The sequence below is a fragment of the Carcharhinus amblyrhynchos genome, chromosome 9 (genome assembly GCF_965287045.1).
Source record: "Carcharhinus amblyrhynchos chromosome 9, sCarAmb.v2.hapA, whole genome shotgun sequence".
In the NCBI taxonomy this organism is placed as follows: Eukaryota; Metazoa; Chordata; class Chondrichthyes; order Carcharhiniformes; family Carcharhinidae; genus Carcharhinus; species Carcharhinus amblyrhynchos.
The window spans coordinates 41,639,564-41,783,742 of record NC_137332.1 but is presented as its reverse complement, the minus strand read 5'-3'; the positions used below and the strand labels follow the sequence as shown (position 1 = coordinate 41,783,742).

Here is a 144,179-nt window from a genome sequence, read left to right as displayed (position 1 = left end):
AATGCCCAGTTAAATTATGGAGGAATTGCTGTCCCTAATATACATAATATATATATCCTTCCTTCATCTCTGCTGATAATTTTAGATACGTGAACAGTAAAATGGGACAGGCTCTTCCCACACCCATGCTTGGATTATATCAGGCCCACGCTCACAATGATTATAAAACAGCTCTGTCTCAGGAATGTCTCTAACTGAGCATGATAATTATCAACTAATTTGTTCATTTGGAAGGTGGGACTCAGGTCTGTCAGAACCTCATTTGTTGAAAGATGGGACTCAAACCAATTAGACATTACATCGTTACGTTGTTAGCTCCACTCAAACCTGAGGCTGAAAAACAAAATGAACTCTTGGTTTCTGAGAGTTCCAGTTACTTGAGTTTTTAATTAATATTTGTCTCTAAAAAAAAATCACAAATTATAAACAAGCTGCTAAATTGCAACATGTCCACCTGTTGTTTTAGGTGAAGTATTCTTCAATGTTTGTTACAGCTGCTTTGTTGAGATAAGCTGGATTTTTCCGTGTGCGAATGCAAATGGCCTTATTTGACAATTAATGTCAATGCTTTTGTGAAACTGCCAAGATTTAGAAATAAAGTAAAATTAAGATTGGGGTTGAAGTGATGTATTACACTTTGGTTGGCATGTATGAATTCTGTATCCCCGTCACCAGTCCTGTAGTTGGCAATCCTTAAAACAAAGAACTCCACAGAAAATGGATGAACGAAGATAAAATGTGGTATGGTGACACAGTGGTTAGCACCATTACCTCACAGCTCCAGGGGCCTATGTTCCATTCCGGCCTTGGGCATGGAGCTTGCACATTCTCCCTGTATCTACGTGGGTTTCCACTGGTTGCTCTGGTTTCCTCGCACAGTGTAAAGATGTGCAGGTTAGGTGGATTGGCTATGCTAAATTTCCCTATAGTGTCCCAAGGCTGGTTTTCAGTGGTGGAGGTTGGTTTTCAGTGATGGAGGCTGGTTTTCAGTGGTGGAGGTTGGTTTTCAGTGGTGGAGGCTGGTTTTCAGTGATGGAGGCTGGTTTTCAGTGGTGGAGGTTGGTTTTCAGTGATGGAGGTTGGTTTTCAGTGGTGGAGGCTGGTTTTCAGTGGTGGAGGTTGGTTTTCAGTGGTGGAGGCTGGTTTTCAGTGGTGGAGGCTGGTTTTCAGTGGTGGTGGCTGGTTTTCAGTGGTGGAGCCTGGTTTTCAGTGGTGGAGGCTGGTTTTCAGTGGCGGAGGCTGGTTTTCAGTGGCGGAGGCTGGTTTTCAGTGGCGGAGGCTGGTTTTCAGTGGCGGAGGTTGGTTTTCAGTGGCGGAGTTTGGTTTTCAGTGGTGGTGGCTGGTTTTCAGTGGTGGAGGTTGGTTTTCAGTGGTGGAGGCTGGTTTTCAGTGGTGGAGGCTGGTTTTCAGTGGTGGAGGTTGGTTTTCAGTGGCGGAGGCTGGTTTTCAGTGGCGGAGGTTGGTTTTCAGTGGCGGAGTTTGGTTTTCAGTGGTGGTGGCTGGTTTTCAGTGCTGGAGGTTGGTTTTCAGTGGTGGAGGCTGGTTTTCAGTGGTGGAGGCTGGTTTTCAGTGGTGGAGGTTGGTTTTCAGTGGTGGAGGTTGGTTTTCAGTGGTGGAGGTTGGCTTTCAGTGGTGGAGGTTGGTTTTCAGTGGTGGAGGCTGGTTTTCAGTGATGGAGGCTGGTTTTCAGTGGTGGAGGTTGGTTTTCAGTGGTGGAGGTTGGTTTTCAGTGGTGGAGGTTGGCTTTCAGTGGTGGAGGTTGGTTTTCAGTGGTGGAGGTTGGTTTACAGTGGTCGAGGTTGGTTTACAGTGATGGGGGTTAGTTTTCAGTGATGGAGACAGGTTTTCAGTAATGTAAACAGATTTTCAGTGGACATAACTGACAACGGAGCTTTTGGAAAATACTAAAACCCCTCTGGTTCAGTGAAATTTTCACACTAAGCTGCTCTGCTACATTTTATTAATTTAAGACCAAGTTCACAATGAAAACTGGCTTTGAAGTTGGGAAGGATCCATTCCACAGGAGTCTCAATTCCTGTCCTTTCTCTACTAATTTTTTTTGTTGAATCTGGGGGGTGTGTATAGAAATGGACTGGGGACATGTACCATTGGCTCCTTGCAATATCTCTTGGCTCCAGAATTTTCTGACCAGAAGTAGAAGATTTGTAAAATGCATCCAACAAAATGGGTGACAATGATTAAAATTTTCTCATCATTTGCAGCACATGGATTGTGGATGCAAGCTGTGCTTGTTTCTCCTTGATGTCTACTGTTGCTTTGATGTCAGGGGGGTATATAAATTTTACATTGAATTTATATCACAGGTACAGACCATTCAGACCAGTCTTTGCCAGTATTTATTCTTTCCACTCAAATTACTTCATCTCACCTTTCCTTACACATACCGCCAATATTTTTCTCTTCCAAGTATATATCCAATTTTCACTTAACTGCATCAATGTTATTCACCTCAGCTACTCCATGTGGTAGTGAGTTCCACATTCTCACCACTTTGTTAATTTCTCCTGACATCTTTATTATATTTATTAGTGACCATCTTTTATTTATGGCCCCTGGTTTTGGAGTCGCACAAAAGTGGAAACACCTTTTCTATGTTTACCCTACTGAACTCTTTCATGATTTAAAATAAGTCTATTTTACCATCCGGCCTGCTACTGGAATCAGAGCGGATGCAGGGCGGCATGTGGAAAGCTCATAGAGTCATTGAGGTTTACAGCATGGAAACAGGCCTTTCAGTCGAACTTGTTTATGTTGTCCCTTTTTTTAACCCCTAAGCTAGTCCCAATTGCCCGTGTTTGGTCCATATCTCTCTATACACATCTTACCCATGTAACTGTCTAAATGCTTTTTAAACGACATAATTGTATCTGCCTCTACTACTACCCTTGGCAGCTTGTTCCAGACACTCATCGCCCTCTGTGTGAAAAAAATTGCCCCTTTGACCTTCTTGTGTCTCTCCTCTCTCACCTTAAACTTATGCCCTCTAGTTTTAGACTTACCTATCTTTGGGAAAAGATACTGATTATCTAGCTCATCGATGTCCCTCATTACTCTCTAGACCTCTAAGCTTCCTACGCTCCAGAGAAAAAAGTCCCAGTCTATCCAGCATCTCCTTATAATTCAAACCATCAAATCCTGGTAGCATCCTAGTAAATCTTTTCTGCACTCTTTTTACTTTAATAATATCCCTTCTATATAGGTGATCAGATCTGTACACAGTATTCCAAGTGTGGCCTTGTACAATTTCAACAAGACGTTCCAACTCCTGCATTCAATGCTCTGACCAATGAAACCATGAATGCTGAATGACTTCTTCACCACCCTGTCCACCTGTGACTCCACTTTCAAGGAGCTTTGAACCTATACCCCTAGATCTCTTTACAAGTGTGAGGTAATGCATTTTGAAGGTCTAATAGAGAGAGGAAATATACAGTAAATGGCAAAACCCTGAAGAGTATTGATAGGCAAAAGGATCTGGCTGTACAGGTACACAAGTCACTGAAAGTGGCAATGCAGTTGGAGAAGGTAGTCAAGAAGACATTTGGTGTGCTTGCCTTCATCGGCCGGGGCATTGAGTTTAAAAATTGGCAAGTCATGTTGTAGCTCTATAGAATCTTAGTTAGGCTACACTTGGAATATAGTGTTCAATTCTGGTCGCCACACTACCAGAAGGATGTGGAAGCATTGGGGAGGGTACAGAAATGATTTACCAGGATGTTGCTTGCATGGAAGGCATCAGCTATGAGGAGAGGTTGGAGAAACCTGGCTTGTTCTTACTGGAACGACAGAGGTTGAGGGGTGACCTGATAGAAGTCTACAAGATTATGAGAGGCATGGACAGAGTGGATAGTCAGAAGCTTTTTCCCAGGGTGGAAGAGTCAATTACTAGGGGGCATATGTTTAAGGTGCGAGGGGCAAGGTTTAAAGGAGGTGTGTGAAGCAGATTCTTTGAACAGAGGGTGTTGGGTGCTTGGAACTCGTTCCTGGGGGGAGATAGTGGAAGCAGATACAGTAATGACTTTTAAGGGGCATCTTGAAATATGCACGAATAGGATGGGAATAGAGGGATATGGTCCCCAGAAGAGTAGGGGATTTTAATTAAGTTGGGCAGCATGGTTGGTGCAAGCTTGGAGGGCCGAAGGCCTGTTCCTGAGCCATAATTTTCTTTGTTCTTTATTCTTTGTTCTTTGTTCTTTAACTCTCCCCAATGCCCTAGTTGGGGAGAATACCTTGGTTCGATGGACCAAAATGCATCACCTTACATTTATCTAAATTAAACTCCATCTGCCATTCATCAGCCCACTGGTCCAATTGATCTAGGTCCATTGACGTCAGGTGGGATTTTTTGGTTTCGTGGTGAGCGAGGCTGTAAAAGCCTCCCTATACCTCAGCTGTGTTTTCTCTTTACAAGACAATAGAACCCCAGTCTGTTCAGTCCTTCCTGATAACTGCACCCTCTATTTAAAGGCCACAAAACCTATGCAAATAATCTATCCACCCACTTTGTGTACTATTTTTATGTATGTGTGAATTTGTGTGTGTGTGTGTGTGTGTGTGTGTGCATGAAAGTCAGAGCATCTTTATTATTTTACTTAGACAGTGTTAAGTAAAGGGGTGGCACGGTAGCACAGTGGGTAGCACTGCTGCTTCACAGCTCCAGGGACCTGGGTTTGATTCCTGGCTCAGGTCACTGTCTGTGTGGAATTTGCACATTCTCCTCGTATCTGCGTGGGTTTCCTCCGGGTGCTCCGGTTTCCTCCCACAGTCCAAAGGTGTGCGGGTTAGGTTAATTGGCCATGCTAAAATTGCCCCTTAGTGTCCTGAGATGCTTAGGTTAGAGGGATTAGTGGGTAAAATATGTAGGGATATAGGGGTAAGGCCTGGGTGGGATTGTGGTTGGTGCAGACTTTATGGGCTGAAGGGCCTCTTCCTGCACTGTAGGGTTCTATAATTCTATGAAGTACAATAAAAACTATTCACTTTTCTTTTCAGAGAACTCAGGAAAACTTGTCTGTTTGTGTTGTTTATGGTCAGAGCACTTAATTCCCTGAGTTAACAGCATATCTTTGAAAAACAAACTGTTACAGCCAAACCAGGAGTGTATAAAAGGGAGTCATCCCACCTCACCTTGACTGATCATAATGGCCAATATAGACGAATAGAAAAAGCAGGCCCTAAAATTCGTCCCAGGCTGAACTCAGCAGGCCTCTGCGCATGCACAATGGCCCCAAACTGTCAGTCTCTTGTTTGATGGCCAGCTCGATCACTGGCCAGCCCGGGACAGCCCCCTCACACCCCAATGTCCCATCACGGCCCCATGACCATTCCTGGACCCAGTCCACATGCACCCCTTACATCCCGGACCACCCTGATTTCTCGCCCCCCCCTCCCCCCCAGCAGTGACGATCCCCTCCACACCTCAGCATGCAGGGTCCCCAACAGACCCCACCCACCCACAGACACCCCCAGCTGATCCCCCACCCCCCTCCACCCCCACCCCTAGTCTGCCTGAATTACTGGCCTCCCTGCAACACAACCGAATACCAATGCAGAGTGTCAGCAGGACCCCTCACCCCCACCAATCGCTACCTAGGCCTCACCCCCAGCAGGCCCTGTCCCTAGGCCTCACTCCCTTGGAATTGCCCAATGCTGAATGGGCAGTGCTAAGGTGTCCCTAGGCATTGTCACTTTGCCTTTTAGGCAGAACCAGGGGGTACACGCTGCTACTGCCAGGGGGCACCACCTGCCCCACTGCCCGACCCCTTGCGGGGCCTCGATTGCCCTTTCATTCCAGTGGGGGTCGTCCCACTAGTTGCCCGAAAGTAGGGAAAGCTGGAATGAAATACTGGCGGGGGGGGAGATGCTAGCGGGCCTAGAATTCAGACTCAGGCCCGCTAATAGCATTTAAATAATATGTAAAACACTACTTAAGTGGTAGCCCTGCTTCCCAGCTGATTTCTGGGGCCACACAGAAGCTGCTGGAAATGTGAGCCTGGGAGACACAACCATGGCATGAATGCTCGTGGGAATCACACAAATTGACTGACACGTGATTCTCCCGGCCCGCTGTGCTAAAAAGTTAGCAGAGCAGATGGGAGAATCACCCCCTTCTCCCCCACCCTCTCCCCAAAGACAATGTCCACTAAGGGGGCCCTTAGCTATTACTAATAAAAGCAGAAAATACTGGAAAAAAACTCAGCAGGTCTGACAGCATCTGTTAGGAGAGAAACAGAGTTATCGTTTTGAGTTCATAGACTCTTCATCAGAACTGAAAAGGTGGAGAATGTAGAAACTTTTAAAAAAAGTCACACCTTTAAGAACAAAGGACTGATGGCTTGCATCGAGACAATACGTGTATTGAATGTCAAAAAAAATGAAATGGGGGTTTAAAATAAAGGAGAAAGATCAAAATCTAAAATTGCCAAACCCAACGTTGAGTTCCAAAGGCTGCAACGTACCCAACCGGAAGATGAGATGCTGCTCTTCAGCTTGTGCTGGAGCACTGCAACAGGTGAAGGATGGACATTTGGGTGTTGAGTTAAAATAGCAACAGCAGGAGCGTTGGGTTCATGATTGCGGACTGAGTGAAGGTGTTCTGCAAAGTGGTGACCAAAGTCCCAGCTTGGGTCACTGTCTGTGCGGAGTTTGCGCGTTCTCCTCATGTCTGCGTGGGTTTCCTCCGGGTGCTCCGGTTTCCTCCCACAGTCCAAAGATGTTAGGTTGATTGGCAATGCTAAAATTGTCACTTAGTGTCCTGAGGTGCTTAGCTTAGAGGGATTAGTGGGCAAAATATATAGAGCTTTGGGGGTAGAGCCTGGGTGGGATTGTCGATACAGACTTGATGGGCCAAAGGGCCTCTTTCTGCACTGCAGGGTTCTATGGTTCTATGGTCTGGCATTTAGTCTCCCCAGTGTAGAGGAGACCATCTTGGGAGCAGCAAATACAGTAGACCAAGTTGAAGAAAGTGCAAGTGAAATGCTGCTTAATCAGAAAGGGCTGTTTGGGGCTTTGAGAAGGGAGGAAGGAGGAGGTAAAGGGATGGGTGTTACATCTTCTACAATTGCACAGGAAGATGCCATGGGAAGGAATGGGAGTTCAGCATGATAGAGGAATGAATCAGGGTGTCATGGAGGGAGCAATCCCTGCAGAATGCTAATGGGATGGGAGGGTGGGATGAGGTGTTTCATAGCAGCATCGTGTTGGAGCTGATGGAAATGGCAGCATATGATCCTTTGTATAGAGGGGCTAATGGCGTGGAAAGGGGGGCCCTATTCTTTTGAGAGGGTGGGGAAAGGGTGAAGGTAGATGTACAGCAGATGAGTCGAACCTGATTGAGTGCCCTGTTAACCTTGGACAGTAGTGGGGGGATCCTTAGTGAAAGAAAAAAGCAGATATGTCAGAAGCATCATTTTCGAAGGTGATATCTTCAGGACAATTGTTTGTCGTTAACTCAGCACCTTACTGTCATGACCATATGCTTGTCTTTGGTCTGCTGTTCTGCTCCAGTGAAGTCTGGCTCAAGCAGGAGGAGCAGCAGCTCATCTGCTAGTCGGGCAAGTTATAGCTCTTGGGACTCAACGTGCAGTTTGGCAGCTTTAGGTTTTGACCTTTCTCCTCCATCTTAAATCCTCTTTTATTGTTTTTTGATATTTTGTATATATATTGCCTCAAAGCAAAACATCCTTCCCACTCCCACACCCAGCCATAAGTCTTTTGTTGTTAAGGTTGCTACTTTTTGTTGCAGTTTCTCCATTCAGTTCTGATGAAGAATCCATAATCTTTAACTCTGTTCCTCTCCTGTTAGATGCTGGCAGATTTGCTGAGTTATAACAACATTGCTTTTGTTGGAAATAATTCAGCTTTAGGAGTAGCTTGTGATTGTCATGAATCAATTTCAAACTAGTAAAATTAAAATTTCTTGTTACATGTAATGCTCTGCTAACGGAAAATTGCAGAACTATCCAGCTTGTACATAATGACCAATTCTGGCAGACGTTAACGTTACACAACTTGAAGCAAACCCTTGCATTTCGCCACTTACCAAAACGTTTTTCATAATAGATTTCGTAACTTGAAATTGTGGGATGAGATGTATTTATGAAACAAAACATTGTTAAGTTTTGAAAGATACCATGGTAATATTTTATCAATGTTATAAATATCTGTGCGGAAAAGTAGGAACAATATCATTCGAAAATATGGTATGACTAAACAGTGTGGTGCTGAACTGCAGAGCACTAACACTTAGCAGAAGAATGCCCAATTTCGGATCTGAATAACATGAATATTGGCAATGTTAAACAGTCTGTAGACTTCCCAATTGGAGGGAAGTAGAATTTCCCAGGATAGTCCAAACTGGTCAACAATTCATGACTATTAAAAGCTTTTCAAAAGTAGGATAGGCTGACACCTTGAAGCAGGGAACATGTCAGCCTCTTAGCAGCCAAAGTCTGCGTTCTTCAGGCCAAGTGATTATTAGATGTATTTACTGAGAAAGAAGTGATTGATACATCTGATGAAGAAGTAGCATGGTGGCACAGTGGTTAGCGCTGCTGCCTTATAGCGTGAAGAACCTGGGTTCGATTCCTGGCTTTGGTCGCTGTCTGCACGGAGTCTGCACATTCTCGCCAGGTCTGCAAGGCTTTCTTCCAGCTGCTCTGGTTTCCTCCCACAGTCCAAAAGATCTGCTGGTTAGATGCATTGGCCATGCTAAATTCTCCCTCAGTGTACCCAACAGGAACAGTGTGTGGGATTTGGGGATTTTCACAGTAACTTCATTGCAATGTTAATATAAGCCTACTTGTGACACTAATAAATAAACTTAAAACTTAAACAGATATCTGTGATTGAAATCAAGAAAGAATACGCTTATTGGTCCTAATGACTTCTTACTATTACTTTGTTCTTACTGTAGAACATGCATATCTTACTTAACATGAACAAATCACCCATTAAGAGATACTTGATATGACAGATCTTGATTAATTTGTTGAAACAGAATTGTTGATTTCCTTGAGCCTCTTGATTCAGCACCTATAGGCATGCGAATGATCTATTGTTACAAGTGTTCACTCAATATTTAACTGTGCAAAGGAAATGTTAATAATAGGAAAAGATCATTAGACTCAAAATAATCAAGAAATTAACATCACAAATCTTATAACCTTAAAGGGCAAAGAACATTTTGAACACCACTTTGTCACACTTTCTCATTTACTGTTTAATTTAAACCAGTGACCCTTTGTATTTATTATGTTTTGGCTCATTGCCAGGGATCATTCTCTTCTTGGTGCTTTGCATTCAACTCAAAAAATGATTATATTATTCCAATATGTTTCTAATAGTGTATAGTTATTTTCATAATGTATACATATATGTAGACTTTTCCAGTCTAAGTAGTGTTCTCTAAGGCAAAAAGTGGTTCTGGCATTTTTATTATAAACGAGTTAATTTTAAAAGAACCAAAGAAAAGATACTGCCGTTACAACAGCTACTTTAGGTGCTATGTATTTAGTAGTTTGGACATTTCCATGCAGCAGTGATCATTAGATCAGCTGAAAAACTGTAAAATAGGTTGACTACTCATGTATGAGCTGAGGTTTAGACTGTCAATGTAATTATTAACAGTGCTTTTGATCATCTGCATTCCTCTACTGAAATGACTCAGATTTCTTTTCATATTTGTGCATGTTTTACTTTCTATATATTATTGTTGTTGCTTACAATAATGAACAAGTAATGGTAATTGTCCTCATTAAAAATTACTTCTGGCTGCCTGAGTGACTCGCTTGGTAAATGTTAGTGAAGTCTAAGCCAGAGCTGAATGTCCCAAGTTTAATTCCTGTTCGGTTAACAGCTTTGGTGACTGACTCAATCTCACAGGGGTCGGATTTGAATTTTGGCCACTCCAAGGGCAGTCAAAGCCAATTGCTTGCATACAGGCTGATGAAGCAGCCACAAGTTTAATTCACTGGCCTTATCATCATCAGGCCACAAACTGCAGGGTGCCGAACAGACGTCCTGATGTAGTTCACTGGACTGAGGCCCCAACTGACGCCCCCACTGACATGCCCCCCCCACCCCCCACCCCCACCATCTGGTCATGCCAATCGCCGGGCAGGTAAGCGGGGAGAACTTTGATCAAGAACTATCATGATCCAATCACTCACCTTAAATTTCTTGGCTCCAGAGCCCTCCTTCAGGGTGGAAGGACAGCTCTGGACCCAAGTGCATATTACACTAATATCAAAGTTACATTGATTGAGCCAGTTTGGCTCCATCAGCTGTTGAACAGATCTGAGTACACATTGCACAATCCAACCTGTTCAACCTAAAGTGACAAGTTACCAATGCCTTGAATTGTACATGAAAAGAGGCCAACCAACTGAGATAGGTGGACAACCAATTTTAGATCTCTTCCAAAATATTGCTGGTCTTGCATCCGTGCTGACAAAATGAAAGGTTCCCTGATTCAATTTTCAGACTAATACCATCTTATTATAATCAGACAATCAACTGAAAATTGAACCCTGTGTCTCTGTGCAGAGTGAAATCGGGCAGAATTAAGTTTGACTATACAAAACTGCTTAGAAATAAGAAGTATTAAATAAAAAAATAATTACATAGGTCATATTACCTTCAAAACTATTTGTTTTCATTCTTTGACAATTTCTTGTGAGTCTCAAAGAACAAAGAAAAGCACAGGAACAGTCTCTTTAGCCCTCCAAGCCAGTGCCAATTGTGATGCCCTAACTAAACTAAAATAAAACCTTCTGGCTGTTACTTGGTCTGTATCCCTCTATTCCCTCCCTATTCATGTACCCATCCAGAAACCTTTTAAATGTTGCTAATGTGCCTGCTTCCACCACTTCCCCTGGCAGCATGTTCCAGGCACTCACACTTTGCATGAAAAACTTCCCCTGCACACCTCCCTTAAACTTTCCCCTCTCACCTTGAACCTGTGCCTCCTTGTAATTGACACTTCCACCCTGGGAAAAAGCCTCTGACTATCCACCCTGTTTATGCCTCTCAAAATTTTGTAGACCTCTATCAGATCTCCCTTCAGCTTCCATCTTTCCCGTGAAAACAATCCTAGTTTATTCAACCTCTCCTCATAGTCAACACCCTCGAGATCAGGCAACATCCTGGTGAATCTTCTTTGCACTCTCTCTACAAAGCTTTCACGTCCTTCTGGTAGCGTAGTGACCAGAACTGCATGCAATATTCCAAATGCGGCCTTACCAAGGTTTTATATAGCTGCAACATGATTTCCCAACTCTTGTGCCCAATGCCCCAGCCAATGAAAGTAAGTATGCCATGTGTCAGCTGCATTGCCACTTTTAGGGAGCTGTGGACCTGCTTGCCCAAGTCCTTCTGTAAGTTAATGTTCCTTAGGATTCTGCCATTTACAGTATAATTCACACCTAAATTTGATTCTTCAAAATACAGCACCACGCATTTGTCCAGATTAAATTCCATTTGCCATTTCTGCAGCCAAGTTCTCCAGCCTATCTATATCCTGTTGTATCCTCTGACAATGTCCTGGTATGACACATATAATGAATTTGTAATTGAACTGGGTGGAATTCTGGGTTAAATGGATTACTGTACTGTACCAATACAGAGTTGAATTAGCCTGTGAGGCACACCATTGTTTAATTTCAGGTGGCACGGTGACACAGTGGCTAGCACTGCTGCAGCACAGTGCCAGGGACTCGGGTTCGATTCCTGGCTTGGATCACTGTCTGTGTGGAGTTTGCGCATTCTCCCCATGCCTATGTGGGTTTTGTCCAAGTGCTTCGGTTTCCTCCCACGGCCTGAAAAATGTGCTGGTTAGGTGTATTGACCCAAACAGAATGTGGTAACTAGGGGAATTTCACTGTAACTTCATTGCAATGTTAATGTAGGCCTTACTTGTGACTAATAAATTAACTTTAAAACTGGAGAAAAGGATAAACTGAGTAAGTATAAACCAACTAGTCTAATGTCAGTTGTGGTCAAATTCCTTATAATTCATAACTGAATACAAAATTAGTGACCACTGTTAGATGCAATTTATGTTTGATAAATTTAATCTAGTTTTTTGAAGAAGTGACTGAGTAGATTAAAAAATGGGAATACAGTAGATGTAGGGTGCATGGATTTTCAGAAGGTATTTGAGGAAATGTCTCTCAAAAGTCTTGTTAGAAACATTCAGGTATATGCTCTAAAAGCAAATGGAGCAACATGGTTAGAACACTAATTGATGGACAAAAAACAAAGAATTAGGATAAATAGGTTCTCCTCAGATTGGAAAAAAGTTAGAAATGATTTACCTGGTCAGTGCTGAGTCAATTTTTGGTCTCAGTTTATATCACGGTTTATGGGGGATTTCTTTGACAAACCTCATTGACTCTGGTTTTGAATGTGGGTAAGGGTTCATTGATGTTCCACTGTGACCTCAGGTCTCACTTATACTTCCATACAGCTGGTAATACACAGCAGCAGGCATAACTGATATCTCACCTTGGCAGACATGTTAAACTTAAGTGAAGGTATCATCAGCTTCATATGATGTAGATAGTGGCTATTGCCCCTTTAAGTGCACGAAGTCTGAAATGATGGTAGAAACAGAAGAGGACAATGGCTCCAAAGACGGACATCAGCAAGATATATGATATATGCAAGGCACTCTCCAGTCTTGTGGCCAGTCACCTTGAAAAGATTGAGACCTTACTGAATGCGAACCCACAGTTAGCAATGAAACTTAGGTGCAAGAATGTTGCTGCTTACATTAGATGTTACTGGTGCAACATTGCATCTGAACATCAGCATGAAGAAGGGACCCGAAGAGAGATATATAAACATGATTTGGAATTGGGCAAAGGAGCAGAATCTCAAAATATGCTGATCGTATAAAGTAGAAGGTTTGGCAAACAGTGATGAGGACAGTAAAATTCTCCAGGAAGACAGAGTCAATTTAGAAGAATTTAGAAGATGCAATTTAATATGATCAGCTGTGAAATAGATTTTGGGAGAAAAAGATCAAAGGAATGGGAATAAGCACTCAATGGAAAGATGCTGCAAGTTCTGTATGAATAGAGTGATTTTGTTGTTCAAATAAATAATTTCCTGAAAGTGGTAGATAAAACCATTGAAAACATCCTAACAGCATTTTGGGTTTTATTATTATTGACAGTTCCTTAACTCAAGGTTGACGGCCACTCAAGGTTGCAAGTTTCTACCATGTGGGCTTCATGTGACTGAACAAGCTGATCCTTGACTTGGACATCTTTGGGTGCTTGGGGCAGGATGAGGGAGTGGAATCCGGATTGCAGGATTTGGTTCCTTTTCTTTCCTGCTCTGCCACTGCTTTGCCTCTTCGTTAAAATTTGAGACTCAAAGGATGATGCAGCTTGACGGACAAGCCGTGGCCATTCTGAACAATTGATAGCAAGCTCCTCCCTCAAAAGATTACTCTCTGGTATTAGTATTAAATACCATCCAGATGGAAAACTCTTCAACTCAATCACCTCCATGACAAAACTAAACTGACCACCATGAATATACATGTTCTGTGAATTGTAGATAACAACAGTGTTTTGCTCACTTTGCTTCAGATTTGCAACCCACTCTTTAATTCAGCATATAAGAAGCTAGAATTCCCATAGTGCAGAAGGCTGCCATTTGGCCCATCAAGCCTGCACCAACAACAATCCCATCCAGGCCCTACTCGCATAACCCCACAATTTACCCTGTTAATCCCCCTGTCACTAGGGCAATTTAACATGGCCAATCAACCTAACCCACACATCTTTGGACAGTGGGAGGAAACCAGAGCACCCAGAGAAACCCCATTTGACTTAATTTGATTTATTATTGTCATATGTATTAACACACAGTGAAAAGTAATGTTTCTTGCGCGCTATACAGACAAAACATACCGTTCATAGAGAAGGAAACAAGACAGTGCAGAATGTAGTGTTACAGTCATAGCTAGGATGTAGAGAAAGATTAACTTAATGCAAGGTAATTCCATTCAAAAGTCTGACAGCAGCAGGCATGTAAACTCCTCATAGACAATGACCCAAGGCTAGAATTGAATCCAGGTCATTGGCATTATGAGGCAGCAGTGCTAACCACTGTGCCACCATGATGCCCTGAATAAACTCGTGAAGGTCGCCAGTACAAAAATTAACCCAATTCTGGTCAGCTAAATATCCCATCTTCCATATACCTTGTTGGTGGGACCCTGGAATATGTTGAGTACTTCTTATACAATAGGGCCTCTCTCAAAAAGCCACCTTTGATGAGGAGATCCAACACCAGATCAGCTGTGCCAGTTCAGCCTTCTACAAACTATGGCAAGGAATGGTTTAGAACAAAGACCTCCGCACATCAATGAAAGTCCTGGTGTACAGAAGTGTTATTGTCACCACACTCCAGTAAGACCTGAACTGCGCACTGGAGAAATTATATCAATAGGGATACACAGGAAAAAATAAAGACATACGGTAATGATAAATTTAGTCCACAATTATAGTACGTGCAGGTTTGGACATCCCATTTTAGAAAGGACCTTAAAATCATGTAGAGAATACAAAGGAGATTTACCAGGATGATGTTAGGAATGAGAAACTACCTACAAGAAGATAGTTAAGATCATGAGGCTATCTTTGTAGGATCAGAAATAGATAGGAGAAGGTTCAATGAAATATTTACGGAGTGAATACCTTGCCATAGGGAAAAGTTGAGACTGACATCATTGTCTCCTTTAAAGGGAAATTGGACATTCGAAGCAGCAGAAGATAATGGGTTATGATGAGGAAGCAGAGCAGGAATATTATTTCTGAATTACTCCAGCAAAAAGTTGACAGAAATACAATAGGCTGAATAATTTCTTTGCTGTAAACTTCAATGGTTCTACGAAACTTCTTTATAGATTTTCAAGCGTCCACTCACTTCCAAATGTTAGTTAAACACTAGTGCTAACCATTCTTGCTGCTGATATGTAAAATGGACCTTATAAAGTTACCACTGATGCTGAAGTCCAATGTGTGATCCCATCTTGGCACAGATGAAGATTAAGCCTGGTCTCTATGGTTCATTTCCCTATTAAACAAAGTATTTAATAACTGGGCTATCTTAAAGGCTACTGTGATGTGGTGATGCCAATGTTGGACTGGGGTGGACAAAATGAGAGGTCATATGACACCAGGTTATAGTCCAACAGGTTTATTTGAAATCACAAGCTTTCGGAGCACTGCTCCTATATCAAGTGAAGTGGAGCAAGGTGCGCAGGCACAGAATATATAGGGACGTGACAGTAGCCTGACACTAATAGGTAATCAAGAGTGTCAATGAATAAGTACAGAAAGTGTAGTACACACATTTGATTACTTGTTAGTGTTGGGCTGTTGTCACTCCGCTTGTGATTTTCACAGTAACTTCATTACAGTGTTAACGTAAGCTTGCTTGTGACACTAATAAATAAACTTAAATTTTATATATTTTGTGTCTGTGCAGCTCACTCCATTTCATCTGACAAAAGAGCAGCGTTCCAAAAGCTTGTGATTTCAAATAAACCTTTTGGACCATAACCTGGTTTCATGTGACCTCTCATCTTAAACACTACTATAATTACATTTATTAACTATAAGTTAAAAATGCTGAAGAGGAAGATATCATTGCATCTCAAAGTACATTGAAAACTCCGGTGTCAGACTGTATATGGCAAAACCAATGAGAAAGGTTTTATTGTTTACCAATAGAACTGGATGTACATAAAGCTGGCCCTGTGATTTGCATTTTTAATTCTAAAAGATCTGACACATAACATTAGTTGAAGCATACATTCCAGGACTGTATTTTAGTGATGAGACAGCAGCCTGCAGTTATAATAAAAAGCCACAGGATGGCAATACACAAATGTGTTTGCCTTTTGTACTGAATTTCAAGGTAAGGATTGGTGTGCGGCAACTATGAGTCAATAAATTGTTTGTTAAGTTTTGCAATTGTTAATGGGCTAATCATAATTGGATTTTGCACTCATTAGTTGGGTTAGGCAGGATAATATGGTCACAGAAACTCTGCCTGGTTTGGGTATTTGTAATGTGTTGCTTCCTTTGGGGGAAGTATAAGTCTAACCACTGTAACCATTGATTTTTTGAGTGTGACTTAGTTTGCTAAGCATTTCTCCCCTACATATGCTCAAGCAAAGCTTTGATGATCCAAACTTTTCAGACTCCAGAGTGGTGTTTGAAATTCTCCACAATAGAATTAAAAGATGGTAGGTAAACTGTTACCTTTTATCCTCCACTTTTCACAACCCATTTACAGCTATCAATCTGTTCAATCACCCTCCCTCTTCTCCTCAGTAAAACTTGACTATCTCACCCTACTCATTCCCCTTGGTATGCCCCCATCTTCAGTCCAAGGGCCCAAACTTAAATGTACCCGACATACAATTGGTTTAACTGTTCATCACCATTTGTAATTGGAAAATATAGAGCACCTATCCGCCTCCACACTCTGCCAAAACCTCTCATAATGTCAGGATAACCCATGGTTTTGTTATACCAGTCTCAACCACCTCCTTAAAATCCTCTCCTCTATACTCTTCACTCTCACCTCAACAGATGTGGAGTGCAGTGGACTACTTTGTCACTAAGATTGAGACCATCTAGTCAGCTACTTCTGCCATGACCCATAAAATCAAACTTAACTCCAAGGTTGCCCCCTGCCCTAGCTCTGAATGTGCATTTTTTCTCTAGTTTCCCTCCCATCTCCCCTCAGGGCCCTCCTAAGTTCACCTTCATCAGGAAACTCACCATCTGTTTTTTCAGCCTCATTCCTGCAGAAGTGCTGACTACACAACTTTCCTTCCTGGACCCCACGTAATCTAGCTTTGCAACAGTTGCATCATCTCAGGTACTGTTATCCTCCCATCCAAAATTGCTGTCATCAACCCTGCCCCACCCCCCATATACTTAACCCATTCATTCTTACACACTACTATCACATCTCAAACTTCCCTTTCATTTCCAAAGTTCTTGATCTTGTTCCCACTTTTGAAATCTATAATTTCTCCACAAGTCCATATTTGAATCTCTCCAAGCCACACATCTGCACCTTTCAATTTGTTCAATCACCCCTTGTTGCCTCCAGTAAAACCCTTGTCTCTCCTACCTTTCTCTCGGTATTCCTCCAGCTTCAGTAAAAGGAGCCCAGACTTAAATGTATCTGGCACACAATTTGTTTTACTGTTCATCACCACTTGTCAAATGAATATATCAATTCGATCCTCGTCTCCACTCTGCCAAAATTATCCATAATGCAAAGGAGGATAAAAGTGAATACATCAACTTTACATAGTGCTTTTAATGATGGAAAGCATCCCAAAGTATTTTACTGGAGCATAAACAGACAAAAATTGGCATCAAGTCAAATGAGGAGATGTTAAATGAGGTGATCTAAAGCTTGGTCAAAGAGATAGGTTTTAAGGTGTTTCTTAAGGCTCAAGAGAGGCAGAGAGATTCTGGTGAGAATTGCAGAGCTAAAGGTTTAGGCAGCTGGAGGCATGATTACTAATGTGGAAACAATGAAAATTGAACACGCTCAGAGGTTCAGAACTTGGGACCATAGCGCTCTTGGAGGGTTGTAAGGTCATGGTTTACAGTTAGGTCACTGATGTGATTATGTTGATTTAGACCTTGTTGATGGCTGTAAAGAATCACTTAAGCTTAGGCTAGCATTGCTGCATCATTGCAATTCCAACGTAAAATCAAATTGCGTCAGTAATATACCTTTGCATCCAATTTAGTCTGTACTAAATAATGGTTAACTTGAATTTCACCGTGGTGCTGCTGTTCATTGATTTAACTGAGTCAGAATGCACTTGCTGAAATTCAACTGCCTTGTCAGCCATGGAATCGGGGCAGACAATGGAAATGTCCATTGACCTCAGGTGAGAATTTCTGGACTTGCTCAGACGAGGCCGTAAAATCCTGCCCATTATGTTTGGGTCAACACTATATTAGGTCATCTGGAGCAAACCAGTTCAGGCTGTGCATAAATATATTGGACATAGACCTTAATCTCATTCATCTCTCTCCATTTCTTATCTGACCATTCCCGATACCCTTCCTATCTCTGTGTGCAAATCAGTCCTGTCCTGGTGAATTCATGTTTAAGATTGATAAGAAAGGAGGGTATAAGGCCATGGAGGCATTTGAATACAAGGAAGTAACTTTTAAAATGGAGGTATTTGTGTATTGGGAACCATTGTAGGCCTGCAAGTACAGAGATGACGTATGAATGGGACTTGGTGTAGATTTGGATATAGTCGGCAGTTTTTGGATGGGCTCAAATTCATTCCTGGTGAAAGATGGGGGGCTGTCCAGAGCACTGAAATAATTGAGCCTGCATTGTAGCAGAAGCAAAGATGGTTTTTCAGCAGCAGACAAACTGAGGTAGGGATAGATAGAACAACGTTAAGGAGATGGAAGTTGACAGTGTTTCTGATGTAGGGGTATGGAGTCAAAAGTTCATTTCAGTGTTAAATGGGAATTAGTTCTTTTCCTGTCCAGAAAACAAATGTTTATGTATTGCCTTTAGTGTTAGTGTGAAATCAGCAGAACCTTCCTGAAATTCCAAACAGATGATGTCAACTGTCCCAAAAATGGGAAAAGATCCATTCACCAGCACTAAATCCCTAATATTGATGAGCACAAGGAAAATAAATATGGCAGTATAGGATCTCACCTTCCTGGAGCAAAGCAGTACGTGGAATGAACACTTTAATGGTTTCAGGTTGTGCCATAAACCATGAGCGCAAAGTTATAATGTAATGATGACATTATATAAAAAGCTTGATATCAGTCTTGACTATCTTACATTTATAGTCTCATCGCTCCTATGGAGCGACTATAAATGTAAGATGTTTAGCAGGATCCATTCTTATACAGGCAATGGAACTAATTGCAGTTTGACTTTTAACCTAATACATATTTGACAGAATCAGTCAAGTTAACTTAACAAGTAGTAGCCCTTAAATTGATTAAGAAAATGTGACATATACCCTAAACAGAGGGGAATCAATATCTTGAACCAATATCAGAGGGGAACCAATATCTTGGGGGGAAAATTTGCTAAGGCTATGCAGGAGGGTTTAAACTGATTCAGAGGGGGGGGTGGGATCCTGAGTAGCAGGGATGAAATTGAGGGGGTCATAGATGAGGACTGCAAAGCGCGGCATCGTGGGGGTGGAGTAGAGCATGGTTTGAAATGCGTATACTTTAATGCGAGGAGTATTCGCAATAAGGTGGATGAACTTGCAGCGTGGATCAGTACCTGGAACTTTGTGGCCATTTCTGAGACATGGATAGAGCAGGGACAGGAATGGTTGTTGCAGGTTCTGGGGTTCAAATGCTTCAGTCGGAGTAGAGAAGGAGGTAGACGGAGGGGGGAGGAGTAGCATTATTAGTCAAGGACTGTATCACAGTGACAGAAAAGAAGTTTGATGAGGACTTGTCTGTTGAGGTAGTATGGGCTGAGATTAGAAATAGGAGAGGAGGTCACCCTGTTGGGAGTCTTTTATAGACCTCCTAAAAGTTCTAGAGAGATAGAGGAAAGGATTGCAGAGACGATCCTGGACAGGAGTGAAAGTAATACGGTAATTGTTATGGGAGACTTTAACTTTACTAATATTGATTGGAATAGCTATAGCTCTAGCTCGTTAGAGGGGTCAGTTTTTACACAAAGCGTGCAGGAAGGTTTTTTGACTCAGTATGTAGATAGGCCAACTAGAGGTGAGGCTATATTGGATTTGGTGCTGGGAAATGAGCCAGACCAGGTGTTAGACTTGGAAGTTGGTGAGCATTTTGGTGATAGTGACCACAATTCGGTTACGTTCACCTTAGTGATGGAAAGGGATAGGCATGAACATCAGGGCAGTAGTTATAGCTGGGGTAAGGGTAATTATGAGGCTATTAGGAGAGAATTAGGGAGCATAGGTTGGACTAGGAAACTACAGGGGCTGGGAACATCCAAAATGTGGAGTTTATTCAAGGAGCAGCTACTGCGAGTCCTTGATAAGTATGTCCGTCAGGCAAGGAGGAAATGGTCGAGCAAGGGAACTGTGGTGCACTAAAAAAGTTGATTTGCTGGTTAAAAGGAAAAAGGAGGCTTATGTCAGGATGAGGCTTGAGGGCTCAGGTAGTGCACTGGAAAGCTATAGATTAGCCAGGAGGGAGTTAAAGAGTGAGTTAAGAAGAGCTAAAAGAGGACACAAGAAGACTTTGGCTGATAGGATTAAGGAGAATCCTAAGGCTTTCTTTAGATATGTTAAGAATAGAAGATTGGTTAGGGCAAGATTAGGGCCAGTTAGAGACAGCAGTGGGATGTGTGGAACCGGAAGAGATCGGAGAGGCGCTGAACAAATATTTCTCTTCGGTATTCACGCAGGGAGACGTAAATGTAGTTGTGGAGAACACTGGGTTACAGGGTTGTAAACTGAATAGTATTGCAGTAGATGAGGAAGATGTGCTAGATATTCTTGAGGGTTTGAAAATAGATCAGTCCCCTGGGCCGGATGGGATTTACCCTAGGATTCTCTGGGAGGCGAGAGAGGCGATTGCAGAGCCTCTGACTCTGATCTTCAGGTCGTCATTGGTCACAGGTATAGTGCCAGAAGACTGGAGGATAGCGAATGTTGTCCCATTGTTTAAGAAGGGGAATAGAGACTTCCCCGGGAATTATAGACCGGTGAGTCTTACTTCTGTTGTGGGCGAAGTATTAGAAAAAATTATTAGGGATAGGATTTATAGTTATTTAGAGAGTAATGAATTGATTGGAGATAGTTAGCACGGTTTTGTGAAGGGTAGGTCGTGCCTTACTAACCTTATTGAGTTTTTTGAAAAAGTGACCAAAGAGGTGGATGGGGGTAAGGCAGTTGACGTGGTATATATGGACTTTAGTAAGGCGTTTGATAAGATTCACCATGGAAGGCTTCTGCAGAAAATGCAGATGTATGGGATTGAGGGTGATTTAGTTAATTGGATCAGGAATTGGCTAGCTGATAGAAGACAGAGGGTGGTGGTTGATGGAAAGTATTCGTCATGGAGTTCGGTTACAAGTGGTTTGCCTCAGGGATCTGTTTTGGGGCCACTGCTGTTTGTAATTTTTATAAATGATCTGGATGAGGGTACAGAAGGATGGATTAGTAAATTTGCTGATGACACCAAAGTCGGAAGAGTGGTAGATAGTGAAGAGGAGCGTCATAGTTTACAGAGAGACTTGGACAAGTTGCAGAGCTAGGCCGAGAGGTGGCAGATGGAGTTTAATGCAGAAAAGTGTGAGGTAATTCACTTTGGCAGGAATAACAGATGTGTAGAGTATAGGGCTAATGGTAGGACTCTGAATAGTGTTGACAAACAGAGGGATCTAGGTGTATATGTGCATAGATCCCTGAAAGTTGGAAATCAAGTTGATAAGGTTGTTAGGAAGGCATACGGTGTCTTGGCGTTTATTGGTAGGGGGATTGAATTTAGGAGCCGCAACGTCATGTTGCAACTGTACAAAACTCTGGTGCGGCCGCACTTGGAGTATTGTGTACAGTTCTGATCCCCACATTATAGGAAGGATGTGGAGGCATTGGAAGAGGGTGCAGAGGAGGTTTACCAGAATGTTACCTGGTATGGAGGGAAGGTCCTATGAGGAGAGACTGAGGGATTTGAGGTTGTTTTTGTTAGAAAGAAGGCGGCTAAGAGGAGACCTTATTGAAACATACAAGATGATTAGAGGTTTAGATAGGGTGGACAGTGATAGCCTTTTTCCTCGGATGGAGAAAGCTAGCACGAGGGGGCATGGCTTTAAATTAAGGGGTGGTAGTTATAGGACGGATGTCAGAGGTAAGTTCTTTACCCAGAGGGTGGTGGGGGAATGGAATGCCCTGCCTGCTGCAGTTGTAGATGCGCCTAGTTTGGGGGCGTTTAAGAGGTCTGTGGATAGGTTTATGGATGGAAAGGGAGGTTTAGGTTAGAGGGTCATTGCTTTTTTCTTAATTGGTCGGCGCAACACCGTTGGCCGAAGGGCCTGTTCTGCGCTGTAATGTTCTATGTTCTAAACTTGCAATCCCCTGAATGTGATGTTTACAATGTGGACAAAATGCAAGAATTGTATTTATAAAAGCATACGAACACACCATTTCCCAAACTGGGTTCCTTTGAACTCTGGGGTTCCGCAGAACTCGTCCACAGATTCCACAATAGGTCTGGCCATTTTAAATTTGAAGACAGGTATCCTTCCAGCTTGCCCAATGGAAGGTGATTTTCACACTGCATTAGCTACTGATAAGCACATCAGCAGCCAATGCATAGAAAATCTGGCCTCTGATTGGACAAGCTGGAAATGGAACTGGGATATTTCGAATGGAAGGATTTTGTCTTTAAAGGAATCTATTTGGAACTCTATGGGCAGATTTGGGCAAATGGGGTGGCACAGTGGTTAGTACTGCTGCCTCACAGCACCAGGGACCCAGGTTCACTGTGGGTCAGTTGTGGAGTTTGCGCTTTCTCCCTGTGTCTGCATGGATTTCCTGTGGGTGTTCTGGTTTCCTCCCACAGTCCAAAGATATCAAGGTTAGGTTGATTGGCCATTTTAAATTGACCCTAGGGGATTCGTAGGATAAATATTTGCAGATACAGCCTGGGTGGGATTGTGGTAGGTGCAGATTTGATGGGTTGAATGGTCTCCTTCTGTATTGTAAGGACTCTACGAACTTCCAAACGTCAAAACAGCTTGAAAATGGGAGTGTTCTGTGCTGATCTTTAAGGCGAGCTCGGTACTGCAATCTTCTGGCACTCTGTCAATTCCTTCAACAGCTGGGAGTCTGCACCAGTTTGGGGTGGTGGGGGAGCCTAAGTATGCTGGTGTAGCTGCCTTCAGAGCACTGGGGTGCCATTGTGCAGGGCACCCTGATCTGCCAGTGAACCTGGAGACCTCACCCTATCCCTTCCCCCACAGATATTGGAAATCCCTCCATTAGCATTGGCAGCATCGTGACCCTTCCCCATGGGTCACTGACATTAGGTCAAAAGGACCCTCCCATTGAGGCCCTTGGCAGACCCCCAACATACCCTTTCATCATGACCCACTCCATAATCCACCCCTGTGCCATCCTTCCCTTGCAGAACTGCCCCTTGATGGCCACTACCCCTTTGCGGATCTTCCTCCTTAAGGAGCCCTCTCCTTGCAGATTCCCCCAATATATCCCCCACCCTTGTGCACAGCCTCCCCAATCATAGCTCTACCCCCCCATTCATGCCCACCCCACCCACATGGCACTGCCCTGGCACACTTAGGGTACCCAACCAGGCACTGCCAGGGTGCTAGGTGAACATTAGAAGCTAGCACTGCCCAGCCATGCCCTTGACCACTTGGTGTCTTCAATGGCCTATATCCCCTGGCGTGGCCATGGCACCCAGTTTTCGCTACTGCAGAGTGGTAGTGATTCTTGCCAGAATGATGTCTTGGCGGCGAGAGGGGGAAATGTGCGGGAGAGCAGAACAGCTATGCCAAACATTTCATCTTAGTCATTTCTAGGTTAACAGGCTTTGCGTGGGCACAAATTGGCCTCTTACACTACATCCCCAGCTTGCCACACTGATCGATCAGCAGGTGAGCCGGTAAGATTGTGCCCTATGTTTTTTACTCACAGATAGATACAGAACATTTTCTGACCACTCTCCATGATTTAGGCCTCACTCTAGTTTTGGATAGCAGAAAAACTTTATAGGACCCTTGTCAGACCCCACTTGGAGTACTGTGCGCAGTTCTGGTCGCCTCACTACAGGGAGGATGTGGAAGCTATTGAGAGGGTGCAGAGGAGATTTACAAGTATGTTGCCTGGATTGGGAGGCATGCCTTATGAAGATAGGTTGAGGGAGCTAGGTCACTTCTCCCTGGAGAGACGAAAATGTTGAGAGGAATAGATAGGGTGGATTCTCAGAGGCTATTTCCCAGGGCTGAAATGGTCGCTACGAGAGGACACAGGTTTAAGGTGCTGGGGAGCAAGTACAGAGATGTTAGGGGTAAGTTTTTCACTCAGAGGGTGGTGAGTGAGTGGAATCGGCTGCCGTCAGTGGTGGTAGAGGCGAACTCGCTGGGGTCTTTTAAAAGACTTCTGGATGAGTATATGGGATCTAATGGCATTGGAAGTTACAGATAGTTCTATGGCTTGGTAGGTATAGACGTGATCGGTGCAACTTGTGGGCCGAAGGGCCTGTTTGTGCTGTAGTGTTCTTGGTTCTATGTTATTTGCTGATGACACCAGGATTGGGGGAACGGCAAATTGCGGAGGGTGTGGAGAGTCTGCAGAAGGATCTAGATAGGCTGGGCGAATGGGCCAGGAAATGGCAAATGGAATTTAATGATGGCAAGTGTGAGGTGGTCCACTTTGGTAGGCATAATGGTAGGAAGGACTATTACTTACGTGGCGAAAAACTGCAGCAGGCGACGGTGCAGAGGGACCTCGGGGTCCTTGTGCATGAGTCGCAAAAACCCAGCTTGCAGGTGCAGCATGTGGTCAGGAAGGCGAATGGGATGCTGGCCTTCATAGCGAGGGGGATTGAATATAAAAGTAGGGAGGTCTTGCTGCAGCTGTATAGGGCATTGGTGAGGCCGCAGCTGGAGTACTGTGTGCAGTTTTGGGCACCGCACGTGCGCAAAGATATTTTGGCCTTGAGGGAGTGCAGAGGAGGTTTACTAGGCTGATACCGGAGTTGAGGGGGTTGAGCTATGAGGAGAGGCTGAATAAACTAGGCTTGTACTCGTTAGAGTTTAGAAGAATGAGGGGAGATCTCATTGAGACGTATAAGATGATGAATGGGATGGATAGGATAGGATAGAGGTGGAGAGACTCTTCCCGCTCAAAAAAGACAGTAGGACTAGGGGGCACAGCCTCAAGATAAAGGGGGGGGCGGTTTAGAACGGAGTTGAGGAGGAACTTCTTCACTCAAAGGGTGGTGAATCTCTGGAATTCTCTGCCCGTTGAAGTGGTGGAGGCTGCCTCGCTAAATATTTTTAAGAAGCGGGTTGATGGGTTTTTGATAAGAGAGGGGATTAAGGGTTATGGGGAGAGGGCGGGAAAGTGGAACTGAGCCACGACAGATCAGCCATGATCTTATTGAATGGTGGGGCAGGCTTGAAGGGCTAGATGGCCTACTCCTGCTCCTATTTCTTATGTTCTTATGTTCTAAAAACGGTACGTTATCCTCCGTTTCTCAGCTGCATCTGTCTTCTGCACACCGAAGGTGTTAACTGGATTCTCTGTTGTTCATTGTGTAACAGTATTTCCCTGAGGCAGTTATTTCAAATACTGTCTTACTCTTTCTACCATGACATTTTACGTCGTATTTTGTAACACAAGTAAAGCCAGTTCCTGTTACTTTTGTGAAGAGTCTGACTTCAGGAAACTTTAAAAAGGAAGAGGAGAAATTGTATAATGTACTGGTAATTTTCGCAATTGATTGAGTGTGGCCTCATTGATTTAATCAGTTATCAATGAAATCACAAAACGGACACACTGGCGGATGTAAAATTAGCTAATCAGTAAATGAAAAACCATAATTCTCAGTCAATATAACCAATTCAAACTTATTAGATCTTCAAATCCTTATTAAGAAAAGATAAAACTGAAGGAGTCTTTTTGGCAGTTACTTGTTCAGAGTTACACTTAATCCATGCAATTTGCAAGCATTGTTTATTTTGATTCACAATTTTTTCAAATAACACATACTTGTAGTTCATCCTTCTCCTTTTGAATCCACGCAGGCTTACAGGCATCTCCAGTGTAAAGATGGACTTTCACAGACTTCACTCATGAACACAAAAGGTATTTATGAATAAGAATTATACAGCAGCTGCACAGATATAGCTAGCTCCCAAAATGTCTCTTTTCTGAAGAGCCTCTCTCACTATGCGGCAATTCCACAAGTTCGAGTTCTAATTGATCACTCAGGCCATGTGACTTGTACTCTGCTGTGTTGCCCTTAAAAGGGACAATCACCAAATCTGGTATATACAACACTTCTTGGATAGCTGTTCCTGCCACATTCTGAGATCCACACTTAGTGCCATGTACCACAATGGTGTACAAAGAGGCCTCTTCCTCTTTGAAGATTAACAGATACCCTTTTGGTGGACAAAATTAGTTAACACAAAGGCATTAACTAATGAAAGATGGATTAATACCTGAAGAGGAAACATTTGTAGGGCTACAGAGAAAAAAAAGGGAGGTGGCAGCAGTGTCAGTTGAATTATTCCTGCAGGAAGCCAAAGATTGAATGCTCTCCTTCTGCACTGTAACCAATTTATGATTCTATAAGTGCTTACAGAGATTGCCCTTTGCATTACTGAGTTTCTCAGAGACCCAGGTGCTGAGGGGGAAAGCATGACAGGTAAAGAGATGAGCGAAACATTTGATCAGTCAAACTAACATGTAGACTTATCACTATGGGCTAGGACAATCCACCGATGGCTCCAGGTAACTGAATAATGTTTTTAACAGTAAAGATAAGTAGCAGGATAAAGAGTGAGGCAAAAATTGCTTGATGCTGATGAGCTGTGCTGTTTTGGCAGATAAGCAACAACAGTTCCTTGTACACACAGAAACCCATAAGTCTTAACACAATCTGCACCTAAAAGGCCCTCTCTTTTCCAAGCAAACTCCTCAAAAAAAGCCTCAAACCCCCCGACCTTTGAAACTATTATCCCATCTGCAACTTCCCTTTCTTCTCCCACACCCTTGATTGTGGTCAGTTCCCAGGTCTCATCTCACATTCCCATTCTTTCCACAGTACTCAGACAACCACTACCAAAGACACAATGACATTTTTTGCGACCAGTCGTTGCACACTATTATTCTTTGCTCTGTTTGCAACCTTTGACATGGTTGAACACACCAACATCCTTAAACGCTTCTGTTACACAACTCTGTGGAACTGCCTCTCTTTTGTTCCAATCTTTCTTGTAAGTAATGCATTTTGGAAGGTCCAATGTATGTAGGAATTATACTGTAAATGGTAAAGTTCTTTGGAATATTGGCAGGCAGTGTACATGTCCACTGATCACTGGAAGTGGCTATGCAGATGGTTAAGGTGGTCAAGGAGACATACAGCATGCTTGCCTTCCCTCAGTCAGGGCATTGAGTATAAAAATTGGCTGGTTATGCTGCAGCTGTACAGAATCTTAATCAGGCCTCATTTAGAATATTGTGTACAATCCAGAAGGATGTGGATGCTGTGGAGAGGGTACAGAAGAGGTTTAGCAGGATATTGCCTGGTCTGGAGAGTATTAGCTATGAGGAGAGGTTGGATAATCTCAGTTTGTTTTCACAGGAATGACAGAGGTTGAGGGGCAACCTAATAAATTGAATGATTATAAGTGGCACAGACCGAGTGTATAGTCAGATGCTCTTTCCTAGGGCAGGAAAGTCAAGGACTAGGTGACAAAGCTTTAAAGTGCATGGGGGAAAAGTTTAGAGATGTGCAAGACAAGATTTTTACACAGAGGGTGGTGAATGTCTGGAACCCTCTGCCTGGGGAGGTGGTAGAGCAGGTAGGGGTATCAAGATGAATACACAAATAGAATGGGAATAGAAAGATCTGGACTCCGTCAGTGCATATGATTTTATTGGGAAGGCAACATGATTGGTGCGGGCTTGGAGGGCTGAAGAGCCTGTTCCTGTGCTGTACTTCTCTTTGTACATTATCTTCACTAATGATTTCATTTTTGACCCCTGCAATTTTCTTTACAAAATCCCCAGGACACAGCCTCTCTCAACTCTTTTTTGTTTGTTCTGTGCTGAGTTAATTCCCCAACATTAGTATTGGATGAACTACAATTTCCTTTTGCTAAGCACTGTAACACGAAAAGCATCAACTTCTCCCTCTATCACATACTCAAAGTGTCTGGTCTTCATCTTAGATGAACTCTGCTTGCAACTTCAGTGTGTTATTCAACCTGTGCTTCTAACTCTATATCCTCTCCAACAAAAGGTAGCATGGTGATAGGGTTAGTACTGCTGATTCAGTGCCAAGGACTCAGGTTTGAATCCAGCCTTGGTTGACTGCTTGTGGAGTTTGTATATTCACTGTATCTGCGTGGGTTTTCTCTTGGTGCTCCAGATTTCCTCCCTGCTCCCCACCCACCCACCCACCCACCCACCCACACCCACACACACACACACACACACACACACACACACACACACACACACACACACACACACAGTCTATCGATCTGTAGGTTAGGTGGACTGGCTATGCTAAATTGCCCTTTAGTATCCCAACATGTGTAAATTAGGGGGATTAGGGTTACAGGGATAGGGCTTGGGTAAGATGCTCTGTTGGACAGTCAGTGTGGACTTGATGTGTCAAAACGTCCTTTTGCACTGAAGGGATGCCATACTATGATCATAAAGACCAACTATTTCCACCTCTCTAAAAGGTTCTCTAGATCAGCAAGCAGAGTGAAGACTAGAAATTTTCATACTAATCACAGGGATAGGAATTATCTGAGATTTAATGGATGAGTAGACTTTGAAGAAAGTTTCAATGCAAGGAGCTGGTTTCAAAAGACGAGCAATAATTACAAAAACAAGCACTGATAGCAAACTGCAAAATAAAAACACAGGGTGTGGGAGTAAGGCTAAAAAAATACACCGGATGAAGTCCATAAAAAGAAACAGTCAACCAGTGATGACATTAAAAAACACTAACAGTGGAAGTGTTCCTAAAAATAATCCAAAAAAACGTTGGAGTCACAAAAATAAAGCAGAACTAGGAAAGAGAGAGAAAGAAAAACAAACAGTAGAGGCATATTTTGGAAAAAAACAGTGGAAACAAGAGTTAAGAGGAAATAGCAATTACTGTTCAAAACAGCAACAATAAGCAAAAGCTGCTTCGGGAGCAACAACAAAACTCAAAGCAAAGTTTATTTATTAGTTACAAGTAAGGCTTATGTTAACATTGCAATGAATTACTATGAAATTCCCCTAGTTGCCACACTCTGGCACCTGTTCGGGTCAAAGCATCTAACCAGCATGTCTTTCAGACTGTGGGAGGAAACTGGAGCACCCAGAGGAAACCCATGCAGACATGGGGAGAATGTGCAAACTCCACACATATGACTCAAGCTGGGAACCAAACCTGGGTCCTTGGCACTGTGAGGCAGCAGTGCTAACCACTGTGCTATTTTGCCAATAGCAGACATCAGAAAAAAGACTGATCTTAATTCCACATTGCTTTTGTGTGGATAGGGACTGAAGCAAATCTTGTCAACCTTCACAGTGGAATATAGTGCATATGTTACTGAAGTGGGGGAGGCGATAGCTTAAATGGTATTATCGCTTGACTATTAATCCAGAAACTCAAAGAATGTTCTGGGGACAGGGGTTCAAATCCCACCACAGCAGACAGTGGAATTTGAATTCAATAAAAAGTATCTGGAATTAAGAATCTACTGATGACCACGAAACCATTGTCCGTTATCGGGAGAACCCATTTGGTTCACTAATGCCCTTGAGGGAAGGAAATCTGCCATCCTTACCTGGTCTGGTCTGGTCTACATGTGACTCCAGAGCCACAGCAATGTGGCTGACTTTCAGCTGCCCTCCAAGGGCAACTAGGAAAGGGGCAATAAATACTGGCCAGCCAGTGACACACATGTCCCACAAATTAATAAAAATCCAGAAACCCTTACTATTAGCCCAGTGACAAATTCAAATCCCACCCATGGCAGTTGGAGGAACTTAAATTCAATTAGATAAATCTGGAATAAAGCGCTTGCATCACTTATGGTGACCATTAAACTACTGATTGTTGTAAAAGCCTAATTGGTTCACTAATAGGGGAGGAAATCTGCCATCCATATGCAATCTGATCTACAAATGACTCCAGATCCTCAGTCATGTGGTTGACTCTTAACTGCCTGAGCAAACCACTCAGTTGTATCAAACCATGAAAAGTTCAAAATAAAATGGGACAGATCATTAACATCGATCTTAGCAGCAGGAATGATAGTGACACACTCGCTAACATCTGGGGCCTTGTGTCTAAATTGGGAGAGTTGGCCAACATTTTTAGTCTTCCAGTCAAAAACAACAGAAAATACTAAGTGGCTGGCAGGCCATGGTGGGTTCCTGGCAGCAACAGATCAATGCACGAGACACAAAGGAACAGTTACATAGAAAATAATAGTAATAGGCCATTTGGCCTTCGAGCCTGCTCTGCCTTTCATTACGATCATGACTGATCATCAAATTTTATACTCTGATCACACATTCCCCTCCAAATCCCTCAATTCCTTTAGCCCAAGAGCTATATCTAATTTCTTCTTGAAATCACAATGTTTTGGCCTTAACTATGTGATAATGAATTCCACAGATTCACTCTGAATAAACTTCTCCTCATCTTAGTCCCAAAAGATTTATTCCCTATCTTCCAATGAGCCCTGGTGGACTCCCCCACCATTGGGAACATTCTTTCTGAATCTACCCTGTCCAACACTAAGAATTTTATAAGTTCCTATGAGATCCCCTCTCACTCTTCTAAACTTCAATGAATGTAATCCTAACCAACTTAGACTTGCTATAGAGGGAGTACAGCAAAGGTTTACCAGGCTGATTCCTGGAATGGCAAGAACAAAGAAAATTACAGCACAGGAACACACCTTTCAGCCCTCCAAGCCTGCACCAACCATTCTACCTGACTAAACTAAAACCTCCTAGGCTTACGGGGACCATATCCCTCTATTTCCATCTCATTTGTGTACTTGTCAAGATGCCCCTTTAAAGTCACTACTGTACACGCTTCCACGACCTCTCCCGCCAACGAGTTTCAGGCACCCACCACTGTGTAAAAAATCTGCCTTGTACACCTCTTAAAACTTACCCCTCGCACCTTAAACCTATGCCGCCTAGTAATTGACTCTTCCACCCTGGGAAAAAGCTTCTGACTATCCACTCTGTCCATGCCTCTCAATTTTGTAGACTTCTATCAGGTTACCCCTCAACCTCTGTCGTTCCAGTGAGAACAAACCAAGTTTCTCCAACCTCTCCTCATAGCTGATGCCCTCCATACCAGGCAACATCCTGGTAAATCTTTTCTGTACCCTCTCCAAAGCCTCTACATCCTTCTGGTAGTGTGGCAACCAGAATTGAACACTATATTCCAAGTGCGGCCTTACTAAGTTCTATAAAGTGTCAACATGACTTGCTAATTTTTAAATTCAATACTGCAGCTGATGAAAGCAAGCATTCCGTATACTTTCTCAACTATTTTCTCCACCTGCATTGCCTCTTTCAGTGACCTGTGTACCTGTACACCGAGATCCCTTTGTCTACAGTACTCCTAAAGGATCTGCCATTTACTGTATATTTCCTATCTGTATTAGGCCTTCCAAAATGCATCACCTCATTTGTCCAGATTACATTCCATCTGCCATCTCTCCACCCAAGTCTTCTACTGATCTATATCCTGCTGTATCCTCTGATGGTCCTCATCGCTATCCGCACATCCACCAACCTTTAGCAAGTTTGCGGACGACACAATCAACCCAGTTACATTTTCCTCCAACAGCAAAGGTGCCAGCACTGATCCCTGAGGAACACCAGCCCTCCATTCAGAAACACACGCTTCCACTACTACCCTCTGTCTTTGATGGAGCCAGTTTTGTATCCACCTTGCCAGCTCACCTCTGATCCCATGCAACTTCATCTTCTGCACCAGTCTGCCATGAGGAACCTTGTCAAAGGCCTTACTGAAGTCCACGTAGATAACATCCACTGCTCTACCCTCAACCATCTTTGTCACTTCCTTGGAAAACCTGATCAAGTTCATGAGACACGACCTCCCCTTCACAAAACCGTGTTGCCTAGGAAATCCTTCCTCAGATAAGGACACAAAAACCACACACAAAGTTGCAGGTATAGCCTCACCAACACCCCGTATAATTGCAGTAGAGCATCCTTACTCCTATACTTAAATCCTTTCATCATGAAAGCCAACACACCATTTGCCCTCTTTATTGCCTGCTGTACCTGCTGCTTACTTTCAGCAACTGATGCATGAGGACACCAAATGCCCCCTCTCAATTTACACACATTCAAATAATAATCTGCCTTCCTATTTTTGCTACTGAAGAGAACAACCTCACATTTATTCACACTATACTGCATGTCATGCATATGCCTACTCAATCTGTCCAAATCATGTTGAAGCATCTCTGCACCCTCCTCACAGATCACCCTCCCACCCAACTTTGAATTTGGGGATAACACATTTAGTTCCCTCTTACAATTCATTTACGATGTGTACAGTTGGGGCCTAGCACAAATCCCTGCAGTACCCCACTAATCACTGCCTACCAAATCGGAAAAAGACCCATTTATGCCAACTCTTCTCTTTCCATCTACTAACCAGCTTTCTATCCCTCTTAAGACACAACCTGCAATCCCAAGCACTTAACTTTACACAGTAGTCTCTGTGAGACTTGTCGAAAGCCTTCTGAAAGTCTAAATAAACCACAATCACCAATTCCAGAAATTTAAGTGGTGGGGTATGTCTCGAGGTGACAGGAAGAGGAGGGAAGACTGTGCAAATTTTCTTTCCGGGTGCACAATATCAATAAGCTAAAAAAAGCAGCATACTTTTATGATGACACTACAATTTTCTTAAATTTGAAACTCAACTGAAGCATAGGTTCAAAGGAGTTGTTTAAAATGCAACCATTTTCTTTTGAAAACACTGTTTGCAAAATTTGGCAAATAAATTGCCAAACTAAAATGTATCGAATATGAAATGAATACCAATATCTAGCTGCTGAAAGTCTTTTGCCCATTTACTTTTGTGCCTTATGTAGTGAAGGCGGCCGTTAAAAGATTTCCAATAAAACTTAATGAGCAAAGATGACATTACTGAGTTTTATGCTGCCACTCTTATCCTATGTTTCAGATTTGGAAAAAGGTGGCAGCGATAAAAACAAATTGACAAAATTGCAATACCAAAACGTACACATTTCTGTTGCAAATAAAAGATGGAGGATGCCCCCTTCTGGCTACAGACAGAATTTCAATGTTACTGAAAATTTTGTAAAAACCACAAATTAAAATTTATTATCCCATGTTCCAGTTTTTTGTGAATAAAGGCTTCACATTGGCCTCAAGGTTTACAGTTCCAGCCTAAACAGATGATGTAATCTAAATGAACACACAACTACAATGGTCATTTTCGCATGCTTTTCATGTTGTATTCAGACTATAATCTGAAGTAAATTCCTTGATTCACTTGAAGATGCTTTGAATTCAAAATTCCAGAGGCAAAATATATTAATAGTTCTCCTAAGTCTTGAAGGCAACTATCCCTTTCATCCTTTCACAAAATATAACTCCTCCTAGGTTTTTGCTCACAATTGTAATAACATTCAGCTACAAGTTTATATTTTTGTCAGGAAAGAAATGTTTTCTTTTGCTTTTGACAATCTGTAAATGTAGGTTGCTTGCACAGGTTCACTTCCAGCTTTAAAAACTTAATTGTAAAATATAGTAATGACTCTCAGTTCTGACATTCCAAAAAAAGAGTAAAAGGATTCACAATACATCATATGAAATACTTGGAAATTGGAAAACCAGCTGAACAGCTGCTGTGAACCTGGCAAAATGTTCTGCTAAAACCAGGTAATACAGCATGAATCTTGACTACCGATGGCACACCCATCCTTTTAGCTATTATATCTGAACTAGAAGAGAGTAACACTGTAGTATCTCATCCAAGTGTTTGCTCTTTGTTGATGAGCCTAGATTGCATCAGGTTAACTGGACATTGCAGGGGTGGAGGCATTATTGCGATCTCAGTCTTTCATTCCCATGACAATCACTTGATATACATGAGGAATGAGAAACTTCTTTTTATTTTCCAACACTGTGACAGCATTAGCTACGCTCAACAAGGCCATCATTGCATTTAGGGCATTGACTTAGAATTTGCTAAAAATGTGCACTGTAGTAATCATCACTGTGGCACAGAATAAAGGAAATTTCTGTGTTGGTAACTCAGGTCTTTTCCTGTTCAGGAGAAATCCAGAACAGGATGGAACATTTGGAAGTGCAATCAAGAAGCAATTTTTCCTGACATTAGAATGGAAGTCAAGAATTTGCTTTAAGAGGCTGTGGATGAGAGGTTAGTTTAAATTTTCAGGGCATATATGACTGATCAGCAAGCTTTCTCGCATGAGAGCAGGTATTGCTTGAGGGAGTGGTGGCTGAGATGTGCCAGCATTTAGGTGAACTGTTCCATCTCATTGTTATGGGACTACAACTTAACGTTCTCACTGATCTGTGGAGGGGAAGGCAATAGGGCACCCCTAATATGAATCAATTCCTTATGCATTTGGGTGTCTCAGCCAATCCAAGGTGCCGGAAATGGAGCACCATCTTGGCCATAGGTAGAATACCCCTGAGGAATGCTACTATGGTTGGCTCAGGCTGCAAGGATAGCCAACGGCAATATTTGTTAAGTAGCCACATGCTTCTTGGCTGACCATAAAATATCACATGCCAGAACTGAGTGGTTATTGTTAACATGGTGTCCGTAGCTCTCAGATAAGCAATCTAATACACTTAAATTATTACACAGAACACACCTTTCTTGTAAAAGCTGAATGAATGGTAGTCAATCTTTTTGGAAGGATGGCCCTCTGCAATCCATCAGTTTTGGGGCCTCAAGCCTCCTGCTGCTCCATCTGGAATGTTGAATACCCTCTTCACTGGTGTCAGAATTTGGTGTGCCAGGAACACCATCTGTCCTTGAATACAAAAATTGAAAGGAGCAGATCATATGGTCTTCCTTCATTAGTGCTTCCTGTGAAAAGAGCCAGTTATTAAACCAATTTTTGATTCTTAATGTTGGCTTAAGCATTGAAATTTAGTCTTCATATCGGGTGAAATTCTATTTACCAAAATGTTTCAGTACAACTAAGATTCCATGAGCATCTTAAAATAGTCACTGCTAACACAACAAATTGTACTTAAAAACATCTACTGGTTTAGTTAAAAATGAGCACAAAGTTCAATTATAAATAGAATGCACTGGGAAATAATTTGTATAGATAGTGGAGAACAACACTAATACAAATTAAATAACATGCAGAAATTGTGCATATGTTTTATTTATAATTTGCTCACAAAAATCCAGTGATCGAATAAACAAAAACAACTGCTGAGAAATCATAGAAAGGTAAAAATTAATCCAATGGTTCTGTATGATAAAGTGACCAAAAGCACAAATCTTAAATAGAAACACTGAAAAACCTCACACAGGAATGTTAAAAAACACAAATATCCCTGAATTTCTGTAAACATTAGCTACAAGGTTATATCCAAAAATACAATCATTGGCAAATTTGAATTAGTGAAGAGAGGCATAGCACTTATGAAAAATTGAACAGTCAACACCACAATTTCCTCAGGTAATGCCATTTTTATTAGCTGGCATTGGTTTTCCTACCTGAAACATACTGCATTCATACCTGCCTAAAAATCAATTAATCAAACCCTTCCCTTTATGGAATAATATTGTATTACATAAGTACTCTGATGCTTCATAACTTTGTAAGTATGAATTTATGCATTTCTAGCTTCCAGTCAGTAATTTGTGAAAGCTAATTGTTAAAAACTACTGACAGGCTATAATTTCTAGCTCTGTCATGAAATTTTGGAAGCATATACCTCAAAAAGTAGGCTAATTACTTCTCAGTTTGTTTTCCACTGATCACAATAGAAAACAAAAGTGGCCATTAAGAATGCCTGATTAACATTAATCACTGAGCAAAGAAACGCACTTCTAAATATGACCTACCAGTCTGATTGTTGTGGTTGATTGCTCATTACTGACCAGAGCTGGTATAAAGCTGCACAATATATTTACCAACTGATTATAATCCCAAAACAGTCATACTACACAAAATTTCTACCAAGTGAAAAGCCACAATTTATATGAACAAATTATTATTAGTTGCACATATTTACAGAGTACTTTCAGCTATATTGTAGTTGGAGTTGATAACCTATGATATTGTAATTGTATGTTTTTCAGCCCTCTACTCTCTCTTGAATATTAACCTGACTTATTCTCAAACATTAGAATAGTAACTTTAAGCATATTTGTACAAAAAATAGTGCCAACAAAATAGCTTCTACATATCTTGGAGAATTCTTGGCTTTTAGAACAGGAATTACAAAAATCCAGTTAGTTAAAAGAGTTTGGGCAGTTGTCGGAGTCGATTTACATCAAGAATGTTGCCCACTGCATCACTGTTTTTTGTAAACTTTTGTCTCTCGGAAGCATTTGGTCTTAATTTCTTGGAAAAGTCCTGAATTCTTTCAATTCCATTTTCCTTTTCAGGATTTTGCGTGTAACAGATTTCTTCAGCAAACATATTTTTGGGTTTTGGAATATTTGGAAACGGCTGACAATCTTGGGCCCGTGCATCCATATTCTGCTGTTTGGAGGAAGCAACTTCATTAGTAATGTTTTTTAGAATGTTTCCATCTCTCTTGGAAAAAGATTCCAAGGTACAGTGGTGCTTAATTTGGGCTTCAACCACTTTTTCAGACCTTTCTTTTCCCACAGAAAGACTTTCCAAATCAGATTTTATGGGCTGTACAATAGAACTTGACAAATCTTCTTCCTCTTCACTGCTGTGAGCATCCTCCACAAGTCCATATCTCTTCATGTATTTACGTGTTGCAAATGACATGTTATTGGGTGAAATCAGACTCAGGCCTACCATGCTTCTGTCTGTGCTCAATTCTAGCAGACTATTTAGGGACGTTGATTCACAGTTACCACCATGTCTGAGAGACATTTGAGAGAGCTGAGCATCATTCAGGTACTTCAGAGCTATAGCATTAGCCTCCATGCTGAGGTCCGCTCCACCAGCCCCAAGTCCACTTGTGCCAACATTGACAAAGGACATGTAGTTTAACCTTGGGATAACTGCTTCAGGGTTGATGCGAGCCAATGTGCTAAAAACAAGAAAATAAAAGTTAAATATATACATTATGCACATGATTATTCAAAAAATCCTGTATCACACTGCCACACAACTAGAAACACTTAGAGACTAATGCTTTATTATATCATTGAAATGGCAAAACTTTATGGCCATATGTAAGCAAACACAAAACCCATTTTGCACTAGTGACATTCCACAAATAGTTACTCGACAATGTTGGATGAAGGAAGAGTGTTTGTCAGAAGAGAAAAATTCCCTGCTCTTCGACAGTTGACTGGAACAGGCAGATGGAACCTGAAAGTCAGCACCTCTAACATCCAGCATTCCCTTGCCATGTCAGACTGAATTATGAACAAGTGTTATTGGGGTTTGAACATACAACTCAACCCAGATTAAAAAGCTACCAAGTGCACAAAGTCAAGGAGACACATCACATCAGATATAAGATTAAAAGCATTATATTCTGAGCAGGCATTTTATCTATTGAAGTTTATTAAGCCAAGACCATCAATGGAGGTCAGGGGGGAAACCTTTCAATAACTTGAGTTCCTCTTAACAGCAAGATGTTAAGATAAAAAAACCATAGCATTTGGCAGCGCTGCAGAGTTCCTCAGTTTAATCAACAAGGTCAGGTATGGCGCTGTATGCTGGCTATTCAGTTTTCATCACAACACAGAAGTCCTCACGTGACGAAGGAGCCGATGTCAGCCTACAGCAGGATCTGGATATCAGTAGTCTTGGGTTGACAAGTACATTTGGAGCACAAAAGCATACGCTGTACCGACTTTCAACCAGAAAAAGGCCCGATCGTTTCTCTATGATCTTTAGCTCTTGCACCACCATTATATAAAAAATTAACACCAGCCTTACAAACATTGCAGCTTCAAATGCATTGACATTATGTGAAGTGCCCATCTTCCCTCATCACAAAAGCTTCTCCAACATCTACAGGGCTAAAGGTATGCGGTGGGATACTAACAAAGCAAGTCCTCTTGATTAGTGGCTGCCACTGGACTCATAATTCCTTCCATTATGAGTGCATTATGACTTTAATTCAGAGTAAACTGCAACAAATTATGTTTTTCAAAGTTCTAGCACCTCTCAATGTAGTAATTTCTACAAGCTAGAAAGCAAACAGCATAGTAAAAGTCATCTATCATCCCAAATTGAACATATAACATTTCTCCTTCGCTATTTCTGCCAAAATTCTGGAATTTACTGTCTGACATCACTAATGATGTGGGTATGCCGGCGTTGGACTGGCGTAAACACAGTAAAAAGTCTGACAACACCAGGTTTTAGTCCAACCTATTTATTTGATAATATACTCACTAGCTTTCGGGGTTACCCCCTTGACTCTCCATTCACCTGACGAAGGGGGTAACCCCGAAAGCTAGTGAGTATATTATCAAATAAATAGGTTGGACTAAAACCTGGTGTTGTCAGACTTTTTACTGACATCACTAATACCAGGAATATAGTAGTTCAAGGCAGCAGTCCACCGCCTTCTTAGGGCTATGAGTGAATTGATTATTGCACCATTGTCATTTATCATACATCCAGAAGGGAAAAAACTGGAAGAATCCCAAATTCTACAGTTACTTCTGATTGCACTCAAACAAGTTGATCTAATTGAGCTAATGCAGTCATTTTGAAAATGCTGGGGCTGACAGCATGTCTGTGATGTTCATCTGCTAACCTGACCTTTCCTCTGAGCCACTGTTCCCTGATGGGAAATGGCTTAAATAGAAACATTCTGACATTAATTACTTGCTAATTACTATTGCTATTGAAAGTTTCTGCAAAATCAGCTGTGGAGCTCTTACCTTGTAGGGAGATCACATTATCTAAAAAAGTCTAAGGAAAAGCAAGTGATTTCTAAATATAGATTTGTTCAATGTCACATTAATCAATACCTTGCATTTTCAACTTTGCTTTTGGTCTTGGTCATACTGGAAGATTCAAGATCAATTTTCACTCCCATTTTCTTCAGTTGTCTCAGGGTTGCGCTCAGCACATCATTATCTTCCTTTTGACCAGTCTGGTGTTCAGACCATTTGTTCCTCTTGTCAGCGAGTTGCACTAAGGTTTCCGATTCAGCATTTTTATTCTCTGTTCTCTGGTTTAGTTTTGCAGGGGAAGATTCTAATAGTTTGTTCACCTGGCCCTTGTAGAAAAATGAACATTTATTCATTTAAACCAGCTAATTGTGTGAGCATTTTTACAAATTGTATGCATATTGTGACAATTTCTACACTAATTGCATCTCTCACCTTTAATGCTGTATCATGCAGGCATTTTAACTAGGGGAAGAGATGCTGAAACAATCAACTCAGTTTACACTTGTACCATTTTCCATATCACTGCAATAAAAGTATCTGCCAAACATCTCTGAAGGAGAATTCAGTCCATCATTGGTTTACAGACAGAATTCATGAAACGAGTTAAAAAAACTTATTTTCTAATTAACCCAGTTTGCATATCTACATGTATACAAAGAAAGACGAAAGCAAAATATTGTGGATGCTGAAATCTGAAACAAACAGAAAATGCTGGAAAATTTTAGATCTTGAGATCCTGCCAGCAATCTTGCAGACAGGGCATGGGCTCAAGATCACACCCAACCAGTTTCTACTCATGTTCGCCTGTTACACAGTAAATACCCTTACCCAAGCACAGTGACTGTGCCTCACAGCCAAAAGGGAGAGGTGTGTATGGGGTGGTCAGGCAGTGGTTCATGAATATGTGCAAGAAGGGTTGCTGAGTGAGTGGAGGGAGGTGGTACTGATTATAATGTCTATGGTGGGGTTGGAGGAAAAGAGAAGATTCACCAAGTCTTCGATGAACAGGGAACATGGAGAACTTGGCTGAAATTTACTAGAGCACAAAGTACTTTGCAGAAATACCCATATGCATATGTTGATTTATAATGCACAAACTTTAGTAATTATACATGGAATGCTGTTCTATTGCTGCTTTGGTTTTGCTCGCATCTGAGGTCATGTTAATTTTTAAATGTTAAAATAGGATCACGTTGGAAAATAATTTGAGCAGCAGTAGCCTAATGGCTGAAAGATATGATCACGTCAGAGTAAATCATTTGGATCAGAAGTTTGTAAACTAGATCTTCAGTCTGTTCCAAGTCAAACATCAAGCTGCCAGAAGTTGAGGGCTGCATTTGCTTTCAATTTTCAGTTACACTGGGAGTGGATGGGACGAAAGAGAAAAAAAATTAAGTTCTCATTCCTGACCGATTAGCATGACTGATGCTGGCCATTGGAAAAGGACAGGATCAGGAAAGTCAGATAACTGACTGCACATGCTGTCTTGGATTATACAAATATTAGGTATTGCGTAGCTAACTACTCATTTGAATGGAGGAGTGTTAGTGACATTTTAGATTGTCAATGAATACCATTGAAATAAAAGGGGAAAGAAAACATGAAGGAAAAGTATCTATATATTCAATAAACAAAATGCAGCATGGAAACATTATAAAAATATAATTTAACACACTCACCATTAAATTCTGGTAAAACCTTTGATCATCTTGTAATGGGGAGTTACTTTGTGATTCTGTGATATGTTCACCATTTTTTTCTGTTTCTTTATTACCGTTATGATGTGGTACATCTGATCGGCTACTTTGCAGGCATGTACTTACACTCTCCCCAAGTACTGGGCTCTGAAAAGTGACATGAAGGTCCCAGCAGTTTTTTGTATGCTCAGGTGAACAGCTAAATGGCAATGAATTAAAAGCTTATTAATCAGTGTACAGAAAGATTTTGGTTGCAAACAAAATAAGTGGAAACAAAAGCATCGTCAGCTCCAAAATGCTGCCACGTAGTGGTGACATCATATGCTTGTATGAGGAACACAGAAGCTTTCAAAAATCATTAAATTGAACAGACAAGTATAAAATGGTTTTACCCACCATTGGAAATTCTGAGAAACCCAAGTTCAGCTCAGGCAAGGCTGAAATAGCCTTTCCTGTGCTAAAATGTTTGAATATATAATATTTGAATAGACGGGTGATTTTTTTTTAAGGTCACTGCACAATGTATCAAAGTGTGGTTTTGGTCATTAATTTCAGCATCCATATTTTTTCCTACTAGATCAAAAGGACTTTTGGACAGTCATAACTTAATAATCGTGATAGTATCACCTTTCTTTTTCAATTTTAAATCTTTGAGGTTTTTGTCCAATTATAGCATTTGAGTAGCACAAGGACAAAAACAAAATTAATCACGATGCTGAATCTTTCGCACAGTCACCTTTGCATCAGGACAGGATTACTACAATTTTCCAATATACAAGAACCTAGTGCACAATCACCTTGCAGTTTACACCGACCATAATCGTGGTTGGTGTTATCGAATGAAGATAATTAATTACCTTCATTTAAACATTTAATTACTTCATGCTTCAGTTTCTATTCTATTCTGCTTGATGTATTTGCTGTGTCCAAAGACAACAACAAAGCAGAGTGAGACCACTCAGTTGTTGGGGATACAGCACTTAAGATGTTGAAAATACTTTTTAGCCAAATAGGGTGATCTACTGGCTGCTTTTTTCCCCTTCTTTTGCTTGCAGCATCTGATTGCTAAATGTAATTCAAGACTACAGACAAATGCAGTCTGGTTTTGGTGGTCTATGTAGGAATTCTTGAATTACAGTTTAGTGATTACCACATCTGTAGGAGGTGCATATTTGCATTTGCGGTGGATAATGGAAATAACTCCAAAACTATATGCCACATGATTTTCTAAACTAAAGACCAAAATATCATTCTAGGATAAAGAAAAATTTTCAAAAGCAAATATCAGAATCTGGAGTGACTGCACCATTTTATGACAGCTCCCAAAAACAATGCCTTTCAATAAGCTCTTTGATAGGCAATAAAGCTTAATGACTGAATAAATTATTTCATCCTCCTTCCAAGTTTTAATGGTTTCCTACTTACTTTGTCCAAGTCAATGGGCTGCATCTAACGTCTGGGTGAGGAGAGTTAGCATGCTTCCTGTTTTTGTGCACCAACTTGCGATGCATTTTCAGCCTACATCACTGGCAAACAGCAATGCAAAAAGAAAGCCAAATGTCTAATTCTCTCCATCAGCACATTGCTTCTCCATCAGCGAGTCCTTAGCTGTGCCTCATACCAACACACTGGATGCCTTGCAGCCCCAGGCTAAAGCTTCAGAGAAAACCAGAAGAGGTTCAGCTCCCAGTCATGGTGTGTGCACAAGTCACATATGTGGGTATACATATGTGGGTATGCCCCTTACGTTCATGAACAAAACTCCCAGCTATGGGCAAATTAGTTCCAGTGCCTGTGATAGCTCAGAAGAATCAAAATCTAGGGGAATAAGTCGAAAAGATGATTGATACTTAAATGTAACAGTCCAGAACTTGCACCCGGAAGGTGGGGGAGAAGAATGGGTCATATCCAGGAAATACAATATCTCAGAAAATGCACTAGAGTTCTTCCAGGAAATTCCCAAGCAATGATTGTAGAAGAGGCTTAAACTTTTGAAGGGCAACTTTCTCTGCACTGGGAACCATCTGATATTGAGACTTTCCAATCCTCTGAGCCAAAAAGTTAGGATTAAAACCACTTCTAACTTGTGGGTAACTATAATGAGGGCACTGACACTTGTGCTTCACCCCACTCCTGGGCAACTATAATGAGAGTACTGACCCTCAACCCACCTGGAGCAACCCTCACAATATCAGCTATACCCCAATTATCCATCCCCTCACTACTCAACCACTCCCTGACTTGACAGATCACCCTATCCACCCTCCCTAACCCATCCTGTTTAACCACTTTCCTTCTCCCCAACTTCTTAAAGTGCAATTAAACACAAAGACCTTTGAACTTAACCTGATTTACCAAAGGAAGTGGATGCACTTCCCTAGATACTGTTGTCGTGCACTGGAAGACCACAGCAACCAGATAAACTACACACTTCTCACCAGAGCTGGTTTGGAAGAGCCAGTAAGAAAAATTCAGCTCCCTACTTGGGCAAGTAAAAGAAATGGAGTGCCAATCTGACTGTGATTACCGCTCCTCAGAGGTTCTAGCACATCAGCTTTCCGGCAGTCAGGTCTGTGTCAAGTGTAGTGCTTTATATTCCTATGGACTCAACTGGGGAGGTTGAGAGAGAGAGGCCAGGCATTCCATTCATCTTGCCATTATGGCCTCTTTTGCTCTAGAGCATTAGCACAATATGGAAGGCAGCAGTTCCAAGTGTTAAACACAACTTGATTGGTGGAGCAAAAGGCTATTGTCCCACTGGTCAGCCACCAACCATCTCAAGTGAGGCAACCTCCAAATATTAAAAAAGATGCTGACCAATACTGATCCATATGTTTCAATGGTTGCTTAGAGGTTATGGTCTCTGCTCAACAAGTAGACCAAATCTATCACATTAGACAAATCAAACCAAAAAAAAGGATGCCAAGTCTTCAACTGGCAAACAATGTCAGGACCACGTACACAGGATGAACTAATGGCTTGCTGGTAATTAATGATTCAAGTGAGATCAGATAGACTGAATGTTGACATTGCTAGATGAGGTGTGACAAAAGACAAACATTACATTTTCATCTGGCAGGGATAAGGCCAGAGCAAATGCATGCTTATCTGTAAGGAAGTAATTACTCTTGACAAAATAACTCCCCACAAATAGCTCAGTCTGTTTTTCCCATCTGCTTCTCAAGTCAGGTGGGACCAGTTAATCTCAAGAATCTATGATCCAATTCTGTGCTCCAATAAAAGAGTAGTTTTGTGAGGAACTTGAGATTGCTCACTGAAGAGTCCAGAGGTCAAAACACTTTTACCTATTGGGAGTTCAACACAAGAGAGGCATGACCACAAGACATGACTCTCTTGACTTGGACTTCATTGCCTGGGGAAAGAAAAAATTACAATGGATAAGAGACTACGTGAGCTTTGCTGCTACCACGAGGTTTGTGCAACTAAGACTTTTTTCCAGAACAAGTTGTGTTACAAGGTGTCCTGTAGATATTCAAGATAAGGGCATTGACATCAGCTGGACTTGATCACCACCAAATGTGGCTCTCCCAACAGCATTTTCAATGCATACAGCCAGCATATCACTGACTGCGTTACACATCATTCTCTAGCGTGAACCAGGGTTAGGATGCAACACTTGCAAGATTTTTTCATTCAAAACAAAATTATTCTGATATTAATGCCAGCCATACTGCTTACAATGATTAAAAACCAACAGTTCCTTGACCTGATTGTATGCTAACGCTTGAGAACATCTTCACAGAGTGCAGGTCAAAACAGAACATACTTTGATACATCATTTACAATACTATGCTCAACATCTGGAAAGCAAAGGCAGAAAAGTGCTGACTGGTTTGAGGCCAACATAATAGTGATGGAACCTATTGTTGAAGGCAACTGATCTGCTTGTCAGGATCAGAATGAGAAGACTGCATGCACTAACGGCCGCTCAAAGTAAGTCCAACAGATAGCTAGGCACTGTGCTAATGCCTACTGGTTAAAATTTTGCCAGAATATCCAGGTGTCAGTTGACATAGGAAATGTTAAAGGCATATAAGAAAGGAGCAAAAGAGCAAAATACCTCTCAGAACTGAAAACAAAAGATTATACCACCTGAAATCAAGCACGGGAAACTGGAACTCCTGCAGCATCTGCACAAAAATCAGTCTTTGCTGGACTGCATAATGCACAGATTGGACCCAATACAAGAACAAAGGTAACTGCAAAAAAAAATCAAGGTGTTCCCCTGCTGAACATCATGAGAAATACTGGTCATGTTGCCTTCATCTTAATACAAACTTGGCTGAATACATTATCAAGACTCCGAGTGTGATTTCAGAGGCAGTAGATCTGGAGCTAACATGATTTTCTCAGTATGGCAGCTGCCAAGAGAAATACCATGAACAAAGGAGACACATAAGATTTCAGTGAGTTGTTTTACTCTGACGATGATGAACTAACATTCCACTGTGAGAAACACCTTCAACAGCAACTGGACAGACTCCCTCATGCCCGTACGTATTTGGTTTGACCATCAGTATCAGGAAAACAAATGTCACGGTCCAGGATGTTGTCCAATTGCCTTCAATCAGCATTACAACAATGTGATGCTAGAGGTTGTTGATAGATTCACATATCTAGACTCTGCAATAACTAGCAAATTGTCATTTGATACTAAAATCAACAAGCATCGCAAAAGCCGCAGCTGCTGTTCAAGGTGAGCAAGAGTGTGCAGAATAGCAGCAACCTGGCTGAGAATACAGAACTGTGAATCTACCAACCCTGCAGTGGTTGCACCTCATGTTAGGTAGGAGAAAAGGTTGAACAGTTTTCACCCTCTGCTGTCTCAGGCGCATCCTCAACATCTCTCGACAGGACAAGGCCACCAACTCTGAGATCCTGGAACATGCTAATTTCAGTGGCATATACTCAATTCTAAGTGAACAACATCTACACATGCTCAGCAGGTTCACCAGATGGACAATGGAAGCCAGATATCCAAAGGCCTTCTGTATTGTGAACTGATTATCAGTAAGGTCATTACTTCCTGGACATTCAGAACTCTGCTACAAGGAAACATGCAAGTGAGGTAGTGAAGATGACAAACATTGACACTCACAACTGAGACAGTTGCTAACAGCTGTGATCTCTGAAGGCTGACCTCTTTGGAAGGCATTCGAAGGAGCAAGCAAAAATGGAAAGCTCAGCTGGCTGAGAAGGCAGCCCAGGGAAAACAAAGGCTAACGAATCATGCATTTACTCAGCCTACTGTCTTCTTCTGCAGTAAACGCAACAGTGATTGTCATGACAGTTGAGACTTCTCAGCCACACTAGACTATGTTTAACAGTTGACCATTGTGCTAACCATCATCTTATGGGATGAAAGCTGCCTCACTACTTATTTCCCAACTCCATGTTTAAAATTATTCAGTGACAAAAACTGAATTAATCTAGTCAAAGCTTAAGCTTACAGTCAGTTAGACTAAAACATTTGCACTTTCTAGATTTGCTGTTGTACAAGTACAAAGTAACCACAAACTTTGGTTTAAAATCCCTTTGTCCCATTCACCAGCACCCCATCTCCTCTACCCCAATCTGACCTCTCCCCACACCCCATCATGCAAGTTTACAGTTGAATACAGAAGTCATGGAAATCACTACTGTTGTCACTTTCAAAAGTCATCAGAATTACTTTTAAAAGTGCTCAATTCAACAGTAGGTAGAAGCAAATGTCCAGACCATCTGTGCTCACCCGACCCTTTAGGTCCAACTGCAGTGTTATTCGATATATAGCTTTAAACGTAAATGCAAACTTAATCATGATATTGACCTGTATTCAAATTTCCTCCCGATGCAAAATGCTATCCTACATTTGGAACTAATCTTCAATTCTTTCAATTTATTACTGTCTTACTTTTGTACAGCAGTAGCTTGATCAGAGCTTTCTGTTGTGCCCTGACTGTTCTCCACAAAGCTGTGTATGTCCACTTCATTCAGGGAAGAGGCAATAGTGGTGTGACTTGTGTCCTCCGTTTTAAGAGAGAGTGCCATTTCTTCATTGGATAGTTCAGAATCATTCAACTTTAGGTTAGGTACAGATTGATTCACCTCTTGTTCCTCAGGTGGACACCAGAACAAACTAGCACCTAAGGAAGAATGATTAAGTCACATTATTACAGTATTACAAGAATGTTCTCTTTTTGAATAGTGCTACAGGGTCATTTTTGTTCATCTGAATTACCAGAACAAGCAGATTTGATCTTGATTTAATAGCACCTCTGGTGTAATAGTGTGTCAGTTAACTTCATATATTCACGTTTTGGACTGAGAAGCTCTAGACTACATTAAAAAGGCAGATATTGAAATCCCCCACCATAGTAGACCTGCTCAAACAGGTCAACTGATTTTTATGTACTAATACCCTAATTTCAGGCAACAGCAGTCAAAAGCTACTAGCTGCAGCTAAAGTATCAGCAGAATAAAGTGTGTGTCGTCTACTTTTGAACACAAGCTCCCAGAGTCTTACATAGTCAACTACATTATGATTGTGGAGGCCTCCACGCTATACCCAATATTGGGGATGCTTGCAATTACCATTGGATATTTGGCTCAATACATCCTCCCAGGAAGGTGGCTTTAGAATATCATAATCAACAGGTAACACCAGGACCAACTTACTGGCACTATTATAAATGTGGAAAAACTTAAGTGGAATAATAAAATATAGAATTGTTGTTATGCAGCTATAAAATACATTTTTTGAAAGGCTTTTCAAAAGACCAGACTTCGATTTTAAAAATAAATCAACTGGCTGAATTTTGAAACAATATATAAATGGATGGATGATTTGCCTAGCTTTGGCTAGAAAAAGGAGTCTACAGGGCAACCCTCATTATGAAAATCAGAAGTGTGATTAGAAATTTCTTAGCTGGGAAAAGAGTAGAGAATAGCTTTGGACCGATTCAGGAAAAATTAAATGTCCACAGAAGGGACAGTGAAAAGTATAATCCTGGTGGGGATTTCCAGGTGTGGAAATTTTTCTGTTAAATTGCCTACAGTTTAAATTGCCTACAAAATAAGTTTAATCAGCAGTGTTTAAGTTTGTTGCAATAAAAATCTTGAAACTAGAAGTCTTATCATGCAACCCTTCCAGTCAGTTAGCCATTGGAAATTCTAATACCTTTTTAAAAGTAATATAAAAAAGTAAATATAAAAAAGTATCTATAGGGATTGTTATGCTATTCTGGACCCTGGACTGATGGTAGCGTTTTGCAAAGTGCTCAGTCTGTATTGTGTTTGGTCTCTCCAATAGGGAATGTTTAGTATACTAAGATGATGTACAAGTAAACCATTATTTCACCTGAAGAATTGTTGGCACCTTCAACAGTGTGAAGGGGGAAAGTGTTGCATCACCTGTGCTGGCATGGAAAGCTGCTGTAGGAAAGCTAGGGGATGTTAGAGGTGACTGAGGAGTGGCGCAGGGTGTCATGGATGGAATGGTTCCTTTGGAATGTTGAAAGGGGTGGAGAAGATGTGTTGATGGTGGCATCATATTGGAGGGGGCAAAAATGACAGGACAAGATCCACTGAATACTAAGGCTAGTGGAGCAGGGTTGAAAACAAGAGGAACCCTATTGTGGCTGAGAGAAGAATGGGATGAGATGAGAGAAGAAATGCATGAAATAGAACAAACACGATCGAGGACCCTCTCAACCATGGTGCAGGGGAATGGAATTGCTTATTTAAGGAAAAAAGAACACCTGTGATGAAGACTGAGAAAATGGAAGAATGGAATGGGTTATTTGCAGTATATGTAGAAGTGTAGCAAGTAGCTGTAAGAGTCAATGGGCCTGTAGTGAATAATAGCTGATAGCCTATTCTCAGAAATGGAAATGAATGGAGGAAGTCTTTCTACAGTCTAGAAAAGTCAAGGGAGGGAAGAATCTGAGATGGGTCATGTACAGCAGGAGAATCCTTTAATCTATTTGAAAATTATGAATGTAACTTTTGTTTGTATTTACTATCTACATCAGAAACATTTTTACCCAGAGAATTATAGTAATATCACTTAAAGATGAAGGCCAAGAAAGCCAAATATCTGGTAACACTTGGGAAACTCCTTGCCTGTCACAGTTATTGCTAAGATTCAAACTTGAATATTACTTTATGTTACTTTACATTTTTAAAGTCTACCAAACCTGCTGCAAAAATAAGCCACCAAGCATGGGCATGGGATCCAAGGGCCTTTGGCCTTGTGGATCCAGAACTGGCTTGCCTGCAGAAGGCAGAGAGTGGTTGTGGATGGGGCTTTTTCTGAATGGAGGTCAGTCACCAGCGGAGTGCCTCAAGGATCTGTTCTGGGACCCTTGTTGTTTGTCATTTTCATAAATGACCTGGATGAGGAAGTGGAGGGATGGGTAAGTAAGTTCGCTGATGACACGAAGGTCGGTGGTGTTGTGGATGATCTGGAAGGATGGCAAAAGTTGCAGCAGGACATAGATAGGATGCAGGACTGGGCGGAGAAGTGGCAGATGGACTTCAACGCGGATAAATGTGTTGTCGTCCATTTTGGCAGAACCAACGGGATGAACGAGTACACTATTAAGGGCAGAAGTCTGAGTAGTGTTGAGGAGCAGAAGGATCTTGGGGTCCGGGTCCACAGGACTCTTAAATCGGCCTCGCAGGTGGAGGAGGTGGTCAAGAAGGCGTATGGTGTACTGGCCTTCATTAATCGAGGGATTGAGTTTAGGAGTCGGGAGGTAATGCTGGAACTTTATAAGACCCTTGTCAGGCCTCATTTGGAGTATTGTGCGCAGTTCTGGTCGCCTCACTATAGGAAAGATGTAGAAGCTATTGAAAGGGTGCAGAGGAGATTTACAAGGATGTTGCCTGGACTGGGAGGCATGCCTTATGAAGTTAGGTTGAGGGAGCTGGGACTCTTTTCCCTGGAGAGACGAAGGTTGAGAGGCGACCTGATAGAAGTTTACAAAATGTTGAGAGGAATAGATAGGGTGGACTCTCAGAGGCTATTTCCCCGGTTTGAAATGGTCGCTACGAGAGGACACAGATTTAAGGTGCGGGGAGGGAGGTTCAGAAGTGATGTTAGGGGTAAGTTTTTCACTCAGAGGGTGGTGAGTGAATGGAATCGGCTGCCGTCAGTGGTGGTGGAGGCGAACTCGCTGGGGTCTTTTAAAAGACTTCTGGATGAGTATATGGGGTTTAATGAGATTGAGGGTTATAGATAGGTCTGTAGGTTGGTAGGTGATGTGGTCGGCGCAACTTGTGGGCCGAAGGGCCTGTTTGTGCTGTAGTGTTCTATGTTCTATGTTCTAAGCGCCAATTGAAATGAGTTCTACCTTGATTGATAATATATGAAAGGTCACAGACTGGAAAGCTAACTGACTCTCTTTCCACAGATGCAGCCAGACCCAAGTACTTCCAGCATTTTTTGTTTTTAGAACATAGAACATAACAGCACAGAACAGGCCCTTCGGCCCAAGATGTTGCGCCGACCAGTTAAAAAACAATGACCCACTAACCTAAACCAATCCCTTTTCGTCCATAAACCTATCCACAGATCTCTTAAACGCCCCCAAACTAGGCGCATTTACAACCGCAGCAGGCAGGGCATTCCAATCCCTCACCACCCTCTGGGTAAAGAACCTACCCCTGACATCCGTCCTATAACTACCCCCCCTTTTTATTTCAGAATAAAGATTTATTTCTCCTGATACCACAAGGAACACAGTGGTCACACTTCAATTCGTTGCAAAACTTTGGTGGATTCAAATTTTAAGTTATGAAACAAAAAATGCCCCAAGCACATTTTGGTACACAAATTATATAGCATTTCTTTAAGAATATGGAAAAATAGTTTCTATTTAAATATTCAAAATGTAAAAAAAATTGTACTATTCAGATCAGATGCTGGATATGTTGTGTCTCACCTGTGCTCACAGCAATGCTAACACTTTTTTTCATGTGAATTCCAGGAGATGTCTGGGTTTCCATAGCAACAAATCCCACTTGTCTCTCTGGCTGTGGTGAGGTGTTAGAAATGTCGATACTTTTTGAAGAGCAATGTGTCACAGGAGTTGTAACACCGCATTGCTGCGTGCCCAAAAGTCGTTGAATCTAGGTGAAGCAAACACTTAATAGTTAACTAAAGAACATAAATGATTAATTAGGTTTCCACAAAGCTTTAGTATTTTGAAATATTATTGGGTTATAGGATTGATGCACTTAAGTCAGTTTGGTTTTGTCATGTGATATGAGGTTCTAAACCAAATCAAACTGATTATCTGAAATGGCACACACACTCTGGACATGCATCACTTACTCAAAGGCCATAGAATCAAAGGGCAGGTTGACAATAATCAGCACTTTAGGATTCTCACATCCCCAGAAGAACACAACCGGCGTTTAACCAATTCAAAATGCTTCCACAGCTCACATCCATCAGGACCATTGGTTTACAGTATTGTTTGGAGTACAATGCAAAAAAAAATTCTTACTAACCTTTTCATTTAACGTCACAAAATCAGCATGGCTAGTCAACAGCACTCAGAAGTTACGATCTTGCCTGCAGCAATTATTAGATTATTGGCTCAGTTACAATTTGCCAAGGCTAGTCACTTTGGAACTCATGCAACTTATCACACTTGATCATCTACCCCACTCCCCCTTAATCCCAGTCGTCCACTACCCAGATATATGCCTTCAATATTGTGAAAGGACATGCATTTGCAATGTGCCAACCAGCTCAATGCCCTTACCAATTATGCTGAATAGGAAAGGAAAGTAGTACAGGACTTGAATTTATACAGATTCTTTCATAATCTGAAGATATGTCAAAGTACTGTTTTTAAATGCAATCATGATTGTAATGTGACAGCCCCAATTTGCAAACAGCCAGGTCCCACAAAAAGTATATGAAGTACACAACTAATTACTCTGGACTGGACTGGACATCAAGAGAAATCCTTTGCTTCTCTTTGAATAGTGCTATGGGAGAGCTTACTATGACCAAGAACCAGCTTTAAGGTGATTATTGGAGACTCAGCTGAGGACAAAACAGAAACCTCCCCTGGTACACCACTATGTTATTTGATGGTTACAAATGGGAAGGGGGTGTCAGAGAAGAGAAGAAAGGCCAAGATCAAAAAAGGTAAACTTTTCTAACCATAACAAAGGAGTGAAAGAGGAAACAGAAATAAGAGACACTTACCCAATGAAAATAATTCACATTCACAATGGAAGTAGAGCAAAGAATAACTTTATATGTAATCAAATGGAGGTTATAGTGGGCGGTGGGGGAAACATGCATATTTATAAAGGTTTTTACAATGGCAACAAATACTTTCTCTGCAAGACCAGAGTAGTTTAGTTCCAGCAAGGTGTGCAATGATTTTACCTCACTGGTCAAGCAGTACATTGAGTAAATTTTCTGCATTTTTATAATAGGAAATTTATTGGCATATTCAGGTTTCTAAAATTGTCATAAGCAAAAAATAAAACATGATTCTGTAAGATTGACCAACTCATTAAATTTGCTGGAATTAAAACATTTTGAATCAATGGCAAGTTTGTACGATCTCCCTGTACTTGCGTGGTGCTCTAGTTTCCTCCCACAGTCCAAAGACATGTAGGTTAAGTGGATCAGCCATGCAAAGTTTCCCCTTAGCATCCCAAGAGGTGAATGCCGGGGGGTGGAGGGGAAGAGATAAGTGAGCTAAATACCTGGGTTACAGGAATAGGGGGGGAGGGGTGGCCTGGGTAAGGTGCTCTTCAGGAGAGTCTGTACGTACTCGATGAGTCAAATGGCTTCCTTCTGCACTGTAGGGATTCTATCATTCTATGATACCCAAGACAAATAATTTAGATGTACATGTTTCTAGTATACTAGAAGGTTTCCTTATTTTGGGCAGGGAAGAAAGGAAGAGAAGATGAAGGGAAAGATCACGACAGAATGAAAAAGAAATTATTGCAATTACCCTACCTGAGCCTGAAGGAGCTTTAGTTGTCTATCTTGTTCCACAAGAATCTTGTAAGCATCAACGGGCAATCCCATTGTTCCATTTCCTTCTTGGTCACGTTCCAGTCTTCCAACAGGAAAGTGTAAACATGCAGAGGGAACTGTGCACATTTTGCACTGATTTGACAGGGGTATATGGGAGCCTCCAGGTGGTTTCATCACACTGCTGCTTGGAGGTGAAGTGCTTCCTGCTGGCCCAGGCAAACCCTGGTTTATTGGGTTGTTATTCACACACAAAGTACTACAGTGTGAATTTGGTAAATAAGTTGGACTCTGTTGGCACGGTGCAGGGCTACAGTCATGACAATTGGGTGAGTGGATTCCTTTAGAGCCATACACTGGGATATTTCCTTGCCAATTAGCATTTATCGAAGGGCCACAGCAGGGTCCATGATGTTGGCAGCAATTACAGTGGTTAGTTGGATATGGTGTGTGAAAACGTTGGGGAAGTCCTAAGAGTTGCATTTCGGGAGAATGAGATGGAAAGTTAGGAGCGTGCTGTAACGACTGTCGAATGGATTTGTTAGAAGATGGTCCATGAGGGTGTCTTACATTGGACATGGATTTCCAGCCTCTGGGAGAAACCCCTCCTTTACTCAAACCACTGTTTTTTATTGGATCAACTATATCTGTGGACATAACCAACTTAGGTTGGTCTAAGGAAGTATCAGGTGAAGGTCCACTTGGTGGAGTAGAACAGGATGATGATGATGATGATGATCCAGAACTCTTCCTGACAAAATGGCCACCTTTCTGATGTTGCTTTGCTGGTCTTTCTTTACCAGACTTAACAGATGCAGCTGATCCACGTGAAAGAGTCAGATTTTGTTTTGAAGGAGGTATAACTTGGGAAGTCATTCCATGCTGCCCATTTTCAGAAGATTCCTTGGTTGAGCTAAAAGTTCCAGATGCTCTACTGAGTTTTGTTGTCTGATGAGATTGTAGTCTTGATGTAGTACACTTTGACTCTATAAAACTTCCATCAAATACAAGTGACAGCTCAGGTACAGAAGGATAGACTCTTGGACACTAAATTAATAGAAAGAAAAAGTATAATATGTTCTGGAATTTAAAGCATTCAATGCAGATAGCAACTAAGGAGGAAGCTAGTTTGGCCACTTTAACATATGTAGAATGTGCTAGACCCCTGTAATATAGTGCCATTTCAAAATTACAGTTTAAATCATACAGCATTACAGCACTTCATTTTAAGCCATGTAGCTCAACCAGCAGATCTACTCAACATGGCACTTAATAGAAATTTGTACAAATGCTGACTGCGTATGCATCAGAATCACAGGCCGAAAACATACCTCAAAACTTGTCCTATGCACTTCTGCCTTAAATGCATATTTACATTCTTGCTGAAGGGTCTGGCCAGATGTGGGCTACTTAAAATTTACACGACTACTAGTATCTTATGGCAAGAGCAAATTGTTACCATCCTTTAAAAGGAACAAGTTTCCACGAGAAGAGAATCATTCTATTAATAGGGGACAAAAGTTGTTTTAGGGTTAATGCCTGGAGCTTGCTTGTTCTGTCTTTGGGACTCGAAGTGGAGTTCCCCCCCAACATATTCTTCCATTAGTCACAAGCTTGTTTTATACATTTTTAAAGAAAGGTGGATGAACAATGTTTTTTCCGTGCTATTATCTGTAATAGGTGGGGGTTAGCAGTATTTTCTCATCCTTTTCATGTTTGCAGCTTTTAAACTTAGATTACTCATCATTATCACATTCTCCTCCAAATACTTGCGTTTAAAACGTCCCACGTAATTAAAGGTATAGTATTAAAGGTGTATTAAAGGTATAGTAACTAATAACCTTTTGGCCATGAGGATGTGGACTTGGTGTTGGTCTTGGAGAAAGGTCCTCTTCCTCCACACCAGAGTCATTGTTCAAAACTGACTCACACCGAAGGCTGCAAAATAAATTTTAAAAATGAAATCAAAATTTACAAACGTGTGGAAAATCTCCTTTCTGGTACATCTACTTAAACAGATTTGTAACCATCTCAGTCCAGAATTCTCAATTTCATGGTGTGGGACAGTAGCCGTAGCTGCCTCTCAGCGCCAGGGACCCAGGTTAAATTCCTGACTTGGGTCACTGTATGGAGTTTGCATTTTCTCTTTGTGTCTGCGCGTTTCCTCCAGATGCTCCATTTCTCCCATAGTCCAAAAGACGTGCTGGTTAGGTGCACTGGCCACGCTAACGTCTCTTTCGGTGTATCCAAACAGATGCCGGAGTGTTGTGACTAGGAAATTTTCACAGCAATTTCACTGCAGTGTTAATGTAAACCTACTTGTGACACTAATAAATAAACTTTAACTTGCCATTCTGCTTCTGGTTGAACTTTTTAAACAGCTATTAAAAAAATCTGCTCAAGTGCACACTTTTAGTGCTTATACCTGGAGCACTTAAAATACACACAAAATAAAAAAATCATACACAAAAGAACATTTAGTTCTAGCTAGGAGTCCACACCATCACTTGAAAGTCTTGTACTAAATCAAACTAGGCATTTGCATACATAAAAGTCATATTTTCCTAAATCAGCAAGCCACTTAAATTTGATCAGTTTTAATCTCATGTATCTAAGGCAATACTGCATTTTGTAGATAGCACACATTGTTGTCACTGGGGGAGGAGTGAAGTGGATGTTGAGGGTGGTAGATGGGCTGCTAATCAAGTAGGCTGTTTTGCCCCAGAGTCGAGCTGGAACGTTAACGGAGCTGCATTTATCCACAAGTGAAGACTATTCCATCATGCTTATGTTTTGTACCTTATAGATGGTGGACAGGCTTTGGGGCTTCAGGAGAATTATGTACTGCAGAATTTTCTTTCCATTAGTAATTCAGAGAACATAGGCTCATTACAGAACAACCCTCTCACCCTAGGAACCAATCAAGTGAACCTTTGCTGTGCTGCCTCAAAAGCAAATATACCCTTCCTTAAATATAGAGAACAAAAGCACACAGTGTTACAGGTTCGATCTCAACAACACTGTGCAATTGTAGCAAGACTTCTCGATCTCTATACTTCTAATTTTTATTCTATAAATGGTCAAACCGTTACTGCAAATACATAACAAATGGGAATATATTAAGAAGGGTAGATGAAGTGAGAGATCTTGGTGTAGAAGTACACAGGAACTTAAAAGGTCAAGTAGACAAGGTCGTAAAGGCGGCTTACGGAATGCTCTCCTTCATCGGCAGAGGAACAGAATATAAAAGTAAGGCTATAATGTTAGAATCGCATAAAACACTGGTGAGACCACAATTGGAGTATTGTGCACAGTTCTAGTCACATATTACAGGAAGGACATAAGAATGCAGAGGTGATTTATAAGAATGCTGCCCGGTCTAGAAAAGTGTAGCTATGAGGACAGGTTGGATAGGTTGGAATTGTTTTCTTTGGAACAAAGGTGGCCAAGGGGCGACTTGAGAGAGGTGTACACAATGATGAGGGGAAGATGGATAGGATAAAATTGTTTCCATTGGTGGAGAATTCTAGAACCAGGGAGACAGATTCAAGATAAATGGCAGTAAATGCAATACTTACAAAGTTTCCGCAAGGTTGCTAACCACCTCCTTAAAAAATTCACTCTCTGAATTTTTATTTTCATCGCTCAGTTCAAATTCAATTGGGTGTTTTGCTGAAGCCTCGGTGCTCTGAAAAAAAAAATTCAACTGCTCATAATATTAAGGGTTAAACTGGTCAGGTAGAACTAACATTAGCAATTCACCAATGTACAGTTAAAACCAACTACTGCAGAGTATTGCCATTAATATATTTTTAAAAATCCAAGACACATGATGTGCTGAAAAATGAGTTCCAAGCCAAAAGGTGGACAGATGAAATGGGATAACCACAATTTTGTTGAAGTGGTGGATTTTAAAAGAGGAAAGAGACAGGGGGGAGTCTAGGGCAGGTGAAGGCTTGCAGTGTGACAGAAATTAAAAGTGAGCAGTCTGGACAACTCAGAAGATTTAAACAAGATCAATGAACAAGGTGTCAAAGGCTGTGAACCAGCCATGACAGTGAAGGAACAGCAATATCGTCCCAAATCAGGATGGGAGTGTGGCTTGGAGCAGAACTTGCCAGCTGGTGGCATTCCCATGCATTTGCTACCCATATTCCTCTAGCTGGAGAATGTTGTGGGTTTGGAAGATCTGTTGAAGGAGTCTTGGTGAGTTGCTGCAGTGCATCTTGTATATACAATATACTGCTGTCATTTTGCACCAGTGGTGGAGGGGATGAATGCTTAAGATGGTGAGTGGGGTGCTAATCAAATAGGCTGTTGTGTCCCAGATGGTGTCAAGTTTCTTGAATGGTGTTACAGGCACACTCATTCAGGCAAGTGGCGGGTATTCCATCTCATTCCTGATTGGACCATGATAGTGAATGGAATTCTATTTGACAGATAAAATTACTAGCAACAAATTGACTTTAAACATTTACAGTATCTTTAAAGAGTAGAATCTTCCTTAGAATTAACCCACGTACTTACTGTGCAAATATTTAACACTTCTGTGCTAGTAAGCAGCTGGAAATCTAGTTTCTGATGCTCACTACAAGGACGACATTCATAGAACTCAGGTTGCCTATGTGTAACTGAATACAGAACCAGAAGAAAGCTTTTCTGCTCAGTCGAGAAAACTCTAAATTAAAAAAAAAGCCAGAGGTTACTGCAAATAAAACAAATTTATTATATAAAGACTACGATGCTCATGCTAGCCAACTTGAAGGCAACATAATGTTGCCATCACCCTGCAGGCTAAGGAAGTGCTGTCAAACTAACATTGGTGAATTGCTGCGTGCATCCTGTAGGTAAATGCATGCTGCAAACATAGCATGCGTGTGGAGGTGAGGGAAGATATCCAGCAACAATCAACTGAACTGTCCTGCCCTACAGTGTTATTGCAGCTGTACTTATCCAGGCACTTGCTTGACTTGGCTTTTGTAGATACTGGGGGCAGAGGCTGAGACAGCAGGAGGTTAACCATGCCATGCCTGTGTAAAAAAGGGAGGTGCTAATATTATGGACTTTGACAAGGTATCACATGGTAGGTTGTTGCAAAAGGTTAAATCTCATGGGACCCAGGGTGAGGTAGCCAAATGGATATAAAATTGGCCTGATGACAGAAGATGGTTATGGAAGATTGTTTTTCAAACTGGAGGCCTGTGGCCAGTGGTGTGCCTCAAGGATCAGTGCTGGGTCCACTGTTATTTGTCATTATATTAATGATTTGGATGAGAATTTAGTAGGCATAGTTAGTAAGTTTGCAGATGACACCAAGATTGGTGGCGTAGTGGACAGTGAAGGTGGTTATCTAGGATTGCAATGGGATCTTGATCAATTGGGCCAGTGGGCTGACAAATAGTATATGGAGTTTAATTTAGATAAATGTGAGGTGATGTATTTTGGTTGATCAAACCAGGGCAAGATTTATTCAGTTAATGGTAGGGCATTGGGGAGAGAGTTACAGAACAAAGAGATCTAGGCGCACAGGTTCATTAGCTCCTTGAGAGTGGTGAACAGAGTGGTGAAGGCGGCATTCGGCATGCTTGGTTTTATTGGTCAGAACATTGAATACAGGAGTTGGAACGTCTTGTCGAAGTTGTGCAAGCACATTGGTAAGGTCACACTTGGAATACTGTGTACAGTTCTAGTCACCCTATTATAGAAAGGATATTATTAAACTAGAAAAAAAAGTGCAGAAAAGATTTACTAGGATGTTACCAGGTGAGTTATAAGGGGAGGTTGGATAGACTGGGATTTTTTTTTCCTAGTGTAGAAGGCCGAGGGGTGATCTTAGAGAGGTTTATGAAATAATGAGGGGCACAGATCAGCTAGATAGTCAATATCTTTTCCCAAAGGTAGGGGAGTCGAAAACTAGAAGGTAAACGTTTGTGAGGGGGGAAAGAGATACAAAAGGGTCCATAGAGGCAATTTATTCACACAGAGGGTGGTGAGTGTTTGCAACAAACTGCCAGAGGTAGAGAGGCAGTTAGAATTTTGTCCTTTAAAAAGTATTAGACAGTTACATGGATTTAGAGGGATATGGGCCAAACGCAGACAATTAGGACTAGCTTAGGGGCTTAAAAAAAAAGGGCGGCATGGACAGATTAGGCCAAAGGGCCTGTTTCCATGCTGTAAACGTCTATGACTCTGTGGTATAGCAGTATTAAGGAGTCAATTACTGAAATAAGGAGGTGGTATCTTGGAAGAGGGTCTTCAAACAAGACTTTACGAATAAAACTTAGGAATAGTAAGGGGACAGCCACATTACCGGAATTGTATTATAGATCCCAAAGAGTCAGCAAGAAATAAAGGAGCAAATCTGGAGATAGTGTTAAGAGTTTAGAGGGAGCAGATTACTTGAAATCACATTGGAGAGAGTTTGCTGAATCAATAACATAATGTCCAACAAGGATGGTGCAGTGCTGGATCTGATTTTGGGGAACAAAGCTGGATAAGTGTTCAATGTGACAGTGGGGGTACATTTCAACGATAGCAACTACACTACAATACTGCTCAAATTGCTGTGGACAAGGAGAAAGATGACCTGCAAAAGATGGCTTTGGATTGAGGGAAGGCAGATTTTATTAAAATAAAGCAGGATCTGGCCAAAGTCGACTGGGAATATCTCCTTGTGGCTAAATCTACAGTGGAGGCCATTCAAAAAAAGGAGCTGGGGAGAGGACGGGTCCAACATGTACCACTTAGGAGAGAAACGTAGGGGCAAGCAGTTTAGAGAACTCCGGATGTCTAGGACAACTTAGGACCAGATAAAAAAGAGAAAGGCCTTTAAGTCAGAAGGGAGCAATTCAGCTGTGGCCCTAGAGGAATATAGGGAATGAAGGAGGGAACTTAAGAAAACAATTAGAAGAGAAAAAGATAGGCAGGAAAAGGAACTTCTGAACAGGATGAGGGAGAATCCCAAGATATTTTATAAATAAAGGGAAGAGGTTAAACCAGGGCAAGAGTAGGGCCAAAGGGATATGGTGTGTGAAGCTGCAGGATATTGGAAGGATTTTAAAAATACTTCTTTTCTGTCTTCACTCTGGGAAAGGAGAAGGCAGGTGCAGAATTCAGGAAAAGGGACTGTATGGAACTTGCACAGACCAGGAAATGGGGAGGTATTGGAGGTTCTGACAGGTTTAAAAATAGACAAATCCCTGGCCCAGATTAATTGCATCCCAAGCTGCTGTGAAAGGCAAGGCAGGAAATTGCAAGGGCTCTGACAAAGTTTTAATTCCTCTCATGGGAAGTACAGTAAGTTGTCTCACAACAGGTTAAAGTCCAACAGGTTCATTTGGCAGCACAAGCTTTCGGAATCTCATTCCTTACGGGAAGTGCCAAAGGACTGGAGGACGGCTAATGTAGTTCCACTTTTCAAGAAAGGTGGTAGAGATGAACCAGGAAATTGCAGACTGGTGAATCTCACATCAGTGGTAGGGAAATTATTGAAGAAAAATTCTGCAGTAAAGGATTAATCTCCACTTGGAAAGTCATGGGTTAATTACAGATAGTCAGTGTGCCCACAAATTTGATAGAAATTTTCAAAGATGTGGATGAGGGAAGTTCAGTTGATGTAGTTTTATATGGATTTTAGCAAAACCTTTGACAAGGTCCCAAATGGGAGACTGATTTATAAGGTTAAAGCACATGGAATTCAGGAAAACTGGTGAGATGAATCAGAAATTGGCTTAGTAATAGAACACAAACAGTAGTAGTGGTATTAGAAGACTGTTTGAGTGATTGGAGGTCGATGTCCAGCAGTGTGTCACAAGGATCAGCACTGGGACTCTTATTGTTTGAAATGATATAGATGAAAATATGGGAGAAGCGTTAAGCAAGTTTGCAGACGACACCAAGATTGAAAGAGTGGTCAATAATGAAGATGGTTGTAGTTTGCAGGAAGATATAGATGAGTTGGTTAGGTGGCAGAGCTGCGGCAGATGGTATTTTAACCTGAAAAGTGAAGGATGATGCACTCTGGAAGGAAAAACAAGACAAGGGAGTATTTAATGAATTGCAGGACACTGGATAGCTCAGAGGAACAGAAGGATCTTGGGGTAATTATTCACAGATCCCTGAAGTCAGAGAATAGGCTAGTTAAGGCACCACATGGGATACTTGCTTTTATCACTCATGGTATATACAGCATAAGATCAAGGAAGTAATGAAGTTGAACATTGCACTGGTTAGACCACAACTGGAGTACTATATACAGTTCTGGTCACCGCACTCTAGGAAAGATGTGACAGCATGAGGGAGCAGAGGATGTTGCCTGGGATGGAGCATTTGGACTACAAGTAGAGACTGGATAGGCTTGGAATGTTTGCTTTAGAGCAGAGAAGGCCGGGGGGGACATAATTGAAATGTATAAGTTTGAGGGATGCTGACAGCGTGAATAGAGAACAGCCGTTCACATTTGTTGAGAGGTCAATCACGAGGAGGCATAGTTCTAGGGTAACGGACAAAAGGTTCAAAGGGAATTTGAGAAAAACCTTTTTCACTCACAGAATGGTGGGAACCTGGAATGCATTGCCTGGGAAGTTAGTGGAGGCTGGAAACTTTACAATGTTTAAAATAAGTACTGTTACAAGCACTTGAAATGTCACAACATTAAAGGATGTGGGACAAGTGCAGGAAAATGGGATTAGCGCACCTTTAGTGATTGGTAGTTGTCAGTGCAGACTTGATGTGCTGAAGAACCTTTTCTGTGCTGCATGACTCTATGTTAACCTTTCTGCATTTTCCCAATGTTTGCTGCCAATGTCTATATGGCTGGTTCAGTTTTGTTTCTCTTCAATGATAACTTACAAGTTGCTGATGGTGGGGCTCTTAGTACTTTGACTACGAGAGGGTCTGAGTTCTTGGAAATGGGGAGAAACGCTTGCAATTCCATCAGAAATATCAACTAAATTGTGGTGCTTTGTCAAGGTGAAACAAATGCAGGAAATTATTTTCAGTTTGAGAGCTAAACTCTGGAGCAACAAAGAGATCATGTGCAGAATCTTCCTGTCCCACCCAACACCGGAATTGCAGCGGGCAGGACGTGAACCATGCAAAGATCAGTTAACCTCGGGCGGAATTGTCTGGTTTTGGAGTGAGTGCAGCCAGAAAATCCTGTCCCACAAGTTCAAATTCCATCATGGCAAACTATGAAACTGAACTTGGTAAATCTGATAAATCTATGAGAAATGACAATGTAAACGGTCAAATTAGTCATCAAATGGTTCAAACGTGCTCAGGGAAGCAAACAAAGCACAGAGTTAGAAAAGCAAGGAAGCTATGCTAAGTCTTTACAAATGACTCTTCAGAACTGTGTTCAACTCTGGGCACCGTACTTTAGAAAGGATGTCAAGTCCTTGGAGAGGTCACAGGAGAGATTTACTGGACTAGTACCAGGAATGACACTTTTCAATTATGTTCAAAGAGTGAAAGCTGGGATTCTTTTGCTGAAGAGTGGTGCAGGTTTGAGATATTTGATAGAAGAGTCCAAGAATCTGAAAGGTTTTGGAATAAATAAATATGGAGAAACTGTTCCCATTGAAGGGGGGATTGGTAATTGGAAGCAACAAATTTAAGATAATTGGTAATAGAACCAGTGAGGAAAAAAATAAAGGACTTAAAAAAAAAATCACCGCAGCAACTTATGATCTGGAATACATTGCCTGAAAGGATGGTGTAAGCAAACTGAACAGTTGAATGGTGGCAAAATGTATAGCTATACACAAAGTGCAGAGGAGTGGACACCGCTAAGAGCTGGCAAAGGCTTGATGGGCCCAAGTGCTTCTTTGAGCTGCATGATTCTAACCTATTCATAGTTTCAGTCCCAGCCCTGTTATAATAGAGTAAATGATACTTGCGCAAAACTGATTGCTACAAATTAAGAAAACAACATTCGACCACCTTAAGGAAATGAGGGTTAGGTAATAAGTGTATCTTAACACCATCCACGTTCCAATATAAAAGTAGCCATGGAATGTTGAGCCATATGCTTCATTTTAAAATTTTTGTTCCAATATTAGTGAATACCCCAAATAAAAATTATTAATTTGTTACAATTAAAACAAATTAATGCTTCGGAGGCTGGAACTGTTAAAAACATAGCACTAATATTAATTTGGCAAAAAACCCACAGCGGTGCATTATATCTGCAAACTGTTGGGTTAAAAATTCTAATTTAGCTTTTCTAAATTAACAACTTAAGTTTTAAAGCCAATTGTAACATGAAATTCAAGTCAGACATATTTAGCTTTAGCTGCAATAACTTGGAGCACACTCAATACATATTTCAGCAATAATATCTACATAGGAGAACGTAGAGAGCACTAGTATAATAAGAACATAAGAACATAAGAAATAGGCTGGGATGAAAGCGCTTTATCTGAATGCACGAAGCATTCGGAATAAAGTGGATGAGCTGGTGGCGCAGTTCGACACAAATGGATACGATCTGGTGGCCATTACAGAGACGTGGCTGCAAGGTGACAGGGACTGGGAGATGAATGTACAGGGCTATCAAGTGTTTAGGAAGGATAGGCAGGAGGAAAGAGGGGGTGGCGTAGCTCTGCTGATTAAGGATAGTATCAAGGTGGTAGCAAGGGATGATATCGGAGCCAAAGAGCAGAACGTGGAATCGTTGTGGGTGGAGATTAGGAACAGCAAAGGGAGGAAGACGCTGGTGGGTGTCGTCTATAGGCCCCCGAATAATGATCTGGAGGTGGGGCGGGCTGTTAACACGCAAATAAGTGCGGCGTGCAGGAATGGGACGGCAGTAGTTATGGGAGATTTCAATCTGCATATTGATTGGTCGACCCATGTTGGACGAGGTGGGCTCGAGGAGGAGTTCTTGGAATGCTGCCGGGATAATTTCCTTGAACAGTGTGTGTTGGAGCCGACGAGGGAGCGAGCTATCTTGGATCTGGTGCTATGTAATGAGGCGGGTAGAATTAGGGACCTTGCGGTGAAGGATCCTCTTGGAGAGAGTGATCATTGTATGGTGGAGTTTCTGGTGCAGATGGAGGAGGAGAAAGTGGGTTCCCGGACACGCGTCCTTTGTTTGAATAGAGGGGAGTATGGTAGGATGAGAGAAGAATTGGCAAATGTGGACTGGGGGAGTGCGTTGGAAGGTAGGTCTGCTGAGGAGCAGTGGAGGATCTTTAAGGAGATCTTTCTTGGTGCTCAGCAGAAATTTATTCCGATGGTTAAAAAGGACAGTAGGAAGAGAGGTAATAAGCCGTGGATAACGAAGGAGGTGAAGGAAAGTGTTAAATTAAAAGCGGAGGAATTTAGAGTAGCTAAGAGCAGTGGGCGAGAAGAGGATTGGGAAAGGTTTAAAGGTCAACAAAGATTGACAAAGAAGTTGATAAAGGAGGGTAGGAGAAGCTATGAGGCTGGGCTAGCACTTAATATAAAAAAGGATAGCAAGAGTTTTTATAAATATATAAAAAGGAAGAGGCTGGCTAGGGTGAATGTTGGTCCTTTAGAGGATGAGAAAGGGGACCTAGTGGTAGGGGATGGGGATATGGCTAAGGTCTTGAATAACTTTTTTGTTTCTGTCTTCACGGAGGAGGACGTGAATAATTTGCCGGGTGTTAGAGATGGAAAGGTGGTAGGAATGGAGGGTCTTAATGACATTACTGTTACTAGAGAGGTGGTGCTCGACAGACTGGAGGGGCTGATTGTGGACAAGTCCCCAGGACCGGATGGAATGCATCCGAGGGTTCTGAAAGAAATGGCGGAGGTTATAGTGGATGCCTTGGTGGTTATTTTCCAGACGTCGCTGGATTCCGGGGAAGTGCCGGAAGATTGGAAAACGGCTAATGTTACGCCGTTGTTTAAGAAGGGTGCCAGGCAAAAGGCGGGGAATTATAGGCCGGTTAGTTTAACGTCTGTGGTAGGTAAAATGTTAGAATCCGTCATTAAGGAAAAAATTGCGAGGCATCTTGAAGGGAATTGCTTGATAGGGCGGACGCAACACGGTTTCATTAAAGGGAAGTCGTGTCTGACAAATTTACTGGAGTTCTATGAGGATGTGTCTAGCGCAGTGGATAGAGGAGAGCCGGTGGATGTGGTCTTTCTGGATTTTCAGAAGGCGTTTGACAAGGTACCTCACAAGAGGTTATTGCAGAAGGTCAGGGGACATGGAGTTGGGGGTAGGGTGTTAGCGTGGATAGAGGATTGGTTGTCAAATAGGAGGCAGAGAGTGGGGGTCAATGGGTGCTATTCGGATTGGCGGTTGGTGACTAGTGGGGTGCCCCAGGGGTCGGTGCTGGGGCCTCAGCTATTTACCATTTATATAGATGATCTGGAGGAGGGAACCGAGTGCAGGGTGTCGAAATTTGCTGATGACACCAAGATTGGGGGAAAGGCAAATTGTGCGGAGGGTGTGGAGAGTGTGCAGAAGGATCTAGATAGGCTGGGCGAATGGGCCAGGAAATGGCAAATGGAATTTAATGTTGGCTCTCATTTGTAATGTAAGTTTGAAGCTGTACTGCCGTTAAAGAATGATTGCCTTAAAAAAACGTTTTTTGAATCTCACCTCTCTTGAATGGAAGAGCTGAATAGATACCGCAAGCAGCATGCCCAGACTTGTGGGCTATGTACATGGGTTGCACCACTCAACCAGCTGGAACAACAATAATGTGAAATAAAATTACAAAAAGGAAGCTTTGAAATAGGACTTCTGTACAATATATATTAAAAATGTTGCACTCTTAGTATGTCAACTTGTACTGACATTGATTCAATCGTATGTTTGCAGTGTTAACCAATAGAGTCTTCTAACATAACCTGAAAACAGAAATGGGAGTTTACTTTTTGACCCCTTGAGCCTGCTCTGTCATTCAGAGATCATGGTTGATTTAATTGTGGCCTTACCTCCAGTTTCCTGCCTGGCCCCCATAAATCTCAATCCCCTTGTTGTTCAAAATTCTGTTTAATTCAACCTTAAATATATTCAATAACCCAGTTTCCACTGCTTGCTAGATTTCCAAACACTAATGATCTTTAGAAAAGGAATTTCTCCTCATCTCTAAATGGAAGATCCCTTATTCTTAAACTGTGCCCCAAGCAAAAGATGATTAGTAGTCTCTTAGGAAACTGCAAAATGTTTGACCAATAAAAAAGTCCATTAAGGAAGGATCTAAAAGGCACTTACGGCCAAGTGCAGCTTGCAAAATGATGCCCTGTTCTGCTCAATTCACACTAAATTTACACTGAAGATTAATAAGAAAATCCTTATTACAAAATGATAGATCTGTGATTGTACCACCATTCAACCATAAAAATGTTAAAATTGCACAAAAGTTAACCCAGGTTTAATACACCCAGCACAGAAGTCAAAGTTCATTAACCATGCATAGTGATGATATTTACTATGCTGTATTACTTCACTTCCCTCCCAAATTAAAAAGAAAAATGCTTTCCTGCCAGCAACAGTTACAGAAATTATACCATTATTCTACCTTAAAATAATAAAAAGCACAACATGGTACCTACAATCTGATACTACTGATAAACTGCCTCTCATCTCCAAATAATCTTTAACCTCCCTGTCCCCTCTCTGCTGATCTCCATCATTATTCCTCTGCATTTTAGTTTCAATACTCCCAGTACACTTTTTGACCTCTTTTCCAAATGGCCTTCTTTCTCACTTCGATTCAATTATCTAGCCATCCTTCAACGTCACGGACTTGAAAAACACATGATGTTGGCTCCCTATTGCAAAGCCCACAAGACCAAATAGTGATAAACATGTGTGTATTCCAAGTTGGTAGATTCTAACCTGCTTTAGTAGAGTCAATAGGTCAGCTTTTTAGATAGTGACAGCAAAATTTTAGCATTTGCCATAATTATTCCTTTGAAACTGATACCTCCATTCCTTCAGTTAATAAATTTTGAGCAATCACAGAAATCACTGACATGAGAACTTGCCCCTTTACACTAGAAACTCACTGTTAAACAAAAACCCTTGAAAAAGTTACAGCTTGTTGAACGAGGTGCAGGAGTTCATAGGTACTCCTGGAGACCCCCTCTCTGACCCTGGAAAACTAATTTTATATTTGTGGAACATCAAATTTCTCCATTATGATAAAATTTACATTAAAATCTTTATATTTAATAGAGTTTATATTTCTGCTTCTACCTTATTTCTATATGCATGTCCTTATCATTCATTTTCCTCTCAAAATCAAAAGTGAAGGAGATCAGCACATTTTACTTTCTTGGTTGCTGTCAGGGAGAATACTTTAAGTGTACTGCTGCTTAATAATAAAATTTATCAGTTACAATTTTATTAGGCTTACGCTAACACTGCAATGAAGTTACTGTGAGAATCCTCTAGTTGTCATACCCTGGCTTCTGTTCAGGTACACTGAGGAAAGATTTAGCATGGCCAATTCACCTAACCTGCACATTTTTGGACTCAGAACACTCGGAGGAAACCCATGCAGACACAGGGTTAATGCGCAAACTCCACACAGACATGACCCAAGCCAGGAATTGAACCCAGGTCCCTGGCACTGTGAGGCAATAGTGCTAACCATTGTGCCGCCTGGATTCTTGAAGTTCCTCTGACTTGGTGCCAGATTCAAACTGACATTGTGAAAGGAGAAAAACCACATTAGAGACATTAATAGATCTTTGTGGACTGCTTTTTTAAAGATCAGTGGCAAATGCTGTTGCTTCCCCATTTACCCCAAAACATTATAAAACTTCAAGAGCTCAATGGTGTTCATCTGTCCTAATACACCCTGCTTTTGTTAAGAATGGTAAAAAGTCTGACAACACCAGGTTTTAGTCCAACCTATTTATTTGATAATATTCTCACAAGCTTTCGAGGGGACAGCCTCTTCATCAGGTGAATGGAGAGTTCTGGCCTCAGACAGAGCATATAAAGCACAGACAGTTTAGAGATTACTGATTAAAATGCGAATCCTTACACCTAACCTGCATTCTCCAAGGCGGCCTTCACAACACACGACAGCGCAGAGTCGCTGAGCAGAGACTGATAGCCAAGTTCCGCACACATGAGGACGGTCTCAACAGGGATCTTGGGTTCATGTCGCACTATCTGTAACCCCCGTGACTTGCCTGGGTTTGCAAAACCTCACTTACTGTACTGTCTGGAGACAATACACATCTCTTTAAACTGTGATCAGTGCTCCTACCACTCACATTGTCAGCCACTTCAGGTCTTGAACAGCAGGTTAGGTGTAAGGATTCGCATTTTAATCAGTAATCTCTAAACTGTCTGTGCTTTATATGCTCTGTCTGAGGCCAGAACTCTCCATTCACCTGACGAAGAGGCTGTCCCCTCGAAAGCTTGTGAGAATATTATCAAATAAATAGGTTGGACTAAAACCTGGTGTTGTCAGACTTTTTACTGTGTTTACGCCAGTCCAACGCCGGCATACCCACATCTTGGTTAAGAATTACAAACGATATCTCAACTGACATTTTATGCCTTGTACGCTGTCAGTTATAGAGTCAGATATTTACAGCATGGAAACAGGCCTTCAGCCCAACTTGCACATGCTGCTTTTTTTTAAAGAAAACCCCCAAGCTAATCCCAATTGCCCACATTTGGTCCATATCCCTCTATACTCATCATACCCATGGAACAATCTAAATGTCTTTTAAAAGATAAAATCGTACCCGCCTCTACAACTACCTCTGGCAGCTTGTTCCAAACACTCACTACCCTGTGTGAAAAAAAATTGCCCCTCTGGAAATTTTGTATCTCTCCCCTCTAGTTTTAGGCTCCCCTACCTTTGGGAAAAGATATTGACTATCTGCCTTTTCTATGCTCCTCATTATTTTACAGGCCTCAATAAGGTCACCCCTCAGCCTCCTACGCGCCGGAGAAAAAAGTCCCAGTCTATCCAGCCTCTCCTTGTAACTCAATCCATCAAGGCCCGGAAGCATCCTAGTAAATCTTTTCTGCACTCTTTCCAGTTTAATAATATCCTTTCTAAAATAGGGTGACCAGAATTGCACATAGTATTCCAAGTGTGGCCTTACCAATGTCTTGTACAACTTCAACAAGACATCCCAACTCCTGTATTCAATGTTCTGACCGATAAAACCAAGCATGCCAAATGCCTTCTTCACTACTCTGTCCATCTGTGGCTCCACTTTCAAGGAACTATGAACATGTACCCCTAGATCTCTTTGTTCTGTAATTCTTCCCAATGCCCTACCATTAACTGAGTAAGTCCTGCCTTGGTTCAATCTACCAACACCTCGCATTTGTCTAAGTTAAACTCCATATGCCATTCTTCAGCCCACTGGCCCAATTGATCAAGATCCCATTGCAATTGGAGATAACTTTCTTCATTGTCCACTATGCTACCAATCTTGGTGTCATCTGCAAACTTACTAACCATGCCTCCTATATTCTCATCCAAATCATTAATATAAATGACAAATAGTAGTGGGCCCAGCACTGATCCCTGAGGCACACCACTGGTCACAGGCCTCCAGTTTGAAAAACAACTCTCTACAACCATCCTCTGGCTTCTGTCAAGAAGCCAATTTTGTATCCATTTAGATACCTCACCCTGGATCCCGTGAGATTTAACTTTATGCAACAACCTACCATGCAGTACCTCGTCAAAGGCCTTGCTAAAGTCCACGTAGACAACATCAACTGCACTGCCCTCATCTACCTTCTTGGTTAACCCTTCAAAAAACGCAATCAAATTTGAGAGACATGATTTTCCACTCACAAAGCCATGCTGACTGTCCCTAAGCAGTCCTTGCATCTCTAAATGCCTGCAGATCCTGTCTTTCAAAATACCTTCCAACAGTTTACCCACCACAGATGTGAGGCTCACACTGGCCTGTATTTCCCAGGCTTCTTCCTACAGCCCTTTTTAAACCAGGACTCAACATTTGCCACTCTCCAAGCTTCAGGCACCTCACCCATGACTATCGATGATGCTAATATCTCGGCTTAGGGACCCGCAATTTCCTCCCAAGCCTCTCACAACGTCCTGGGATATACTTCATCAGGTCCCGGGGATTTATCTACTTTGATGCACTTTAAGACTTCCAGCACCTCCTTCTCTGTAATATGTATACTCTGCAAGACATCATTATCTATTTCCCTAACATCCATGCTTTTCTCAACAGTAAATACTGATGAGAAATATTCATTTAGGATCTCACTCATCTCTTGTGGATCTGCACATAGATGACCTTGTTGATCCTTAAGAGGCCCTACTCTCTCCCTTGTTACTCTTTTGCCCTTTATGTATTTGTAAAAGCTCTTTGGGTTCTCCTTTGCCTTATCTGCCAAAACAATTTTGAATCCCCTTTTTGCCCTCCTGATTTCTCTTAATGCTACTCCTACATCCCCTTTACTCTTCAAAGGATTTACTTGATCCCAGCTGCCTATGCACGTCACATGCCTCTTTCTTCTTCTTGACCTCAATATCCTGAGTCAACCAGGGTTCCCGACTTCTGCCAGCCTTGTCCTTCACTCTAAAAGGAATGTGTTTACCTTGAGCCCTGGTTAACACACTTCTGAAAGCAAGCCACTTACCAGACGTCCCTTTGCCTTTCCATAGACTCCCCCAATTGACTTTTGAAAGTTCCTGCCTGATACCATTAAAATTGACCTTGCTCCAATTTAGAACTTTAACTTTTGGGACAGACCCATCATTCTCCATAGCTATCTTAAAACTAATGGAATTATGGTCACTGGTCCCAAAGTGATCCCTCACTAACACTTCTGTCACCTGCCTTTCCTTATTTCCCAAGAGGAGTCAAGTTTTTCCCCTCTCTAGTCAGGCCAGCCACATACTGAATGAGAAATTCCTCCTGAATACACTCAAATTTCTCTCCAGCCAATCTTCTAACACTACCCAGTCAGTCAATGTTGGGAAAATTAAAATCTCTGACTATTACCACCCTATTTTTCTTGGAGCTATCTGTAATCTCCTTATATATTTGCTTCTCAATTTCCCACTGACTATTTGGGGGCCTATAGTACAACCTTATCAAACTGATTTCTTCTTTCTTATTTCTCAGTTCTATCCATATAGATTCAGTGGCTGAACCCTTGGCTATTTCCCCTCTCAGTATGGCCATGATGCTTTCCCTAATCAAAAGTGCAATTCCCCCTCCTCTCTTACCTCCTGTTCTATCTTTCCTATAGCATCTGTATCCTGGAGCATTAAGCTGCCAGTCCTGTCACGCCCTTAGCCATGTTTCAGTAATTGCTATAATATCCCATTTCCACGTACCCATCAATGAGTTCATCTGCCTTGCCCATCAGGCCTCTTGCATTGAAATAAATACAGTTTAATCTGGACGTCCCTTGCGCTCTGTCTCACAAACATTAATGCTACATTTTTGGCTCTTTCCTCTTGCTAGATATCCATTATTGACTTTGAAATTAACATGACTCAACTTTGTATTTCACACCCATTGTCCTTACTTTTCAGCAAATTAAAATTGAACTCAAATATTCTTTAACATTGGATACTGTATTATCTTATGATATTGTACTTACATTCCTATTAAAGGCAAAGTGAACACTTTTGGATCAGATTCAAGTATTAGTAGAAGCTTGCGTGTCTGATCCATTGTAAGGTATCTGTAATTAAACAAATCTGTTATATTTTCACTAAGTCTCAGTTTATAATAAAATTAGCAAAAGCAGAAAACATTGCAATTATGTAGTTTTTTTCCTAAATTGGTGTTGCAAAATCTTGATTTTTGTTGTTTTTCAGGGGGATGTGGGCATCGCTGGCTGGTCCAGCACTTACTGCCCATCCCCAATTGTTTTTAAATGGAATGAAATGACCTAGCAAACCAGAGGGCATTCAATAGTTAACCACATTACTGTGGGCCTAAAATCACAGAGCAACCAGACAAGGGTGAACCAGATGGTTTTACAATAATCAATAGTTTAATGGTCAGAATTGGACTATTAGTTCCAGATTTTTAAATTTTTACCATCTGCCATGGTGGGTTTCCAACCTGGGTCCTTGAGCATTACTCGGGGTCTTTGGATAACTAGTTAAGTGACAATACCACTACTCCACTACCTCCCATACCAGGCCTCTAAAATCATAACTATACCTGCAAACGTGCATATGCGTTACAAAACATGAAAAGGTTGAGGAATTTTGAAAAGTACCTCAAGAGAATAAATTACAACACCTCAGCGTCAAAGAGGGAATGGGATAATTATCTGAAGAGAGAAATTCTCAGGACTAGCTGAATTAGTCTCAGAGAGTTAGAACAGATGGGACAAATGGCCTCCATCTATGCTACAACCAATGGTTCTATGTAATCTAAATGAATTTCAATGGAATTCTCCCAACTACTTGCTACAACTCCTGAAGAAAAATGGTACAAATGGGTATTTATGCTGTTTTCTAAAGGAAAGACAAAACTGTTTTTTCAACCAGTAGAGGAGTTTCTAATCACAACTTCTTGCAATAATATATAGTAAGAGCCGAAAACCAATTGGCCAAGAAAATGTCCTTTATATTAATTCTGTGTGTAAACATTTCACTTCTGCATTATTTTAGTGGGGCAGTGAACATCAAAACAAAATTTCTAAAAGATCAACTGACATGATCCAAGGGCACTTTCATGCCACATAGACATGACAAAGACTATCAACAAGCATAATATGACACATGGTTGTGGGTAACCAGTTAGTACAACTCCTAGCCATGACTTCCTCTGCAATTGAACGCAGTTGCACCAGGTTAGTAGCTGCAATTAAAATTAGAAAACGATAAATAACCAAATGTGCAGACTAATAAATAAGGCTTTGATACAACATCTCTGAAACAAAAAACAAACTATTTACTTTATATTTAAAATACGTCTCCAATCAATCTGATATATGTTCCTTTAAAACTTGACTCAATTATTTCCCAGTATTAGCTATACAATAAAGGACATAAAGTAGGCCATTCAGCCCTTTGAACCTGTTCCACCACTCAATGCGATGAGTGCACAGATCTGCACCCTCTCAATCTCGAACATACAATTAGACATTGTCTTTAAATATTCACAAATTAAAAGGTGAAATATCTACAGATTTATTTCAACTACATTTCCAGGCTTAACTTACCCAAATTTGTACGTCCCTTGAACCTGAGCAATATTTAATGGGCTGGTTAAATTTCTTGCCAAAGCTGTAGGAATTATGGGTATTGCATTGATTGGTGTAGCCTCAAAGGTAATTGCAACTGTGACAGCTGCCCATTGAAGTTCAAGGGTCAGATTATCCAAGTTCTCAATGCAGTTAATGCGGCCTCTCATCACAAGGAGTTTCGAAGAGTCAATTGTTTCCTTGCTACAGCAATAATGGCATAGCATCTAGTAAATTAAATAGTACATAATTACTAACAGAAATGCATATTTTTCTCCATTGCTCTAACACAGAATCAAGGATGTGTATCAAAAGCCTCAAGACTGTCTAGCTTAAAAACCCTGAGGCAAAAATTACCTTAGCAGAATAGGGACAAAATAATCAGCTTCAGTGATTCCAATTAGGAATATTAAAAAAAAGCTTTTAATAAAGAGGGAAGATTGTTGAAGCACTTTGTTCTTATATTATTTATATGCAAGATTGATCCTGTACAATTGAATGCGTGAAAGGTTGAAATATTTAGGAGCCAATCGTTTGAATAAGCCAAATATTTGTTGCGCCATGCTACAACAATGGAACACAGCACCTCTTCTTTTCAGGAGCAAGATTACTGCGAAAATGTCAAGTAATAACAGGGTCTTGTTCTGCTAACATGTATTTTGGCATCCAAGGAGATGGCGGTCTAACAGCCCACCACACCAATCTCCAGGAAGACTGGGCAGGATTTTACATATTCTGCAGTAAGTGTAAGCAGTCAACTTGATTGATTAATTCAATCTGCTGGAAGACATAATTTGATCCCAAAGAAGGGGTTTGCCAAGTTTGAGAGGTCACAACTTCATCATGATGGAGATGGTGTCTTCAGAGTCAGTGGCATCTTTGGTGCATTTCCCCATGGGTTAGATATATTATTAGTTCTTTTCAGTCACCTATTGATGCGTTCAGTTTTACTTTTGTAGGGTTTGTGTTAATTTTTCTGACTTGCTTACTTGCACAAATGATTTGGTTAGCATAGTGTGCATCTTGCATCAGCACAAATGATGCTGAGAATATAATACATACACACTGGCATTCTTTGGTATCCATTACCGAGTCTTATAGAAAGAAGCAAGCACTGTCTTATTATTCAATAAATAGACAGAGAGCTGAATTTGACAGCTTACAACATGTGTCTTTGACAGTTAGGCAAACTAGAATTTTCAGTTAATGTTTGTCTACAACGCACAGTCGCTTCACAGCTAATGGAACTGTGCTCCTTTTAACAGACCACACAATTAAATATTAAGAGGTATGCACTTAAAACAATAAGAGACAAGAACAGTTTGATGCTGTATAGACCTTTATAAAAAAATTAAGCTTGAAGCTTAAACCAAAGCCACAACAAGTTTTAGCAATAAAACAGGAGGAGAAGAAGATCCATAATGCAAAACAGCCACTAGTTTATTCTCACTCGCACATTTTAGAAATACATTAGGGTACAAAATCCTTAGAAGCTTGTACTGCAAGCCTTGGATGGCTAATGCTTGATAAAAAAGCAGGGCCAAGTTATTATAGATTACTGTAGAAGGGAAGGAGGAAGAAAGAGGGGAATGCTGAGTTGTTTAAAAGGGTAAATCTATACCCGGATACACTTGCACATCTCCAATTTAATGTCGCGTTGCCATTCAGATTTAATTACCTTAAATGCAGCATCGAAATCTTCAGATGTATGGACGTTAGTGTCTCTAGAAACAGGTCCTTGAGTATCAATTATACAAGGAATGAGGAAATCTCCAGGAAGAAGAGCTGTAGGGATCTTGTCCAAACGTCCTGCAACTTCACGCCCAGGGTCAAGGCGATCTACAGTTAATGTAACACCTTCCTCATCTGTATCAAATGAAATTAGTCATATTTACTCAGGCAAATTAAAAAAATACAAAGTTGCACCAAGGATAGAAAACATTAACATCAACTTATATTTCTATAGCACCTTTAACATAATGAAATGTCCCAAGATGCTTCAAAGAGGCATTATATGACACCAAAGTACATAAGATAAAATCAAAAGCTTGGTCAAAGGGGTAGATTTTAAGGAAGTGCCTTATAGAGGAAACAAAGCAAGAGCAGTTTAGGTCTGCAAACACGGGGTTGTTAGGCGAACAAGAACATAAGAACACAAGAAATAGGAGCAGGAGTAGGCCATCTAGCCCTTCGAGCCTGCCCCGCCATTCAATAAGATCATGGCTGATCTGTTGTGGCTCAGTTCCACTTTCCCGCCGTCTCCCCATAACCCTTAATCCCCTCGCTTATCAAAAACCCATCAACCCGCGTCTTAAAAATATTTAGCGAGGCAGCCTCCACCACTTCAACGGGCAGAGAATTCCAGAGATTCACCACCCTTTGAGTGAAGAAGTTCCTCCTCAACTCCGTTCTAAACCGCTCCCCCTTTATCTTGAGGCTATGCCCCCTAGTCCTACTGTCCTTTCTGAGCGGGAAGAGTCTCTCCACCTCTATACCAGCCATCCCATTCATCATCTTATATGTCTCAATGAGATCTCCCCTCATTCTTCTAAACTCTAACGAGTACAAGCCTAGTTTATTCAGCCTCTCCTCACAGCTCAACTCCGGCATCAGCCGAGTAAACCTCCTCTGCACTCCCTCCAAGGCCAAAATATCCTTGCGTAAGTGCGGTGAACAAACAAGACTTGCTGCAAGTTGTGGGCAGAGTTTTCAGGAGGATAGAATACAGGAGACTAATCAGGAATGTGTTGGAAGTTTAGAGGTAATAAAAAGGGCATAAGTGAGAATTTCAATAACGGATGAATTGAGATGGTGCGATGTTGCACAGGTGGAAATGGACAGTCTTTGTGGGGGCACAAATGAGGTCAGAAGTTCATCTTAGGATCAAATGACACACACTGCTTAATTTTAGACCTTTGCCAGGGTGAAGGAACAAATTGTTAACTAGGGAATTAAGTTTGGAACAGGCACCAAAATAATGGCTGCAATCTTCCCAACATTTAATTGGAGGAAATTATTGTTCATCTCGTACTGGATGCCAGATAAACAATCTGATAATCTAGCAACAGCACAAGTGTTGAAATAAGGGGTTGTGAAGTATTTTGGAGTTTGCCAGCATACAGGTGGAAACTAAATGATGTTGTCCAGGGATGGCACGTAGATGAAAACTTGGAAGAGACACCAGAGTAATAGTGCAGAGCAGGAAGAGATGCAATTACAAATAATTTTCAGGCTGTGATTAGATAAGAATGGAGTCATGGGAGTGCAGTCTCACTCAGCTAAACAACAGTGGAAGTGTGTCGGAGGAGAATGGTGTGGTCAATCAGATAAAAGGCTGCAGACAGGCAAAAGGGCAAGGAGGAAGAAATTACTTCTGTCAGAGTTACAAAAGATGTCATTCGTGACTTTGATAAGAGCTATTCCAGGATCGTGGTAATCCTTCTTCAATTATGGAATTCAGGGAAAGATGGGAGAAGAAAGCAAGTTGGAGATGGGATGGCAGTTTAAGCATGGGTTAAATGTTTTTTTTGGAGCGGGGTGATAATGGCAGATTTAAAAGGAGTGGGACAATACTTTTGATTAGATCATTTGCAGTCTTGCAAATAATGATCCACCCCAACCCATATACAATTCTTTTTGTACTATCATGCACCCCTTGCTTGTTTCCTCCTGATTCAGCCACATCCTATGTTTTGTGCACTTGATTCTTTGAAAATAGATCCCACTTTTCAGCTTGCCAGTTCTCTATCAAACAAGACACACCTAAAAGTTAATTATTTTTAAAACTGAAACTTGCTAAACATGATTCAAGAAAAAAATAAAAGTTATTTTTGTCCTTCGCTGAAGTACTTCACTTTTGTTAAATTTAAAAAGATTTTAAAAATGTTGCCGTTAACTTCAGGGGTTGCCTTACCGAGCAGTTAGAATTATGTGTCATGGAAGAATCTTCAGGCCCATTGTGTGGCTCTTTGAAAGACCTGTCCAATTAGTCCCATTCTTTTCCCGTGGCCCTGTAAATTTCTCCTCCCAAATACATATCCAATATCTACCAGAAACTTGTTTGAAATTCATTCTTGAGGAATCAAATCTCCAATATGCTTAGGAACAGAGAAACTCTCACAAGACATGCCTATTTCAATTCATACTTAGTGCATGCTGAGAAATTCTATATACACCAGTTCAAAAAGCAGGGATGTGGTCGTAAGCTCTGCCCAAATGCGAGATAAAAATATCCACAGACTGAGGCGTTGAAATTAACTTTAATGTATTACATACAAAAAGCAATTCAAGTGGTTAATTTAATCATGTGTTTTTTTTGCTTAAATTTCTTACTCTGGACATGGAAGAATTTCAGTTTCCTGATCATGTGTCAGTCAAAAAGATTTCCAAAAACATTGAGAACTAACTATTTTAATCAAACTGAGCTAAATGCTGACATCTTCATTTGGGACTTCACAGGATCAATTACAAATTCCATTATAATTATTAGACAGTTAACTTAAGAGTTATGTCATTGGAAATGAGGTTTGTGGACAGAATATGAAAACCACATCTAAAGATTTTTAAAATTATTAGTTCTTCTCCTTCCTTATACATCAAGAACCAAGACCAAGTATAATTGTCAGGTGAAGTCTTCTTAGAGGAATCTTAAGTGATTCCTGATGATTGGACAAGGCACCCAGTCATACTGCACCCTCTATTAAATGCTGCATAAACTATCCTTACATTTCCATTGGAATGTGACATTTTTATGTCCATAATCCAAAATGGAAATTTCATATATAAACTTAATATATTGAACTGCACTCTGCTGCCAGTGACAGCAGCAACAGTGTAGAATTATAGACTGACGAGTCTATAATTACAAGACAATGTGCACGTAAAATGTGACAGCCATGACTCAGCCGATGGCTGGAGTCGCAGGGTTCAAGCTTTGTTTCAGGGCCTGAGCACCAATATCAAGGTTGAAAATCCAGTGTGGTATGGAGTGTTGCCCATCAGGGAGTAGTCCTTCTGAACAGATGTTAAATTGAAATTCAATCTGTCCCCTTAAGTGGAGGCAAAAGATCCTATGGCATGATTTTGAAGAAGAGTGAGTGCTAGTCTCAATTTGCTGGTCAACATTTATTCCTCGAATTAACACCACAAAAACAGGTTATCTGGTCATTGTCCCACTGTTGTTTGTGGGAGCATGATATACACATGTTGGCTACTGCATTTCCTGTAACACTGACTAATTGGCTGTAAAGCATTTTGGTACAACTATTGTGACAGTTGTTACACAAATACAAGAATTTTTTTTATAGGCATTTGTAATGTCAGAACACCAACAGAAAGTGGGCACATCAACAAAATTGTAATATATTCTGCAGATATTAAATATTCAATATTTCAAGTTAAAACAAGACAAACTTATATTTTGTTTCCTAAGCAACACTTTGTAAGGACTGCCACTGGAGACCCTAAATCTATAGCTTAAATGCAGTGCAGTTTTCTTGTTTAAAAATGGTCATAATGGACTTACCGTCATCCACTACAAATGACCCAAGTAAAAAACAGAAGAAATTTTTGTTTTCATTCTGTTTGGCATGACGATGGATGAGGCGCAAGGTCTTCTCTGCCACAAGGAGCCTTGGGTTTCTGTGGAGATGCATGTAATTACTCCATAGTTTAAAGACAATGGCAGAATGACAAACTTATCTTCAATCCACTCTTGATCATCAGCAAAGTGATGAAAGTGTCACTGAGTGTTATTAGGCAATACATACTCAGCAATAACATTCCACGAATGAAAAAAAAATTAAAAATCTCTGGGCTTCTCTTTTCTTTGAGCAGGGGTGCCAACTCAAGGTGATCAAGACATTCAGCAATAGCAATGTATGCAGCTAATTACATAGAAGTGTTCTCACAGACAACAAACCAGGAAGTAGGACAAGGAATCTCTTCACTTTAATTTTTTTTCATATAAATGTCACAAGATCGGACAGTCGACATACAATTAAGGCAGAAAGTAAAATACCATACATTTAAAAAAATATTGAAAATGTGGAACTCCTTAGCATAATGGCAAAAATTCAGACTAAACTATAAAAAATGTTTTCTGCATGCCAGTGAGGTTCTTTAGTAGTAATAATGGACTTGGTTTCCCTTCAAAAATCCAGTTACAGCTCACTCAACCAGCTGTACCTTTTAAGTGCTGTATACAAGAGCCAGTTTTGTCAGTTCAATGATTTTTAATTGATTGCACAATCAGGGAATTGCTACAGTGCACCATCTGAAGGATCACTGACAGCAATTTTTACATTTTCACTTTTAGCTGTTCGTGTGGCTTTCAAATGTTGCTGTCAGTTCTAGAGGAGTACAGATAGTGAACTCTGACAATTTCTTGGTCTATACTACCACAAAACTGGGGCCATCATGTAGTCAAAACAAACAAGATAACAGTGCTCTGAATCCATCAAGTGGACAGTGAAACAAAAAAATCTGGATCTTTTTAAACATCTATAATAGATAGCATAAAGTATGAGTAGGTAAATAGTCTCAGCACAAATTAAATTAAATTTAGTCATCAGCAGTTTGGTCACCCAAGGGAAAGGAATTCAAAAAGCTCCAATCTCCATTTGCAGCATATATCTATAAAGGCACCTCCTTTGTTGGTGAGATTTCCACAATGCATCTAGCATAAGAATCAAATGTTTACCATCGGTGATTTATATTTAAAACACCTCTATATAAATCTTCCATTCCCAGGAATTTACTCAGTTCTTTGAATTACAAACTTATCAGCCATGATTGAATGGTGAAGAATTCATGGACTGAATGGTCTAATTCTGCTCCTATACTTTATAGTCTTATCATCCAGAAGGTTTAGTCTAATCTAAACAAAATATTATGAAAATGAAAAAATATTGATATTAAAGTAAAGCTATTTAAACACTGTAGACAAATTATAGTCATGTGATTTCCACCAACTAGCAACCACATCTTCTCTAAGGAATTGAGTCCCACAAGATTCACAAGTGATATTGAGAATATATGTTGCTACAAATTGCCATTGACACTGAAAAAACTAAAATGATTAATGAAATACCAATGGGTTATGGACTTTGGGATAGGAAATGCCAGGGGAATTTGAAGATTTAAGGGAATACCTTGACAACATCTTATACTCATATAGCACCTTTTAAATTTATACAATGCCCCAAAACACTTTACAGGAGTATTACAAAACAAAATACAATACCAAACCATGTAAGATAACATTGGGTTAGATGACCAAATGGTCAAAAAGACAGTTTTTAAAGAATGCCATAAAGGAAGTAATTGAGGAAGGGAGACAGAGAGGGTATTTCAAAGCTTAGGGACCAGACAACTAAATGGCAGTGATTAAAAGAAGGAAAGCTTAAGTGGCCTGAAATAGAGCAGCTGATATCTTAAGGAAGTCGTGGCGCTGAAGGAGCAGTGAGGCCAATCTGAAAACAAGGATGGGAATTTTGAAAGCATGCTGTTGCTTGACCAGAAAGTCAAAGGCAAATCAGGACAATGAGTTACATTCTAATGAAAAGTACACTATCGAGTACATTATCAAGGGCAGGAGTCTTAGTAGTGTTGAAGAGCAGAAGGATCTTGGGGTCCGGGTCCACAGGACTCTTAAATCGGCCTCACAGGTGGAAGAGGTGGTCAAGAAGGCGTATGGTGTACTGGCCTTCATTAATCGAGGGATTGAGTTTAGGAGTCGGGAGGTAATGCTGCAACTTTATAAGACCCTTGTCAGGCCTCATTTGGAGTACTGTGCGCAGTTCTGGTCGCCTCACTATAGGAAAGACGTAGAAGCTATTGAAAGGGTACAGAGGAGATTTACAAGGATGTTGCCTGGACTGGGAGGCATGCCTTATGAAGTTAGGTTGAGGGAGCTGGGTCTCTTTTCCCTGGAGAGACGTAGGTTGAGAGGCGACCTGATAGAAGTTTATAAAATGTTGAGAGGAATAGATAGGGTGGATTCTCAGAGGCTATTTCCCCGGGTTGAAATGGTCGCTACGAGAGGACACAGATTTAAGGTGCAGGGAGGAAAGTACAGAAGTGATGTGATGGGTAAGTTTTTCACTCAGAGGGTGGTGAGTGAATGGAATCGGCTGCCGTCAGTGGTGGTGGAGGCGAACTCGTTGGGGTCTTTTAAAAGACTTCTGGATGAGTCTATGGGGTTTTATGGGATTGGGGGTTATAGATAAGTCTATAGATTGGTAGGTGTTGATGTGATCGGCGCAACTTGTGGGCCGAAGGGCCTGTTTGTGCTGTAGTGTTCTATGAAAATATCTGCACAAGAACATTTCATTTCCACAGATCTGCATGACCTGCTGGGTACAGCACTTCTGTTCTGAAAAAATCTAAAGCTTGTCCAGGTACTGTCACATCATAGAACAGAATCATAGAATCCCTACAGTGCAGGAGGCCATTTGGCCCATCAGGTCTGCACCGACCACAATCCCACTCAGGCCCTATTCCTGTTACCCCACACATTTACCCTGCTCAACCCTGAGACTAGGGTCAGTTTAGCATGGTCAATCAACCCAACCTGCCGCCTATATTTTGTTTTATAATACCCCTGTCAAGAAAGCAAATGGAATACTAGATTATATAAAAAGAGCAATGGGGAATAAAGTGAAGGGAACCAGAAAAAAAGTACCCTACCATTGCACAGTATTTTAAAAAAGATGAATCCCTAGATGTTTAAGATTATAGAAATAAACAGAAGGATAATCTCAGAATTGGGGGCTCTTCTGAGGGAGGATATGATGGAGACATTCAAATTAAGACAGTCCAGCATATAGACATTGGTCAAGGATGTTTGGTTTGCCATAGAAGACAACCAGATGCGACACGCATTACATTTGGATTTACATTCTTTTAGCTTATAGAAACATAGAAAATAGGAGTAGGCCGTTCAGCCCTTCGAACCTGTTCCACCATTAAGTTCATGGCTGACCACCCAACTCAGTAAGCCATTCCCGCTTTTCCCCCCATGCCTTTTGATCCCTTTAGCCCCAAGTGCTATATTTAAATCCTTGTTGAAAATAAACAAAGGCCTCAACTGCTTTCTGTGGTAGAGAATTCCACAATCTCATCGCTCTCTAGGTGAAGAAATCTCTATTTTTATACAAGTCTTACTCTCTTGAGTAACCGATTTTGGAGTTCACAACAACTTAACTTACAAAGTTCCTCTTTTATTGCAGAGCAAATATCAACTTGCATTTGATGAAATATACCTTTAAAATAATAGAACATTGTAAGGTTGTTCTCATGAGTTGTATAAAGCAAAATTTGACATTGAGTCAGGCAAAGAGATATTAAGGAAGATAAGGCTAAAAGCTTGGTCAAAGAAATTTTTAAGGAGCATCTCAAAGTAAAAAGGTAGCAAGAGAAAAAGAGATTTAGGAAGAGATTTCCACAGGTTTGGGTGTTAGTAGCTGATGATGTAGCCTATGATGGGATGATTGAAATTGAGGATGCCCAGGAGGCTAGAACTGGTGTAATGCAGATATCTAGGGAGGTTGTATGGTTGAAGATTAGAGATAGGGTGGGGTGAGACCAAGAAGGAATGTGAAAACCAGTTTGAGAATTTCAAGATTAGGACTGGAAGTGAATAGGACTTAATGCCAGGTAGAAAGGGCAAGTGTGTTTTTGAAAATTGCATAAAGGGCAAGGTTGCTCACAACTGTCAAGGCAGTAGGAACGTAGACAAGATGAACTCATACCATTGACCTCAATCCCATATAGACTCCATACAACTTAGCAATTTGTGTGCAATCTTTCCAGCTTAGCACTGTGGATTCATTGCTCAAGATATAATGAATATATGGCGAGACCTAAAGCAAATTACTGAACACTTTGCTGAGCAACCTTGTTCTTTATGCAAACTTCCTACTATTTTTCCTTTGATTTGCTACTTCAACCTTTTCTTTGTCATTCCAACTAAAAACATGCTTCTGAACCAGTGTACAGCATCTTCTCTTGCACACTTTGCTCGTATTTCGCTGCCTTGCTTAGTTATTTTTTTAATGGCTTAACTGAATTAATCATCAGTAGCTTTCAAATAAAATGTAAAATACAACACGTGGTGGAACTAAAAGAAACGAAAATGCTGCAAACCTACGGGCTTTGAGTTATTATCTTTTTAACTTAGATCCAAGATTTATTGTTAATAACTCAAAATGCTAAAATTCAACACCCTGGCATGATCACTTCTTAAAAGTATACAGAAACCAGTGGTCCAAAGTTTAAATGATTTTTAAAAAAGATTTTAGATAAATACATTTATAAAAACTGCAATGCCACACAAGTATGACCAATAGGTCTTGAGTTCATAAGTCCATTATTGAGTAAAACGTTTGTTTCTAAAAGAACATTGAGGGTTTTTAAGCCTCATAATAGGGGGAGAAACAGAAACTACACATTATACCTATAATAGGCAAGTTGCATGCTTGTTGCATCACCAAGTGGCGTTGGATCCCATAATGCTAACTTGGTCTTGGGGAAGCTGAAAGGCATTATTCCATGTTCCAGAGGCCTGTGGAAATCATAAACATAACCTTTCAGAAAATATGAATTAAAAAAAAGTCATCACACCATCTGCAGAAACTTTGTAAAAACTCACATCATTTACCTTTGGATTCCTTGGCCTTCCACATAATTGCGTGAAAACTCCATTAGCTGAGAAGGAAGGTTTTTTACATTTACTTCAATATTCATTCCTGAAATTAAGCAATACTGTCAATGCTGCATGTTTTACATTCTCAAGTTTTTATAAAACACGAGTTTCACAAATGATACACTAACAGAGTACCAACTTTTCAAGTACTAATTGGCAGCTAAAAACATTAAAGTAATAACCAACTTTGATGAAAGACACCTGAAATATTATAACCCTGCTTTCCTCTTTGCAAATTGCTTTTTTTGCCCTCTCGATTATACTTGCACCATCTTTTGGAACAGTCTACTTGAATTCTATTTCCCTTTCTGCATATCATTTTATGTTCTTTCTTGACAAATGCCATTTTAAACAATTAGCATTTCTATCAAAATTTCCTCAAAAGGGTTAACAGAATATTGTAACCTTCCCTATTCTATTGATCTAGTGTGAACAATATTTGGATTTCCTAGCATCATTTTTTTGATTATAGATAATGAGCTTCAATCATCTGCTAAGAATGAATGAAAAAAATCTCATTTTATCCTTGTAAGAGCTCTCAATTTTGAAAACTGATTGGATTCTGAAAGAAAAAAAAAGTGAACTCAGAAAACGCTGGAACTAAATGGAGAGAATAAGCAATATCAGTTTACGTGATGTGGACAAGCAGTATTGATCAAGATATTATAACAGATCTGCAGCGGGATAACAGACTAGAGGGTTCAAACACTGTAGGGAGAATTTCTCTTTCTGCCCACCGTGAGAATCGTAACTGACAGGGGGCAGACCATGCAAAGGTCAGTGGACCTCAAATGGGATTTTCTGGTTTTGGGGTGAGTACGGCCAGAAAATCCCACCCAGAATCTATCTGGTTAGGAGTTAAGGAACAGAAAAGGATCTATAACATTGCCAACTGATTACTATAAACCCACAAATAATGCAACAAAAGAGGGTATCAACAGACATCAACATCCTAGGGGTTACCACTGACCAGAAATTGAACTTGATGAGTCATATAAATATTGTAGCTACAAGGACATAGAGGTTAGGAATTCTGTGGCGAGTAACTTACTTCCTGTTCCTCCAAAGCCTGAATATTACCAACAAAACAGAAGTTAGTAGTCACAATTTCAACACAAATTCAATATCATCGAAGGCAAAGCAGACCATTTGATTGGCCCTCATCTACCACCTCAAACATACACTCCACCACCAACGTAAAGTGACAGCTGTGTGAACCATCTACAAAGGCAATGCAGCAACTCACAGGACTTCCAAGCCTCTGCCACCTAGAAGGACATGGGTAGCAGATGCATGAGAGCACCACCACTGGTTTCCCTCCAAGCCACGCACAATCCTGACTTAGAACTACATCATCATTCACTGGATCAAAATCCTGAAGCTCCCTTCCTAACATTATTGTGGGTGCACCACATGGACTGCAGAGGTTCAAGGTGGCAGCTCATCACCATCTTTCCTCAAGGGTAATTAGGGATTGGACATGCTGAGCTTGCCAAGTGATGCACATATCCCACGAACATGTAAGAAAAAAGAAATTTCATAGAAATGTACCAATAAAAGGACAGTAATAGTAAGTGGTTTAATCATCCCTAAAACATACAGGGCACGGGGAGGGAGTGGCAAGACAAGAGAGATCAGGACAGGTGAAGAATTCCTTAAACCTCGACCTGGGACATTCCTTAAAACAGTGTGTTTTAGCTCTGCAGAACAAGGAAGAAATGCTAGGTCTCGTTTTGGGAAATGAAGTAAGTCATGTGGAATGAGGAGAACATCTGGGCAAAGGTGATCACAAAATAATTTGTTTTGAAAATAGTTATGAAAAATAATAAAGCAAAATCTAAGGTGTCAATATACAATTGGTATTGAAACTATTTCAGTTGTTTGAATTTAGCTCAGGTGGGGCGGAGCAATGATTGGCCATGTAAACAGTAAACAAACAACTGCAGGCTTTCCAAGGTACATCGGGTAAAATCTCAGATCTTTTCTTAAAAAAGGAAATAAAGGGCATCCATATCCAAATTGAAAAGGAAAGCAGGGATTAGTGTCAATGGAAATATTGTGGAGGCAATGTTGGAGATTTGAATTGTTACCTTGTATCTAATGATATCCACTCATGAAGACAATGTTGTAGTAGTATACAGAGAATAGATATATTGAATAGGATAAAAATTGAAAGGTAGTATATAGGTGATAGAGATAAAAAGCAATGCGGTATAGATGGAATGGATGCTAGGTTTGTTACAAATTAGGTTTATAATGTGGTTATGGTTCAGGAAGTTGTTGTTAATTTAGGATAAAATTACATCAGCTGTGCGACCTATTCTGAAATCTGCCTGACAAGAAGCCTGGGTAACATGGCTGTGAAGCTCAAAGGGAGACCCAGGCTGTTCTGTAGGAAAGATGATGCAGGGAGTTGACACTTGGAGACAATGGCAGCAGTGTTTGTGTTTATAATGGTTAGATTGGTGCCATCTAAAGGCCCAGAAAGATATTGAGAATACCAGTTGTAAAGGGATATGCTTTGAACTTGTTACGGTTCAGATCAGAAACTCCAAAGCATTTTATGAAGCCCACCTGAATCGTAAGATTTACATCTTGAATTTGGCTAGGATAAGCACCATATGTTCCATTTTAGATGCAATTCAAAAGATCCACCAGGAGCTTTTATCAAAGTCTATTTAAGAATATAGTTAACATGTATGAAACGAAAATTAGCAATAACTTTTATCAATTACAGCAAAAACAAAACATCCACTATAACATATAACTATTAATGACTATATTGGTGTTGCAATTAAAAGCAAAACCCACAGACAAAAAAAAAATCTTTACACAGGTTTAACAGCACAGATTAATGGTCACTTGATACTGGGATTGAGGGTGTTAGCTGAATTCTGCAGTCCAATGTTCTTGAGACTCAGAACAGTTTGAAGACAATGGATTTTCAAAGCACCAGAGAAACTTTGGTCCAGCCCCCAAGAACAATAGATTTTCACCCTTCAGGAAACCAAGAAAACTTTCAAAACAACAGGGAGAGGGAAAACACTTCCTTTAGCTTGCTGTCCCTTCTAAAACCCAATTCTAACTTGTACCTCCAAACTGAAACTGAGATAGGCAGCACGGTGGCACAGTGGTTAGCACTGATGCCTCAGTGTCAGGGAGCCGGGTTTGATTCCCAGCTTGAATCACTGCCTATGTGAAGTTTGCATATTCTCCCTGTGTCTGCATGGGTTTCCTCTGGGTGCTCAAGTTTCCTCCACAGTCCAAAGATGTGCAGATTAGGTGAATTGCCCACGCTAAATTCTCCCTCAGTGTACCCTAATAAACACCGGAGTGTGACGACTAGGGGATTTCCACAATAACTTCATTGCAGTATGAACGTAAGCCTACTTGTGACACTAATAAATAAAATTCTAAAACTGAAATCTGTCACTTGAGTTGCACACAGCTTTATTTCTCCTCCCAATGACATCACTGTTAAAAGATACACTATCACCACAAACTGTCCATTTGATTCCAGGATAGGAGAGAGTTACAGTCTAAGGAATAGCTAATTAACATTTCTACCTGGATGCAAGATCCATCTAATTCTCATTGTCATTAGAATAATTTTTGAGAGAAGATGGGGGGAGAGGGGGGCAGGGAGAGAGCGTGTGGGCTCAGATTCGGATTGAAAACAATACATTGGTGAGGATTTTAAATTATGATTTACGTCTAGTTTGTGCTAGAGGGAACAAAACCAGAGAAAACCCTCACAATGTAAGTCAGCTGTAGAGTTAGGAGTTACCAGGCTGGGAAGGGAACTAAAGTAAATCCTTGGGAGCCAAGAATTACTTTGGATTGAGTTCCACTCGAGTTCCATTCCAGAAACTTGGCGATGAAAACCTAACAGGACACTCTAGTGCAGTATTAAGGAAGCACTGCTCTGTCAGATGTGCCATCTTTTGGACAGGATGTTATCTCAAGGTGGATGGAAAAGATCCCATAGTACTGTTTCAAAGATGAGTAGGAGTCTTGACCATCTTCTACTCATCAACATCATTAAATGATCTGTTCTTAGCATGCTCCTTCAGAGCAGTGTGATATGTATATATATATATATATAGATATATATATATATATATCTTGCCTCACAAGAGGTTATTGCAGAAGGTCGAGGGACATGGAGTTGGGGGTAGGGTGTTAGCGTGGATAGAGGATTGGTTGTCAAATAGGAGGCAGAGAGTGGGGGTCAACGGGTGCTATTCGGATTGGCGGATGGTGACTAGTGGAGTGCCCCAGGGGTCGGTGCTGGGGCCTCAGCTTTTTACCATTTATATAGATGATCTGGAGGAGGGAACCGAGTGTAGAGTGTCGAAATTTGCTGATGACACCAAGATTGGGGGAACGGCAAATTGTGCGGAGGGTGTGGAGAGTTTGCAGAAGGATCTAGATAGGCTGGGCGAATGGGCCAGGAAATGGCAAATGGAATTTAATGTTGGCAAGTGTGAGGTGGTCCACTTTGGTAGGAAAAATGGTAGGAAGGACTATTACTTACGAGGCGAAAAACTGCAGCAGGCGACGGTGCAGAGGGACCTCGGGGTCCTTGTGCATGAGTCGCAAAAACCCAGCTTACAGGTGCAGCAGGTGGTCAGGAAGGCGAATGGGATGCTGGCCTTCATAGCGAAGGGGATTGAATATAAAAGTAGGGAGGTCTTGCTGCAGCTGTATAGGGCATTGGTGAGGCCGCAACTGGAGTACTGTGTGCATTTTTGGGCGCCGCACCTGCGCAAAGATATCTTGGCCTTGGAGAGAGTGCAGAGGAGGTTTACTAGGCTGATACCGGAGTTGAGGGGGTTGAGCTATGAGGAGAGGCTGAATAAACTGGGCTTGTACTCGTTAGAGTTTAGAAGAATGAGAGGAGATCTCATTGAGACGTATAAGATGATGAATGGGATGGATAGGATAGAGGTGGAAAGACTCTTCCCGCTCAAAAAAGACAATAGGACTAGGGGACACAGCCTCAAGATAAAAGGGGGGCGGTTTAGAACGGAGTTGAGGAGGAACTTCTTCACTCAAAGGGTGGTGAATCTCTGGAATTCTCTGCCCGTTGAAGTGGTGGAGGCTGCCTCGCTAAATATTTTTAAGACGCGGGTTGATGGGTTTTTGATAGGAGAGGGGATTAAGGGTTATGGGGAGAGGGCGGGAAAGTGGAACTGAGCAGCGACAGATCAGCCATGATCTTATTGAATGGCGGGGCAGGCTCGAAGGGCTGGATGGCCTACTCCTGCTCCTATTTCTTATGTTCTTATGTTCTTATGTGTAAATTGGCTGTTGGGTCATCTGCATTACAACGGTGATTGAACTTCAAAAATGCTTTTGACTGTAAAGCTCATGTAATTTTTTTCAATCTTTGGAAGGAGTCATTGTGTGGGGGCCTAGGCTTAAAAGGTGACAGGATAAGTTGATAATGCAGTTTAAGGAAATATTGGGATACTTGGTTAAGAACACAAAACAAGGAAGTCAAAAAAACCTCTGGTCAGGCATCAGATTGTATTATACCACACGTTAAAAAGGACATCAAGGCCAAGGAGAGGGTGAAAAGAATGCTTATTAGCGTGTTCATGATGTGGAGATGCCAGCATTGGACTGGGGTAAACGCAGCAAGAAGTCTGACAACACCAGGTTTAAGTCCAACCGATTTATTTGATAGTAAACTCACAAGCTTTCGAGGTTTCCCTCTTCGTCAGGTTGAGTTTACTATCAAATAAATCAGTTGGACTTAAACCTGGTGTTGTCAGACTTCTTACTGTATTAGTGTGTTACCAGGAATGGCAGATCTTCAATTAGGTGAAGGGATTTGCAAAGCTGGAAATGTTAGAGGGAGTGTGGAGAATGGTTTCCTCTGGCAAATGGATCAATAATCAGAAGTCATAATTTTAAAATAATTAACCAAAGAGGGGAAATGAGAATAAATGTTGAACGAAGAATTATGGTCTGAACACTAACTGGAAATGGCAATGGAACATGTATTTGAAGAGAGCTAATTTACAAGGTTATGGGGAAAAAGCTGGCGTGTGGGATCAGATTGGAAAGATTTTTCAAAAACACAAATGCTATAAAATTCTATAATTAGATGAAAAAATGAAATAGAAAAAGCTTCTTTCACAACTTCAAGGGCTGCCGAACCACTTTTCAGCCAAATAAGTTGTTTTGAAGGGTGGACATTGTTCAAATTGAGGAAACGCAGCATCTGATTTTCACAAAACAAATTCTCGTGGACAAAAATAAGGCAATGAGTAGATAACCTGTTTTTTTTTAATGTTGATTAATGGATATGCATCAGCCAGGACTGCAGGGAAAACTCCCCTGTTCTTCATTCAGGGACTACCATAGGATCTTTTACATGCACCTGACAGCACAGACATGCCCTTAGTTTGACATCTCATCTGAAAGACACCAGCTCTGACAGTGCAATACTTAGGTTAGTATTGCACTGGAGTGTCATCCTAGATTTTGTATGACAGAAATCCACAAAATTTCAGACTCAGATGCAGCCACGGTACCATGCAGCTGATATAACTTTTGTTCCACAGAATCTTCCTAGCATCCTATTACTCCAATAACTTTAGTTTTAAATGTTCCAAGAAATGCATGATTTTCTTATTTTTATATTCAATATCCCATTTATAAAAGAATCTGTGACCTTTTAACTAAATCTCCTGCACTCTCAGGTTGTGCTCAATGTGAATACGAAGAGCTTTAGTGTCTGAAGAGTCGCGATTGCACAAATATTCAGCAGCAATCATTAGCAAATATTCCCACTTCTGACATTATGGGGGAAGGGCTGCTGGAGAAAAAAAGCCACTGATGGAGAAGCTGGTGACTGGCTGTAGGACACTACGCTATGGAATTACTGCAGTGATTTCCTGGGGCTTGAGGTGATTGACCTCCAACAATTACAACCATTTGTGTGCGCTAGTCATGACCTCAGCACTGGAGTCCTTTTCTTGGCAATTCTCATTTAATTCATTTTTGCTATGGGTCTTTGGTGCCACACTCGGCCAATTGCTACCTTTGTAGAAGGGCACCCATCTGCACTTCACCTCTGGTATTTAGCTCTTTTGTTAAAGTTTAAACCAAGGCTGTAACGAGGTCAAGTACAGAGTGTCCCTGGTGGGATTTAAACTGAGCATCAGGGAGCAAGTTATTTCTGTGTTAAGAGTCGCATGACCATCACCTTCCATCACTTTGCTGATTGTTGATTGTCGTAAAAACCCATCTGGTTCACTAATGCCCTTTTGGGGAGAAAATCTGCCATCTTCACATGGTCTGGCCTACATGGGATTCCAGATCAACAGTAACATCGCTGACTCTCAAACGCCCTCTGAATTGACCAGTAAATGCTAGCCGAGCCAACGACACCCAGATCCCATAAATCTGGGAACACCACCACTGGATGTTTCCCTCCAAGTCACTCATAAATCCCTGACTTCGAAATACATCACTGTTCTTGTCAATGGGTCAAAATCCTGGCACTCCTTCCCACACCACTGTGGATATACCTGTACCTCAGGGACTGCAACAGCTCATCACTACCTCCTCACAGGCAACCTGCAATAAGTGGCCGAATCCTGTAAAAATTAATTTAAAGAAAGTCCTCCTTGTCTAGGTGCTTAAAATGTTATACAACTCAAAGTTTTTTTTAAAAGTTTTTAGTCACAAGTAAGGCTTATATTAATACTGCAATGAAGTTACTGTGAAACTCCCCTACTTACCACAGTCCAGTGCCTGTTTGGGTCAATCACCTAACCAGACATCTTCCAGAATGTGGGAGGAAATCAGAGCATCTGGAGGAAACCCACATAGACATGGGGAGAATGTGCAAACTCCACAGTGACCCAAGCCAGGGATTGAACCTGGGTCCCTGGTGCTGTGAGAAGTAGCATGCTAACCAGTATGCTACCGTGCCGCCCCAATCAAGTCACTCTTCAGACTGTTCTCAGGAAAACACTCATAGCTCACTTAATCTGTCCTCAACTGCAAAAATCGACCATTTTCTAGCCCTGGAAACATTCTTGTAAATTTCTTCTGTATTCTTTCCAGAGTAACAGTGTCCTTCCTGCAATGCGGTGACTAGAACTATGCACAAAAATACAGTTATAACCCATCCAGTATTTTATATTGTTCCAGCATTACGTTTCTGCTTTTGTATTCTATACATCGAACAATAAGGGAATTGGATAAATTTAAAATGCTAAGAGTAAGGAGCCCATGGAATGGGAAGCTACAGGTGGAAAGGGAAAGTGAGAGCTTGGAAAAACCAAAAAAGGACCAGGTGGGGGTAAAAGAAAAACAACTGTCAAAAAGGTCAAGGGGATGGACAAAGGGAAAAGGAGCTAGGGAAAGAGCCTAGGATGATGAGAGTGCAGCTAATAAAATATAGCAAAGGAACAAAGATTTTATGTGGCACCTTACTATATGTTAGGATAGCTAGAAGTGTTTTGAACTAATTAATTACTTTTGTCAAGCTATCATTTACGTCAGACATGCTGATATCCTTCAGTATAAGTTCATGACACAAAGGGTAATAAATCTTTACCAAACAAAGTTAGGTCACTCAAATTTTGTAGAAGGATACAACAAAATTGACAATGTGAATGTACAAAATGTTTTGGCATATAACAGGAAGTACACAAAAAATCCTAACTGAAACAGCAGCAGGGGTCAAGTCAATAGTGCTCAAGTGTCAATAGTAAAACTACTGGAAAGCAAGTTCAATTTAATTGCATTTTGCATCATTTGTGTAACAACAGCTGTTATTAGCAGGGTAGAATTCAAGTTTTATTGGACATAATCCAGCCACGCAGATGGCTATGAATTGATCATCTACAATGGTTGCATAATTGGGAACCAAGCTGGCTACATAACAATGAACACTGGGTAAAAGTTTAATTTCTAATTGTCAGATTACTCACTTAACATGTTTCTCATCTATTCAGAAACAATTCATATTTTCATGTTCATTTACCACACATCACATGGAGATGCAACAATTTAAAAGCTTGAGTATTTCTAGATGGTGATAAGAAACAGTAGATCAAATATCATGATAAATTGATGCACAGAATTAAAATGACAAAAAGCACTGCATCCAAAATGTATTAACCCAATGAAAACAAGGACTTTTAAACAACCTTTTACTATGTCACAAAAGATCAATTTACACTGTGCTTCACAATTGGGCCTTTTAAAAGGTGAAAAGCTGACAGCTGACCAACTTACAATGCTGACTACAAATTCTACAGTGTTAGTTACAAGGATTGAATTCATAGTGAGCATGAAAATTGAAAACGATACAATTATTCCATTCAAAGCCAAGTTTTGCTCGCAAACTCATTTTGATCTGTAGAAGTAGTGGGTATTGAGCATAATCATCTGAGAATATCATACAACATACACTTGTATATTCTACGCAATTTACAGTTAAATTCCACTAACTTAGCATAAATTGGATCATTTGCAACAGGGGCATTACTATGTTGCAAGTAGAAGAAAATTTACTTTTCGCGATGAGTCACCTAAATTAAGCTAGTTTCCAAGCAATGTCCACTCTAAATGCGAGACTTGACAGATCCGAAAGATGTACAGATGCTGTCGCTGCAGCTTAAGACACCCGATTAGTTGAAATCTGTTAAATTAGAATATAGCAGCAAGCTAAAATGCAGTTATTTTGCACAACATTTTGCAGAATTGAATGCAGAATATTTTCATTTCACCCCCTATAGATAAATCAACGAAAAGTTGGCATTTCTTGGCAAAACTAAAGGGTGTGGGATAGATCAATTTAGAGGGGGGACACTCAAAAACAAAACTAATCTAAAGGGCAGCTACAAACACCACAATTTTCCTTCACTCTTTAACATAATCGTATCAATGATTTATTAACAGGGAAAGACCGCCGCCGCCCCTTACCCCCAGGACTTTCTTCCGGGCACACTGCTGGGCGCCTGAGCCGATTCAATCGCCCGCCACTTTGCCACAATCCTCAGTTTCAGAAAATTAAGAGCAACACCAACAACACACAGACGGCTTGCCCTTCCCTCTCATGGCCCCACTTAACATCCTTTAGCCACCGCTGCCTGCATTCAAAAGTAAATATGGCGCCGCGTTCAGACCCAGGCCCCGAAGCACCAATCAGGCACGACCTCTCCCATTCTGTCCAATCACCTGCTCGCTTCTCCCATTCTGTCCAATCAGGCGCAGCTGCCCTCCCGCTCTATCCAATCGGATGGCCCCTCATCCGCCCCCTCTCCAATCAGACGCTACCTCTCTCATTCTGTCCAATCAGACCCCGTCACTTCCGCTCCGTCCAATCAGACGCCACTTTTCCATCTCTGCCCAATCACGCGCCAACTTTCCCGCCCTGTCCAATTACCTGCCGCTTCAACGGTTCTGTCCAATCGCGCGCCACTCCTCCCGCCCTGCCCCAATCGCGCGCCGCCTCTCCCGCCCTGCCCCAATCGCGCGCCGCCTCTCCCGCCGCGTGGCGCTCAGCTCAATTCAACGGTCAAATCAACCTGATCGAGCTTAGGGGCCTCCGTTGGCCTGAGCCGGGTGCAAGGTAATGGAATGATTTGCCTCTCATAGCTGCTCCTTAAGTGGTCCGTGTTAATAATAACATCACTGTAAGTTAGCAAGAAAAGCGGAAACTGTTTATATCTGTTGTGAAATAAAGGAATGCCCACTTAGAAATGCGTACGATTCAAGTGAGGAAAGTGGAGGTGTAAGTCTGTGTAATGAATGTCTGTTCAGTTGGTACATTCACATCATGACTGCTACATTCACAGAGCCGTAGTGTGTTAGGATCAGCAATCTTCACAGACAGACCATTACTGCACACGGATCAGGAACCTCATGATCAAACACTCTCTTACAAACAAATTGCTCATTCATACAGACCCAGCGTTTTTCTCTCCTTACAGATGCTGCTAGATCGGCTGAGATTTTCCAGCATTTACTCTTTTGGTACAGGGATCAGGAATCCTAACTCCCAGAGACTTTGAGTAGCAGAATAAGGAATCCTCATCAACACAAAACAGTGTACCAGAATCGGGGATCCTCACTCCCAGAGACTTGAGTACCAGGATCAGCGATCAGCATCCCTCACAAACAGGACCGGGAATCCTCATTCACAGAAAAACACAGTACCAGAATCAGTAATCCTCATTTTACAGACCCCGAGAGCACCAGCATCAAGAACCCTTATCTCACACTCACACACACAACCAAAATCAGGGAATCTTCACTTGCACACACAGCACCAGGATCAGGAATCCTCATTCACATACATGCACGCATTACCACACTGCACATGCACACACACTCACAACTGTTGTCAGGATTCCTCATTTACAAATGGACATACTACCAGGGTCAGGAATTCTCATTCACACCCAGAAACCAGTTTTAGCAATTCTTGTCACATGCAGAATACCAGTTTAAAGAATCTTCATTACACACCTAATGTACCAGTATGTATGCAAATACCGCACACTTATGTGCGCAGCCACGTGTTACTGCACTCAGGAATGCTCCTTTCCAAAGTGCCAATGTCAGGAATCCTCATTCACATACTATACCAGAATCAGGAATCGTTATACACTCAACTCACTCACTCGCATATTATCAGTATCATGAATCCTCAATCATACACATATCTTGAGTACCAGTGTCAGGAATCTCATTCTCACACACACCCCAAGTACCAACGTCTGAATCCTCATTCGTTGATTGATACAGAGTACCTGTGTCTGGAATTCTCATGTGCACATGCACACACACACTTACACACTTTCTCTCCCTCGCTCTCATAATGAGGCAGAGTGGTAGCAGAGAAGGGAAGAAAGTGAAGCAATCTGGGCACTCTGAATCCCATTTACCTGTGGAATGCCCAACCCTGTGTGCCCAAAGATCTAAGGTTTGAGAGTTGTCTTATTCAGTCACATGAAGATCCATAGCACAAACCCACAACCTGAGCAGATGTCATCCTCGAATTGAGGGACAGTCGACCTTCCATCGATATTCTCCAAGTTTGAACTGTATGACTAGTAGTTGAATGAAATGGATATGTAATCCACTGAATATGTAATCCATAACTGGATTACATCCATACCAAATAGAAAACAAGTTATGGCCTTGGTGTTGTTGCTTCCTCCAAGAAGTAAAATGTTTTGTGGAATGGATGCCTAGCATTGGATGGATGCTTGCTTGCTTCCTTCTTTGGTTTTTTTCCCATGTTATATGGATTCGCCACAATGCTGGTTAATCCTTCAGATTATCCATCACTTTTCTGGATTTGGCAGATAGTTTTATAGACAGTTGCCCTTAGTGCCACTAACCTTTCTAATCTGTCTGGCATTGATGCACACAAGTATGTCAGTGCAGGTGGCTGGGTTCTTCTGTGGCCAGCAAGTTTTTGTGTGGGACTTGAACCTGGCCCAGAGGTAGGAGCATTGGCTACTGGTCCACTTAGATTCAAGCCTGTCAGAATGATAATGATGAATATTTAAACCTTTTATCAGTGTTTTTGGATGGAATCTACAAGAAAAATAATAAATTGTCAAATGCCTATGAGGTATGGTCAAAATTTGTTAGATTTCAGAAAATAAATATAAAAAAGGTTGACAAAATTCAATTCGAGGATTCCTGAATTGATACTAGTCCCTTTTGTGCTCATGTGTTTCATATGAACACACTACTTATTCTAACTGGTGTTTGGTTCTTGGAAAATCTGGTTGGATTATCTGGAGAAGTGGTGGCATAGTGTGGTGGTGGCACGGTGGCACAGTGGTTAGCATTGCTGTCTCACAACGCTAGGGACCTGGGTTCGATTCCTGCCTTGGGTCACTGTCTGTGTGGAGTTTGCTCATTCTCCCCGTGTCTGTGTGGGTTTCCTCCAGGTGCTCCAGTTTCCTCCCCCAGTCTGAGAGACATGCAGGTTAGATGCATTAGCCATACTAAATTCTCCCTCAATGTACCCGAATAGGTGCCGGAGTGTGGCAACTAGGGGATTTTCTCAGTAACTTTATTAGTGTTAACTTAAGCCTATTGTGACTAATAAATAAATAAACTTTTTGGTAGTGTTGTCTAAACTAGTAATCCAAATACCTAGGGTAATGCTCTGGGATCTATATTTGAATTTAAAAATCTGGAATTAAAAGTCTAATGACAACCATTGTTGATTGTTGTGTAAACCCAGCTTGTTCACCTTTACATAAGAAAATCTGCCGTTCTTACCTGGTTTGGCCTGTATGTGACGCCAGACCCATAACTTTGTAGTTGACTATTAAATGCCCTCTGAAATGGTCTAGCAAGCCACTCAGTTGTAGCTAAGAAATAAATCTCAACAGACCACTTAGGCATCAATTTAGATTCCGGAAATGACAACAGCAAACCCTCTCCTGTTGATCTTGCAAAGTGCTCCTTACTAACATTTTTGGGCTTGTGCCAAAATTTGGAGAGCTATTTTGCAGGCTAGTTAGACAATAGAGTGGTGTGGTCATACTCATGGAATCAGATCTTACTATGAAATACCCAAGGACAGACTTCACCAGAGATGATGGCACAGCAGTACACAGTCGGGATGGAATTACCCTGGGAATCCATAACATCGACTTTGGACCACATGAAGTCTTGTTACAGGTCAAACATGGGCAAGGAAACTGCTGTTGATTACTATGTACCGCAAACACTCCAATCTCAGCTGATAAATCAGTATTCCTCGATGTTGAACACCTCTTGGATAAAAGAACAAAGAAAATTACAGCATAGGAACAGGCCCCTCAGTCCTCAAGCCTGCACCAACCATGCTGCCCGACTTAACTAAAACCCCCTACCCTTCCGGGAGCCATATCCCTCTATTCCCATCATATTCATGTACTTATCAAGACGCCCCTTAAAAGTCACTACCGTATCCGTTCCCACTATCTTCCCTGGCAACGAGTTCCAGGCACTCACTATTCCCTGTGTAAAAAGTCTGCCTCGTACCTCTCCTTTAAACCTTGCCCCACATACCTTAAACCTGTGCCCCCTAGTAATTGACTCTTCCACCGTGGGAAAAAGCTTCTGACTATCCACTTTGTCCATGCCTCTCATAATCTTGTAGACTTCTATCAGGTTGCCCCTTAACCTCCTTCGTTCCAGTGAGAACAAACCAAGTTTCTCCAACCTCTCCTCATAGCTAATGCCCTCTGTACCAGGCAACATTCTGGTAAATTTTTTCTGTGTCCTCTCCAAAGCCTCCACATCCTTCTGGTAGTGTGGCGACCAAAATTGAACACTATATTCCAAGTGCGGCGTAACTAATGTTCTCTAAAGCTGCAACATGACTTGCCAATTTTTAAACTCAGTGCCCCAGCCGATGAAGGCAAGCATGTTGAATGCCTCCTTGACTACCTTCTCCACTTGCATTGCTACTTACATTGACCTGTGTACTTGTATACTCAGATCCCTTTGGCGATCAATACTCTAGGGTTCTGCCATTTACTGTATATTTCCTATCTGTATTAGACCTTCCAAAATGCATTACCTCACATTTGTCTGGATTAAACTCCATCAGCCATCCCTCCGTCCAAGTCTCCAACTGATCTATATCCTGCTGTATCCTTTGATGTTCCTCATCGCTATCTGCAAATCCACCAACCTTTATGTCGTCTGCAAACTTACTTATCAAACCAATTACATTTTCCTCCAAGTCATTTATATGTATAACAGCAAAGGTCCCAGCACTGATCCCTGAGGAATGCCACTTGTCACAGTCCTCCATTCAGGAATGCACCCTTCCACCGCTCCCCTCTGTCTTCTTTGACTGTGCCAGTTTTATATCCACCTTGCCAGCTCACCTGTGATCCCATGCAACTTCACCTTCTGCATCAGTCTGCCATGAGGGATCTTGTCAAAGGTCTTACTGAAGTCTGTGTCCAGTGCCCTACCCTCATCAATCATCTTTGTCTCTTCCTTGAAAAACTCGATCAAGTTCGTGAGACATGACCTTCCCTTCACAAAACTATGTTGTCTCTCCCTACTACGTTCACTTATTTCCAAGTGGGAATAAATCCTGTCTCGAAGAATCCACTCCAGTAATTTTCCTACCACTGAGGTCTGGCTCATCGGTCTGTAATTATCTGGATTATTCTTGCTACCCTTCTTAAACAAAGGACAACACTGGCTATTCTCTAATCCTCTGGGACTTCTCCTGTAAGAGTCTCACAACACCAGGTTGAGACTTTTTACTGTGTTTACCCCAATCCAACGCCGGCATCTCCGCATCATGACTTCCCCTGTAGCTAATGAGGATACAAAGGTTTCTCTTAAGGCCCCAGTAATTTCCTCTCTCTTGCCTGTCTCAGTATTCTGGGGTATATCCCATCAGGCCCTGGGAATTGTCTATCTTAATGTTTCTCAAGAACCCCAATACTTCCTCCTTTTTGATCTCAACATGACTCAAACTATCTACACATCCTTTCCCAAACTCATCATCCACCAGGTCTTCTGAATACCGACGCAACTCATTTAGTACCTCACCCATTTCCTCTGGCTCCACACATAGACCCCCTCCCTTGTCCTTGAATGGGCCAACCCTCTTGCTCTTTATATATGTATAAAAGGCCTTGGGATTTTCCTTAATCTTGCTGGCCAATGCTTTTTTGTGACCACTTTTAGCCGTTCTTACTCCTTGCTTAAGTTTCTTTCTACTTTCTTTGTATTCCACACTTGCTTCGTGTGTTTCCAGGCTCCTAGCTTTGGCAAATGCTTCCTTTTTCTCTGACCAGGCTCACAATATCTCTCATTATCCAAAGTTCCCAAAAGTTGCCATACTTATCCTCCACCTTACAGGAATGTGTCGGTCCTGAATCCCTAAGAACTTACACTTGAAATCCTCCCACAAGCCAGATTTTGATTTGCCCTCAGACATCTGCCACCAATCTACATCTAAACATCTACAATCTATAATCTGAAGCACTGAGGGTAGCAAGAGTGCAGAATATACAAAATGGACTTGACTGTCCATCACCAATAGTGGCTTGGTAGCACTACTGCTAACTGAAATAGCTGGGTTTTAAAGGACATAACTGCTAGATCAGATTTGCGTCAGGGTGATGATAGAATAAGCAAGGGAAAAATATACTTAACTTCATCCTCACTAATTGCCTGCTGTAAATGCATCTGTCCGACTACATCAGTAGGCATGACCACTGTTCAGTCATTGTGGAGACAAAGTTCCATCTTCACACTGAGGATACCGGTTCCCCACTGCATCTACTGGAGTACCTTTGGGATACCACCATTTGCAGATAGAAAACTCTAGGCCAATGTATTACCTATTGACAATCTTAAAAGACATCTCAAAAGGGACCTTCACTGATATAGCAATTATCGAAAACAACAATGCTCTAAATCTAACAATGCCCATCCTCAGATTTCTCATCTCATTTTGTGCAGTCCAGATCTCTTTCATTTCCATTGTAATTTTTGTCATCAACATTTCCCCTATGCACGTGTGTCTGTGTTTGTGAAATGCACCTTCCTGGGACAATATATTCTTCTCCTGTTCTCTTGAAACCCCACTCACTTCCTGTTCTCTTGAATCCTCACTCACTTTCAGAGACAGAGTGATGACCAAACAATTATAGGTGGAATAATGAGGCACTTGGGAATGATAACAAGTCACTTATCTAATCAAAGGTTCAGAATCCAAGAAGATTAGATTACAGTTTTAAAGTTGCACAATAAATAAATACCTATTTAGGAAGGAATTTATTCCTCTTCTGGAAACATTTTGTACAAGAATGTTGTAAATTGATGTGCATTGTCTAATTTCTTGCTGGAGGTTGCCACTTATGCAGTAATAACTGACATCATTACTGTAGACATATTGAAGAATAATCTCAAATTATCTTTGTGTCTACAACAGATTATTTAAATTTTGACACAATTATAGGGCTGTAATCTAACAGATGAATGTTAAAATGACTGTACAAAGTTCAAACCAGTTTGAGTGAAAGTTTTCAGGTGACACGAAGTGTGTCTGGATTGCATGTATCAAGGGGAAAAGTGAAAACAAAAGAAGAGGAAATGTATTTGCGATGTTAGCAAGCCAGGAGTGAACATATATACAAATATTGCTGGAGGTCCTCAAAATCCAAAAGTTGGCTTTTAGTAAGCTCAATCGCGAAGACAGATTGCCCCCATTTAACTAGCAGCATAGACACGCTGTTCCTCCTCCCCGACCAGAACGAGGGCTCGCTCCTCAAAACATGTGAGGGTTCTTAGCTCATGCATGACTCCATCTGGGTGTGCCCACTGATGCCTGTTCTGGTTGAGTTTGTCCTGTAATGACACTGAGAGGAATTTGATTTGATTTGATTTATTATTATTGTCACATGTATTAACATACAGTGAAAAGTACTGTTCATAGAGAAGGAAATGCAAGAGTGCAGAATGTAGTTACAATTATAGCTTGGGTGTAGAGAAAGATCAACTTAATGCAAGGTAAGTCCATTCAAAAGTCTGGCAGCAGCAGGGAAGCTGCTGTTCTTGAGTCAGTTGGTACGTGACCTCAGACTTTTGTACCTTTTTCCGACAGAAGAAGGTGGAAGAGAGAATATCCGGGCTGTGTGGGGTCCTTAATTATGCTGGCTGCTTTGCCAAGGTAGCGGGAAGTGTAGACAGAGTTAATGGATGGGAGGCTGGTTTGTGTGATGGATTGGGCTACATTCATGACCTTTTGTAGTTCCTTGCAGAGCAGGAGCCATACCAAGCTGTGATACAACCAGAAAGAATGCTTTCTGTGATGCATCTGTAAAGTTGGTGAGAGTCGTGGTGACATGCCAAATTTCCTTACTCTTCTGAGAAAGTAGAGGTGTTGATAGGCTTTCTTAACTATGTTGGCATGGGGGGGACCAGGACAGATTGTTGGTAATCTGGGCACCTAAAAACAGTATAGGTGGGAGTGTTGACATTTAAGATGGTAATGAGGTGTGGCAAGCAAGGGGCTAGGGTGGGAGCTGGAGTGTCAGGAGCATAGCAGATACTGGGGGAATGTGGTAATTGTGCGAGCGAGAGTTGAACCTGGTGCCTGGTGGTGGCAAAGGCCAAGGTGGCTGAGTGAGAGAAAGGGTTGGGGTTGTGAGGAGGCCCAGTGGGAGACTGGGAGTGGCTGAGCGAGGAAGATCATTCATTTCTTTTCATGAAGCTTCCTAGTGCTTGCAGCAGTTAAGTCATGGTGGGGTGGGCGAATTAGAAGGAATATGCTGGTATAGTAGTGTGAAATTAGTGGACATAAAAATTATTGCTAATGAGGCATAAGATTTGGCTCGAAATCACGCTGGTGCTATTGGCAGGAAACAGTGTTTTTTTGGCACCAGAAGCAACACTCTGATAAAGCAACTTTTGACAAAATTTTGCTCTGTGTGCCCAATCCCCATATTGCCTTTTCATGAAGGCCTGTCTCCCTTCTTGTCCCTTACCTATGTGGAGTGGTGTCCGTCAAGTCATTTGTGTCTTTCTAACAGAGAAATACATGTGATTCTCACGGACTAAGCCTAATTATTTTACCTTGACATATATCCAACTAACATTTATGTATATAATTTATGTCAATATATTGGCAAACAAATAATAAATTTACTAAGTATTTCATAAAAACTGTGCCTCTTATGAGATAATCCTTTTATTTCTCAATAAATGGATTATTGATTCTTATTCAATGAACCAGTGTAATGGTGTCACCACATATAAGGAACACTGAGGTCTTGTCTTGGCTTTTGGTCTTTTGCATATTCTACTACATATCAAGGCAATAGAGAGAAAAATCTTGTATGCTAAATTCTTCTACTTTTGACCCATGAAACTCTAAGCAGTTGAGAGCTGATGAGAGTTTTTTCAGGGCTCAGTAAAAATCCCAAAAGTCAAAGAAGCAATGCTAATCAATCACATTTTAAATCTAGGTCTCTAGCTCCATTGAAGCTGGAGAGGAAAAAAAAAGCTGCATAAAATTCAGCCCCAAAAACGTGGGGATCCTGTTGGCGAGCAGTAACGGCCTGTTCCGTATAATTCTGCTGGACTGATACATGTGCCTCTCAGCACTCTTCCAGCTGCAGGTTACCAACCCAGGTATGATAATGACTCTGAAATTTAGGAAGGATCCATGGGATAATGGAAAATACTAAACTGGAGTTGCTGGCGAACATGGCATGGGGTGTGGAGATGCTGTTGAGTGTAGCCTGTTGAGCGGAAATATTGGTGAGCGTGGCCTGTGGAGCGGAGATACTGCTGAGCGTGACCCGGGGAGTGGAGAGACTGGTGATCATAGCTTGGTGGGGTGGAGATATTGGTGAGCATGGCCAGGGAAGCAGGGATACTGCTGAACATGGTCTGGGGAGCAGAGATACTGACAAGCATAGCTCAGGGAGCGGATATATTGGTGAGCATAGCCTGTGGAGTGGAGAGAGTGGCGAGCCTAGCCCGAGGAACAGAGATACTGCTGAGCATGGTCCGTGGAGTGGAGAGACTGGCGAGCACGGTCTGTGGAGTGAAGAGACTGGCGAATGTGGCCCATGGAACGGAGAGACTGGCGGGCATAGCCTGGGGAGCGGAGAGACTGGCGAGCATAGCCTGGTAAGTAGAGATATTGGCGAGCATAGCCCTATAGCGGAGATACTGGTTAGAATGGCCTGGGAGATATTAGTGAGCATGGCCCAGGGAGCAGAGGTATCAGAAAGAGAAGATACCGGTGAGTATGGCCTGGGTGGCAGAGATGCTGGTGAGCTTGGCTTGGGAGGTGAGATACTGATAAGCGTGGCTCAGGGAGCAGAAGTACTGGTGGGTGTGGCCCATGGAGGGGAGATACTCGAGATCACAGCCCGTGGAGCAGAGATACTTATGAGCATGGTCTGGGTAGCGGAGATACTGATGAAGGAGGCCGAAGGAATGGAGATATTGGCAAATATGGCCTGGGGAGCAGAGAGACTAATGAACGAAAGCCCAGGAAGCATAGATACCGGTGAGTGAGCCCTGGGGAATGGAGATATTGGTGAGTATGGCCCAGGGAGCAGATAGACTGATGAGTGAGGCCCGGACAGTGGAGATACTGGTAAGTGAGTCTTGAGGAACCGAGATACTGGTGAGCGAGGCCTGGGGAGTGGAGAGAGTGGTGAGCGAGGTCCGGGATGCGCAGAGACTGGTGAACGAGGCCTGGAGAGCAGAGATATTGGTGAGTATGGCACAGGGAGCGGAGATATTGGTGAGCATGGCCTGGACAATGGAGATGATGGAATCTCTATAGTGCAAAAGGAGGCCATTCAGCCCATCAAGCCTGCACTGACAACAATCCCACCCAGGCCCTATTCCTGTAAACCCACATGTTTACCCTGCTGATCCCCCCTGGCACTAATGGGCAATTCAGCATGGCTAATCAACCTAACCTGCACATCTTTGGCCTGTGGGAAGAAACTGGAGCACCCAGAGGAAATTCTCACAGACAAGAAGAGAATGTGCAAACTTCACACTGACAGTGACCCATGGTTGGGATTGAATCCTGTAAGTTGATATGTACTCTTTGTCCTTATACAAGACATTGGTTAGACTAACATTGGTTAGTTCGAATTATGTATTCAATTTAGGCCTCCTCACATGCTGTGTAACATTGAGGCTTTGAAAAAATACAGGATAGGGCCATAAACTCAATTCTCAGTTTAAGGCATCTTTGTTACCAGAAAATACTTGAAGACCTTTGTTTCCAAACTTCAGTAAAGCACACTCTTAGCGGTAATTTGATCAAGGTTTATAAGATAATGAAAGGAATACATTATGCTTTGTAGACAGTTTGTTTCAACTAAATAGATTGCAGAGGATTAGTTATCACAAGCATAAGTTATGTAAGGACTGTTTGGTACTACCAAGACTACACGACTCCAGACCTCATTCCAACCTTAGACCAACATGGACAAACAGACTGAATTCCAGGGATGAGGTGAGAGTGACTACCTTTGATATCAAAGCAGCATTTAACTTCAGTGTGACCAATGTTAGCTAACAAAATATAGTCAAAAGGGATCATGTGGAAATCTCTTCACTAGTTGGAGTCATACATGGCACAAAGGAAAATGATCGTGGCTGTTAGTAGCTCCAGAATATTGTTGTGCAAGTTTCTCAGGGCAATGTCCTTGGCACAACCATTGACAAATGCTTCATCAGTAGCTTTCTATCCATTGTAAAGTCAAACGTGGGAATGTTCACTGATGATTACATGGTGTGCAGTTCCATCTGCAACTTTTCAGATACTGAAACAGTCTGTGCCTGCTTGCAGCAAGGCTTGACAATACTCAGGGTTTAGCCCAATTTAATGTCGAGAAGGATTTGTGCTGCACAATGTCAGACAAAATTCCAGACAAAATGCCAATTAACCTAGATTAGTCACACAGACACTATGCCTAAAAGAGCAGCTGAAGGAGGAAGGTCACCATCACATTCTTGAGGGCAGTTGGGGATGGGCAATAAATATTGGTCCTGCCATTTTATGAATGATTGGGGAAAAAAATTAAGAAACCGGTTTAGGTGTTAGAAGGTGCTTTGCTTTGTTTGAATAACTGACGTGGAAACAAATAGCTGGCTCATGCAAGAATTAACTGACTTTCTTCCAGCTTGTTTCTGGCTCAAGCAGTCCCCCCACCCCCCAAATTGACCTTGGGTTTTATCCTTTTTATCTGTCTTTAGAGATGATATAGCTTTTTGCAAGATGTGGGAGTGTGATGGACAGGCTGATGAACGAATGAGTCTTATTCTGTTGATTTAACATGATAATCTGGGAGAATATCCTCATAAACTCCAGTGCAATTCTTCGGAGAGGAACCAAATAATGCTTTAAAAAGGTACTCCACGGCCAGCCATACGTGATGATTTTTGAAAATAACATTAATTTCGTTGTAATCGTAATGTTCTAAAACGTATACTGTTTGCAAATTTCAAAAAGCTGAATTACAACCTTTCATATTCGCTCTGAACTGAACAAAGCTTGCTTGCTTGCGTGCAGCTCATACCCGGAAGCAGTCGTTCATCGGGTGATTTGTGTCAGAAGGCGGCTACTGTGTGTGTGTGGATTGCAGAAGAGGAAGTCAGCGGCCGACTACAGATTGCTGGGTTCCTTAAAGTATACCCCAGAGTTGTCAGCAGGAGAAGCGTGGAAGAGCCCAGCTGGTGCTGGTACATGGTTATTTCTTGTTGGGGAGCGTTGGTGCGGAAGTTGCTGATGATGAAGCCTGAGGTGGTTTTTGTCCTCGGTGGGCCAGGAGCCGGGAAAGGGACCCAGTGCGTCAAAATCGTCAAGGTGGGTGAAAAAAAATCAGATGCAGCAAGCAAGTGCCTGGTGCTGGAGGGAGAGCCGCCCTGGGGCCAGGGCATGTACGTGTATTGTAGTTAAATTATTCACACAGGAGTACGGTGGAACTGTTCATTCAATCTGTTTGATCTCAGACCGGGGGGGCGGGGGTTCTCCATACTGTTAATGAGAGGTCGATGTGAGTATTTTTCAAGTGTAATCGGGGTTTTAATATTTCGTCAGGGAAGTACGTAGCCGAAGCCGGATGCGAATGGAATGAAGCGGATGAAATTTATTTGAACAGGAAGTTTTTAAAACATTTAATCTTTATATAAAATAAAGTAGTCTAGATCATTTGGGATAAAAGATAGAAAATGCTGTGAACACTCAGCTTCTGCAGTGAGACAAAAATGGTTGGAGGTTTTAAACAATTACAAGAAGAAAAGGAGAGAATACATGAGAAGGTCTGTGATTCTGTGAAAGACAGGGGAGACCAAATGGCAAAAATGAATGTTGGGAGCGGGCAAGGGATAATAATCATAAGTGAAGGCGGATATGGAGGAGGTGTTAATGGTATTAACAGAATCATTATCCTTACCGTTGTCTGGAAAAACAATGGGGTCAGAGGTTACAATCTGAAATTGTTGAACTGGGCATTAAACCCAGAAGGCTGTAAAGTACCTCATTGAAAGGTGAGTTTACACTGAGCTTCTTTGGAACAGTGTGGAAGGAGGTTGTGGATGAAGAGCTCTGGGTGAGCGTGTGGCAGAGAATTAACTATCTGAGTTTAGTTTCCCCATTATAGAATAGACCACCTTGAAATTTTGAGTAGCCAATGCAGCATATAAAGATGTACAAGTTAATTGCAGTTTCATCTGGAATCCATCACCTATAATTTGGAAATTACTGTTACATTTTGAGATTGGATAGTCCAAAAGTGAAAGCTTGTTGGCCAATTTGTTAACATTTTCCATTAAAAATATTTCAAAGCACATGTGCTTTAAATTCATTAATTTCAAAGTATATTATTTCATAACAAAATATGGAAACATCATTTCCTCAGAATGGCAGTCAGCAGCAGATTGCCACTCTATACTGACTTATCTGCACTTAAATTATAAAGTCCCTGTCTTGTCTGGCCTTCCTGGCTCAAGCTGGATGAGATACAAGAAGCAAAGCACATCCCCAGTAGCAGCAGTGAGGTGTAAAAGGAGTGGAGCGAAAGAGAACGTACCCCCCTTTTTACATAACTAGCTGTGTAACGTAGTATAACTAGGTGAGTTTAAAGATCCCATTGAAAGGGAGAAGGTAAGTGAATGAGATTTGGGGGTGCTGGTTCAGATATTGTCGGGGAGGGAATCCAAATATACTTTATAATTGTCACATCATTATGAAGTGCTTCAAAAGGTTAGTCGTGGCACAAATCAATTTCGGCCTCCTCCATTGCCTGGATCCATTACAGTTCACCTACTGCTGCAACAGGTCCACAGCAGATGCCATCTCCCTGACCCTGCACTCAACCCTGGAACACCTAGATAACAAAGACACTGATGTCAGATTCCTATTTATTGACTATAGTTCAGCCTTTAACACCATTATTCCTATGAAACTCATCTCCAAACTCCGTGGCCTGGGTATCGACTACTCCCTCTGCGACTGGATCCTGAACTTCTAACTCACAGACCACGATCAGTAAGGATAGACAACAACACCTCTTCCATGATCATCCTCAACATTGATGCCCCACAAGGCTTTGTTCTCAACCCCCTATATACTCCTTTTACACCTGTGACTGTGAGGCCAAATTCCCCTCCAACTTGATTTTCATCACCATAGTGGGTCAGATCTCAAACAATGAGGGACATAGTACAGGAATGAGATAGAGTATCTGGTGAACTGCTGTGATGACTATAATCTCTCCCTCAGTGTCAACAAAATGAAGGAGATTGTCATCGACTTTAGGAAGTGTAGTGGAAAACCTGCCCGGTCCACCACAACGGAGATGAAATAGAAATGGCCGAAAGCTTCAGGTTTTTAGGTGTCTAGATCACCACCAACCTGTCCTGATTTTCCCCCCCATTCCGACATTATAGTTAAGAAAGTTTATCAACGCCTCTACTTACTCAGAAGATTAAGAAAATTTGGCATGTCAGCTATGACTCTCACCATCCTTTACAGATGCACCATCGAAAACATTCTGGTTGTATCACGGTTTGGTATAACTCCTACTCTGCCCAAGACCTCAAGAAACTACAATGTGAATGTAACCCAATCCATCATTCAAACCAGCCTCCCGTCCCTTGATTCTGTCTACACTTCCTGTTGCCTTGGCAAAGCAGCCAGCATAATTAAGGACCCCACTCGCTCCAGATACACTCTCTTAATCATCTTCTGTCGGGAAAAAGATACAAAAGTCTGAGGTACCAAGAACTCAAGAACAGCTTCTTCCCTGCTGCCGTTAGACTTTTGAATGATTTATCTTGTATTAAGTTGATCTTTCTCTACACCCTAGCTATGATGTAACACTAGATCTGTACTCTTTTTCATTACCTTCTGTATGAATGGTATGAAGGAAGGAGGGGAGGGTTGTGGGGGCGGGGGGGTGTGTTCCTTGATTATGCTGGCTGCTTTTCTGACACAGCAGGAAGTGTAGCCAGAATCAATGGATGGAAGGCTTGTTTGCAAGATGAACTGGGCTACATTCACAACCTTTTGTCATTTCTTGCGGTTTTGGGCAGAGAGCAAGAGTTATACCAAACTGGGATGCATCCGGAAATGATGCTTTCTGTGATGCATCTGTAAAAATTGCTGAGTGTCATAGCGGACATAACAAATTTCCTTAACCTCCTGAGACAGCAGAGATGTTGCTGGACTTTCTTAATTATAGTGTCAGGTTGGGGGTCCAGGACAGGTTGTTGATGACCTGATCACCTAGAAACCTGAAGCTCTCGACCATTTCCATTTCATCATCATTGACGTATACTGGGGTATGCAGATGACTATCTGTTTCGTTTTACTGACATTGAAGGAGAGATTATTGTCATCGCACCATTTCACCAGATTTTCAGTCTCTTTTTTGTATTCCGTCTCGTCATTGTTTGAGATTCGACCCGCTGCAGGGGTGTCATCAGCAAACTTGAAAATGAAGTTGGAGGAGAATTTGGCCATGCAGTCATAAGTGTATAAAGACTATAGTAAAGGGCTGAGGACACAGCCTTGCCAGACACTAGTTTTGATGATAATTGTGGAGGAGGTGTCGTTCCCTATCCTGACTGATTATAGTCTGTGGGTTGGGATGTCTAGGATCCAGTTGTAGAGGGAGGAGCTGAGCCCTGGCCCATAGAGTTTGGAGATGAATTTTGTTGGGACAATGGTGTTGAAGACTGAGCTGTAGTCAATAAAGAGGAGTCTGACATAAGTGTCTTTGTTATCCAGCCTTCCACATTCTACCCTTTGTGAACTTGAGGCAATCCCAAAAATTGTTGTCTATATCCTTGCACAAAATTCTGTTCACTCATCACTTCTGAATTTCCTGACCAACAGCGTCTCTCAGTTGAGTGACACCTTGATTTTAAAAAATCATCCTTGTTTTCAAAACTCACCACGACCTTGCTTCTTTAATTTGCTCCAGCCCTCAAATAACTGCGCTCCCCTAATTCTGGCCACTTCAGTTCTGATTATAATTGCTCCAGTACTTCTTGAAGCTTCCAGCTTCAACTGCCAACACTCTAGGATTCCCTCCCTAAACTTTTTTGCCTTTTTACCTCTCTTTGCTCCTTTAAGAACTCCATTAAATCCATCACTTTGGCCTTTGATTTATCTGCTGTAATTTCTCCTTATGTGGTTTGGTGTCAAATTTTGCTTTTTGCTTCTCTGTGAAGTGCCTTAAGATGTTTTATCATGTCAAAAGCGCTATATAAAACGAGTTGTGTTAGTGAAAAGTGGTCATGAAGCTGTTTGGATTGTAAAAACTTCCTTCAGGAAAAGAACCAACTCTGCCATCCTTATCTGGTTTGGCCAATATGTGACTCCAGTCTCAAACTGATCTGGTTGATTCTTGGCTGCACCCTGAAGAAGCCTAACAAGCCACTCAGTTGTATCTAATTCAGAGCTACTAGGGATGGGCAATAAATGTTGGATTTGTCCACGCTGAAGAATTTTTTTCAATTGACTAACTGGGTTCATTCAAATTTCTGAATGAGCATACAAGTGAGAAAAGGGTACACTCCAGTCATGTAAGGGTGCATTATCCTAGTTTTGTGTAGTTCAAGCATCAGAAAATGGTCCAAGTAAAATTTATAGATTTTTCTGCTGTTCAAGAAAATCTAGTTAGACCTTAATTGTGCAAAATGTTTAATTAAACTTTACAAGTACAATTTCAAAGTAGCTTTGGCATGTTACTACATCAAGCTTGGTATCTATTGGCTTAGTGTGGGACTAAAGCACGTAGGCTTGATCCACTATCTGTTGAACTGGAAGATAAAATGTGACAGAGTAGGCATTTGTAATGAAAGGATGGAAATAAGGACATAACTTGAAAATGGGCACTAATTTGTGTCTGCATCCCATAGTACAATTATTCCCTGCTCTGTAATCTTGCTTCACTTTAAGATTGTATATTTAGTCTCAATTTTCCACATGCAATGCCTTGGGAAATTGACGAGTTTACAATTGGAGACTGTATTTTGATAACACGCTGTTTAGATTATATCTAAGCATCATGCTTAATTAAAATATTCTGCACAATTTATTGATGGTTGTAGCTCGGGTTAGATTTTACGCTGTTTACAGTGAGTAAAAAGTGCAGCTCGGAGATTTGAACAGTATCTTGCACGTAATCTAGCACTTGAATATTGTGTTAAGTGAATTTTAACTATCTTAGTTCATAATTGTAACAAGGGTTAAAACTTGTAATCACTTTTTTGTTGATGTCTAGAAATATGGATACGTTCACTTGTCTGCTGGTGATCTCCTTCGTGCTGAACGAAGCAAAGAAGCTACACAGTATGGTGAACTGATTGACAGTTACATTAAAGAAGGAAAAATTGTCCCAGTGGAAATAACTATTAACCTCATAAAAAGGGTAAGCTAACTTTTGACAACCTAAAAAACAATAATATTTCAGGATGTGCAATTCTTGATCTGAATTTGTTTAACTTTCTTCAAGGAATCCACTGATGACATTTGGTTGTGGCAACCTGATGCTTGTTAGTTGAGCTGCAGACCTGAATTTTCAGTTGAGTCAGTTGAATTGCCTGGCCACCGCTTTATCATCTGTAATGATTTTTCTTCAAAAAAAATTGCAACTGAAATGAAAGTCTATGGTAAATTTGTGAAAAATTCACAGGGATGTTTTTGACATGTTGGATAGGTACAGTGGGTTCTATTTATAATGATATGTTCTTTGTGAAAGAACGTTCCAAACTAAAATTGCTTGCAAAATAATTTCTAACTTTCTGTGAAAAGTATTTGTTTGGCCTGGACTTACTGTCAGCCGACAGATGGAGCATTTTGTGTACAAAGTTATTACAAAAGCTGCTGCAGGAGGAAGCCAATTGTTTCACTTTTCTTTTACTGTATTCCTAGAATGGCAAATAACTCCTTTCCAAAAGAATATTTCTGCTTCATCAAATATCACATTTTAAATGGACTTGATCAACAAGTACTTAAAATCATGACAATTTAATTCAGATAAAAAGAATTTAGTGGGAAAAATAGTTAAATGTGCTGCAATTTTCATTTTTTAATAAGATGTTTTGAGAGGAATTTCTGAAATGTGGCTGTAACAATATTATTATAGTAAATTAAGGAGTGATTAGCACTGGAAGTTGGTACAGTGATTAACTCTGCTGCCTCACAGCGCCAGGAACCTGCGTTCGATTCCTGGCTTGGGTCACTGTCTGTGCAGAGTCGGTACGTTCTCCCCATGCTGCATGGGTTTCCTTTGGGTATTTTCCCACAGTCCAAACAAAGTGCAGGTTAGGTGTGTCGGCCATGCTAAATTCTCCCTCAGTGTACCCGAATGGGTGCCGGAGTGTGGTGACTAGGGGATTTTCACTGTAATTTCATTGCAGTGTTAATTTAAGCCTACTTGTGACTAATAAATAAACTTTATGCTTGCATGTTTCTTCCCTTCCCCCCCTTCCTGATATAATTTAACAGTAACTATATTTGATGTTTAAAATTATTTAATTTGACATATTATTTGTTTTTGATCTTCATATCTGTCATACAATATCAGTCTTGCTTATTGCCATTCTCTTCCGTTGAAACAATTGTAATATAAATACTTTGCAAAACTTGTAGAGGGCCATAAAGATATAATTTGCTATATAACCTTGTTATTCCATCTCATATCTTGACTGCGCATTAGTTAGTACTGAGTTAGTTTCTTCCATGTCAGGATATCGTTTATGATTCATCAAACAATGTATACACCCACTTCAGGAATTTTAAAGTTAAACATTAAGAGCAATGCCCCCACTCCCTTTTCTTGTTACGCCCAGCGTCATCAACCTGGTAATTAAGCAGATACTTGAATGCTTAAATGTGGTCTGTTCAATGATAGCAGAATTATATTAATGCAGATTGTCCTGTTCTTGTTTGCTTTATTAGATTTTTTTGCTGAAAAGGCAAACATGTTGCTGAAACCTGTAACCTTGAAGTCTTGTTTGCTTTAAGAATTACATTTTATTGCTGAAACTTTTAGTCTTGCACTCATCAGGAAATATACACCGTCAAATTTCTAATAGAAGATTGGCTGGCAAGGTGACTCTGGCCAAGGCTCTACCATGGAGAAAACAACTGAAAACTATGGGTACCCCGAACTCATAAGAACTTAAAGTAAAACATAAGGCTTGAACACATCCCCCTTGTTTGCAGAAGAATGGTTGCTACCTGAAGGTTTGTGGCTTCCAGCAAGTGCAAATGAACCATGTTAAGCACCCAATCCACCTGAGCAGGCTCAGGGCAGCTCAGCAAATGCTGTCCAACTCTAAAACCACTTTCAACAGCAGACTTTCAGTTCTCGAATTTGTGACCACAGGCTGGCTGAGCATGGCCTGTGTTCCATCCACCACAAAAAGCTGAAGGAAATGTTGTACAAACTGATCAGCGTTGACTGGACTCGTAGGGCAGCATGTTCCTTCAGTTGTTTGTGATGGATGGAATGCAGGCAGTGCATGACATGCCTGTGGTTACAGGGCTTAGAATGGAATGTCTGTTGATGGATGTGGTTCTGAGGATAGGCAACACATACTGATCAGTCCTGAGTGTACTTTGCCTAATCTAGCAGCCAATTTGAGGTGGTTAGATTTGTATTGTGACTTATTTGTGCTTGCTTCAAAGAAGATACACTGTGATAGAGGGAATGTTTGTATGCAGGGAATCATTCTCTGCAAATAAGTGTTCAAGTTTCGCACCTTTTTAAATTAGCTAGGAGCATGGGGAGTCTACAGTTCCCCATAACTTTCTCCTTGGTGACAATTCAGCCCATTGCAATTAACTTGCTAACCAATCAGCACTTTTCTTCCCTGTAGTATAAATCGTTGTGATCAATTGAAATTGTTTGTTCTGATGAGTGCAAGACAAACAGCCCTCAGCAACATGTCTCCCTTTTGAGAAATATTCAAGTTCTGAACAACAAAGTTGCAGTTTGATTACATTTTCTTTATAATTAAAAGATGAGAGAATCTTGCTAAATGTTTGCCGATGACTCCTGGGCAGAGGTGATTTGGATCTGATAAGCTGAATGGAGATTTTCATGAGGTCAAACAATGTTTGGATTCTCCCAATAATTCCATTTTAACACTTCTGTCAAATCTTGCTTGAATGTCTAGTTGACCTGACACCACCTGATCTTCATGGAATCATAGCATCCCCACAGTACAGGAGGAGGCCCATTGGGCTTGCACCAACAACAAACTCATCCTATCCCTGTAATTCCACGTATCCACCAGGCAAATCCCCCTGACACAAGGAGCAATTTAACATGGCCAATCCACCTAACCTGCACATCTTTGCATTGAGAGGGGAAACCAGAGCACCTGAGGAAAATACACGCACACATGGGGAGAACTTGCAAACTCCACACAGTCATCCAAGGCTGGAGTTAAACCAGGGTCCCTGGTGCTGTGAGGCAACGGTGCTAACCACTGTGCCACCGTCCTCTTGTTTTAGTATTAGTCTAGTGCAAACAATATGAAATTGGAGCAAAGTAAGCCATTTGGCTGCTGAAGCCTGTTCCACCATTCAATAAGATCATGGCTGATCTGTTTCAAATTCCGTATTCCCTGGATTGCAAGTTTTAAGTTTATTTTATTGTTTAGAAGTAAGCTTACATTAACATAGCAATGAAGTTACTGTGAAGATCCCCTAGTTACCATACTGCAGCGCCTGTTCAGGTACGCTGAGCGGGAATTTAGTATGGCCATTGCACCTAACCAGCATATTGTTTTGACTGTGGGAGCACCCAGAGGAAACCCACGCAGATTCAAGGGGAACGTGAAAATCCGCACAGACAGTGACCCAAGCCAGGAATCAAATCCAGGTTCCCGGCACTGTGAGACAGCACTGCTGTCTCAATGTGTCACCATGCCGCCCAGATTTATTTATACTTTTCTTGGTTCCAAGAACGTAAGCCTTGACTGCTATTTTCAAATAATCCCAGAAGTTGGCCAAATGAGTTCTGAATGAGAGGTTAGTTGTTAGCCAGCATTATTGGCATACATTTTAGCTTCATATTACATTTGGATTAACTCGTTCTTTCTGTTGTATGTATTGCTAGGCTGAGCAATACAGGTGTATCCAGAAATATACTAATACTTGGTAGCTGGCAGTCAATAATTATTTTGTACAGGGCTGTTATAGAAAATGTGATCTCATAACTCCTCAAGATAGATCTACAGGCTGATCTAAGTTACTAGCAGCAAGTAACTTTTTATGCCTTTAAATTGAACAAAATTCACAAGGTCTCACCATTACGGTGCCTCAAGAAGGCAGCTCACCACTACTTTCTCACAGGCAACTAAGGATGGACAATAAATACTAGCCAGCCAGTGACGCCCATGTCCCACAAATGAATTTTAAAAAATCTACCTCCAATAATCTTTGATTTCTTTGCCTAACAAGAGTCTTTCAACTCCACCTTTACAATATTCAGTGACCAGCCCTAGACTGCCTTCTGAAACAGAGTTCCAAAGTTACAACCCACAGAGAGAAAAAGTTTTATTTCTATCCTAAAAGGGTGACCCCTAATTTTAGAACAGTGCCCTCAGTTTTGGACTCACCGACAAGAAGAAACATCCTTTCCATATCCACTTTGTCAAGACTGTTCACGATCTTGTATACTTCACTCAAGTCACCTTTCACTTTTCTAAAATCCAGTCGTAAGTAAGCTCAATCTGTCCAGTCTTTTCTCATGAGACAATCTGCTTTTTCCAGGCATCAATCTAATGAACCTCTTCTGAACCACCTCAGTGGTTTTATTTCATTTATGCCTTTATATCCTTCCTTAAATAAGGAGAACAGAATTGCACACAGTGTTCAAGATGTGGTTTCACCATGAAGCATGATATCCTTACTTTTATCACACACAAAAAACAAAAATACTCGGCAGATCTGACGGTATCTGTGGAGAGAGAATAGAGCTAAAATTTCAAGTCTGGATGATCCTTCTTCAGAGCTCAGATTCCTCTCATACTATAGGAGAGTATTCCTTTAACCTTCTTAAATACTTGGTGTATCTGCATAGTAACTTCTTGTGACCCATGAATGAGAATAGCTGAATCCCTTTGCGAGCCAGACAATCTCTATCCATATTAATATGTTACTGCCTAACCATGAGCTTTTATTTTCTGCAAGAACCTTTAATGTGGCACCTCATCAAACACCTGGAAATTCAAGTACATCAGTACTTCTACAGGCACCACTTTATCCACAGCCTATTTCACTCCATCAAAGAACTCCAATAACTTGGTTAAACGTGATTTTTCTTTCACAAAACTATGCTGACTCATCCCGATTACCTTGATTTTTTTTTTCTCAGTACCCGGCTATAACTGTAATTATCAATTTTAGCACTTTCCCCATGACAGGAGTCAAGCTAACTGGCCGACTATTTCCTGCTTTTTGCCTCCCTTCTTGAATAGAGGGATCACATTTACTACTTGCCAGCCTGATGGAACCTTTCCAGAATCTAGCTAATTTTTGAAAGTTAATATCGAACACATCTACTACCTCATTAATGACCTAATTCTAGGATAAAGTCCATCAGGACAGAGACCTGGCAGCCTGTGGCTCCATCAGTTTGCTTATTACTGTCAATCTAGTGACTGTAAATTGCACCAAGTTCCTTTCCATCTTCCAGCTCTTGATTTACAGCTATTACTGGAATTTTTTTTGTATCTTCTATAGTGAAGACAAGCAAAATATTAGTTAATTTCATCTGTCATTTCCTTATTATCTACTATTAACTGCCAATTTCACTCTCTAGAGGACCATCACTTTACTGTTTTTCTGTAGAAACTCTTGCTATCCATTTTCACGTTTCTAGCTATCCTTCTCAACTTTTTTTTTCCTGATTGACCTTTCAGTCATTATCTTCTGACCAAACATCTGACCTGCCACTCATGTTTGAGCAATGATATGCTTTTTCCTTAAGTTTGTTACTTCCCTTAGCTTCTTTATTTATAATATTTTTAAAAAACTTTCAGGAAGTTGATTCAACAAAATGTTGGCATTAGATTTCTGTGTTATTTTGCAGGCAATGGATGAGACAATGGAGCAAGATGCCACGAAAAACAAGTTTCTCATTGATGGATTTCCAAGAAATACAGACAACCTCGATGGTTGGAACAAGAAGATGGATAACAATGCTGATGTGAAATTTGTCCTTTTTTTCGACTGTAGCAATGAGGTAACAGTTCCACTGGGGGAAAAATATCCAGAGAATGGCTGGTGATATCAATGGATGGATGCTAAAACTGCTGCTTAAGTAGGCAGGCGAATGTCATGAGAATAAACGTGATGTATTCTATGTTGCCACTAGTATTTTCTAAATAAATTTATGCAAAGTCCTATATTAATCTGAAATATCTTGAGCTGTATTTTGCAGCCAGGGATAAAGCAATTTTCACTGCTGCTCTTGAAGAAAACTGCTGATAAAGATCTGGTAACCTCTTTAGAATGATTCCTCTTTCCCATTGCACCAGAAACAGCATAAGCTATGGTCCCTTTCAACATTCCTGAAATTGTACTGATGGCTTCTGCCCCAGAACTGACCAGGCCTTCAACCACATAGCCCAGGCACATTTACAATACAAGTATTCGCCAAGCAATGTTGAAAATTGCATACCTATTTCCTGTCCACAAAACGTAGGACAAATCCAATCTGCTAATTACTGCCCTATCAGTCTACTGGTTAGGTGCACTGACCCGAACAGGCACTGGACTGTGGCGACTAGGGGAATTTCACAGTAACTTAATTGCAGTGTTAATGTAAATCTTACTTGTGACTAATAAATAAACTTCAAAATAAACTTTACTCTCGGCCATCAGCCAAGTAATCAAAGGTGTTGGCAACAGTGTTATCAAGTGGCATTTACTTAGCGACTCACTGACACTCAGTTTGAGTTCTGTCAGAGTTACTCTGCTGTACACCAAATTACAGTCTGGATCCAAACATGGATTAAAAAAATTGAGTCATGAGTAATTTTCTGTGACATCAATACAGTATTTGACCATGTGTAGCCGCAAAGAACCCTCATAAAGATGAAATCATTGGGAACCATGGGGAAGACTCTCTACTATTTGGAGTCAAACCTACCACAAAGGAAGATAATGGTGATTGTGAAAGCCAATCTCCTCCATTCTAGGACGTCACTGCGGGAGCTCCTTAGGCAGTGTCAAAGACCCAACCATCCTCAACTGCTTTATCAATGATCTTCCCTCCATCATAAAGTCAGAATTGGGGATGTTTGCACGATACTCTGTACTATTTGCAACCCCTCAGATATTGAACCAGTTTGTGCGTACATGTAGCAAGAGCTGAACAACATTCAGACTTAGGCTGATGAGTAAGAAGTAACATTCGCACCATACTAGTGCCAGGCAATGACTATCTTCAACAGGAGGAAATTTAATCATCATCCTTTGATGTTCATTGGTATTATATCATTGTCGTATTCCCCAAAAACCAATATCCTAGGGGTTACAATTGATTAAAATCTGAACTGGACCAGCCTATAAATACTGTGGCTTTGAGAGCAGGTCAGAAGCTGGGAATCCTGAGGTGAGTAACCCACCTCTTGATTTCCCAAAGCCTGTTCATCATCCACAAGGCACAAGTCAGGAGTGTGATTGAATACCTTGCACTTGGTTGGAGACGCAGCTCCAACATTTCTCTCGAATCATAGAATTGTTACCCCACAGAAGGAGTCTATTTGGCCCATTGTATCAGGACTAGCTTTCCAAATGAGCAATTCATCTAGGTCCATTACCTTGCCTTCTACTGTAACACTGTACATCCTTCGTGTTGAGGTAACAGTCCAATTCTCTTTTAAATGCTTCAATTGAACCTGCCTCCACCATACTCTGTGCATTCCAGATCCTAATCTTTGCTAATTATTTTAAAACTGTGCCCTCTCATTTTCTATTCTTTCATGGTGGGAATAGTTTCTCTTTATCTATTGTGCCTAGAGCCTTCAGGATTTTAAATACCTGTATCAAATTTCCTCTGTCTTCTGTTCAAAGAAAATAGTACTAACTTCTCCAAAATACATAACTGTCCCTAATCACTGGAACTATTCTCATGAATCTTTTTTGCACAGTCTTTAGTGCTTTCCCATCTGTCCTAAAGTGCGATGCCCAGAACTGGGTGCAGTACTCCAGCTGAGGTTGAAGTAGTGTCTTTTACAAGTTCAGCATAACCTCCTGCTCTTGTACTCAATGCACCTATTAATAAAGCAAAGCATACCATATTGTTTATTAACTATAACACTCTTAGCTTGTTTTACCACCTTCAGTGACTCATATACATATGCATCCAGGTCCCTCTGTACTCCTGCAAGGCAGCTAAACTTTCTCACAATTCTCTGTTTCCAAAGATCTGTATACAGCGTTGCCTTGAAAGAGGAAAAGGTAGTGGAAGAACAGATGACAACATCAACAGCCTGACGAAAAGGTAGAAATACAATTTTATTTTCATAGAATCATATGAGCTCATGGCATAGATGGAGGCTGTTCTGTCCTTTGTGCCTGTGTTCACTCTTTTTCTGTTTATAAAGAACCAGTCTTCTTGTGCTGTTGACCTTATAGCATCTCTTTCAGAATTCAAACATATATGCAGTCCACTAAACCCATTATAGAACTATATGAGAAAGAAGGGAAAGTAAGACGAGTTGATGGAACCAAAAGTGCTGAAGAGGTATGTGACGTGCAGCTAGAGTTAGACCTCTAGTCTTGCCCATGAACATGAATTTGTACTTATTTTAGGAGAAAATGCTCGAGATTTTCTCCTTTTAGGCTAACTAAATTCTTACTCCTTTTACATAGAAAGACCTGTGATGTAACATGTTATTGCCATCAATTTGTATGTATTTAATGGCCAGTGTTTGAAAATGTTCTATGTTAACTTTGAATTTATTTTTTCTATAGGTTTTTGCTGATGTCCAGAAAATCTTTGATAAAAACTGAATTGGCTGCTCTTGAAGTTTTAAAAATCAGGTGTTTCTGCCTTGCTGGGATTGCTAATCGACCTTTTTTGTTTATTTTACTGTACTGTCTTTTCAATAGAAGCCCTTGAATGGGTACCTAGATCTTTCCATTAATGTATCATTTGCTATTACTTTTATATGAAAGCATTCTTTGTCAAGTGTATTGAGGAACACTAATTTTTTTTAACCTGCTTCCACATGTGCTTGTCCTATCTAGTTTGTAGAATAGAATTATTCAAGTAAAACATGTATTTGCCTAAGGGTGTATCAAAACTCTCATACTTGAGGTACAGTAAGTTGTAACTGACTGTTTCATACCAAATAATCATATTTAAAACAGCTGGTGCACAAATGGGTATTATTTATCAACCTACATGGACATGACCCTGATTTAATTTTTTTGGGTGCCTGACTTATTCCACATTTATAAATCTGAACGCAATTTCTTAACACTTGAAGGAATACAAAGAGTGAAGTACTGAATTTAAGAAACTTGTTTCATGAATATTTAAAGCTGTGTGTGGTGGAAAAATTAAATTGGGAAGTGGTATCTGAAAATGTGTTTGTTGTCTTTGAGTTTATCTATTTATGTATTTTAATCTTTTCAAAGGAATTAAATTTATGTTATTGGCATACAATAGTTAAATGTTGCTGGGTCAAAATCCTAGAACTCTTAACAGCACTGTGTGGGTGCCTTCGTCACATAGGCTGTAGTAGTTCACGAAAGAGACTCATCGCCCCATTCTCGAGAGCAATTAGGGTTGAACAATAAAAACTGGCATTGCCAGCAGCACCCACATCCTGGAATTTTTAAAAAATCTATGTAAAAGTATTACAGTACTGTGCCCTGTAGGATGAATGTGTTTTAGGGAAAATTGTTGAATCTGGAGTAGGTGGTTGGAAGACCAGTGCTGAAATATTTTACGGTTTGTTGTTGTACAATTTGCAAGCTTGAAGTAACAATTTCTTTGCTACTCACTAGTCAATGCTCAGATGCACCAGTTAGATATGTGTAAGTACACAGTAGGATCAAACGGACATCATTTTGCACTATATTTATGTTGCAATATTTGTGTATAGGAGGACACGAGAGGGTATTTTCTTAAATTTGTGTCCCACAGTCGGGTACTGTGCATGTGAAACGAATAACTTGTAAATGTTGGAACTCCAGATCAGATCAATTGGCATCTGTAAGGAGAAACGGTTAACATATTTAAATGTCTATTGAAGTATCTAGACCTGAAATATTAACCTATGCTTTGCCCTTTATATATGCTGATATGCATGCTCTGTACTTCCAGCATGGTTATTTGATTTTATTTTTGTGCTTGGAAATATTATGACTAATTATTTACAATGATTGTAATTCTAATTCTTTCAAATAAGTTAACTGAGCTGGAATTCTGAGCATTGAATTCTGAGAAATTGAAATCTGATTATTAAAGATGAGACCATACCAGGGTATTTTGTTTCAATATCTTGATTGCAAGAGATTATGTTTTGTTGTTAGTTTGTGATCTCTTTGCTGTTTATCTTAGCCAAATTCATAGTTTGTACAGTCTTGTATTCAATAGACATGTTGCTCGAACATGACAAAAGTGGGTATGATGCTTCATCACAGATGACGATATAGTAAACATTGTTACAAACTAAAGGAAGTTTCAGTGTATAACAAACGTGTATATTTTAAAATGCCAGTCCTTGGGAAAGGCACAATATAATTTATGTTTCACAGAATAGCTGGATACTTTTCATAGGATTCCGTCCAAAGTTTGATAGTCTTGACGAATTGGTTTACCTTGAAATAATGCCCATTTACTTATGTAATAACAGTGCAAATAAAAAAAAACTAAATAAATTTGCTGCCTGTTCATGTTTCCAACTTTGCAGAAAAGTCAGAACTTCTCATGATTGCTTGGATCCGGAATATTTTTGCTTTAGATGGTATTAAACTATATGTTCATACATCCAGTTTATTATTATGCTGTGTCAATATTTTGTTCAGTTTCCTGTCCTCTGAAAATGCTCAAAGCGCCTTGGGGTACCTTGTCCAAGTAGCCTTAGTATACAAGTATTGACAAGATATGTGAATTGATGGGTAAGCAGGCATAATGGCCAGTTCTGAAATTCATACATGTATTTTCTAGTAGAAGTCTCGACTGAGTGACAACTTTGGCAGATGTTTGTTTTCCTATTCCTAGCTCAATATTGGACCTTTGCCTTTTAGATTGGCATGTAAAACTGAATTAAATTGGTGTTGCAAATTGAGGTTTTGCAAATTGATTTAGATTTAAGCAACTAAGCAATTTTTGAAAAAAAGCTTTTTTTTATATATATTTCACAGCTTAACTGATCTTTGTAAACTTGATCCATGTCCTGTGCTGTACTACATAGACTGTTCACTAGAAAGGTACTTTTTGACACATCTGTTCTGATTTGCTCAGTGATATTGTTTGATCCCTCCTTAATCTCCTACACTTTAGAATGTGTAACAAAATCTAAATTATTTTATGAATACACATTTTTTTAAAAATCATTTCTTTTATCTATTCAACCATTAGAAGACCGTGGATCAATAACTGCTGCTATTTTCAATACACTGATGGTGACCTGGATTTATTGAAAACTAGAGTAATGTCTAAATTGCAAGCATATACTTTGAGTAACAATCTATTACAGCGCATTTATGAATGATTAAGCTACCCACAGTAGCTCCATTTTGGCACAGTCCCTGAATCTAAAAATCTTCAATTTACTCACCTATTCTTTTTAACATTGGAATGAGAATCAATAGGTCTTAGAGATTTGTTTATCCTGAATCCCATTATTTTCTCCTACCATGTTTAAATTGTTATTAAGTCAATTATGTTCCTCACTTTCACTACTTTTAGATTCCTTTTTATGGCTGGTATTTTATCCTTACTTCCAGTATGAGAACAGGTGCCCCAGTTTCCTCCCACAATCCAAAAGATGTGCTGGTTAGATGCATTGGCCATGCTAAATTCTCCTTCATTGTACCCAAACAGGTGCTGGAGTGTGGCAACTAGGAGATTTTCATGAACTTAATTGCAGTGTTAATGTAAGTCTACTTGTGATAACAATAAATAAACTAAAAAAAAACTTTGTTTATAAACAAATGTGATGAAAGACAGGGAGGAGGAAGATATAAGAATGAAAATCACCAACCTGTAAAATTCAACCCCATTTCTTACCTTTTTGAAGTTCCAAAGTATGCAGGAGGGGTGAAAAGCAACATATACCAGGGATAGTATATGAAAAATTTAATAAAAAGGGTGTGGAAGGTCATCCTGGGAGGACTGGCCAGGAGGAAAAAAGGACCCAATTGGAATACTTACAGAAGTACCATATCAGGTACAGTTTTCTTTTTGTCTACATTACAAATGAGTAATTTAAAATGGAATGTAATTACTTTCCCCAAGAACTGAAAGGGACTATGTAAATCAGTGTTTATTTCTTCTTTACGTCACTAATTTAAAGACTGGGACTGTAGGTGTGCTGCTGGTGGATGCACATCTGAGTTGTCAAAGTAACCAGAGCAGACATGGCAGAAGCTTCTCCTTAGCACTTGCCTCTAGGCTGGTCTTCAGCACCAGTCCTGCCTTCTGTCCACTGCATCTTCAAGAGTAGGGATGTTGCCACGGGTGACATTACAAAGCTATTGCAATAATTAATATTTGCAGCAGTAATCTATCCCAACAGTGGTGGCAGCACCAACCAGTCAGAAGGGAATCAAGACAGAGTGGTTCATTTTTGCCTGTTCAGCTGATTAAAAATGCCTGGTTTGCACCCCTTTTTTCTTCACTTTTTGCATTTTCTCTACTGCTTTACTTTGATTTCTGACTCCTTCAGTGCTTCCTTTTGCTCATTTATTCTGTTTCTGGCTCTTCTCATATTATTTTATTCTTCACTTCCTGGTTTGTTTTGCTGTTCATTTTCCATCCTCATTAGTTAGTGGGTTGGAACATACTGAGCAAAGAAATGGGCATGTTGGGTGTGGGACATTTGAGTTGATCAAGCCAATAGTTGAGCTGAATGAAAGGCCAGGGAAGCACAAACTGGCTTAGTGATCTCTCTGTAAAGAGAGATACCTGTAAAGATTCACATTCCAACTATTTTGTAAATTGAGTTTGTGTCTTTATATGCCCTGTTTGTGAACAAAACTCCCACTTACCTGGCGAAGGAGCAGCGCTCTGAAAGCTAGTGGATCTTGCTACCAAATAAACCTGTTGGATTTTAACCTGGTGTTGTGAGACTTCTTTCTTAATAATCTTTCGTCAGCACAGGTCAGCAAGCAGTCAAGATACCTCTACGACCGAGAAATGTTGAAGGCAGGTAGCACACTTTAGCAGTTCAGGCTGCCTTGTCAGCATTGTTCACAACTGCAGGAATCTTAAATGATCCTTCAACCATGTTTTCCTCATTTGCCTTTGAAATATTTGGCTGTTCTATATTTGCTGTGAACATGCTAGTGATGAAAAGTAACAATCAGCTACTGATGTAGAACTGTAAGTGTAGAAGGACCACAGTTGGCAGAATAGCAAGAGACTCTAGGCAAGTTGAAATGCTCTGAACACAACCCTATGTTTACTAGTGTTGGTTGGATTTATAGACTCACATTAAAAATAAACATTTTACTTCCAATGTCATTCATATCTTTGTTATGGCTGTTTTAGTACTGTGGGAAAGGCAAAAAGTTGATTGGAGATATTCAAACAAGGAGTAGTAAGAGCAATGAGTACAGTTCTGAAAAATGACAGCAGATTAAAGGAGCCGAATACTCTATGGCGCCAAAATGATGTAGTCTACTACACTGGCACGGCGGCTCAATGGTTAGCACTGTTGCCTCACAGTCCCAGGAACCCAGGTTCAATTCTGGCCTCATGATAATGTGGAGTTCACGCATTCTCCCATGACTGCCTGGGTTTCCTCCCACAGTCCAAAGATGTGTAGGTTAGGTGGATTGGCCACGTTAAATTGACTATTAGTGTTGAGGGATTAGTAGGGTAAATACATGGCATTATGGGGATAGGGCCTGGTTGGGATTGTTGTCAGTGCAAGCTTGAAGGACCGAGTGGCCTCTTTCTTCACTGTAGGGTTTCTATTCTATGATTTTGCTTGTCAAGTCCCCAGGACCGGATGGAATGCATCCGAGGGTTCTGAAAGAAATGGCGGAGGTGATAGTGGATGCCTTGGTGGTTATTTTCCAAACGTCGCTGGATTCCGGGGAAGTGCCGGATGATTGGAAAACGGCTAATGTTACGCCGTTGTTTAAGAAGGGTGCCAGGCAAAAGGCGGGGAATTATAGGCCGGTTAGTTTAACGTCTGTGGTAGGTAAAATGTTAGAATCTGTCATTAAGGAGGAAATTGCAAGGCATCTTGAAGGGAATTGCTTGATAGAGCAGACGCAGCACGGTTTCATTAAAGGGAAGTCGTGTCTGACAAATTTACTGGAGTTCTATGAGGATGTGTCTAGGGCGGTCGATAGAGGAGAGCCGGTGGATGTGGTCTTTCTAGATTTTCAGAAGGCGTTTGACAAAGTGCCTCACAAGAGGTTATTGCAGAAGGTCGAGGGACGTGGAGTTGGGGGTAGAGTGTTAGCGTGGATAGAGGATTGGTTGTCGAATAGGAGGCAGAGAGTGGGGGTCAACGGGTGCTATTCGGATTGGCGGATGGTGACTAGTGGAGTGCCCCAGGGGTCGGTGCTGGGGCCTCAGCTTTTTACCATTTATATAGATGATCTGGAGGAGGGAACCGAGTGTAGAGTGTCGAAATTTGCTGATGACACCAAGATTGGGGGAACGGCAAATTGTGCGGAGGGTGTGGAGAGTCTGCAGAAGGATCTAGATAGGCTGGGTGAATGGGCCAGGAAATGGCAAATGGAATTTAATGTTGGCAAGTGTGAGGTGGTCCACTTTGGTAGGAAAAATGGTAGGAAGGACTATTACTTACGAGGCGAAAAACTGCAGCAGGCGACGGTGCAGAGGGACCTCGGGGTACTTGTGCATGAGTCGCAAAAACCCAGCTTGCAGGTGCAGCAGGTGGTCAGGAAGGCGAATGGGATGCTGGCCTTCATAGCGAGGGGGATTGAATATAAAAGTAGGGAGGTCTTGCTGCAGCTGTATAGGGCATTGGTGAGGCCGCAACTGGAGTACTGTGTGCATTTTTGGGCGCCGCACCTGCGCAAAGATATTTTGGCCTTGGAGGGAGTGCAGAGGAGGTTACTAGGCTGATACCGGAGTTGAGGGGGTTGAGCTATGAGGAGAGGCTGAATAAACTGGGCTTGTACTCGTTAGAGTTTAGAAGAATGAGAGGAGATCTCATTGAGACGTATAAGATGATGAATGGGATGGATAGGATAGAGGTGGAAAGACTCTTCCCGCTCAAAAAAGACAATAGGACTAGGGGGCACAGCCTCAAGATAAAAGGGGGGCGGTTTAGAACGGAGTTGAGGAGGAACTTCTTCACTCAAAGGGTGGTGAATCTCTGGAATTCTCTGCCCGTTGAAGTGGTGGAGGCTGCCTCGCTAAATATTTTTAAGACGCGGGTTGATGGGTTTTTGATAGGAGAGGGGATTAAGGGTTATGGGGAGAGGGCGGGAAAGTGGAACTGAGCAGCGACAGATCAGCCATGATCTTATTGAATGGCGGGGCAGGCTCGAAGGGCTGGATGGCCTACTCCTGCTCCTATTTCTTATGTTCTTAATGAATGAGCATTAAATTATTTGATACCACTACGAAATGTAATTTATGTTTACAAAATTCAACAATTTCTTTGATAGTTTCCAATTCTACCACTAGGTGGACTTAGAGACTCGCATTAAGAATTGACTTTCCAGTTTCTGTTGGTCTGTTGATCTGCAAAAATGCCTTGGGAAGTAACAGAATACTTGAAAATATATGCTATGATCGTGTTAGTGTCTTAAAGCATCTTTCAGAATGAAAATGTGTTTGAATAATAAACCAATTCTCAGAAAATAATTTTTTTGGAACTTAGACTTTTGGGACTGAACTGTTTTTGGATTTTTTTTCTGTTCCTGTACAATTCTGCAATCCTAGGTATATTTGGATGTATTAGCATAGGGAGATTAATTTTTTAATTTTATGTTCCTGAATCTGTTTGACTGCTTTAGGATTGGGGAAGAGTTTTAATGAAATTGGGCAATTCTTTCTCCTCCCTCCACTTCTTAGAAATTAGCATGACCAGAATTTCAGAGAGTGATGTAGAGGATTGTATCATTTTACAGACGTAAACACTGACAGTTTCCTTTTTCACCTGAACACCAAGAGCTTGGTTTAACATATCATCTGAACAATGCAACCTTCAACAGGACTAAATAAATAAAAATTATATTTCTACTGATATAACACTTGGGGCAAATGAGATCAAAGATTTATGGGGAGAAAGCAGGATTAGGCAATTGAGTTGGACGATCAGCCATGATCTTGATGAATGGTTGAGCAGGCTCGAAGAGCCTCCCCCTGCTCCTATCTTCTATTCAGTTGATCAGTGCATAATCGCTGTGGTGCAATTTATCAGCGTGTTCAGCCATTAACCATAAGTCTGGTGGTTCGAGACCATCTGGGGCAGTGCTTCCACTTTATTTCCTCTTCATTTGCATTCATTGTCCCCTGTTTTTAAAAAGAGGGGAGGCAGTGGTGGAGTGGTATTGTCACTGGACTAGTGATCTAGAAATTCAGATGAAGCTTGGTTCAAATCCCACTAAGGCAGATGGTGAAATTTGAAAACAATTTTTAAAAAGTCTGTAGGTAAAAGTCTAATGATGACCATGGATTGCCATTAGCAATCAATGCTATGTGCTTGATTTTGGTAGCACAGTGGTTAGCACTGCTGCTTCACAGCTCCAGGGACCTGGGTTCGATTCTTGGCTCGGGTCACTGTCTGAGTGGAGTTTGCACATTCTCCTCATGTCTGCATGGGTTTCCTCCGCATGCTCCGGTTTCCTCCCACAGTCCAAAGATGTGCAGGTTAGGTTGATTAGCCATGCTAAAATTGCCCCTTAGTGTCCTGAGATGTGTAGGTTAGAGGGATCATTGGATAAAATATGTAGGGATATGGGGGTAGGGCCTGGGTGGACTTGATGGGCTGAAGGGCCTCTTTCTGCACTGTAGAGTTCTATGATTCTATGATATTTAATGCACTGGCAGAGACCCACAAAACACTTGAGGAAATTGTATCTTTATTGTAATAATATTTCTCTAAATACAAGATTTCTGGTTATTCTTTAACCAAAGTCTATCAAATTATCAAATAATTATTCCAGCCATTTTGCCACAATTCCATCATCTCATTCCATCCCTTCCATGATATTCCATCCATCTCATGACATTCTCATCCAGTTCCTTTTATCCCTGTCAGATCATCCCATTCCTGTTCCCCTTTTACCTGTTTCCCTATGTGCACTGTATCCTAGAACTAGAATTAGTTGGTACCTCAAAGAGAGCATGAAAGAGAATCAACATCTTGTTGGATCATACCCCAGAAGGGGAGAGAGAATAGGAACCTCACCTGATTATAGGGAGGTTACCATATTTTTTTCTCCATCAGCTTGCACATCCCACTACTGCCGCCACCAACCATTGACAGCCAAGTTGGATGATGCTTCATATCTGAAAGTTTAATGGGACGTGATAAATGGGATTGAGTTTGAAAAAATCATTAGCAACCCCCACTAAGAAACACATCTGTAAAAATGTTACAATCCACATAGAGACTACTAACTTTAAACAAGAGATTTGAATTCTCAATGACCAATTTAAAGTTTTAAGACATTTACTTTAGTCTCTGATGCTTTAAGTTGGTTTGTTAACAAGCAACTAATACTCTACGGAAAAATTAATCCTAATTTACCTTTACACCGTAAGAATTCTGTGAATGCTTTAACATGGATCAATAACTCCATGCCACACTTATACTTTACCTACTCTGCAGATTTGACAGGGTCCTGTCCACCATCACTCCAGCTTTTAATAGTTTGTGTTCTCCCCATCTCTGAGTCATGTGATAGAGTAACTGTCAAAAAGTGCTGCTTCTCAGTTCCCAAAGAAGGCCTGAACTGACTGTCAATAGTCACGCCTGCTCTGGGGAGTCATTCACCCCACTAGCCACACCAGAACAAATCTTTCACATTCTGTAGATTGCCACAGGATGAATCTCTGACCAGAGACCATCTTCCTTCTTGCATTCTGCCTAGTGGAGCACAGAAAAGACTCACTTTCCTCTGTTCTGGCCACAATAGCTGCAGCCTTTCATCTTTCTGAAAGACCATCCCATCTCTGTCTGATATCTTGGAGTGGAGATGTCGGCGTTGGACTGGGGTAAACACAGTAAGAAGTCTCACAACACCAGTTTGAAGTCCAACAGGTTTATTTGCTAGCAAAAGCCACTAGCTTTTGGAGCGCTGCCCCTTCGTCAGGTAAGTGGGATTTCTCCCACTTAAGAACTCCCACTTACCTGACAAAGGGGCAGCAGTCTGAAAGCTGGTGGCTTTTGCTACCAAATAAACCTGTTGGAATTTAACCTGGTGTTGTGACACTTCTTACTGTGAAATCTTGGAGACAGAAAGGCTATCTGCATTCAGCCCAAGCCACACCTGTTTTGTGTGAACATTTTGCACCTTACTCTAAATACCTCTTGGGGGCCCCTTTTTCTGCACTAACCAAGCCATCTATGCTCTTTGTCAGACACAATTCAGAACAGACTGCATGACTCTTTTTCCTACCCCATTTACCTTGAATTAAAGGGACAGCCCCAAAATAAAACCTTTTAAAATCTAGCATTATAACATTTGCCATGGATCTCATCCCACTCAAACAAAATTTCCAGTACACACCTCTTTCACAGTTTAAAACAGTGCTGAAAACAAAATGTATCTTACATGCTTCTGTGTACTTCAGACATGGTCTGTTAAGCAAACCCAACAGCAAATGCACTTATTATAGATATGTCAGTGAATGTGCTGATTGGTGTGTCGCCAATCTGATTTAGAATATAAAATATGCAATATATCGGAGCTACTGATTAAATTGTTTTATTGTAGGATATCGTTAGAAGAATATCAGCAATATTTTTTGAGTTCAGATGGATTTCCACAGATACTTTGAATCAATTTTAATTATCAAAAATTGGTTCAACTATGTAGTTCATCATTTATTGTCAAAAATGCACTGGCCAATGGTAGAGAATTGTTCTAAGTTTTGAGTTGGCAGCATGTCTGTTGTTGGAACCATATGCACTAATTGCGGGCAGGCTATGCAAGTCGGTAGCACCAAGGGGCTAGAAGTGGAGGCCAAGAAGGGTGCCACATGACAGTGGGACAAAATCTTCCTGTTGGATAACAAAAAGACAACAAGAATCCTGGAGAACTTTTTTTATTAAGCTCATGCCCCCAACCACTTCCAAATTGCTGCCACTTCCAAAACCATTAGCTTCCCTCATTGCAGTAAAGTTTTAATCAGACTCAATATTCTCTCAAATCAACAACAATGAGCCTGTGTTTTGAATAAAATGTTGAACTAAGATTGTCTGATATCACCAGTATATGTGAAAGATCCTATGATTGGAAGATCAGGGTTGCTATCCCCAGCATTTTGGCCAATATTTATCCCTCAGTTTACATGATAAATGCATTACCCCATCATTGTTAGATTGCTGAGAGAGTCTATTTTCAAGCGTGCTTTTACTTCTTGGACCAAGAGCCTGGTGGCTGGGATTCTTGACAGCAGTTTGCAGGATTTCAAGTTGGAAAACTTTCATTAATAGGAGGACAATGTGAAGGTTGCTGCCTGCCTCATCTGAAATCCCATGGTCTGTACTGGAACATAATTACACCGTGCAAACTGACAACGGCCTCATTTCTCAATGATAGACCACCTGACTGACTGCAACGAACAGCATCCTGGAAGCTGATGAAGTCCCAGGTTTTAACCTTCCATGGAAAATCTAGACAACCCTCAACCAGTTAGGGGTCAGGCTAGGGAAGATGTGACTACTTGTTCCACAAGTGGAATATGGGGAACAGCTCAAATTGTGACTGGCCTTCCAAGTCAGACCAAAATCCACATACTGCATTTCAGCTCTGGGATACGTAATCTTGGTGGCATCATAGCCATTAAAACTGTGTTAGCTGAAGCTGTTGAATGGAATGTTAACTGTAACTGCTTACCCAGCCAAATGACTAAAATTCACACATGCTATTTGTGGGGGCTTGCTGCATGCAAATTAGCTGTCATTATTTTGTACCTTGCAACAATGACTAAATTGCATTGCTCTAAACCTACTTGAGATTTTTAAAATCATAAACGGTTTTGATAGAGTGGCCATGGAGTGAATAGTTCCTCTTGTAAGCAAGAGCTTCAGTAGAGATTGTAAATATAGGAAATCCAGTAGGGAATTGAGAACAAACTTCTTTATCCAAAGAGTTGTAAGAATGTAGAATTCACTACCACAGGGTGTAGTTGAAGCAATAATATAGATACATTTAAGGAGAAACAAAATAAACACGTGAGGGAGAATGGTTATGATCATAGATGTAGATGAAAAAATGATGGGCAGAAGCTGGAGTGGAGCATAAACACCAGTATTAACTGGTTGGGCTGAATGGTCTGTTTCCAAGTCCTATATCCTATTTAATATAATAGGTGCTATATATATTCTAGTTTTTCCAAATATTTTATGTGGTTAGGTTTTAGTAAGGTAGAGTTGTGGTTCTTCCCCATTAACCAGTGCCATATGTGGGTCTTCCAACAACTTTATCTCCCAGAAGTTTCAATGAAACAGCTGGATAACATCTAAACCCACTTTACCCTGTACAATTCATTCAGCTAAGGAGAGGCTATTTCAACAACATGCAAACTGAATAGGGAAAATGCAAAATGATAATGCAAAATAAAGCACAGTCCACAAAGAAAAAGAAAACATAAAGTGAATGGACAGATAATTCAGATAATAAATTAAATTGGTGGACTTTACAAACAAAGTTTCAAATTATAAGCTAAGAAAGCAGCTTAAAAACAAAACCTTTTGTGAAGACCTTTTAAAATTCCACTAGGCATATTTTGAGACAATGTGAATGGAGAAACCTAAAAGTCTGAGCTGGATGTTCACCTTCTTCATTGTCTCGAAGATATTTGGGAGATTTTGAATCCTGTGTTTGCCCTGTGATTCTTGTATGTGTGGGGTTTTGTCAGCAATAAACTCAAAATGACTTAATCTGTTTAAGAATTATACTTGATGCAGCTATTTTCAGTAGTTAATCATATTTAACTCAATGGGATAAGCATACAGATTTATTGCGTATAACAGGTCTCCTTGATCACTTTGACTTTCCAATCTGGCTATATCACAATTAATTAAAAGATCTTTTAAAATTGGTAATACCTATATATCATTTTGAACTCAGATATTTCTTCTGAATTTTACTTGTGAAAAGGAATTAATTTATGTCTAGTAACTAATGATTTCCTGGAAGTTTCTTCTATGCGTATTTTTTTTTGACACAGATGTTAAGGAAGGATGAGAACAAAAATTTCAGATTCAGATATAGAAATAATCGTACAATGGTAATGTTATGACAATTTTAAGTATCTGAAGAAGTTATTGGGAATATTCAGAGCTGGTTTAGCATTGTATATGAAGAGGTTAATAGAGTTTGTATAGCAGTTTGTGATGGGTTTAGAATTTAAAAAAACAGGAGGAAGCAACTTCTTTCCTGCTGCAAAAAATTGCAACCAGAGTTGTTTCTGCAGTCTTACTTACCCTGCTTACACTCCCTCCCCCCACCACCACCTAATCTAATTTTCTTGCTCTGTCCCAATAGCCTTTTCTATAGGTGTGTACCCTGTATATAATGAAGTATTGTAATGAATTTAATATTGGTCATTACTTGTGTCAAAACATTCTACATTCGAAAAAAATTCCCCTTTATATTTCTGGTGCTTATCTTGTGATTATAGTTTGATTTAACTACCATACAAAATAAATATTTTACCAATGATTTATTTTTACTTTATCATTTTGAACATGTATCAACCCCTATCCCTCAATTTTTTTTCAGTCCTGCAGAATACTGCCCTAATTTCTTGGACCTCTTCCAGTAAATTAGATTCCTTTCTCTTGGTAACATCCTGATAAATCTGCACTGCTTTTCTTTCAGGACTGCTGTATCCTTATAGAAGCACTAAATGAAAGAGCAATGCAGATTTACCAGGATGGTACCAAGAAGTCTGATTTACCAGAAAAAGAGGATTGGTTAGCTCAGTTGGCTGGACAGCTGGTTTATGATGCAGAGCTATGCAACAGCACAGGTTCAATTCATGTACTGGCTGAGGTTATTTGTGAAGACCCGCCTTCTGAACCTTGCCTGAGGTGTGGTGACTCCCAGGTTATATCATCACCGGGCAGCTCTCTTTCTCTTAGAGGGGAGAGGATCCTATGATTCTCTGGGACTAAGGTGACATTTTATCATTTTAGAGAACGATCCGCAAGCTGCACACAGCATGTGGACCATTGTTTTGCATAAATTCATTGCGATCTCTTTGCTTTAGCATTCACTATAAAGCCCAAAAGCCAGTTTGTATTCTTCTTTGTTTTACAAGTGCAACAATCCTTTAAGATTTAATGTATCTACATGATTTTGTTTTTTATTACATTGAGGTATTACTATGTTCATTTTTTAAATTGTTTTCATGGGGTGAGGATGTCGCTAGCAAGGCTGGGATTTGATCTCCATCACTAATTGCCTTTGAACTGAGTGGCTTGCCAGGCTATTTCAGAAGACAGTTAAGAGTCAACCATATTGCTCTGGCTGCAGTGTCACATGTAGCCAGACCAGGTATAAACAGCAGATTTCCTTCCCTAAAGGATAGTAATGAACCAGTTGGGATTTTACAACAATCAATTATACTTTCATGGTCACCATTACTGATGCTAGCTTTCAGTTTCAGATTGTATTAATTAGTTTAATTTAAATACCACCAACTGTCATGCTGGGATGTGAATCCATGTCCCTAGAGGATTAGTCGGACCTCTGGATTACTAGTTTATAGACATTGCCACTACATCACTATCTTCCCTTCTTCATTTTAAAATACATGAATACACACTTTTCTATATCAAACATCATCTGTCATTATCTACTCATTCTTCTAGTCTCTTTATGTCCTTGAATTTTTTGCATTCTTCCTGGCAATTTACTATTCCTCCTACAGTAAGAAATATTGATACCTACTGCTAAGGAGGATCTACTGCCATTACACTTGGAACTGGGGTAGACAGAAAGTAGTGAAAAATCAAACTGGTCCCTGCCATTCACAATTTCTGGGATTTTCTGCTGTTCCCTCAATTTATCAAGCGCTATCTGAAACAGTTAATAAATAACATCTATTGTATCCCCTTGTCTATGTTTAATTGAGCATAATATCACCATGCTTATTTAAGTAACCAATGTCCTCCTTATTGACGTTTCATTTCTTTTTGTAACTGTTCCCTCTAATGCCCTACATTACAGGGATGACACAAGTGACCAAAAGCCTGTTTAGCTAATAGCATTAAGGATATCCCTAGGTCATGAATGGGGCTGTATAAATGTGCACAGGAGGCTCCCACAAAGCAACAAAATAAAGAACCACCTCATCTATTTTAAGTGTTGACAAAGGGATAATGGTTATCTAGGAATGCCCCTGCGCTCCACTGGATCATGTTGTCAGATCATTTATATCAAGCTGAAAGATTAATATATCATCCAAAATAGTTGTTTTATTCTTTAGCTTAACCCACAAAGACTTCAACCTAGATTTACTGTTCATTATAGATCACATTTTACACAGAGCCGAACCTACCTGAGATCCACTAACATTATGAACTCTGAAGCCAAGTCTGACTTATGGGAGCAGTATCTTTACAATATTATGGGTGTACTGTTTGCACCAGATGGAGTGAATAGGATTGCTCAAGCAGGCTGTTCTTCCTGTGCTTCCACAAAAATCCTTCCAATCACTTTCTTCCATGTTCTCCCTTCAGCCTGAATCTCACCCTTTAAGGATGCTCTGTCGACACTCAGATGGGCTGCCAGATTTCCCATCAGTCCTCTGGTGAACTGCCTATCAGCACTAAAACCATGGCAGGAATCTCACCTGCTTTGACTTAAATAAAGCTTCGCTGTCAAAATAGTTCAGACTTTTCACGCCTGACATTGGATGGGTGAACATCTTGATTGCTCCACCCAATGAGCAGCACTGAATCAAAATCGACCTCATGCCACTGTGCGAAGTTTGCTTAATGCTGCCAAATTTTGCAGCAATATCAAAAAACAGATGTCTAGTTCCTCATTAATGTATGAAAGGAACATAATACCTGTTGGCCTTATGGCCAGGATATTGTGGCCAATGGTGAAGCGACAGTACTCAATGCTGATCTCAAAAAGACTAAAGATCTTGTGATTTCCACAGACTTTCCCTTTCTTGGCATCAGTATAAATCTGGTGCCAAGTCGAGGGGATCTACAGACAGCTGGCAATAGTGATGTCATCAAGCAGGACAAGGAATTAATATTGTAAAAATATTCACACACACAGAAGTCAGGTAGTAAAAATCATCTTGAATGCCTTCACATATTTTGTCTTTTGAAATATATGGTTAATGAAAGTCAACCACACCCAAGAATTTAAGGTGAAGATGCAATCTTAAGAAACTGATGCCACAATTGCAAGGCTCTACTGTTAAATTTACAAAGGTACTAAATGTGGATGGAAAATTTTAAGTGACCTTTTAAAAACATTCCCTAAGCAACATTTGCCCTTTTGCAGAGAACAAGTCACATAGTGCACAAATTTAGTTTTTCTGAGTGACCTTTAGCAGAAGATAATGTAAAAAGATATACCATATTAGCTGCAGCAAAATTTTGAGGACAAGAATTAAAAACAACAAAGGCTGCATTGGAATCATGACTTGTTCTTTCTAAGTGATACATATGACAAATAGGTTTTAACCTGATAAGCAACCACGTTATAGTGCATCATAGAAATCAAAACTCTCTATATAAAGCATTGGATAGAAATCCAAAGGTTTCTGATAGACATCCCCACCAAGAACTTTAATGAGAAATAAAGTTTGACAGATTGATAAATGAAGTTGGTTGAAATATTCTTATTTGGTCTGTCAGGAACTTTTAATTTTAGTGCAGAACCTCATTTTTCTTCTCAGGCAACGTCTTGACAGGAAATGTCTGTAGCATTCCACATGATATAGTAATTAATTCTGGAACATTAGTAGATATATATGTACAGCCATGAGTTTTACCCAAACAGATTTCAAACTGAAAGAACTTTTCAACTTAATATACTTTCGATAGCCTATGCTAAAGAAAATTAATCTCCCTTCAAGAGGTAATTTATGATATCATCTTGTTTTGTTGATTTACTCAGCTTTCTTTTTCAATTGAGAAGTTTAGGTAAAGGGCCAAGTTGAAAAAATAAGATAAGTTAAGAGGTAGAATTTAACTTGATGCCAAGCTTGAATTATATAAACTTATTTTTGGTAGGAATAAAGGCAGATTGAGCACTCAGCAGTTTTCAGGCCTTAAGGAAGAATGAATTAGATTAGAAGGCAATGCAATTGGGGAAATTCTACATGCCACCCTCCACCAACCTGCAACGGTGGTTAGCACTACCGCCTCACAGTGCCAGGGACCTAGATTTGATTCCTGGCTTGGGTCATTGTCTGTGTAGAGTCTGCACATTCTCCCCATATCTGTGTGGGTTTCCTCCGGGTGCTCTGGTTTCCTCCCACAGTCTAAAGATGTGTGGGTTCACTGCTTTGGCCATGCTAAATTCTCCATCAGTGTACCCAAACAGGCACCAGAGTGTGGTGATTAGGGGATTTTCACAGTAACTTCATTGGAGTGTTAATGTAAGCCTTTTTGTGACGCTGATAAATAAACTTTAAACTTTACTTCCAAAACATTTGTTCTTGACCTGACCTGAGCCTATTTGCCATTGGGGGTCCACTTCATTTCACTGAACAAAGGCAGGGTTGATCTGGGCCATCTTCCTGGTAGCATCTTGAGTCTTGAAATGTAATGATGTCAGGTTGCAACGTGAGATCCTTTGTCTGTTGCCAAAAAACAGAAACCCTCAAAATCCCTGGGCAGAACTGCTTTAAAGAAAAACTGCAACTTCATATTGAGTCTTTCACACCATTGCTACCGGAGTCTCTTTTCTCTAATGATCAGAGAAGTAAAGGCACATGGCCCCGGCCCTACTTCCTCTACACACCCTTTTGAATTGGGATACTCCTGGCAATGTCAGTGAAATTGATGACTCTGAATACAGATATTTTCCTTCCAACATCAATAGTTCTGACATTCACAATGAATTAAAGACATTACTGATTTAGGAAGCGAAAGCTGCTTTTATTTCACTGGTGGCCTTTTAGATTTCCTGACCCACTGCACCAAGTTGAAGGTGCAGCCCCAAAAACACTCAAGAAGATTAACACCATCCAGGACAAAGTAACCTGCATGATTGGTGCCCTGTCACCAAACATTCACTCCCTCCACTACTGACACAGAGTAGCAGTAATGTGCACCTTATAGAGGAACACACCAAGATTCCTTAGCACCTTCCAAACGCATGACCCCCACCATCTAGAAGGGCCAGCAAATACCTGGGAACATCAAAAGCTGGAAGTTCCCCACCTAGCCGCTCATCATCCTAACTTGAAAATATATTGCCATTCTTTCATTGTCACTGGGTCAAAATTACATAAACTTCCTCCCTAACAGTGCACTGGGTGTACCTATACTACATACACAGCAGTGGTCCAAGAAGGAAGTTCATTACCACCTTCTCAGGGACAATTAGAGATAGGAATTAAATGCTGACCTCGTTAGCTATGCCCACATCCCGTGAATTTTTTTTAAAAAGGTCACTCCGCCACCCTCCCCCGCTCCCCACCCCCGCAACCCCTCCAATGAGTGAACTTTAAACTTGAGCTGATGACTTTCAATCTTTATTGGGACATGCACTTCAAAATATCAGTTGTGTTATGTCAGCTTGCAGATAAGGGTGGTGGACATCCTCCTGACCCGATGCTCATTTATAACTTGAAAGCCTTATCCCTCACTTGCTCTGCTTCTATTGAATCGACTGACATAAAATTTGCCTTTGATAGGACCAAATAAATTATTTAAAGGTGGGCTTTGGGTCTTTAGATTGTTCCTGTGATTCAGAAAATGAATAGCTGAACTGTAAAGGCCATAGCAATTTGATTCCAATTTGTATCCATAGCTGGGGAGTTGAAAAGGGCACCAAAACTAAGCATCGGGATTAGAAAGGAGTCAACCAACTGTGTTCTTGATTGACTTCCTGGTATTCCCATTCGTCAAATAAGCAGCCTATGTTTTCCATCAGGCTTACATCCAGTGTACGGTTATTTGGGGCTGGAATTTACTGGGTGTTGTGAGAGTGGTGGCCACTGTGGGGACTACAGGTAGTCCCATTGCACCGAGGAGCCCAGGTAAGTCTGTGGTCAGAAATTGCAGTGGGGGTGGCGGGCTGGTTTCAAGAGCGGGGGAGAGGGATAAAGTGGAGGAAGACATTGAAGGTGATGCACCCGATGGCCCAAGGGGTCTGCAAAGTAGGTCCCACCCTTGCCCAACAACATCTAAAGCTGCTGGACTTCCTACATGGCATAAACCTCCACCTGCTGAGGGTAAAATACCAGTGGCAGTGGGACAAGGTTCTTACGTGGCTATTTAAGGGGCTCAAGAAGCTGCTGAGCAGTGGACTGCCTGACGCCTGTCCAATACCTGTCAATTTTCAGGTAGGTTGGGGCAGACAGGTAGGTGGAGGGAAAATCAACTGCTGGATTTTATATGTCCCTCAGTCTTCAAACCTGCCAACAGGGGGCTGTTAGTACCACGGTCTCACAGCGCCAGGGACCTGGGTTCGATTTCCGGTTTGGGTCACTGTCTGTGCAGAGTCTGCACATTCTCCCTATGTCTGTGTGGGTTTTCTCCAGGTGCTCCGGTTTCCTCCCACAGTCTGAAAGACATGCTGGTTAGTTGCATTGGCCATGCTAAATTCTCCCTCAGTGCAACTGAATAGGCACTGGGGTGTGGCGACAAGGGGATTTTCACAGTAACTTCATTGCAGTGTTAATGTAAGCCTTACTTGTGACACTGATAAATAAACTTTAAAATCCAGCCCTGAGTGACCAGTCACAGATGTAGAGTCATAATTTAATTTGAGTCATTACCTGCAAAGAACATTTTTAAAAAACTAATAAAAATAAGAAATGATTCCCTTATCCAGGTATCTCCCCTTATTTTTTGCAGCAGTTTTAATTTTCTTCTGAATTCTCCCAATATGTTTCCTTCTTTTCCTCAGCTCCACATAGTCTGTTAGCATTGGCAGCAGTTGTTCTCTTTTTTTTCAAGTAACTAGGATGAGACTTGAGTTCTGTTAAATCTGACATTCTATTGTTAGCTTGACTGAGGATTTGCTCTGCAGGTAATTACCAGACTAATGGGAAAAATGATTTTTTTAATGATGATTATTTATGAGTGAATTCCAGCTCCAACAGTACAATTTTTGCTAAGATGTTAATGTTTTGATTTAAAAACTGTGTTAAATTTGCTTTAGCTGAATTCTCTTCAGTTTATATGATATATCCTGTAAACCATATAGCTCACATCATGAATACTTGTATTCTTTTAATGCAGACATTGGGGTGCTTTAATTGTTATTTTGACCTTTACATACGACATTTCTATCATACATTGGAACTTTAAATGTTTCAGTGAGGATTTATATTGTCGCCTCCTGCTGCTCCATTCCAAAATGCCAGCTGTCATCACTTTTCCAAATCTTTTAAGCTTATTTGAATGTTACTTGGGTGCTTTGCTGAATAGAAATTGAACTACCAGTATTGAGCATTAGGTCATTGGGCTATTTTAGGACACTTACCTGGTCTACATGAAATTACTATAGTTACTCAAAGTTCCTCATGAAAGGAACGGTTGTGTGGAGGACACAGCAAGCCCTACATACGCATCAATGAAGTTCTTGTTAGTTTATGAAATCCATCATCCTCTGAGCATCCTGACGGATTTAAACTTTTCCTCATGAAGAATCTATGGGGGATGAATGAATTACCATTGGACTGTAACAAGAGAGACCCAAACTCAAATATAATGAATTGTATGAGATTATAACTCCTTTGTTTTTTGACTTCTTGCAATTCTAAATTACAAATTTCAACTTTTCCAGATCTTAGGGACTTGAGTCTTCTTCAACACCAAGTTCTAAACTCCCATCACTCATCAATATCTACTGATACTTTGTGTCCTAAAAGATTGTTTCAAATCTATGTTCTCACTTTCAAAAGTCTCCATTGCCTTTTCCCTCAGTGATCTCCAGATTCTGCATGCAGCTTAAGAACTATCCCACAAATTTTCACCCCTTGCCACCTCCCTTTTCACTTTCAAAAATATCCAAAACTTTGGATGTGAAATTCACTTGTGTAGCATTTGGTATTTCATAGAACTTAAAATATAGAACAATACAGCACAGTACAGGCCCTTCGGCACTTGGTGTTGTGCTGAGCTATGTCTGAACCCAAGATCAAGTTATCCCACTCCCTATAATTCTGGTGTGCTCCATGTGCCTATCCAATAACCGCTTGAAAGTTCCTAAAGTATCCAACTCCACTATCACAGCAGATAGTGCATTCCACACCCCAACTGCTCTCTGAGTAAAGAATCTACCTCGGACTTCCCTCCTATATCTCCCACCATGAACCTTACATTTATGCCCCTTAGCAATAGCTACATCCACCTGAGGAAGTAGTCTCTGCACATCTACTCTATCTATCCCCCTCATCATCTTATAAACCTCTATTAAGTGGCCTCTCATCCTCCTCTGCTCTAAAGAGAAAAGCCCCAGCTCCCTTAATCTTTCCTCATAAGACCTACCCTCCAAACCAGGCAGCACCCCAATAAATCTCCTCCACACCCTCTCTCCAATGCTTCCACATCCTTCTTACAATGAGGTGACCAGAACTGCACAAAATATTCCAAATGTGGTCTCACTAAGGTCCTGTACAGTTGCAGCATAACCCCAGAACTCTTAAACTCAAACCTCCTGTTAATAAACGCTAACACACTATGAGCTTTCTTCATAGCTCTATTCACTTTCGGTGCTATGAGTGAAATTTTGCTTCCAAAATGCCTCTGGTGATAGCTGAGCTGGATGTCCTTTTGGTGAGGGTGTTAGCGTGGTCCATCAAAAGTATGCCGATTAGACAGATCATGATGTTAATCATTGTGCAACACTAATTTGAACACCAGCACTGCTATTTTGGAGCCAAATGCTCCAGCTAACTTCCTCTTTCAATTTTGCACAACTGCATGTATTGAACAACAGGAAGGAATCTCCTCCAGCATTATTTAAAAGGATCATCAACTGCTTTCAGGTAAGTTGCTGATTCTTTACAAGCAACAGCACAGCTCACACTGAAGATTTCGTCCTGATTTCAAGGATTGGTAACAGGCTACTTGCCCACATGACCTAGATGCAGTAATTTGCATTACCCTTGGCCTACTGAAGGATAGGGAGAATGAGCAGAGGCAACTCCTGACCTACCTATCTAATCCCACTTACCAGCATTTGGCCCTTAGCCTTGAATTTTATGACATGCCAAGTGTTCATCCAAGTAATTTTTAAACAATGTGGGGCAATCCGTCTCCACCACACCCAGGCAGAACATTCCAGATCTCACTACCCTCTAGGTGCACCCATCGTACAAGGAACCCCCTGCTCTGTTGCAACATTACTAACTTCTTACAGATACTCAGCACTCATGGAGCAGTTGAACCAGGAGCACACCTCGTCACAATGGACATCTCAGCACTTTGCACCAGCATCTTCCACGATGGCGGCTTTGCTACAACTGCCTCAGTACTCTGCTAATCTCCAGATGCAATTCTACAACTCATCTGTTTCATCATGACCACAACATCTTCACCTTCAACAACCAGTTCTTCATCCAGACACACGGAACTATGGGGACCAAAGTCGCACCTCAATACACCAACATCTTCATGCACAAGTTCGAACAAGACCTCTTCGTCACACAGGACCTTCAACCAATGCTATACACGAGATACATCAATGACATTTTCTTCCTTTGAACTCATGGCAAAGGATTACTGAAACAACTACATGATGACATCAACAAGTTCCATCCCACCTTTAGGCTCACCATGGACTACTCTCCAGAACCGGTTGTATTCTTGGACACACGCACCTCCATCAAGGACGGTCACCTAGCACTTCACTGTACCGCAAGCCCTCAGATAACCTCACGATGCTCTGCATTTCTAGCTTCCACCCTAAACATGTTAAAGAGGCCATCCCTCAGGACAAGCCCTTTGCATACACAGGATCTGCTCAGATGAAGAGGATCGTAACAGACACTTACAAATGCTGAAAGATACTCTCGTAAGAGCAGGATATGGCATTCGACTCATTGATCGACAGTTCCAATGCGCCACAGCAAAAATCCACACTGGCCTCCTGAGGAGACAAACATGGTACATGACCGACAGAGTACCCTTCATCGTCCAGTACTTCCCTGGAGCAGAGAAGCTGCAATATCTTCTCTGGAGTCATCAACCTGTCATCAATGAAGATGACCATCTTGCCAAGGCCATCCCCACACCTCCACTACTTGCTTTCAAACAGACCATTGTTCGCAGCAAACTACCCAGCCTTCAGGAGAACAGCAACCACGCCACCACACAGCCGTGCCACAGCAACCTCTGCAAGACATGCCAGTCATCGGCATGGATACCATCTTCCCACATGAGAGCACCATCTGCCAGATACACGGTACACACTCATGCAACTCGGCCAATGTTGTCTACCTCATATGCTGTAGGAAAGGATGTCCCAAGGCATGGTACATTGGGGAGACCACGCAGACGGTACAAAAACAGATGAACAGACACTGCTCAACAATCACCAGGCAGGAGTGTTCCCTTCCTGTCGGGGAACACTTCAGCAGTCAGCCTCCATTCTTCGGGTAAGTGTTCTCCAAGGCAGCCTTCAAGACGCATGACAATGCAGAATCCCCGAACAGAGTGATAGACAAGTTCCGCATGCATGAGGAGGGCCTCAACTGGGATCTTGGGATCATGTCACACTTCGTGAAACATTTGTTCTGGGCTTGCAAAATCCTGCTAACTGTCCTGGTTTGAGATAATTCACACCTCTTTAATCTGTGATTAAATCGCTCTCCACTCGCATTGTCTGTAAAGACTTGATTACCTGTAAAGACTCACATTCCAACTATTATCTTGTAATTGAATCTTTTCTGTATATGCCCAACACTGCATTCGCCTGATGAAGAAGCAGTGCTCTGAAAGCTCGTGCTACCAAATAGAGCTGTTGGACTTTAGACTGGTGTTGAGACTTCTTATTGTGCCCACTCTCTGGGTAAAACGGTTTTTCCTCAAATCCCCTCTAAACCTTCTGCCCCTCACCTTAGCCCCCTTGTGACTGACCCTTCAGTGAAAGGAAACAGCTGCTCCATATGCACATGTCCATGCCCCTCATAATGCTGTAAACCTCGATCAGATTACCGTCAATATCTCTGCTCCAATGAAAACAACCCAAGTCATCCATAGCTAAGTACTCCATCCCAGATAATGTCCTGGTGAATCTCCTCTGTACCCCCTCCAGTGCAATAACATCTTTCCTATAATAAGGCAACCAGAACTGCAGACAGTACTCCAGCTGTGGCTTCACCAAAGTTCTATACAACTCCAACATGACTTCCTTGCTTTCGATTGATAAAGGCAAGTGTCCAATATGCCTTTTTCACCACCTCATGCCCTTCCACCTTCAGAGATCTATGGACTAATATGCCGAACTCCCTTTGTTCCTCAGAACTTCCTAGTGTCATGCCATTCATTGAATACTTCCTTGCCAAATTGCTTCTTCCAAACTTTATCACCTCAGACATTTCAGGATGAAATCACATCCAACACCTACTTGCCCATTTGATCATGATTCTGATCTTTGTGTGATCTGCGAGGTGATCTTGATCTTTGGGTGGTCTGCAAGGTGATCCCAATCTTTAGTTGATCAGGGGAGTTGTTCTGATGGCTGGCTGACCTGGGAGATGATGCTGACCTCTGGGTGTTCTGGGAGGTGATCCTGACCTTTAGTTGATCTGGTAGGTTGTCCTGTGGTATCGTTGTTATATTATTATTATTAATGGGGTTAATTGAACTAATCTGTTCTTTAAAGAAAGACATGATGGGGGAATGGTCAGTGGACTAGTAAACTAGAGGTTCAGGCTAATATTCTGGCAGCTGGTGAAATTTAAATTTGATTAATACAAGCTAGCCACTTGTAATGGTGACCATGACAATATCATGGATTCTTGTAAACACTCACTTGGTTCACTAATACCCTGAAGGAAGGAAGTCTGCCATCCTTATCTGGTCAGGTCCACTATTAACTGCCCCCTGATTCGTCCCAGCATACCATTCAGTTTAAGGGCAAGTAGTGATGGGAAGC

At 41.1% G+C, this 144,179-nt stretch overlaps 2 protein-coding genes across 3 annotated transcripts; one reads left to right on the top strand and one right to left on the bottom strand.

Annotated features, from left to right (window-relative positions):
- Positions 1-35,240: 35,240 nt before the first annotated feature.
- stil (STIL centriolar assembly protein) lies at positions 35,241-93,616 on the bottom strand. Of its 2 annotated transcripts, none has more exons than XM_080195508.1 (17): positions 93,443-93,616; positions 83,444-83,531; positions 83,240-83,347; positions 78,308-78,423; positions 74,462-74,649; positions 72,763-73,010; positions 71,182-71,265; positions 65,203-65,289; positions 57,153-57,303; positions 56,204-56,313; positions 54,467-54,563; positions 52,608-53,672; positions 50,557-50,743; positions 46,524-46,755; positions 40,592-40,808; positions 38,988-39,238; positions 35,241-37,081 (listed from the first exon to the last, which is right to left on the bottom strand). In XM_080195508.1, exons 2-17 carry the CDS (start codon positions 83,527-83,529, stop codon positions 36,307-36,309), a joined length of 4,002 nt encoding a protein of 1,333 aa, XP_080051634.1. In that variant the 5' UTR covers positions 83,530-83,531; positions 93,443-93,616; the 3' UTR covers positions 35,241-36,306. The 2 variants fall into 2 exon arrangements, with proteins under 2 accessions (XP_080051634.1, XP_080051635.1); XM_080195509.1 differs by having other exon boundaries at positions 83,444-83,490.
- A 380-nt stretch (positions 93,617-93,996) lies between these two features.
- Positions 93,997-121,415, top strand: cmpk (cytidylate kinase). Its single transcript, XM_080195507.1, has 7 exons — positions 93,997-94,091; positions 105,561-105,854; positions 110,782-110,928; positions 116,608-116,760; positions 118,949-119,025; positions 119,172-119,268; positions 119,499-121,415. Exons 2-7 carry the CDS (start codon positions 105,735-105,737, stop codon positions 119,535-119,537), a joined length of 633 nt encoding a protein of 210 aa, XP_080051633.1. The 5' UTR covers positions 93,997-94,091; positions 105,561-105,734; the 3' UTR covers positions 119,538-121,415.
- Positions 121,416-144,179: the final 22,764 nt, after the last annotated feature.

Coding starts and splice junctions, on each gene's coding strand:
- stil (XM_080195508.1), bottom strand. CDS start 83,529: ATGAATATTGAAGTAAATGTAAAAAACCTTCCTTCTCAGCTAATGGAG. Junction 65,290..71,181: donor ACTTTGCCTTTAATAGGAAT/GTAAGTACAATA, acceptor TTGTTGTTCCAG/CTGGTTGAGTGGTGCAACCC. Junction 46,756..50,556: donor TAGCATTGCTGTGAGCACAG/GTGAGACACAAC, acceptor ATTCTTCCTTAG/GTGCTAGTTTGTTCTGGTGT.
- cmpk (XM_080195507.1), top strand. CDS start 105,735: ATGGTTATTTCTTGTTGGGGAGCGTTGGTGCGGAAGTTGCTGATGATG. Junction 105,855..110,781: donor AGTGCGTCAAAATCGTCAAG/GTGGGTGAAAAA, acceptor GTTGATGTCTAG/AAATATGGATACGTTCACTT. Junction 119,269..119,498: donor GAACCAAAAGTGCTGAAGAG/GTATGTGACGTG, acceptor TTTTTTCTATAG/GTTTTTGCTGATGTCCAGAA.